Source organism: Carassius gibelio, chromosome A25 (assembly GCF_023724105.1).
Source record: "Carassius gibelio isolate Cgi1373 ecotype wild population from Czech Republic chromosome A25, carGib1.2-hapl.c, whole genome shotgun sequence".
In the NCBI taxonomy this organism is placed as follows: domain Eukaryota; kingdom Metazoa; phylum Chordata; class Actinopteri; order Cypriniformes; family Cyprinidae; genus Carassius; species Carassius gibelio.
Window position 1 is genome coordinate 15160428 of NC_068395.1, and position 144179 is coordinate 15304606.

At 39.1% G+C, this 144179-nt stretch overlaps 3 protein-coding genes, 1 long non-coding RNA gene and 3 gene segments (V, D, J or C); 4 read left to right on the forward strand and 3 right to left on the reverse strand.

Annotated features, from left to right (window-relative positions):
• Positions 1 to 10930: 10930 nt before the first annotated feature.
• LOC127946909 (uncharacterized) lies at positions 10931 to 13023 on the reverse strand. Its single transcript, XM_052543724.1, has 2 exons — positions 12817 to 13023; positions 10931 to 12315 (listed from the first exon to the last, which is right to left on the reverse strand). The coding sequence occupies exon 2, from the start codon at positions 12296 to 12298 to the stop codon at positions 10931 to 10933; it is 1368 nt and encodes a 455-aa protein (XP_052399684.1). The 5' UTR covers positions 12299 to 12315; positions 12817 to 13023.
• A 5229-nt stretch (positions 13024 to 18252) lies between these two features.
• On the reverse strand, positions 18253 to 86062 carry LOC127947168 (immunoglobulin lambda constant 7-like). The segment is given in 3 exon segments: positions 18253 to 18497; positions 54609 to 54993; positions 85884 to 86062. Coding segments are annotated over 2 exon segments (393 nt in total).
• LOC127947171 (immunoglobulin kappa variable 3-15-like) lies at positions 56698 to 69764 on the forward strand. The segment is given in 2 exon segments: positions 56698 to 56933; positions 68736 to 69764. Coding segments are annotated over 2 exon segments (387 nt in total).
• Positions 76543 to 78100, forward strand: LOC127947155 (putative nuclease HARBI1). Its single transcript, XM_052544159.1, has 3 exons — positions 76543 to 77398; positions 77464 to 77575; positions 77649 to 78100. The coding sequence occupies exons 1-3, from the start codon at positions 77237 to 77239 to the stop codon at positions 78023 to 78025; spliced, it is 651 nt and encodes a 216-aa protein (XP_052400119.1). The 5' UTR covers positions 76543 to 77236; the 3' UTR covers positions 78026 to 78100.
• LOC127947152 (uncharacterized) lies at positions 78003 to 79776 on the reverse strand. Its single transcript, XM_052544154.1, has 8 exons — positions 79553 to 79776; positions 79307 to 79377; positions 79057 to 79236; positions 78824 to 78882; positions 78669 to 78743; positions 78533 to 78595; positions 78298 to 78450; positions 78003 to 78068 (listed from the first exon to the last, which is right to left on the reverse strand). The coding sequence occupies exons 1-8, from the start codon at positions 79768 to 79770 to the stop codon at positions 78054 to 78056; spliced, it is 834 nt and encodes a 277-aa protein (XP_052400114.1). The 5' UTR covers positions 79771 to 79776; the 3' UTR covers positions 78003 to 78053.
• Positions 86063 to 109929: 23867 nt separating the features above from the next.
• On the forward strand, positions 109930 to 111538 carry LOC127947210 (uncharacterized). The gene is made up of 3 exons (XR_008151242.1): positions 109930 to 110163; positions 110250 to 110319; positions 111013 to 111538. It is a non-coding gene; the product is annotated as an uncharacterized LOC127947210 (long non-coding RNA).
• A 22279-nt stretch (positions 111539 to 133817) lies between these two features.
• Positions 133818 to 134394, forward strand: LOC127947204 (immunoglobulin kappa variable 3-15-like). The segment is given in 2 exon segments: positions 133818 to 133881; positions 133970 to 134394. Coding segments are annotated over 2 exon segments (384 nt in total).
• Positions 134395 to 144179: the final 9785 nt, after the last annotated feature.

Genomic DNA, 144179 nt, shown 5'->3' on the forward strand with positions numbered 1-144179 from the left:
TCGGTGCCAGGGATGGGAGGAAATCGTATACTGCAAGAGCACGTGTTGGAGAGCAAGATAGGTAAAAGTCTTAAGATATAAATTATAAAGATTTAATGGGAATACAAACTTTAAAAAGACAAGAATGATTCTAAAATGTTTTACCATTTGTGTGCTATTACATACAGTGACCAGGAGGAGACATGTTTTGTTCACTTAGTTTTGTCGTGGCTACTATTAACTTGTGGGAACATCATATGATCATAGCCAAATAATATTGAATCATGGGTTTTCAAGCTTGTCCTGGGAACCCACAGCACTACACATATAGTTCTAGTCTTACAGTTTGTACTTATGAGCTAATAAAATGAATTGGGTGTATTCGATTAGGGAGACATCTGAAAACTGACTTGTTGCCTCGCTGCCTTATCAGGCAACAACATAGCAGTGTTTACACACTAATGCAGAGTTCATACTGCACAATTTTAGGCCCGATCGTCAGCCTCTGACAGGTTCTGCAAATTGCAAATGCCTGTAATCATAGGCATATTGCTGCCCGTTCACGCGAGTGAAAATAGAGAGACTATCACTTAATTATCATCATGTTTTTTTCTTTTTATACTTTTCACAAATCAGTGCATGGACTATTTGGTCTCAAATGAGAACTCAGGTCACACAGTCGTGATCTTGTTATTTCCTTGTCACTTCTCATGTGTTTTGTTGTGAAACATAGTTTGCGGACAGGACAGAGTTGTCGGCGATTGTTCCTCTTGAAAAGTCATGCAATATGTAACCCCCTGTCCATCATGCAGACTGAACAGTGTCTGAACGATACCCCAGATAGTCATGCAGTCTGAAAAAGCTGTGATCTGACTACTTTGAAAATCGTGCAGTGTGAACTTGGCATAAGGTACCTCACAAAACTGATTTTGGACAGACTAATGAGGTAATAGTTTAATGATCTACAACAAAAGAGAAATCATTGGTGACAAAGTGAATATTTAATTAGTACAATAACAATTTCTCACTGGAAATGACTTCAAAAGTATAAAAAGTTTGTCAAAAATGTACATTTTGGACAGCCTGTATGTGCAGTGCTGGGAGTGTTCCAGGAAACCCTGATCTATATCGACTTGATGTGGGGCACCAAAGGGTAACCTGACACATCTGTTTGAACTGTGAAAAAAGGGAATAAAAAAATAAATAAAGTGGCACAATGATTGTTCATTATTTTTCTTTTCTTTTCAAAGGGTCGTTGGGAGAGCGAGGAGTGAGGAGCTGCACTAATGTTGCTTTGTTTGTGAAAACCTTTATTTTAGAGATTTCAGATATGCATATAAAAACAATACAAAAAAAATTATTTATTTTTTTTCACCCAAAAATTAAAATTCTGTGATTAATATCTCACTCTTATGTTGTTCCAAACCCGCAAGACCTTTGTTCACCTTCGGAACACAATTTAAGATATTTTTTATGAAATCCGAGAGCTCTCTGACCACACATAGACAGCAATTTACCTAACATTTTCACACCTAGAACGTTAATCAAAACATCCTTAAAATAGTCCATGTGACTACAGTTGTCAGAGAATTCTCTGATTTCATCAAAACTATCTTAATTTGTGTTCTGAAGATGAAAGAAGGTCTTACGAGTTTGGAACAACATGAGGGTGAGTGATTAATGACAGACATTTTATTTTGGGGTGAACTATTTTTTCTTTCTTTAGATAGTTGTATTTTAAGTTGTAAATGTACAAGTCCTAATATTCATGTTTAAATTATTAAACATTGCTTAATAAAGTAAAGCATGAACTACTGATTTCTGTTCATTGAATACTTTTACTGTTTAGTGGACTACATGGAATGTTTGTTTTTAGGGGTTTACTGTAAAATAAGGTAACCCAAACCAAAAAATATGGTAGCCCATATATATACCCGTTGTGACCCATAAGAGCCCTAGATAAGTACGATCTGGGCCCCATCATTAACCCATGTGGGTGGACCCATGTGGGTCCTAAATGGGATGTACCTGGGCTACCCATATGGGCCTGATATGGAGCCCACCAAGAGCCCATCATCAACCCATCTGGGCTAACCCATGTGGGGCCACCATGGAAACCGAGGACAAAATTAGCTTGGTCCCAGTTGGGCAGCCCAGGTGGGCCCCAGATATCAGCCCAGGTGCAACCCCTTTGGGCCCCACATGGTTGTGTTGGCTCAGTCCTGTCAACACTGCATTGGCTCCCTATCAAACATCGTATAGATTTGAAAATATTGTGTTATGCCCCAATTGTTGGTTCGTCACAATTGATGAAGCTAATATTGGTTATGCATGTGTAAATGTATGAAGGGAATGGTGGTTCCGCTAGACCAACAGAGGGTGCCATGAAAGTGCAGTGTGGGAAGCCAGAGTCATGTGACACCGAATAGCATGTAAATATGCAAATGAGTAACACAGCAATTGGCTGATGGACAGATCTTCATTGAAATGCTGTGTATTCACAAGAAAAAGACTGAAAGAGTGAACATTTACAACATTAATCAATTTATTGTTACAAAATGCATATTTTGAGATTTATGTTTGTTCTAATGTGAGGATTTTTAGAAAATATATAACCCAGCAAGACGAGAGCTGATCACACGCACGTTTTTGTCCTGTCTTTATTCCAGCATTTCACAGACTGCTGGGAACACTTAACTGTTAGCTGATGCAGAACTCCTATACCCGCTACAATTTGTGGCAGAGAGGAGGACACTAGGACCTGGGGAAGAATTGGGTGAGGCATGACTGGTAGGGGTGCTAGAACTAATTGTCACACAAACAAGACCAGGTGAAACAACTTATTTAAGGTAAGCCAAACGATCAGAAGATGAGAAGGTGAACGGGAAGCTGGGCTTTTTGTTTGTTCGTTCAGGGGGCGAGCTGATTCAGTGCATAACGCAAACTGCTAAAAACAAGGTAGTAACTGTTTTTATGGTTTTGGTTAGAATTTTTTTAAAGTATAATGCTATGTGATCCTTGTTTGTTTGCAGCATTTTGATTCATCATGAGCGGGGCTGATTACTAATGTATTATTGGAAGGCACAAGCTACTAAAAAAAGGTATTAATAGTTATTTAATTGTTTCTGTTTTAGAAATGTACTAACGTGTGCATTTTTATTGTAGGACTGGCACCGATTGTTATCTGTTTAATTTAGAGTTGGTTTCTTACTACTTATTTTATATGAGGTTTTAATGAGTTCTTGAACCCAACTGAAAGTGTGTTTTAAGTGTGACAAATGAATGACGAGTGAGTCTCTGTTAACATTTGCGGGGAGTAATGACCTAGCATAGTGCTCATGAGAATGAGGAATTGCTGAGTTGGTTGTTAAAGGTGTTTTGTTTGTTTTGTTTTCCCAGGCGGTTGCACTCGAGGGACAGTGGGCGCACGTGTGGTGTTTACTTTTATTGGATGCAGTGGTTTGGTGTGAGGGTGTCACATATAGGTAAATGCTGTGGTGATGTAGTGGTTTGTTTTGGAGTATTAAGTCTTCACTCCACTTTTACCTCTGTGTACTGCTTGGGTTGGTTTATTTTGTCTTTTTGATTTATGTGTTTTTTTTATGCCTATAAGGGACTTGTGAAATAAATCTGCTCTGTAAAAGCGTTTATACTTGAAATCCTCACTGCTGGTTTATTCTATATACATGGTTTACCTGTAAGCTCATTAACTGGGCAAGGTTACAATCTGGAGTAGTCGGCAGGATAACCAGCGGTCTTGCGGTTTTGTAAATTCAGTGTGAATTTGGTTTAGTCGTAAGGTTGATGTAACAGATAACAATCGGTGCAAGAAGAGGATTCATTTGTCGGGGTGAACCTGGATTGGAGTAACATCTGAGACACAATTTTTTTTTTTTTTTTTCTCTACCCAACAATTTTCTTTACACTAACTGTTGTTCATCAAGGATTGTTGGATGGCTGATGACATGGAGCAGCAACTCTCTGCACTAAGGGAACAGTTGGAGGCACTTCAAGCCACTAAAGAACATTTGCTGAGAGAACGGTCCGCTCCCCTGCAGCCTGATGCCTCTCGGCCGAGTACCTCCACTGGCCACCATGTGCCTGTTGAGAAAATTGTGTTTATCCCTAGAGAACGTAAATGTCCTAAGTTTTATGGTAATGATGAGTCAAGTAGTGTTACGATTGAGGACTGGGTGGAGGAGGTACGAGCTTATATTGAGGACAGAAATTGTACAGTGACTGAAAAAGTCCAGTTTGTATTAGACCATTTGGGTGGGGAGGCACGAATGGAGATTAAATTACGTCCACGTAGTGAGAGAGATGTACCTGAGAGAATTTTTAAGATCCTTACTGATATGTACAGTGGCCGTAAATCTTATGTGAAGTTACAACAACAATTTTTTATAGAAAACAACGGGAGGGGGAGACATTGTGTGACTATTCTCATGCACTTATGTATTTAATGGAGCTGATTGTAAATACTAATGCTGACTGTGTCTCTAATCCAGATAGGGTTGTTCGAGGCCAGTTTGTGGAGCATGTGAAGAGTGTTTTCTTGCGCCGTGAGTTGAAAAAATTAGTACGGCAGACTCCTACCATGTCGCTGTGGCAAGTCAGAGAGGAAGCGATACGATGGTCAGAAGAAAGCGAAGTTGAATATGGTCAAACAAATTCCACTTCAGTCTTTAGGCAGGCCAATATGGAGTTGAGTGATTGCAATGCGGTAGTTGTTGATAAGAGAGATGTTGAATTGAATATTCTTAAACAACAACAGATGCAGATCAGCACCCTTACGCAAGGTTTTGAATCTTTTAAAGCCAGATTTGAAGTTTCTCATTGTGGTCCCCAGGCTGAGGCTATGATTAACCACCCAGTAAACCAGTCAGTCCCTGCGTCACGACAATGTCTACGTTGTAATAGCCCAGGCCATCTTGCCCGATACTGTCGTACATCCATACCAAATGAGTTTAGACTAAAGAGAAGGCAAACTAATCAATCTGAGTCAGAACCATCGGCAGCGGTTGCAGTTGAAAAACCTTCCTGCGCCCTGTCCTGTTACCGAGGTGGTTATTGGGGGGGGGGGGGGGGGTGCCAATACTATGTCTAATAGATACTGGCTCTATGGTTGGTACAATTACAGAGAGCTGTTTTTCCAAGAATTTTGCGAGATTGGGCCCACAGAAACTACAAAGTTGCCATTGGTTGAAATTGAAAGCTGCAAACGGTTTAGATATTCCATATATTGGATACGTGGCGTTGGATGTCATAGTGCAAGGACAGATCATTTCAAACTGTGGGATTCTAGTAGTTAAAGATTCACCGTGCCCTACATTCTCAAAACAAAAAGAAAGTACCCCCGGTTTGGTAGGAATGAACATCCTTACCCAGTGTTATCAGCAGCTCCTTTGTCAGCAGGGGGTAGCTTTGCCTTGGTCTTGTCTGAGTTGCAGGATAACTATTTGTGGAAGGAAGCCATGTTAAGATGCCAGCAGTTGGAGGATCAGTCCTCCAGTTGTGTGGGGAAAGTTTGTGTCCAGTCTAAAGCCCCAGTTCCAATTTCAGCTGGCTGTTTGGTGTTAGTACCTGCAACTGGACCTAAAGGTAAAGTTGACAGTAGATCTTTAGTTTATTTGGAACCAATTGATTCTGATGAAATCCATTTGCCTCCTGGAATATTACTTTCCCATGCGTTATTGACCATGGAGAATGGGTTAACAAATATTCCCGTTGTAAAGGTTGGCACTCAGATTGCATATTTACAACCACGAGCATTGTTGGGGGGGGTTGTATCTTGCAGATATGTTTGATTCTGAAATTTATTTTGAGGAAAGATTTACACCAGATGGGTGGATCGCCTCTATTAAGCAACATACTGCGGAAGTAGAGCCAGAGTTGAAAAGTTTTGATGTGGTAGATCTTACAAATTTGACTCCTGAACAACAGGCAGTAGTAAAAAATCTTTTGTCTAAATATAGAGGAGTTTTTTCTAAAGGAGAAAGTGATTTGGGCTGTACTACTTTAATAGAACACCAGATTCCAGTAGTTGATAAGGCCCCAGTTAGGCAACGTTATAGGAGGATACCCCCTTCCCAGTATGAGGCTGTAAAGGCACATATTCGACAGCTTTTAGAAGCACAGATTATTAGGGAGAGTTGCAGTCCGTATGCCTCACCCATTGTCTTGGTCCAGAAGAAAGATGGCACGTTGAGGCTCTGTGTGGATTACAGGCAATTGAATTCTAAGACTCGAAAGGATGCATACCCCCTTCCCAGAATTGATGAATCCCTGGATGCACTGTCCGGGGCCAAATGGTTTTCCACTCTCAATTTAGCAAGTGGCTATAACCAAGTCCCCTGTGGCGGAGGCAGATCGTTCCAAAACCGCATTCTGCACACCATTTGGATTATTTGAATTTAATCGTATGCCTTTTGGCCTATGTAATGGACCAAGTACCTTTCAAAGACTTATGGAGCGCATTTTTGGAGATCAGAGTTTTCAGTCCCTGCTGCTATATTTGGATGATGTAATTGTGTTCTCATCTATTTTTGAACAGCATGTACAAAGACTGGAGTTGGTCCTGCGCAGACTTGATAAGGAGAATCTGAGAGTAAAGTTGCCTAAGTGTTCATTTTTTCAGCACAAGGTGAAATACTTGGGCCATGTGGTGTCTTCTGATGGAGTGTCAACTGATCCAGACAAGATCGCAGTTGTGGCAAAGTGGAGAAGACCTAAAAATCTTCAAGCGCTAAGATCATTCCTGGGCTTTGCAAGCTATCATCACCGCTTTGTCCCAGGGTTCTCAAAAATAGCGCAGCCGTTAAATACCCTGGTTGCTGCCTAAAAATCACAGAGGTACGTCAAAGAAAGCCTTGGAGCAATGGACTGACGTATGTGAACATGCATTTCAAACATTAAAGAGCAAGTTATTATCTGCTCCTGTGTTAGCTTATGCAGACTTCAAGAAATCTTTTATTCTTGAAGTAGATGCAAGCCATAATGGACTTGGTGCGGTACTATCGCAAGAACAAGATGGTAAAGTAAGGCCTATAGCATATGCAAGCAGAGGACTGAGAAAAGCTGAACGTAACATGCAAAATTATAGTTCCATGAAATTGGAATTTTTAGCCCTGAAATGGGCAGTGGCTGATAAGTTCAGGGAGTATTTGTTGGGAAATAAATGTCTTGTTTTTACCGACAATAATCCATTGAGCCATTACCAAACGGCAAAATTGGGAGCAGTGGAGCAAAGATGGGCATCACAACTGGCAGCCTTTGATTTAGAGATTCGATATAAGCCCGGAAAGGCAAACATCAATGCCGATGCACTATCTCGCCAGTATGTTGATGCAACGATGGAAGTTATTGCCCCATTAACCCCTTTGCCAGTTCTGTTGACACAGGCGATCCAAGAGGCGAGTAGCCCAGACATGCAGGTTACCCAGGAGTCAGTGACCACCCTTCCAGCACGAACAAAGGGGGACATTACACTGTTGCAGATCCGGTGATAGGCCCTTTTCTGGTGTTTTGGAAGCGTCAGCAAAGCCCAAATCGGGAAGAGAGAGAGGCTGCATCGCCACAATTATTAGAACTTTGTAGGCAATGGAATAAGCTGCTGAAAAAAAAATGACACTCTCTATCGACGAATTATGCCACAGGAGGGAGGCAAGGAAATTCATCAATTGGTGCTTCCAGAGGTGTTAAGAGAGGATATGTTAACGAGTCTTCATGACGAACATGGGCATCAAGGGATTGAGAGAACAACAGACCTGGTGAGACGGCGATGTTATTGGCCAGGTATGAATCAAGATGTTGAACAATGGTGTAAAAACTGTGAAAGATGCACACTGGCTAAGGCCGTTCAGCCAAGGGTACGCAGTTTTATGGGCCATCTATTGGCTTCTAAACCACTTGATATTTTGGCAATAGACTTTACTGTATTAGAGCCTTTATCTGATGGAAAAGAGAATGTTTGTTTGTTTGTTTTAATATTGACTGATGTTTTTTCGAAGTACACTCAAGCCATCCCTACCAAGGATCAATCTGCCAGTACTGTAGCCGAGGTTTTGGTAAATCACTGGTTTTATATTTTTGGAGTACCCCGCCAAATCCATTCAGACCAAGGGAGGTGTTTTGAAAGCATACTGATCCAACAACTTTGTTCCATGTATGGGGTAGTTAAGACAAGAACAACACCATATAGAGCTTGGCAACCGACGTCACTGCGCAGTGCATTCTGGGATGTAAACGATAGGGCGCCGCCATACTGTGAGGCCACCACACAAGCCGGTAACCAAAGAAACCATACACAATAGCGCAGTACACAATGTAAGTATATATAAGAATGCTTAAAACTAGTTTAAAACAAGGTGGATTGTACAGAGACAAACTCCTACCGGATGCCAAGAAGCGCTATATTGAAAAAATCAACTTTATTGGAAATGTCGATCCTTATGATGTCCCAACAGACCAGTGGATCCGCGACCCTGACGCCTTACCTCCCATCACGTTTCCTGATATTTTTACGTATTTTGTTTGTGGTGTCAGTGCTTATACTGCTGAGCAATTTCGTAACTATAAGTCTCTGGAAGCCCACGTTCAGTTTACTAATGGTTGGGTACATGACCTGGAGAGTTTTAAGCCTGTCAGCGGTGAAAACACTGTCGTCCGAACAAAGGTAAGTTACCAGCTTTCTTTGAGCATTTTTCTATTACAGTGTTTTTTTTTTTTTTTGCGTACAATGTAGTTTATGTGTCATTTGTACAGCGCAAACTTGTATAACGATAAAAATTAATAAATATAGCCTTAAACAACAGACAAAGTGTAACGTTAGCGAAGTTTGAAGGAGCTAGCGGCTGCTGCTTGTACATGCGCATACACACAAACACAGGGTTCAGTCAGTCTCTCTCTCTCTCTCTCTCTCTCTCTCTCTCTCAAATAGCTTTATTGACATGGCGAAATAAATATTTACATTGCCAAAGCATTAATAACCCTATACAATATATACAATAAAAAAAAAAATGTATAACTAAAGACATACATGAAAATAAACAGCAATAAAATCCTCTATTCTTTCTATCTCACACACACACAGTTGCAAAAGCAAACATAGAAGGTTTACGTAGAAAATACATAAACATTACAATATTCATTACAGTATTAACTTTTTTTTGTCTCTGTTAAGGTCATGCACTCTCAGCGACTGAATGAACCACCTTTAAAGCCATGGGTGATCATCAGCAACAGTGGGAAGGTGGAGTGTGCACACTGCACGTGTATGGCAGGAGTAGCGGAGACATGTACCCATGTAGGGGCTCTGTTATTTAAAGTTGAGGCTACTTTTCGGATTCATGGGAAAAAAACTGTCACAGATGTACCGGCATACTGGGTTTTGCCCAGCAATTTGAGCAAGATTACAGCTGAAGTGGGATACAAAATTGACTACACCTCATCTGCTAGGCAAAAAAAAATGCTTGACCAGCGCATAACTGCACCCTCCACTGCGCCAGGCATAAGGAGTCGTGCCAAAAAAAGAAAAATTCCCCAAGCTAAACTTGATGAATTGTCACCCCTGCTTGACACACTGCTGCAGCATAGCAAGGCTGTTGGTTTGTCAGGGATGAATAAGTATTACACAATGTACACAGACACCGTACAGCCCTCTGCAGTGCCCGAATGCCTTGCCACATCTCTGTGTGATAAAATAATAGATTCAAATTCCCTTTCAGCTCTTCATCTAAATTGTGAGAAATACAGAGATGCTGCAAATGTGACTGATGAGCAGGCATCATCTATTGAGATGTGCACAAGACAACAGCATCAATCTTCTGCTTGGTATGCAAGTCGGACTGGAAGAATTACTGCCTCAAACATGCATGCAGTCTTTGCCACCAGTATAGAAAAGCCAGCCCTGACTGTTATTAAAAAGGTGTGCAACCCACAACACACAGTGTCAACTGTACAAACCAGATGGGGTATAGAGCATGAGATGGATGCTCAAAAGACCTACCTTCACACCAGAGCCCCACATCACACTAACCTAAAAGTCGAAAAGTGTGGTTTTATAATTAACCCCAGGTTTCCTGAAGTTGGAGCCTCTCCTGATGGACTTACAATGTGCGATTGCTGTGGGAAAGGCTGCCTTGAAGTTAAGTGTCCCTTCAAATATAGATCAAGCACCATCCAACAGGCCTTAGAAACAAAGGACAAAAACTTCTGTCTTGAGTTGTCCTATGAAAAGCTTCAGCTTAAGAAAACACACAGTTATTACACACAGATGCAGACGCAAATCTTTGTCACTGGATCCAACCACATTGACCTTGCTGTTTGGACTCTGAAGGACTTTGTAGTCGTACGGGTCTTTCCGGACCAGGAATTCTGGGATCTACGTCTACAGAAAGCACAAAAATTCTTTGAGAAAGTTTGCCTTCCAGAGCTTATAGCAAAATATTACTCAAAGAATACACCAAAGGTACTATAAGCTCGCTTGCACAGCCAATGTAGTCTGGGTTTTACACTGTATATATTTATATATGAAATTTGTTCTCAACATGATTGCACTATATAATATATATATATATATTTGCCGTTTCTGAAGAGGTTTACAGAGACATGTTTACATTTATCGCTGGAAAAATTAATCAGTTTGTTCTCAACATGATTGCACTGTATACAAGATATATATGAAGTTTGTTCTCAACATGATTGCACTGTATACAAGATATATATGAAGTTTGTTCTCAACATGATTGCACTGTATACAAGATATATATGAAGTTTGTTCTCAACATGATTGCACTGTATATGATATAAGTTTGATCTCAACATGATTGCACTTTATATAATAGATATATATTTGCAGTTTCTGAAGATGTTTACATTTATTGCTGAAAAAATTCAAGTTGTTTTTGTACTTGCAAATTTCATTTTTATTAAACCAGTTTATTTCTAAAATTCATATTGCGTCATCTGTTTTTAATAGTAGACACATGTTAAGAAGTATACAGCAAACATTCACTATCTTGTCAAGAAGTGTCATCTCCTCCCCCTCACATGGCAGTAACAAACTAATTGGTATTCTCTTATGTAACATTGTGTACTTGTTGCGCAAACTGCCAATCACCCTTTCAACGTGAATCCTCAGGTGTGCTATTGCACGTGTATTTTCCACATCCTTAGCGTCAAGTTGACATCTTCCTTTAGTGAACGCAGGAACTTTGACCTCTGCACACATCATCCCCACACTATCCTTGATATCAAAGCCCCGATCAGCTAGCACTAAGTCACCAGGTAACAGTTTGTTGAGAAGGCCACAGTTCTCAGTTATGTGCTTGTCAGAGGCACGCCCACCCCATCCCTTGGAAATAAATGATATGGCACCTTGTGGTGTAATACCAATGAGGTATTTCATGGTGTGTGTACCTTTGTAATGAGAAAAGGCCTGTGCCCGTGCCTTTAGATTTGATGGCCTTTCTGTGCGTATTTCAAAGCAGTCGACTATAATAGCAACACGTTTCCCAAAAGCTTCCAAAAATTGATGCGGCATTGTAGCTTGTAAGCAATGCCTCTCTGGCCAGCACACCAATGGATTAAGCCGTGCATTTAAAACATCTATGGTGTCAGTAAAGGCAGTAGAAAGAGTATTACGTGACACATGGAAGAGATGGGCAAGGTGCTGTACAGGAAGATCAAGCCTCAGACGTATGAGTGTCAACAAAAGCATTTGAAAGGATGACAACTTTTTGGTAACTGGCAGGAAAGCCTTAACAGTGGTGAACAAAGACAATAAAATTGCAAAGCATGGAATTCCTGTGTAGTACCTGACCTTATTTGTGTCACCCTTTAAGAAGTCCTCATCCATCTTTCTCTTGTTCAGCTCACACCTAAGCTCCCTGTTCTCCTGCAACAGACGGTTAACTTCTGCACTGTTGCGCTCACAGAACTGACATTCTCTTCTTTGTCTCTTAACTGGCATGTCAACTTCTGCCTGGTTTCCACCTTCCTCATCCTCATCCTCTGCGGCTTCCACATCTGCCCATTCTCCACACTCATCTTCTACAGCTCCCACCTCTGCCTGGTCACCACCTGCAGCATCTGCTGCCACTTCTGCCTCTGCCTGGTCACCACCTTCCTTTTCATGTGCTGATCCCACCGGTTCTGCAGTGGTTTCTCTCTGCATTTGGGATTCACCGTCGTCTCCTGCTACTGGCACGGTCATTTGTTGTCGTTGTAATCGACGAGAATACCGGTCTGACTCGGTAGCACGCACTTCACAGTGTCCCAGGTGCAGTGTTGGAGCCCAGTCAGGATTTGACTCATCCATTTCATAAGATGGTTTCCCTTTAAGAAAACAAGACATCAATAAATAAATAAATACAAAAAAAAAAAACTACTGCAGTGAAACAACTTTTTAAACAACATAGAAAAAACATTTTTAAGATGCATATTAAATCAATCACACCTTATTTAACAAAATCATAATATGAAATTAAAATAGGAATGTCTTAAAAAACACAAACATGTGTTGTCCTAAATGTCAGCCCTGTAAAAAATGTCATATTCATTTATTTTAACTGTGTAAAGGTGGTGGTATATACACACCATTATGTGTTTTTAAAATATCTTATGTTAAAGTAGTTTCACAGCTATATAAGTGCCTGGTAGTTATTCTGGACTTTTCATTTACTACATTTCACCTAAACATTGTTTATATTTCTCATAGAAATTATAATACCATGTTGGATAAAAAGTGTCTTCCATACCACTCAATGCTCAGATTAAAGAATAAGATCTATTTTTCTGCAAGATATTTAGAAGTGTCTCTAATTCTTTGACCCTCACCTGAATAAAAATGTCTGGAACACACTTTTAACGATCTTGGGATGCTTGAAAAGTTGATGTCTTTTCGTCTTACGGCTGAAATCCACGACAGCCGGCGTCTTTTTGTAACATCCGACACATAGCTTCCTTGATTCTTCCTCCAGACAGGAAAGCTAAAGAAAGACAATGCGTTGTCTAATTTTGTACCTTGTCGGTCATGTGAACGGACACTGCAACCGACTACACAGCATGTTCGCCCCATAACTTAAAAATTAATGGAAAAATATATAATTTATATATTAGCGGACCCCTGGCCTGACAGATTTGCGGAACGGCGACGGCCTCACAATATGGCGGTGCTACCCATAAGCCACCGCGACGCTAGAGGCGTTACGTCACGCTGCCAAGCTCTATAGGCCACAGGGTAATGGCCAGTGTGAACGCTTTAATAGAACACTTCATGATTTGCTTCGCACTTTGCCTGTTGAAAAGAAATGCAACTGGCCTGTTCACCTTCCACAAATGTTGTTTGCTTATAATACAACGGTGCATCAATTACCTGGCTATTCCCCTCATATGTTGCTGTTTGGAAAGGAACTGCAACTACCGGTAGATTTTACTCCTGGGGCAGGAGAGCCTGCAAGGAGGGCGGATTGGTGAGTGGATCACAGAGCACCAGGAGAAATTGAAGAGTGTATTTCAGGATGCAAGACGTCAACTGCAAGCAGCTGCTGACCAGAGAGCAAGGAAGCATGATGTGACCGTTAAGAATCCAGAACTTGAGTTGGGGCAACTAGTTGTAAAGAGGGATCACAGAAGGAAAGGTCGCCAAAAGATTCAAGATTTCTGGGACCCCACAGTGTTTAAAGTGGTATGGTGCCCCAGTGATGGAAACGCTGTTTATACTGTTGTCCCAGTGGAAGGTGACGGACCAGTGCGGAATATTCATAGGACAGAACTGCGACCAGTGCATGCTCCCATTCCCGTGTTAGAAACGGAGGATTTGGGATTTCCCAGTCAAAGTACTGAACCGGATCTGGAGAGTCCGAATCATGCTTTTGTGTTTTTCCGTACTGTGACAGATTGTCATCTCAATAACCCTGTGTTTCCTGCATATTCCCCAGCGGAGGGTCAGCGGAACGGGTACAACCAACCTGAAGTTACGGCCCAAAAAGAAACTGGACAGCAAGAAGAGTTGAGGAGAACTTCAAGAGCGACAGCAGGCCACCATTCTAACCCACATCACTAGCCACGACCAAGTCGTCCATTAGAAACAGAACTGTAAGGGTTTTGGCATGCGGATTTGTAGCTCCCCTATTCCATGGAGATTATTTTGTCCTGTCGACGGGACGTCAACGAAATTTGAGGAGGAGATATGTGGCAGAGAGGAGGACACTAGGACCTGGGGTGGCGGTAATGCACCATTAAGCTGGATGCCAACCGCCGTTAAAAAAGAAGAAGAAGAAGAAGACTAGGACCTGGGGAAGAATTGGGTGAGGCATGACTGGTAGGGGTGCTAGAACTAATTGTCACACAAACAAGACCAGGTGAAACAACTTATTTAAGGTAAGCCAAACGATCAGAAGATGAGAAGGTGAACGGGAAGCTGGGCTCTTTGTTTGTTCAGGGGGCGAGCTGATTCAGTGCATAACGCAAACTGCTAAAAACAAGGTAGTAACTGTTTTTATGGTTTTGGTTAGTATTTAAGTATAATGCTATGTGATCCTTGTTTGTTTGCAGCATTTTGATTCATCATGAGCGGGGCTGATTACTAATGTACTATTGGAAGGCACAAGCTACTAAAACAAGGTATTAATAGTTATTTAATTGTTTCTGTTTTAGAAATGTACTAAGGTGTGCATTTTTATTGTAGGACTGGCACCGATTGTTATCTGTTTAATTTAGAGTTGGTTTCTTACTACTTATTTTATATGAGGTTTTAATGAGTTCTTGAACTCAACTGAAAGTGTGTTTTAAGTGTGACAAATGAATGACGAGTGAGTCTCTGTTAACATTTGCGGGGAGTAATGACCTAGCATAGTGCTCATGAGAATGAGGAATTGCTGAGTTGGTTGTTAAAGGTGTTTTGTTTGTTTTGTTTTCCCAGACTGTTGCACTCGAGGGACAGTGGGCGCACGTGTGGTGTTTACTCTTATTGGATGCAGTGGTTTGGTGTGAGGGTGTCACATATAGGTAAATGCTGTGGTGATGTAGTGGTTTGTTTTGGAGTATCTTCACTCCACTTGTACCTCTGTGTACTGCCTGGGTTGGTTTATTTTGTCTTTTTAATTATGTGTTTTTTATGCCTATAAGGGACTTGTGAAATCTGCTCTGTAAAAGCGTTTATACTTAAAATCCTCACTGCTGGTTTATTCTATATACATGGTTTACCTGTAAGCTCATTAACTGGGCAAGGTTACAATCAATTGCTTATTACTTATAAAGCCCTGAATGGTTTAGCACCTCAGTATTTGAATGAGCTCCTGTAACCTTATCCTCCACTTCGGCTGCATTCTCAAAACTCAGCAATTTGATGATACCCCCTCCTCAAATCTTGGCCTGGAGGTCCAATGCACCACAGAGTTTAGCTCCAACCCTGATCAGTCTCCTGTCTGGTCTTTTTTTTTTTTTTTTTTTTTTTTTCAATGATCCCAAAAACATTTGATTGGCATTGATTAGCATGCTCAGGTGTGTTTGATTAGGGTTAGAGCTAAACTTTGCAGGAAAGTGGATCTCAAGATCCAGATTTGATGACCTAGAATATCAAAATCAATTGGGTGGCAGATCCTTTTTCCTTTTTGGCACCTAAACTCTGGAATAACCGAACTAACATTGTTCAGGAGGCTGACACACTCTTGCAGTTTAAATCTAGATTAAAGACCCATCTCTTTAACCTGGCTTACACATAACATACTAATATGCTTTTAATATCGAAATCCGTTAAAAGATTTTTAGACTGCATTAATTAGGTAAACCGGAACCGTAACACTTCCCATAACACCCGATGTACTTGCTACATCATTAGAAGAATGGCATCTACGCTAATATTAGTCTGTTTTTATCGTATTCTGAAGTCACTGTAGCCACCAGATCCAGTCTGTATCCAGATCAGAGGGTCACTGCAGTCGCCCGGATCCAGTACGTATCCAGACCAGATGGTGGATCAGCACCTAGAAAGGACCTTTACAGGCCTGAAAGACAGCGGACACCAGGACAAATAGAGCCCCAGATACAGATCCCCTGTAAAGACCTTGTCTCAGACGACCACCAGGACAGACCACAGGAAACCGATGATTCTTCTGCACAATCTGACTTTGCTGCAGCCTGGAAGTGAACTGCTGGTTTCGTCTGGTCAGAGGAGAACTGGCCTCCCAACTGAGCCTGGTTTCTCCCAAGGTTTTTTTCTCCATTCTGTCACCAATGGAGTTTCGGTTCCTTGTCACTGTCACCTCTAGCTTGCTTAGTTGGGGTAACTTCATCTACAGCGATATCGTTGACTTGATTGCAAATAAATGCACAGACACTATTTAAACTGAACAGAGATGACATCACTGAATTCAGTGATGAACTGCCTTTAACTGTCATTTTGCATTATTGACACACTGTTTTCCTAATGAATGTTGTTCAGTTGCTTTAACGCAATATATTTTGTTTAAAGCGCTATATAAATAAAGGTGACTTGACTTGACTATAAAATTAATCAGTTGGATATTTTCTCAATTAATCGGTTAGTTGTTTGGTGTATAATATGTCAGAAAAATGTGTTTCCCCAAAACCCCAGGAGTGGTCCTCAAATGTTTTGTCCACAACTCAAAAATATTCAGTTTACTGTCACAGAAGAGAGAAGACACTAGAACATATTCACATTTAACAAGCTGGAATCAAATAATTTTTTACTTTTGTCTTAAGAAATGACTCAAACCGACTAATCGATTATCAAAATAGTTGTTATTTTTATTCTTATTATTATTATTAACAGACTTTTACCGTACCCACGAAACCTTGAACGGCTAGTGATAACATTAACTAGCTAGGTAGAGGTGACTTGAATCAGTGGCATGAATCTACCGTGAACCAAATTAACCTCAAAAACATGAAGTTTAGTACTGTTCTCCGAGTTCACTCACTTTTGGTTTTTACCCGAGGCCGTTTGCTGGCATCAGGAGGAGGGCTGCTGTCTTGATGATGCTTAAAAAAACGACTACCCACTAAAAAAACCCACTACTACTGGCAACACCGCAAGCAATTGGTCAACAATGACAGTTGCAGCGCAATATGAAAGACCATCTTAGGTTTAACAACAAACAACCCATGAAACTAATAATGAACAATATGAAACTAAAACCACATAAACTTAATTTAAAATGGCTTAGGAACTGTAGGCTATTTAGAGGTGGATAAAAATGGCTTAGGAACTGTAGGCTATTTAGAGGTGGATAAATGCACTTTGAAGGTGGGTAAACACAATTTCCGAATTTTGGGACATGCGTAAAAGGCGTTTACGTGCGTTAAGCCTCCACTACATCCCTTTGTACAAGATAAGATTTTCATGAAAATGTTAAAGTAAAATATTATAATATTATCAGCAAAGAATATCACATATATATCCTGTTCTTTCTAACTCTGTTTCTAGGTTTCAGTTGGCAAGTGAAACATGCTTGTCCAGGTTCATATGCTTGTATGGCCTGGTATCAGCAGAAACCTGGAGAAGCTCCTGAACTCCTCATATATTATACAACAACCCATTACACTGGAACTCCATCTAGATTCAGTGGCAGTGATTTCACTCTGACCATCAGTGGAGTCCAGACCTCCATCAGTCAGAGTCACAGTGACTGCACTGATACAGCTGAGAAATACTGCAGCTGCTGATGAACACAATCACACACAACACTGATCAACACAAACACTAATATCACAATAGCATTACAATCAACATTAATCTTGCATTTATGGGCAGATTAAGTGTTATCAATAAAGCAGAACAGACTGCATTCAGTCACTTCTGCTGTCTGGACATGATGCTTTCTATTTGACCCACAGAAAGATTCACATTCTTTAACAATTAGTGCCAGAATTACTGATTCTTGATTTAGGATAATGGATTTTTTTTTATTACATTTCATCCATGTTTTTACACTCTCCTACAAATGTGATGGTGAGTTTGTCTGTGTGCTGCTTGACTACAGCAGAAGTGAAACTGGTCTGTTTCAGTTCAGATCATGTAACCAATCAAACAGAGACACTGGGAGTGTGGACTGAAAATCTCATTTACATTGTGTGTAGTGTTTGCGATCCTCTCAGAATAGAGCAGCTCTGTCTCCAGAGACCATGTTCAAACCCCAAGAGCTTTATTTGACTAGATTTACTGCTACTGACAGGGTTTCTGAAAAACACTTGGACAAACACTACATGCATCTTGATCTGTTAGTTGAATGATGTTGTCAGACACAAATGGAGTTTGTTGAGAAGCTTTATTGAATGTTGCAGCAAACACAGCAGATTGAAAGATCAGTCAGTGCTTTGACACTAGAGCTCTCTTTCAGTATTGATTTGTAAATGACTACAGCTGCAGCACTAGACTCATGTGAATTCTGCCCGACACAGGACACTCAGATACGTTCATCTTCAGGAGAGAGCAGCGCTCACTGGAGAAACATCAGCTCTGCGAGTGACTAACAGCGACTCTTGTGGAACGAGGCCTCATGAGGAGCTCCATCATGTGTTACTCTGCAGACGTACAGCTCTCCCTCTTCCCAGCGTGCTTTGCTGAGGGTCAGGACACTACTGCGGCTGAAGCGGCCGTCCTGCTCGCTCTCTGCGCTGGTCACAACCCCCTCGGTGACCTCTGAGCCGTCCAGTGTCCAGCTCACCAGCGCCCCCTGTGGAGAGTAAGAGCTGAGCAGACAGAGCAGTGTGGCTGAGTCTCCAGAGATCTGCAGAGAAGAGGGCGGCAGCAGAAACACTGAGGGCTTTACTGTGGGACCAGCTGCAGGAGACAAACACAACACATTCACAAACACGAAGAAAACACACTGCAGCTCCAGCACTCTTCTGCCCTGCAGCATTCACATCATTTCAACATGACTTTCAGCAGCAGGCGTGTGAGATGCAGTAAAAATCACAACAATCTCATCATTCATCTTATTCACCATCACTGCACCTTTTATATACACAAACTACACAACTATATAACATTTAAATCCTTAAAAATTAAACAAACTTACAAAAGACACTGACTGTTTTCATTTCTGTAGTTTTTGTACCCCAACAAAATGATTTTTAAAATTTTCTGTTAGATGTTCCACGCTAATTTTCTTTTGTTTATACATCCAAGTTTAACTCAATTTCAGACTTACATTATGACTGCAGCTCAGATCAAGTGTAAAGTAGATTGCTGATTAGTTTATAAAACCACCAAATCAACATATTAAATGAGCTGATATACAAACTAAACAATTGCTACACACATTCCCATGAAACCTTTTAAATATAACAGAACATACTAAGAAATGTACCAGCTTTAATTCCAATACTTTTTATAATCCTAAACAGTCTTTACATTTTAGTCAGGTGAGATATTTAACTCAAAATGGAACTCCGTTTCAAACAGAGATTGTATGATAAACGAATAAATAAGCACAAAATAAGCAAAAGAGATTCAGAATCATTGATCTACAGAAAGTAGCTCTATTTATATTTTAATGCCAGAGCTCTTTTGTCCATGATATTTACAATGAAATATTATGTATGTGTGAACTCCGTATAGAAATTAATGAAAGAAAAACTTGATAAACTGATAAGTCACAATGAGCCACATTATGAAAAAGTGAATAGTTCAGTTATGCGGAGTGTTACATGAGAATATTTTAAATAAAATATTCATTGGGAAACAATTTGTTTTATATTAAAAAAAAAATAAAAACAAATAAAAAAATGGTTTTAATTTTAAAACATTTTTACACAAATCTAAATTGTATGTTTTAATGGAAATTTAAAAAGAGCCAGACTTACCGAGCACCAGTTTAGTTCCTCCACCGATTGTGTACCACAGTGATATAATCTAATGAAACACTCGTACAAAAACCTCTATTCCACTCGAGTGAACCAACTCCAGCAGAGAGAGAGAGAGAAACAAACACACAGAGAAGAAACACCTCAGCTGCTGACAATGTCATTCTTTTCATTAGCAGTTGAAGAATCTCATTCACTGTAATCCTGATACAGTTTGACTATGTCCTAGATTTCGCATTCATAGCTTCATTGTGTGCCAATAACACTTTAAGAAAATAAATTTGATGAAACTTGACCGCTTTTATCATGGATGATGTCATTGTCAGGGATCTGGGAAGGAAGACCCAATTGCAGTGAGATAAGGTTTTATTGACAAGACCGATACAAGAGCTAATGAAGTGCACAACAGAAAACACAATAAACAGAACAGCTAGGGAAGGCTTCTGGAAACAATTGGCAGAATACTTAGTCAACAGAGGGGGCAGCAAGACCAGGTTGATAGAGAAGGCTACACAAGGCACCATAGAGCAGAGCTCAGAAACTTGTTGACCACTTCCTCTGGAGACAGACCAGATGCCAGGCTGGTAGAACCAGGGCAGGACAAATGGGGACAGGTCAGGAACTCGAACATAAGACTAGACAGGAAAAAGCTCCAAAAACACAAGTTAAAGCAAAGACAAATTTAAACTTATGGGACTTATCAAACAAAACCAAGACTAGAAAACTAAATGAATCTTGCAGATGAAAGCAAAGGGCAAGAACAAACAAATTACTAAAAACAAGGAGCAAGACAAGAACATAGAATCACATGGACTAGACAAAACAAGGGCACAATACCAACCAGACACATATTCAGCCACATATTCAGACAGAGGGGTGAGAATGACAAAGGCGCAGCAAACACAAAAGAGTAAGGTGCACTGTAAATAGGGAGGAAAATACATGAGGGACAGGTGAGCACAATTAGACCAACTAGGGTAACAAGAGGGTGTGGTAAAAAGGAAACAAGGAGGAGGGGCTAAAGGAGCACATGGCTAAGAAAATAACTAACAAGGCCATGTGCTGACACTAGACACAAGAAACAAACATAAAACAAAATGACAGTGCAAAACCCTGACGGTCATGGAGTATATAATAATAATGCTTTTGATCTTCACACGAAGCTCGATAATTATGATTCACACAAAAAAAACCTGTATCTTCAGACAATTACATTTTTCAGATTCACATTTTTCAGTCTAGACTCTTTTTACACAATAGGTCTCATAAAAGATATCCCATATAGTGACATCAACACCGATTCAACATTTAAAAGACCACAAGGGACTTTTACTCTTTTAATCTAAATACAGCTGAATACTATTGACTTATTCTTGATAACACATCTATTATCAGATACTTTCACTTAAATAAATGAATCATGAATGACTAGAACAGATGAATATGTTATTACAGTGACACTAGAAAGTGAAATTGTTGCATGACAATATAAAGACTAGGACTAGTGTCACACCAGCCTGTGCAACAACAAATGAACAAAACTAATATTTTATATTACATTTACATTACATTTACATTAATCAATGCAATTATGAGTAAATTATTTAAAAAAATATTATTGTGAAAGAAAAATATTACAGTATTAGTTGTAGCAGCTCACGCTGTTGTAAATCCTGCCCACTTCTTTGCATTATCAGCATATACTTCAGTACTCTGAGAGTGTTTATAGTGCTGTGAGTTTAACACTTCATGACTGAGAGCAGAACAGAACACAATCTTCATCCTCTCACAAGACACAACAACAACAATGAACAACATCATCATCCTCATCTGGACTCTTACACTGTTTGCTCAAGGTTTGTGTAATACAGTTTCTATTATTTAATGTTGTTATTTATTTTTTTATTCTTTGAAGTGTAAAATATTAATCAATATACAATAGTCCATCAATAACAGCAGCTCAACCAGGACAAGAAGTCAGAATAACCTATAAAACCAGCAGTTCAGTGTATAGTGGAAATTGGTTACACTGGTATTTACAGAAACCGGGAGAAGCTCCTAAACTCCTCATATATACTGCAACAACCCGTTACACTGGAACTTCATCTAGATTCAGGGGCAGTGGATCTGGCAGTGATTTCACTCTGACCATCAGTGGAGTCCAGACTGAAGATACAGGACATTATTACTGTCAGAGTTCACATAAGGTCACTACATCAGTAATAGCTGGGTGTTCACAGTGATAAAGAGTCGTACAAAAACCTCCGTCAGTCAGAGTCACAGTGACTGCACTGATACAGCTGAGAGATACTGCCGCTGCTCATAAACACAATCACACACAACACTGATCAACACAAACACTAACAAAACAATGCAAACAGATGGTGGAGTTTATTGTGATATACTTTGACGTTGACTTGGCGAATCCCCGATTGAATGTGTAACATCTTTAAGTTTAAAGGTTATTTTGTCACACAGTGACAAGTGTGTCACGGAAATTTAGTAGTAGTAGTAGCCCTTTATTGTCACTAGTCACAAGTACCAGTGCAATTAGCCATCAACCTGTCCATACATACACAACATACATACAATATGACAAGGGGGTAGACAGGACAGGAAGATAGGGATTTGAGGAAGAAATACAGCATAACATTAGGGAAGTGAGGAGAGAAAAAACAACACCCAGACTATGCTCCTTTTGAGAGCACGGTATGGGAACAGGAAAAACACCTCAGCACAAAAGCACATAATCAATACACCATAAACACATGACTTTGCAACTGGGGATAGAAATGGGGGGGGGGGGGGTTGATGTAATCCAGTGCAGAAAAAATAGCCATCCGCTCCTGCAGCTATTAAAGTGCTTGTCACAGATCCGCTTGCCAGATTGGCGGAACAAAGCGGCGAAGGCGAGGGATGGGTGTGGGGTGGTGAATGCTTATCTGTATATGTGTAGGAGTTTGTGTATTTTTAGGCCTGGAGAGTTGGGATTCTCTCTAGATGCCTCAGTCCGCAGATTATACAGCGTCACAGCAAGTTGCCATGGAGACAGCCTTGGTCAGGTCCTAGACAGAGTCAACAATCAACAGGTGTCTGTGAAGGGGGAGAGGAACGCGAGAAAGGTCTGGCTGCAGTGCTCCCTGGGAGAAATTTGTTGTTCCAAGCTAGCCAAGTCCAGCGCTGGTAAAGCCGAAAGAAGATAAGATACCAGTTGTTTGGTCTAGTAGCCGAATTCCATTTCACGGTCACTATGATTGTTCATTGTCTATTGGGTTCATTGTCACCCTCAGTACCACAACTTAGGTGCCCTTGAGCAAGGCATCAAACCCCCAACTGCTCCCTGGGCGCCGCAGCATAAATGGCTGCCCACTGCTCCGGGTGTGTGTTCACAGTGTGTGTGTGTGCACTTCGGATGGGTTAAATGCAGAACACAAATTCTGAGTATGGGTCACCATACTTGGCTGAATGTCACGTCACTTTCACTGTCACTTTCACTTTCTATTTTGGTCTCCAAATTCTCCAATTTCCTTTCCAAAGCCGTGAGCTTCTTCGTGATGATATCCATATTGCGGTTAAAAGTCTCAGTCTCAATGCTGACCGCTCTGCCCACTGCTCCAATAATGATGGGCAGCCTTGCGAGGCTTTGGACATCTGTTCCTGTCTTCCCTATCAAAATGTATTCCCTATGGGGCGGCAGTGGCTCAGTGGTTCATGTAGGTTGTCTACAAACCGGAAGGTTGGTGGTTCGATCCCCGGCTCCACCTGACCAAGTGTCCTTGAGCAAGACACCTAACCCCAGCTGCTCCCGATGAGCTGGATGGCGCCTTGTATGGCAGACACCGCCGTCGGTGTGTGAATGTGTGTGTGAATGTGAGGCAAATTGTAAAGTGCTTTGGATGGCCATGTGGTCTGTTGAAAGCGCTATATAAATGCAGTCCATTTACCATTCTTAATTTTTCGATAACCCAGGGCAAAGCCTAATCCAATCAGCAGAAGACCTGTTATCATGGTGCCGAATAGGTAGATGTCCTCCACAGAAAGAGCCGCCAGACACACGACCCGCCAATTCGCCCATGCGTCCATCATGTAGCCAGCTGCGAGCGTTCCGGCAGGGCAGTCAGGTTCCCTCGAACCCAAGCTTCTCATCGAGAAGATGGTGTCAATTGCGTTGAGAGACCAATTAATCAAATCCATATACCAGTTTAGGAGAGCAGTGCAGAGAGAGTCTCACACAGTAGACAAGACAAGAGAACAGGCAAAGCAGGGAAGAGAGAAATGTGACCGCCTCCGTTGAGAGCTAAAGTAAAAGGGTTACGCCTCTTAACATATTGTGATGTCTAGAGTGAGCTGCGGTTGTCTTGAGTGAGCAGAGGCTGGCGGCTTGAGAACAGTGCAGCTGGTACATTTTACGAAGGAGCGTACCTTGGTCTTGGAGCAACAATAATATGTGACAACCTCGGGCTGGACTCTGCTTCATCCATGGTGAAAGCCGATTTGGCAATCCACAGTGCAATGCTGATGTATTTCCTCACCGACAAGCACCGATCAGCTCCAGGCATGATGATGCAGATATCGTCCTCTTGGTAGTTTGCTTTCACAGTGAAACACACAGCATCTATACGGCAAAGTGGCATCATATGACCCCTTTAATATATTAAAATATATTGAATAATACATAAGGAACTGCCGCTTTTCATATATTGAAAATATATGACAATATATTATAATGTATGTGTAACCAGCAGAGTAACTGCCATAGCAAGTTTGTCCTCTTGTTCTTACCGTATCCGTCTTCCTATCAGCCCCGCCCCCTAGTTAGCTTGCATGTGGCTAGTCATTCATTAGCGTTAATGGCACTTCGTATAAAACCGGCACATCGGGTGGAAGACGAAGTAATCCCTTGGCTTGTATGTCCTCCTGATATTGTGTTCTCTGTGTTGTCGCCTATAAAAGACACTTCCGGGTAGGATATTGTTGATCTACCGAAGGTCTTGGCCGGACCGCTGTGCGCGCATTCTGTCATCGTCTCTTGGAATACGAGTTGAGGTAATATTGGCTGTATGGCTCACAGCAATAGAGTAGTGTTCACCATGTAACGTGTTTGTATATGTATGTTTATATTAAAGGGTTAGTTATCTGGCTCGGCTCGGTGTTCATCTTCAGTTCTCTCTTCACAGCAGTTCAGTCAGTGTACTGTTTGAGTGCATGCATTACTCCGGGATATTGGTTTGTTTGAACTCAGAGGGAGTGTCAGCCACATTAAAAAAGTTAACAGCTTAAGTCATTTGTGGATTAATGCGTATTAGAGATTTGAACCGTTTAAAACGATTCAGTTCGATTTGGTGAACTGAATGATTCGTTCGCGAACCGGATATCCAGACTGCTTTGATTTGAACTCTCTCTCACAACAGACACGGAAGAGAAGAGAATGCTGAATAAAGTCGTCGTTTTTGCTATTTTTGGACCAAAATGTATTTTTGATGCCTCAAAAAATTCTAACCGACCCTCTGATGTCACATGGACTACTTTGATGATATTTTTCTTACCTTTCTGGACATGGACAGTATACCGTACACACAGCTTCAATGGAGGGACTGAGAGCTCTCGGACTAAATCTAAAATATCTTAAACTGTGTTCCAAAGATAAGCGGAGGTTTTACGGGTTTGAAACAACATGAGGGTTAGTTATTAATTACATAAATTTGCTATCTGGGTGAAGTAACCCTTTAAGTTGATTTACTATATGATTGTTTCACTGTAAATCCTTGGGATGTGACTAACCAATGACCTTGATTTATGATGGGCTATTTTGTATGTGAACTATGCTTATGTGTGATTTCATGTAGGTACGTATGCGGGGGAAGTAACCAGGGAGTCCCATTTACATTTATGTTGAGTGTTGTATTCCTAGAGGTAAAAGGAAATCTTGGTTATTGTACCTGTATTACCTATCATTGATTGATAATGGTTAGGTTATATTTACTGTACATAATTGATTTTAATTGTGTTTGTTTTTTCCTTTTAGAATGATTGTCACTGCTGCTTTGCCTCCTGTAGTTTTAATGTACCGTATTTTTCGGACTATAAGTCGCACCTGAGTACAAGTCGCATCAGTCTAAAGATATGTCACGATGAGGAAAAAAATATATATAAGTCGCACTGGACTATGAGTCGCATTCATTTAGAACCAAGAACCAAGATAAAACATTACCGTCTACAGCTGCGAGAGGGCGCTCTATGTTTTCATTTCTCTTGGTTCATGTCAAATTAATTTTGATAAGTCGCACCTGACTATAAGTCGCAGGACCAGCTAAACTATGAAAAAAAGAGTGACTTATAGTCCGGAAAATACGGTAATTGTAGCTTTTACCTTATTTCGTAATTTTTTTTTTTTTTTTTTTTTTTTGCCCATTTGAGCTGGCCTAAACATAAGCGTGGTTGGTTCTCTTGTTTGTTTGTTTTTTGTGGGCCGTAACTGGAGTAATATTGGCTGCCCCGGTAGGTTTAATAGTAATATAAACTTTCCTTCTCCTCTTTGGGGAAGTAGAGTGTTGAAGCTAGTTTGTGGAGCAGGCTGCCTGATTTGAGTCCTCTTTTTTTATTGTGTGTTGCACACAGTATTTGCAGTGGTAACGTGCACCTCACTATTTGCAGTGATTGCTCTTGTAGTGCCTGTGCCTATGAGTGTGTGTGAGTATGTCTGTGTTGGTCTCATTCCTCTTCTAGGACAGGCAACCTCTCCCTAAGCAGCTGATCCATCAAAACATTATTTGTTTGTATTTTTGATATTTAATGTGGCAGCCACTATCTCCCTCTGGCTGGTCTAGGGTGTCTAATCTGTATTGTCCCATATTATTCTGAGAAATAAGCCCCAGACTGTTGTTGTATTGAATTATCATAGTCGAGCACCCGACAGACAATACTTTTTTGTCACTTGGCTCCTGTAGGTCACATATGCAATATTACATTTGGTATGTTGGGACGGAAAGGAATGAAATGATTTCCTTATGAAATTAACTCCCCTAGCCAAAACTCAGGAACAGATACCATTCTGCCATGCACAGATACCATGCTGCCACACTGTAAAAAAAAAAAAAAAACGTAAAATAACGGTAAAAAGTCTGGCAGCAAAGTTGCCAACCACTTACCATCAAATTACAGTAAAAAACCTTCAATAATTTTATGGAAAAATTATGTTTTTTGAAAACGGATATGTACCGTAAACAATTTTTGTATTTTTACAGTCAAACTGCTGTAGAAAGAAAAAAAAATCTCATAAAAAAATCTCTGTTGAATGTTAAACAAATGTATAAATCTGTATAAAAACTTAAAAATATGGCATAAATACCTTAAAATTACATAATAAAAACAAAGACTTCTGTTTTAATACAGTATTATTTGGTATATTTTTAAGATAATCCAATCCAACTACAAGAATTCCTTTTCAAAGCAAAGACTTTTCTTTGTAAAACATATGTTGTATAATTACCTTCAGATACCTTAATTTAAAGCCCAATACCAGTATATTGATTGATTTAAAATTTTATTTTATGTCATTATTCAATCTATTTATAGTAAATTCCTGTTAAATATTGGTTATATCCTGTACAAAAAAATAAGATCTTGTGATATTAAGTTTCAGAAACATATTTTTAACTGTTATTGCTCTATATAAACATTATTTGACATTAATAACAAGCAACTCTCCAATATTTCTACATATTTTTACCATTTAAATACTGGGGTTTACTTTATATAAACATTATTTGACGGTAATGACAAGCAACTCTCCAATATTTCTAAATACCATTACCATTTAAATACGGTAGTTTACTTTATATAAACATTATTTGACAGTAATTACAAGTAACTCTCCAATATTTCTAAATACCATTACTATTTAAATACGGTAGTTTACTTTATATAAACATTATTTGACAGTAATAACAAGTAACTCTCCAATATTTCTAAATACCATTACCATTTAAATACGGTAGTTTACTTTATATAAACATTATTTGACAGTAATTACAAGTAACTCTCCAATATTTCTACATATTTGTACCATTTAAATATGGTTGTTTACTTTATATAAACATTATCTGACAATAATAACAAGCAACTCTCCAATATTTCTAAACACTTTAACCATTTACGTACAGGGATTACCTTATACAAACATTATTTGTAGTAATTACAAGCAAACCTCCAATATTTCTACATATTTGTACCTTTACAGTTTTTTTCAGTCGCTAACAAGCATTTGTCCAATCAGTTGTCACATTTTCAAAACTCTAAACACAATTAGCACAGCATCTGTCTATTGTGGCCATACCATTCACACATTTCATGTCGTTTTCACACAATATGGGGTCATTAAATACATTTCCACAATACTTACATGTTCTGAACAGACAAGCTATACCTCCCAACAAGATTATGGATCGTTTTTGTAGTATTTACAAATGTTAACACACAACATCACACAATAGCAAAAACAATGTTCCCAACCTTAGAGACAGTATAAAAACCTCTGCTTCTGCAATTATATCAGTTCAAAAACAATATATTTTAGCTGATTTATGTTGTGTAAATTGGGCCAACCACAGCTGATTCCTATCTCAATGGCAGGGGTTATTTTTTTCTATTACATTGACACTTATACAATAAAAGGAGGACTTTGAAGAGTGATGTTTTTGGAAACAGAAACAGAAAAAGACAAACACTGTAATGTATGGACGAGGAAGAGTAAGAGCAAGGGGCCCAGGGAGAAGAGCAGGCCCAGTGAGAGGAGCAGGAGCAGTGAGAGATGCAGTGAGAGGAGCATGAGCAGTGAGAGGAGCAGGAGCAGTGAGAGAAGCAGGAGCAGTGAGAGGAGCAGTGAGAGATGCAGTGAGAGATGCAGTGAGAGGAGCAGGAGCAGTGAGAGGAGCAGTGAGAGGAGCAGTGAGAGGAGCAGGAGCAGTGAGAGGAGCAGTGAGAGGAGCAGTGAGAGGAGCAGGAGCAGTGAGAGGAGCAGTGAGAGGAGCATGAGCAGTGAGAGGAGCAGGAGCAGTGAGAGAAGCAGGAGCAGTGAGAGGAGCAGTGAAAGATGCAGTGAGAGATGCAGTGAGAGGAGCAGGAGCAGTGAGAGGAGCAGTGAGAGGAGCAGTGAGAGGAGCAGGAGCAGTGAGAGGAGCAGTGAGAGGAGCAGTGAGAGGAGCAGGAGCAGTGAGAGCAGTGAGAGGAGCAGGAGCAGTGAGAGAAGCAGGAGCAGTGAGAGGAGCAGTGAGAGATGCAGTGAGAGGAGCAGGAGCAGTGAGAGGAGCAGGAGCAGTGAGAGGAGCAGGGGCAGTGAGAGGAGCAGTGAGAGGAGCAGTGAGAGGAGCAGGGGCAGTGAGAGGAGCAGTGAGAGGAGCAGTGAGAGGAGCAGTGAGAGGAGCAGGAGAAGTGAGAGGATCAGTGAGAGATGCAGGAGCAGTGAGAGGAGCAGGAGCAGTGAGAGGAGCAGTGAGAGGAGCAGGAGAAGTGAGAGGAGCAGTGAGAGGAGCAGGAGCAGTGAGAGGAGCAGTGAGAGGAGCAGGAGAAGTGAGAGGAGCAGTGAGAGGAGCAGGAGCAGTGACAGGAGCAGTGAGAGGTTGTTTTTATTTTACCCCCCCCCCCCCCCTCGTTTTTTATCTGGGCTTTTTGCTGTTGTTGTTTTTTTGTTCTGAATGCTCTTATGTGTTTCATGGATATTTTGTTCACTGTAGGCAATACTGTCAAACCTTTTCTGTTCTATCATACTGTGTTTCTACTGTACCTCCTGCAGTAAACAGTAAAGGAAAAAAATAACTTTTTTACTGGAATGCTTTTGAATGTGAACATTACTGTACATTTGGACATACAGTTCCTAACCAAGACATTTAGTGGAAAACAGTGAATTGCATGTTTTGCATGCAAATACCTGCAAAACTGAGACTGAAAAGTCTATGCAGTTTTTGTAATGTCAACAATAAGCCAGTATTTTGAAACCTGGTGTACTTTGATTGACTGCATGTACCTTGTGAGGTGAAAACAGGTGTTATTCTTTGACAGAATAATTTAATTTTGAGTCAGATTTCCAGTGTTTTGGTAAAGTTGGTGTGTGCAGAGAAAGATGTGTTCTGTTTTGAAATGAAGATTTATTATATATTTAACAAAATGTGTTTTTGAGAAGAAAATTATCCATTTGGCCAATTGTGTTTTGTAGGTGTTAGTCTGTGTTAAGAGTTTAGAAAAAGTATCTGAAGTATGGTTAAGCGCTTGTTAGCGATTGAAAAAAACTGTAATGTATGGGGCTTTACCTTATAAAAACATTTTTATTATGGTAATTATAAGCAACTTCCCAATATATCTATATATCTACATACGTTTACAATTAATATATGGGGGGTTACCTTATATAACCAACACCTGACAATAATTATAAACACATCTCCAATAACTTTACATGCTTTTACCATTAATGTACAAGGGTTTACTTTATATAAACAATATATTATAGTGATTAAAGGCAACTATCCAATAAATCTATATACTTTTACCATCAATGTATGGGTTCACTTTATATAAACATTAATAGACAGTAATTACAACCAATTCTCCATTATATGTAAAAATAAACGTTTATTTTGTAAACAATATTTGATAGCAATTACAAGCAACTGTCCAATATATGTACATACTTTTTCCATTCCGGCATGGGGTTTAGTTTATATAACCACTGTTTGACAGTTATAATAAGCAACTCTGATTTATAGACACCTTCGTTATAAGTGCATGAGACTAACCTTTTATGAACATAATTTGACGGTAATAACAAGCAACTCCAATATATCTACAGACTTTTCTTATTAGTGCATGGGATTCACTTAATATAAACATTATTTGACAGCAATTACAAGCAACATTCCAATTTATGTCCACACATTCTATATTAGTATATGGTGTTTTGAATGTACAAAAACTGGAAGGTCTATATTAAGTGCATTTGCATCAACAACTTTTTCACTAAATACATACATACATTTTTCTGACATTTTACAGCAATGTCCCATCCATTCAGTGCAGATCCCCATTTGACATGTATATTTCCCCTCGAAAGAAAAATGTTAAGTCATGTGAGTCATTCCTTTCAGAGTGAACACGGTGAATCTGACTGCAGTAGATGTGAAAGATATGAATAAAAGTGATGTTAATTCAGCCAGCGCACATACCTGTATTTACTTCCTATTTCCGGTCGAAGTCCGAAGTTGCTGGCCCAGAAAATGTATTAAAGCCATCGTTAATATAGTCCAAGTGACTACAGTTGCTCAATCTTAAGTTTATAAAGCGACGAGAATACTTTTTGTGCACAAAAAAATAAAAAATAGCGACTTTATTCCACTATTCATTTCCTTCTATCTGGGCATCGAGTCTTTTCATGTAGTGTGATAGCGCTGTGTTGTACGTCACACGCATCACACACATTTTTGGGTGAACTAACCCTTCAATGGCTTGAACACTTGTCAAATCAAATGTCTAATCAAATCGTACTATTACTGTACATAATGGCATGTCCCAGTGTTTCCTTCACCTTAATCGGTAGTTCTAATGATGCGTTCACTCCAGACGTGAATAGAGCGTCTGGCGCGAGTGATTTCAATGTTAAGTCGGGCGAAATTCGCGATTTGAAAAATCTGAACTTTGGCAAAATTTCGCGCCTCGTTAAACAATCAGGAGCTTACTCTAGTAGTGACGTGATTACGACGTAGCAAGCGGAGGGAAAACCCGAAACAACAATGGAGGACAAACTTATCATCGCTGTATGTGCATACCCGGAGCTGTATGATACTTCTTCATACTTTTACAGAAACAGGATTAAAAAGGATCTTGCTTGTATATATAACATTAGATTAATTGAATAAAGACCAAAGATTAGATTTACCCCAAACAAGTTATATTTTATCTTGAACCACTAAAGAGACATCAGAGCCAGCGGCACATGTCAGAAGGTATAGCTGAGGGGAAACAGCTCTAAGCGGAAACATGATCACTGAGCTCCCGCTGATCTTGTGGAGCTCTTCTCCGAAATCGGCGAAACACATTTTTAAATAGACGCTGTCTTTATAAATAAACCACATATTTGAGTTTAAAACAACTACATTCTCGCCTGAAATACTTTTAAAACTACATTTCATGACACGCTAACAGTAATATTTTGAAAATTATCAAAATAAAAATGGTGGCGTGAACTCAACCGGCAGAAGCCCCCCCATGACGTGAATTCGCATCTGTTGTGAAGTTCATTTCACGCGCGAATGAAGTGTCTAAACTCAAAATGTTCAAGCGTCCAACTACGCGCGAATAGCACGATATAGGGCTGTTACATAGTTAACGCGAGCAAGCAATGCGAGCGACTCGCATCCTTTCATAGTCTAAACAGTGGACGCAAGTGTCACGGGCGATGCGCATATGCAATACACCGCTCACGCTACGGGGTAGTAGAGTCGGGTGATATTAGTAGAGTCGGGTCACATGATATTCAGATCACAATGACAACTGAAGAGGAGGGCATTCTATTGCTGATTTTACATTGGCGGCAACAAAGGCAGCGCAGAGATAGGCGGTGGTATGTTGTAATGGTGCCCATTAGCTGAGTCTGTTTCATGCATGTTATTGTATACATGAATGATTTTTGTTTTGTTTTTTGATTATTATTGTTTTTATCGTCATGTATTTTGTATGCATATTGTGTCTCATTTACTCTGTGTATATCTGATCTGGGAATGAAGATCGATAACGTGATGCGGAGGAGAAAGTATGAGGTGGAACATGTTAATGATGGGTGGACTCGGATGTATATAAGGGGAACGCAAACGGAGGGAAGGAGAAAAAAAACAGTTCCGCTTATGCCCGGCGAAGCAAGACCTGCGTTCACTTAATCGGAAGTCGGAACGATGGTGGTGGACTTTTGGTCCGAGCACGATATTTTCCACGAGTGATTTGCGCGGTCGCAAAATGCCTGTGTGGTAAGCAGCGGGGGTTTAAATGTGTGAACCGCTGTGTTCTGCTTCTAATCGCTGTGGAGTCAAACGGCCGCAAAATGAACGTGTTAAAAAAAGGTCTGAATTGGAAGAGACTGGGAAAAACGGACTTGGTTCTGCTTCTAATCGCTGTGGAGTCAAACGGCCGCAAAATGAACGTGTTTTAAAGTGGTCTGAATTGGAAGAGACTGGGAAAAACGGACTTGGTGAATTGTTCTAATGGACAAAAGGTTTGTGCCAAAAGGCGGCAGTGGCTCAGTGGTTCATGTAGGTTGTCTATAAACCGGACGGTTGGTGGTTCGATCCCCGGCTCCACCTGACCAAGTGTCGAGGTGTCCTTGAGCAAGACACCTAACCCCAGCTGCCCCCGACGAGCTGGATGGCGCCTTGAATGGCTGACACCGCCGTCGGTGTGTGAATGAGTGAATGGATGGGTGAATGTGAGGCAAATTGTAAAGCACTTTGGATGGCCATGTGGTCTGTTGAAAGCGCTATATAAATGCGGTCAAGCGCTATATAAATGCAGTCCATTTACCAAAAGACTGAGTTTAATTATTCTGACTCGCAGTACAATTATTGAATTTAGAGATGGGTCATGATTTTCGAATTTTCATTAATTGTAAAATGGAATAGTTTGTTATTTTTTCCGAGTTTATAAAGTAGGGCTGTGCAATTAATCGAAATCGTAATAAAATCACAATTTGAGCGTGCGCAATTTCTAAATCGCTTTATAGCACGATTTTCCATGGTCCCGACCTCCTGTAGTATGCTATCCGATCCATTCAGAATGCAGCGCACCTAAGTGGAGTGCGAGAACAGAACAGACTGGGCATAAGCCAGGTTCACACACTCTGTCTGTGATGCGTATTTTTTCCGAGCCCATGTTAATGGATCCGAACGTTTACACTGCATTCAGTAAAAGATGCGAAGATGTGAACGGAAAAGGTTAGATATGGAAAGGTGCGAAAATAATTAATATCTAGCATATGAGCATAGAGAGTTGTGAGTGCACAGCATACAGTTTGAACGAGAGGAGACACGTTTTAAGTGCACGCACTCTCTCCGGGCGAAAGTTAATGTTAACTGACTGAATGTGCTACTGCTAACGTTAAGTTAAAAACGAGCTGCAACTGAGACAAGTCTTTGTCAGGTCCTAACTTAACATTACGTTAACTAAGTGAAACCATAGACTGTATAAAACAAGGTCCCAACCTGCAACAGATTTTTTTACTTTTTTTAACTTGAACTTTATTAGGACCGGCATAATGTTACATTTGCTAAAGCTAGACAGACTTTTATAAGGTTAATACATAACGTAACGTTACAAACGGCGAGTTTTAACATTAGCCCTGCTGACTCGACAATGTTAATGTTAACTTACATATTAAAATTGTAAAATGTACACTGTAAACCCTAATGTTGCCTTGACTTAAAAAATCAAGTAATGTTGACTAAACATTACTTACATTTTTGCATTTTGGCCCTGTCACTTAAAAATATGAGTTAATTTAACTAATTTACCTTAAAAAAGCATAAAATTAAGATTCCAAGTGTTGTGAGCTCAAAATCATGAGTAATCCTTTCGAAAAACTCAACGTCACTCTGTTCTTCCTTTAATGTGATTGGCCATGGGAGAAATTCTGTCTAGCAACAAGAGAACAAAAGCACTGATTGGTGGGTTACAAAATTCGTCCTTTTGGTCTGTTTGGTTGCTGAACTACAATTCAAGAGGAAGTTTTTCTTTGTGTACTATGTTCGGTGACTAAAATTATGTAGATATAAAGTTGTTTTGCATGATTTCTACTGGTGAAATATGTTAATTTAAATCCTTGTGGTACGTGATTTTGAGATGATTATTGAAACGACAACTTAAGTATTTGATGAAGTGGCCCAATCGCTTTCCTTTGAGCGAAAGAACATGGCAGCTAAAGTTACTGCTTAACTCGTTAGATCGAAAACCCTAATAAGTTGAATGAACTAAATTGATTGAGTAAACTCATTGCCTCAATTTAATTGAGTAATGGAGTCCCCCAAAACTTACATATTTAAGTTTATTTAACTTGACGGTTTTGTAGACTGTACACTGAAAACCCTAATAAGTTGACTGAACTAAATTGATTGAGTAAACTCGTTGCCTCAATTTAATTGAGTAATGGAGTCTCCCAAAACTTACATATTTAAGTTTATTTAACTTGACGGTTTTGTAGATTGTACTTAAATCACTCAGTTCACCAAACTTGATGCTTATTTAATGTACTTAAACAATTATGTTCACTTAACTTGGTACTAATTTCAAGTGTACTTATATATTTAAGTTAACTTAACATGTAAATTTAACTGAAAATGATGTTCTTATTTTTGACAGCACACTGAAGTAAAACAAATAACAGCATATTTAAACTTTGACCTTTTGACAAACTGTCACAATATTTATGAAAATACAGTAAACCCTATACTGCACTGTAAAAAAAAAAAAAGTTTTTTTATGTCTTTGAAGACATTGAAAAGACATCCACTGAGGAGAGAATGTTTTTATGACGTCTTTTTTTAATGTTTTTTTATGTCTTCTGTACATCCGATATAGATGTTCACATATCCTCCTTACAAGGATCTGTGACTTTATTTCTGTCAGACATCTAGAGAAGCTCTTATTGAGAATTAACAGAGGTTTAAATGTGCATACTTGATTCATTTGAAGTCACCATTGTGGTGGAAAATGTTTGGTTTAGTTGGGATCTTGGTCCAGATACTTCTTATGTTCGCTTGTCTCTTGCTGCTATAACAGTATATTTTAAAATGCTGTTTTTGTGGCGAAGAAAGATGAAGTTTAAAAGAGCTCAGGTGTTATCAGCTCTTTGTTGGTGTTAGCTTGTCTCTTGCTGCTGTAACTTGTGTGTTGTAAAACACTGTTACTGTGGCAAAGAGAGTTGAGATCTAACATACACATATCTTGCTTGTAATGGTGACTAATTATAGTAAAATAAAATGTATTGCTGCAACTATGGATATACTTTTATGGATATAAACTTTGTAGATAAAACAATGTACTTACTTTTAGAAAACTGATCATGTCGTCACAAACAGACATCAAGATTTTGGATATGCATCACATCAATGGTGACAATCAGAACAAAAAAGGCTGGAAATTAAGGATGGGTTTGTGTTATGGAGCTCTTTTGTTTGTCACCATTATTGTGATGTATATGCTACATCTAGAAGTCTGTTTGTGTGTGTACTTGATTTAGTCTTTCACTCAAATTATTTCAAACACATTCATTTGGTCCATCTTTAAAATAAGTATTTTACTCCTGGTGCCTGTTAAAAATATCAAACAAAACTTATTTTATGATCTCAAATACGTATTATGTGATGACTTTCTCATCAACAAAAAACATCAAATAACACCTGAGCTCATTTAAATTTGTCTTTTTTCACCACAAAAACAGCGTTTTAAAATACACCAATACAGCAGCAAGAGACAAATTAACACAAGAAGTAACTGGACCAAGATCCCAACTAAACCAAACACTTTCCACCACAATGGTGACTTCAAATGAATCATGTATCAACATTTAAACCTCTGAGGGATTTAGGTAGTCTACAAAACCGTCAAGTTAAATAAACTTAAATTTTTGACCAACAAGTTTACTCAATAAATTTAGTTCAGTCAACTTATTAGGGTTTTCAGTGTATGAAAAAAGCTGCCGCACTTAAAGCTGCGGTAGGGAACTTTTGACGCTCTAGCGGTTAATAAACAGAACTGCTTGCGTCTTGCGGAAGAACATTGTAGCCGGAGCTACTTCTCTCTGTTTATGTCTATGAAGAACCACACAGGTACTGGGTTACTCCTCTGCGATACCCGCGAAGCAATCTAAAATAGTCCGAATATAAACACTTATTATAGATGTACCCTAGTGATTAAGGACAAGCTAAAAACACGGTTTGGAAAACGGATTCATGGTGTACTCGCTTATTACATACATTTTTCTACATTTTGAACACAAACAAAGTTACGGACCGCAGCTCTGATTGGTTGTTTCTTACAGGGAGCGGATGGCTTTCTGCAAATGGCAATAGGACCACTGGGAGGAACCAGAGGAGCTTGATTTTTTTCACAGATTATCTGTCTCATATTCTACTGTCAGGACATAATGACAGGTTTAACAAATATGTAAAAAATATATTTTTACAAAAGTTACCTACTGCAGCTTTAAGAAGCACATTTGACATTGTAAGGAAACATATACTGTAAATATATATATATATATATATATATATATATATATATATATATATATATAATTTATATGAAATTGATTTAAATTGTAAAAACTTTGCCATTATAACATTCACACAACATGAACTGAGTAATGTCATCTTTGAGACGGTCAGTTATTACATGATTAAAAATGTAAACATACACTTAAAGCATGGCAATCCCATCAGAAATGTGTATCATAGCAAGGGAAGCACACAAAAAAAGCCAATAGGTACCAAAATCAAATAACCCTAACCCATCAAATAATTTTACCTGCAGCCGCATTTATCATGGTATCTGAGGGTCTTTCCCTTAATGGTGTCCAGTGATTAAAGAAAGAACTGATGAAGGTGACATGAATCTCCCGTTTCAGTGCGCCACTTCAGCAGAAGAAAGACAAAAGGACAGAAAGTTACTCAGACTTTCTATCAGTAACAGTATGAAAATCATACTTAATACTATCGTAGTGTAGGTTTTCGAACAGTACATGGGTAAAATTGACTTACGTTGGTGAATCATGTGTCTTTCTGTTGGGTGTTTTCCCCCGATAAAAATCGTATTCCAATGCTTGATCTAAAGAAAAAGAAGAGTAAACAATCAGTGTTTGAAGATGTTATGTAAACATACTTCTAAAGAATAAATGACGGTTTTATCACTTTACTCATTCCCACGCTTTTTTACCTCTCATGCATTTGAGTTTTAAACTAACGTTAGCTGACAACATAAACACATAACGTTAACTTACCAACAACAAAACACAGCAATGTCAGGTACCAACACATGAAATACGTGCTAATATTGCTACGCTAATAGTGAAGCAGTACAAAAACACACACAGAGATAACTTATTTATCTTATGAGGCTCAGGCTGAACGTTAAGATGACAGTTAAGTTACCCGTGTCCCTAAACGTTAACGTTAGACTGTTAAGGACTGAAAAATGTTTTCTTACCTGATATCGCCAGTTTTTACAGACCACGTACAACCCCTTCCTCTGTTCACATTCCAGCTTTTGTTCTTCGTTGACATATCAACAAAAATTCGCTCAAAATGTAAGAATTCAACAGGCAGATATAAAATAATCCAGGTCTGACCGAGTAATCAACGCAAAGCAGCTGCTCCGACCGAGAGTAACGGACATATTTTCAAATTTAAAATAGGCGCGCAGAGCCGCGCAGAGCCACGCAGAGCCACGCACATTCTCATTGGACGGTTTCCTGGAAAACAGACAGACCAATAACAATAGCAATAGTTTGCGCGAGTTAACATAGCTGTGTATTAAGTTTTATTTGCAGTCTGTATTATTATTTAATTAATTGGTCAAATGACATGACAGTGTATGAATAAAAATGTAATAATGCAATGTAAACTGTTAGGCAAGCAGACAAAATTGTAAATTCACACAAAATCACATAAGGCAAAAGGTTTCTGCTGCACTGCTGTCTTGAGGGTGAAACTATTATTGTTAATAATGATAATTATATTTTAACATATACATTGAAGAGCTGTTATGATCAAAAACTCATTAAATGCTAATTAATTATCATAATAATACGTTAAAAGGCAGAAACACTTCTAAATCAACGTTGATTTTTTTTTACAAGATCTGTATGTTGAAACAACGTAATGTTTTCATTCAACGTTGATTTAGAAGTGTTTTTGTTAACCTTTTTCAACCATGTAGCATTAAAGGTTATTTCAACGTTGAATCAACAACTGACATATTTTCAATCATATTTCAACGTTGAAGGTAGGTCATGTGCCGGCTGGGTAAATATATTAAATTACCTTTAGTGATATCTAAAGCACAGAGACTAGAAAAATAATTACCATGTTTGTTAACACGGTTGTGTAATGTTTCAACCATTTTAATGTCTACAATTCCTTCACCCCTAGTTTACCAAAGCTCAAGTTTATGCTACAAGAGCCTTAGTTGAACTGTTGAGCCCCAGAATAAATTCCTAGTCTTTCACACATTGCTCACCTATTGTAAATTAAAAATATATAGCACCCCATTTTAAAGCTGTATTCATAGTGTGGCTGTTTGTTCCCATCAACAGAGGCCTAATGATTTCACTGCAGTGAGTATGGGATTTAAATCCTGCCATGATTCAAAACTGAAAATACAGTTCTGAAAGGTTGAAACTAAGTGTTCGAAAACTCAAACTCTCACAAAAAAAGTTTTGCAAGTTCGAAAAATAAGATTTGCAAGCTTGCAAAATGTAAAAATAAAAAAAAATATTTCTGCAAACATTATGTTGTTTTTGAGATTTCCTTCTTCAGAACTGCAAAAAAAAAATGTACGATGTTGCGCAAAGAATTTTTCAGAGTTTCAAATTTGTCAGTGTTCTCCAACTGTATTAGATTGTTTTCCAGGTTTGAAACCTTGTAAATTGTGATCTGAAAACTGGTGTCTGAATGTGTGAAAAAAAGTTTTGAAACTCTGAAAACAGAGCTTTGCAGGCTTGCAAAGTGGTAAAAAAAATGTAATCTCTTCAAACATAATTTTGTTTTTGAGTTTTCCCTCTTCAGAAGTGCAACACTCTTTTTAATGGTGTTGTGCAATCATTTTTTTCAGGTTTTCGAATTTGTCACTGTTCTCCCAATGTATAGTTTGTTTTCAAGATTTGAAACTTTGTAAATAGTGATCTGAAAACTGGTGTGCAAATAGGTGAAAAAAAGTTTTGAAAGACTATGCAGACTATTTTTTCAGAGCTGAGTTTACAACACCCACTTTGCGGAGATACGCCCACACAGTTGTGAGCTTGCAACTCACGTAGCTCTGCTCTGAAACTCTGAAACTCAGACTGAGCGAAAATGAAGCTTCGCAACCTCACAAATAAAAAAAAAAAAAAAAAAAACCGGAGGGAGGGCTTCTGCTCTTGGCCAATGCTTTGCTGTCTGTCCACGTACAGTCCAATCACATGTCGTATTTACCTGAAAGGTGGGATTGACCAACTGCTCCGCCAATGACAAAAGCGCACAGGATACGCAAATTAAACGGTCCTAAAATTTAAAAAAGGTTACCGACTTGTTGCTGGAATTCACCATACAATTGCCAGCAGCCACTGAGTTTACCACTGATAGGCCGGCGGTGCATCAGTATACACACTCACCTCATGCAGCGAACGACTCACTTTCCTCAGGCAGTGGACCACTGACTCTCTCTTCATGTAGTGACCGAATATTACAATTAAAGTGATAAAGTGACTTCTATAGTGCATCCAAAAGAATATTTAGATATTATATTTAAATATTCAGAAAGGTGTACAGTGTATGTTTTACTTTTATTAAAATATTTCAGTAAAATTATAAATAATTGCCTATTTTGCGTATCCTGTGCGCTTTTGTCATTGGCAGAGCATTCGGTCAATCCCACCTTTCAGGTAAATACGACTTGATTGGACTGTACGTCAATAGACAGCAAAGCATTGGCCAAGAGCAGAAGGCCCTCCCTCCAGGTTTTTTTTTTTTTATTTGCGAGGTTGCGAAGCTTCATTTTCGCTCAGTCTGTTTTCAGAGTTTCAAAACTTTTTTTCACACATTCGCAAACCAGTTTTCAGATTACCATTTACAAGGTTTCAAACCTGGAAAACAATCGAATACAGTGGGAGAACACTGACAAATTTGAAACTGAAAAATTCTTTGCGCAACATTGTAAAAAAAATGTTGCAGTTCTGAAGATGGAAATCTCAAAAAAAAAACAATGTTTGCAGACATATTTTTATTTTCTTTACATTTTGCAAGCTTTCAAATCTTATTTTTCGAACTTGCAAAACTTTTTTTTGTAAGATTTTGAGTTTTCGAACACTTAGTTTCAACCTTTCAGAACTGTATTTTCAGTTTTGAATCATGGCAGGATTTAAATCCCATAAGTGAGGGACTTGAATTTTGTTGAATATAGATAGATTTTGTGTCTTAATGCTTCAACGTTTTTAAAGTGGACATGTGTCAATATAAGCTGTGTCCAAATTCAGGGTCTACATCCTTCGGAGGACTCATTTGAAGGATGTTACGTCAGAGCCCCGCGATGAAGGCTGTCCAAATTCGTAGGATCCTTCAAATGCGGCCCACAAATGCGTCCTCATTTTCCCCGAATTGGAAGGATGGGTGTGGTGGATCCTTTCGCGTCCTACCTATCCCATAATTATTTTCGGCAGGACGAAGCGAGCGAGTATTATTTTCGGTGTTTTTTAAAAACTGGCTTTTCAAAAATATATATTTTCAGTGGTTTTCTAGTTAGGCATTTTGTTTTAGCGTTAAGCAATTTTTTTTTTTTACATTTGTATGTGTATATGTAAAAAAAAAAAAAAAAAGTTTACTTTCGTAAACTAGCTTCTTCCTTACTGCCTGTCTGAATATCCCCTTACACACAGCTTATTTGTTAGTGATTGAAGCTGTTTTTAACGCTTCTAAGGACGAAAGAGCAGACAGAAGTGTTTATAAAGCTCCGGGGAGAGAACGATGAGCTCTTCACCCGCGTCTTGCTTAGCGCTGTCACGGTTGCTAGGCGACAGGATATGAGCAACGTGTAAGGGAGGGAACTGAAAGAAGGATAGGCTGTCCAAATTCACAAACACCGATTTCCGGTTTTTGCGGTCGTCGGAGGACCCATCCTCCTTCAACCGGGTAGAAAGGATCCTAAGGAGGATGCAGACCCTGAATTTGGACACAGCTCTGGTCTATGGTCAATATATACGATAATAGAAAAACACTGTCAAGGCAGCATTTCAAACAGACAAAAAGGACAATTTCCTTAAAAGCCAAGCCAAAAGAGGACATCATCACACAAGATTCAAGAGTCCTTTCACACCAACAGGCAGACAGGCATTAGGAGGTTAGTGTCCAGCATTTTTAAGCCTGGTTGTCTTGCGGAAAAACTGTCCCAAAGCATGATGATCAGAGACTTGAGGCTGCAGCACCACTTGCCAGACAGCAGCAGCTCAAACAGTCCATGGGTGGGGGCTGAAAATGTTGCCACTTTTTTCACAAAGTGAACTCCATAAATTTATGGGAAAGGTATGTAAATGTATTGGATAATTGCTTTTAATTACTATAAACATTTTTTATATAAAGTGAACTCCATGAATTAATGGAAACAGTATTTAGATAAATTGGATAGTTGTTTTTAAGTATTATAAAACAATGTTTATATAAAGTAACCCTATACATTAATAGGAGAAGAATGTATATAAATTGGATAGTTGCGTTTAATTACTATAAAAGTCAGGTTTATTTAAAGTAAACCTATACATTAATGGGAAAAGTAATGTAGATATATTGGATAGTTGCTTTTATTTACTATAAAACAATGTTTATATAAAATGAATTCCTTGAATTAATAGGAAAAGTATGTAGATATATTGGATAGTTGCGTTTAATTACTATAAAAGTAAGTTTATTCAAAGTAAAGCTATACATTAATGGGAAAAGTACGTAAATAAATGCTTGTAATTACTATAAAAGTATGTTCATTCAAAGTTAACCTCATACAATAATGGGAAAAGTTATGTAGATATATTGGATAAATGCTTGTAATTACTGTCAAATATTGTTTATATAAAGTAATGACTATAAAAAAATATGGCTTTGCAAGCTATTTTAATGTGATCTTATTTTTTCTACAGTTCAAAAACTAAATTTAACAGGAATTTAATATTAATAGATTTGATAATCCCATAAAATAAAAACCTAAAGCTTTTAAAATACGGTATTTTAAGTAATGTTATGTAATTTTTTGTGTGTTTTACATCTAAAAATCTGTACTTTGACGGGGAATTATTGTGGATGTAATTGATTATGTTATGAATTTACCAAAGAATACTGTGTAAAAACAGAAGACTTTAATTAATTGTATAATTTTAAGGTATTTCTGCAATAATTTCCAGTTTCTATGCAGATTTATTCATTTGTTTAACATTCTACAGACATTTTTTAATGAGATTTTCTTTTCATTCTTCAGCAGTGGAACTGTAAAAATACAGAAAATGTTTACAGTAAATATCTGTATTTAAAAAACAGAATTATTCCGTAGAATAATGTAAGGTTTTTTACTGTAATTTGATGGTAAGTGTTTGGCAACTTTGCTGCCAGACTTTTTATTTTTACGATTGTTTTTTTACATGCATTTACCTTAAATTTAAGGTTTCACAGTAAAAGAAACACATAGTTGTCTTAATTTTAAATATGTGAATTTTTTAGAATTTCATGTAATTTCACATTCAAGCCAATTAAACAAAGGAATAATCCTGTAAAAAAAACTATAATTTCTCATTATATGAATTTAAAGATTATTACTTTTATTTTATGGTTAATGTTTTTAATAAAAGTTTTTTTCTGTATTTTAATTACATTTACACGTAATGTTAAAAAAGCAGAAAATATCTGTAAAATAATACAGAATATTTCTACTTTTTTACAGTGCATGCAATAAAACAATAAAACTGATCTGGAGAAGAGATCTTCAAGGAGTGCAAACAACCCCTATTTACGAACTCCTTCCTCCCTCTCCCCTCCTTGCCTCTGACTCTCACTCTTCTCCTCCAAAAGCAAGAATATCCATATGCCATGTTATATCTTGTGAAAATGTTGTTTTTTCCACTTCATGTTTAGTATCATTTTAAAGGTCTCTGTGCGATTGGTAAAATGGTCTCAATTTCACAGCAGTCATTTATATTATGAGAAAGTTTAAGAACTTTTGTAAAATTGAGTTCTGCTTAAAAGGAGGTGTGTCCCCCTTTAGGGGTCTTTGAGAATGTTTAACTCCAACCAGGTTTGACCCTTGTATGACCGCGGGAACCTATTGAACCAAAATGACAGTTATGTTTTTACAACTGATTTGAAGATTTCTTTGTTGTCTGGTCTGAGTATTTAAGGGGAGTGACAAAACAGTATGGGGCGATTCTGTAGTCAGATCAGCCCATAGTGTGGAGTATATCTCATATGCTCCATACTATGTATCTTTCTGAAGTCAGGTATATTATTATTTACTCAAAAATTTAATTGTGTTGAACACATTGTGCCCATAGAGCACATTGTATAGTTGTTTGTGTTACTACCTGTGCACATTGTCTAGTTAAGTTTACTAGTTTGAGTGCTTTGCTATACATTTTAGAACATGTGTATTAAATTAGAATAACTGTTACATGTGTGACTATGTTAAATGTGTTTGTCTCCTGCGTGGATCACGTGGTTGTTGCCCGTATGGCTACAGTGTCTGTGCAGGAGCAAAGTTGCCACGCGGTTACAATGTGATTCGCAATAGCAATATCTTTTCTAAATTGGCTTCTAATTGTTTTCATTATGTAATTGACATGATACAATTATACCTGACTAATAATAAATTGTTATATTTGATTTATCCTAAACTCGTCTGAAATCATTATGAATAGTAAACTGTGAGGAGGCTTTTGTTACTGCAAAGTTACGGCCAGGTTAGGTCAAACTGAAGGCTCGAGAATGTTAGGAGCAGTAGGCACATCAACGGAGACCTTCTGATTTCTGTCTATCGCTGGTGTTAGCAAGTTGTATGGGAAAAGACTAAGCGAACTACTCTTTTGTCATAAGCAAGCAGTAGGCAGCAGGCACAATAAGTATTAGTCTACCTACACCCTCTGACTAACATCAGACTGGAGAGTTTGTGATCGTAAGATCCACGTGAAGCTAGCGTGAGACTTAAAAGAGACATTAGGTCCCCAGTGAACGGACAATTGAAAGTATACTGAGTCCAGAATAATCAAATATCAAAATTGATACATAATCAACCTTTGTGATCAGTGTTTAAATAGAAACATTGTCTAAATTTAATGACCACATGAGATTGGAGTCAGATTGAGCATGGAGCTAGACTAGGATTTAAACTAAATCATGATAAATTCAGAAGCGCAAGTAAAAGACCGAATACGCATTAAACCTTCGACCAGGCCACTGGATTCTACAATTTGGGCTGGCGGGTGGATCCTTACAGGATCAACCATTGGCCCAACGAGGGAACCCAATGGTGAGGGTGGAAAAATAATGTGTGCATGTCTTTTATTTGTGCTCCTGCAAGTTCACTTAAAATTTATCAGGATTTAGTTTCAATTTTAGTCTAGCTCCGTGTTTAATCTGACTACAATTTTCAAGATATCATTAATTTTAGACTATTTCTAATTAAGAAGTGATAACAAATATCAATTATGTATTCATTCATATATTTGCTTATTTTGAATATCCCATACTTTCAGTTATTTGATCATCTGGGACACAATGTCGCATTTGAGTCTCACGTCGGCCGTACACAGATCTCATGATCACAAACTCACCAGTCCGAACTTAATCAGAGAGTGCAAGATTGTTTGCAGTTGTTTCATCGATTCTCTTTAAATACTCACATCAGAACAAAACGTAATGAATTATTATTATTATTGAAACAAATTCATCATAAATTCAAGATAATAAAAACTTCACAGAACTTTTGCTGGGACTTGAGGTAACCTGAAAGCCATATTTACCCTGGGGTAGAAAAACAACGTCTGTTGAAGACCTTATCAGAGGCTTGACTCACTAGTTTCCCATATATAGAAATGTATTATGTGATAAATTGCATTATATTTTGCAGCATATTCCCATATTTTTGTTCCATAAGAGGGGGTAGGTAACTGGGCTCAAAAAGTGTAAACTTTGTCTAAAAACAGCTTAAGAAAGTGTGATAATGACCCAAGCAATCACAAGGAGGATCAATAGCGATGTAGGGGTCCAAAGGGTTGTTTATTCACAAAATGTGCAAATAAATAGATATAAGAGCTTAAAACAAATATTGTAATAAAAACAGTCTAAAACTAGAAGTGCAAGTACTAGAAACAGTACCAACAACAGCATTGAGGCTGGAGTTTCCCTTGCTACACAGCACAACAATCGTGTCTCAGCTCTCTATCCATCCATACCCCAACTTCCAGTGGTGGCCATGTTAAAAATAAATTTTTCCCACTCTCCCCAAATTGGAACATACCATTTTTTATTAAAAACTCTTGCCTTAGAATCTTATTATATATACATGATTTAGAAACAAGCGTTTAAATAAATACAATTAATAATACAATTAAAAAGAATGAATAAACCAAAACATTTGTACCAACATAACCAGTGAAACCAGTGATGGTAGACAATTTCAAAGTCCCTCCATCACAGAAAGTTTTCACATAATGAGAAAGAAGTCACTGAAAATGTCTTCACATGAGGGTTTAAAACTGTTGAATTTCAGAAACTCAGAAGAACGTATCTAAGAAGTGTGTGCAGGTCATGATTTACCTTCCTTCAGTGAATCTGTGGAGAAATTCATCAAGACCCAACAGGCAAAACCAGAATAATGAGTGCCATGAATACAATGAATACAAAAGGATAACGAGGCTCCATTAATTATGAATGATTATGTTCACTACCTGTCTAGCAATGTTTACTTATGCTAAAATATAATTAAAAAATGATTTATTTATTTTTTCACAAAAACTGACAAAACTGCGTTCAAAACTGCAAACTCACTGAGTAGGTACTTAAAAAGTATTTCCTTAGCAAGCGCTAAAAGAGTGCATACTCTATAGTCAGAATGCATGAAGTATGAATACAGTCCAGACATCATCCGCCATGTTGAAGTTATCATGTGACCTACAACGTAATAACAATCGCAACAACTTAAAAGCAGAAGATGTGTGACTGGTTCATTTTATCTATCTGAAAATATCAAATATCTTGATATTGATGACATTTGTTCATTTTGGGGTCTTGTCCATGAAAAAGCTCCCCATTTATTTTGTTGTTGTGGTATAACCAATGCATTTTGGGTCAATTTAAGTTCTTATATTTTTAACCCTACTAATGTTATGATTATGAATTATTATATGAATTATTCAAAATATTTCTGTCACGATCGGTGTTACAGAAAACACGGAGAGGGAACCAATTGCAGGTAAGTAATTTATTAAAGGGTAATCCAAACGGGTAAACAGTCCAGTCAGGGTCAAAACCAGAATATCCAAATCCAACAAGAAAACAAACAAGAAGACAAGGCAAGGCAAGGCAAGAACTGACGGACATGAATTAACATTCAAACATTAAATAAGGACTCCGTAACACAGACTAAGACAGACCGGGTATAAATAGACAGAAGGTGATGAGGGAACTGGAGACAGGTGGGGAACAATCAATAAACTCAAACAAGGAGGAAGGTGACCAAATAAGGGAACAGGAAGTGATAAAGTGACAGACACCATGGGAAGGAGGACACCTAGTGGAAACCCAGGGAACACAACCCAGACACTGTGACAGGACCCCCCCTCTACGGAGCGGCTCCCAGACGCTCCACGACAGACACAAAACAGAGACCAGGAGGGAGGCGGACAGGTGGAGGCTCAGGGGGAGGGACGGAGGGCCAGAAAAGAAAAAACATGGGGAACAGGCACCAGAACTATAAACACAAAACAGGGAAACCAGGAGGGAGGAGGACCGGAGGAGGTAAAGGGGGAGGGACGGAGGGCCAGACTAACAGAGAGGAGCAGGGACAGGAGTGAACACAAAAAAAACAAAGACAACAACATGAAGCCCCCCAGGGTGGAGCAGAAGACCACCACATCCTTGTGGTCGATGCCAGAGTCCTCCAGTGCGGAGCGGAAGGCCACCACCACCGTGTGGTCCGGGCGGAACCCCCCAGGGCGGAGCAGAAGACCACCACGTTCTTGTGGTCGAAGCCAAAGTCCTCCAGGGTGGAGCGGAAGACCACCACAACTGTATGGTCAGTGCGGAAGGCCCCCAGGGCGGAGCAGAAGACCACCACAGCCATGTGGTCAGGACCAGAGCCCCCCAAGGCGGAGCAGATCTCTGTGCGGCCGTACCAACGGGATGACGAAACTCTGGTAATCCTCTGGTGTCCTTACTGGACTCCAGAAGATCGGTGCTGACCTGACACTGCTCATGAAGATCATTGGTGACTTGTATTTGCTCATGAAGATCTGTGGTGACTTGCCTTTGTTCATGAAGATCACCGGTGACTTGACTCAATCCTTGAAAATCACCAGTGACTTGACTCAGTCCTTGAAAATCACCAGTGACTTGACTTGACTCTGAAAGGTGACCAGCCTAGTCTCTGGAAAGTCCATGGTACCTGGCCCTGACTCTGGAAGGTCATCAGTGACTAGCCCGGACTCTGGAAGGTCATCAGTGACTAGCCCTGACTCTGGAAGATCAGCGGTGACTATCCCTGATTCTGGAAGATCAGCGGTGACTAGCCCTGACTCTGGAGGGTCATTGGTGACTAGCCTCGACTCTGGAGAGTTCACTGGAACCTGACTCGACTCCGAAGAGTTCAGCTGTGACTGTCATCCTGTGCAGCGGTGCTGGGCAAGCAGCCATCTTGGGCCATGACTCTGGACAGGCGGCCCTCTTGTGCTGTAGTGCTGGACCGGTGGCCAATTTGGGCATTGGCGCTGGGTTAGTGGCCATCTTGTGCTGTGGCGCTAGGCTGGCGGCCATCTTGGGATGTGGCGCTGGACTGGCGGCCATCTTGTACTGTGGCGCTGGACCGGTGGCCAATTTGGGCATTGGCGCTAGGCTGGCGGCCATCTTGGGCTGTGGCGCTGGGCTGACAGCCATCTTGTGCTGTGGCGCTAGGCTGGCAGCCATCTTGGGCTGTGGCGCTTGGCTGGTAGCCATCCTGGGCAGTGATGCTGGGCTGACGACCACCCTGCCGGAAGAGACAGGAGTGGCTGGGGCATCCCACCGACACCGATGCTGCAGGTAGCGCACAAATTCCCAGAATTCCAGTGTCTCTAACTGCGCCATCACCTCCTGAGACACTGGATCATCCAGCCCACAATTTAAATGGTCCTTAAGGGCCGCGTCGTTGTAGCCCATGCCCTTTGCCAGGGACCAGAACACCTGAGCCGGGGCACCCACTTCATTGCCCTCTTGCCGGAGGGCGGTCAACCGAAGGTACTTGGTTCGCCGCTCTGCTATCTTGGCTGGGGAACGGAAAAAAGACATACCGCTGGTTCCTACTGTGACGGAGTCCTTCTGTCACTATCGGTGTTACAGAAAACACGGAGAGGGAACCAATTGCAGGTAAGTAATTTATTAAAGGGTAATCCAAACGAGTAAACAGTCCAGGCAGGGTCAAAACCAGAATATCCAAATCCAACAAGAAAACAAACAAGAAGACAAGGCAAGGCAAGGCAAGAACTGACGGACATGAATTAACATTCAAACATTAAACAAGGACTCCGTAACACAGACTAAGACAGACCGGGTATAAATAGACAGAAGGTGATGAGGGAACTGCAGACAGGTGGGGAACAATCAATAAACTCAAACAAGGAGGAAGGTGACCAAATAAGGGAACAGGAAGTGATAAAGTGACAAGACACCGTGGGAAAGGAGGACACCTAGTGGAAACCCAGGGAACACAACCCAGGCACTGTGACAATTTCACCTTGTCATTGTGCTTCTGTGTATATAATCTCATGCTATGATCCAAACCCTTGATATGTATGTGCTTGTAATCTTGTTTGTGTCTTTTTTTTTCCTGATCTTGTATGCAATAAAAAAAAAGAATGAAAAAAAAAAAAAAAAACGATGTGCACTAACATCTCATTGCATCAGTAACAGTAACCGTCTAGTAGTTGTAGTAGTACATTAGTACGGTTTTCCTACCTAGTATAGCATTTTCAATGTTTGCAATGTTTTCAAAATGAAGACTTCAGGCAGCTCCTCGAAGATATCGCCTTTGGAGAAGATTTTATACTCAAAAACAATTATGTATTAGGGCTACTACAAAAAAAAAAAAAAAAAAAAGATTACCCCAGAATGAACTGGATTGCTAGCCCACCTCAACACTTGTGTACAATTTGAATGAATAAAATTCACAATAATTAAATACTTTACAAGTGAACAACAAGCTTTATTCAAATTCATCGTTCAAAGAAACTATCACATATTTACAGTCGGTGAACCCGACATCCTGCTGCAATCTGACAGCTGTGTCAATTCTCTGGCTTTATTCTGATGAAGGAGCCGATCATGGAACTGATTTCATTTTGACCATCAGTGGAGTCCAGACTGAAGATACAGGAGATTATTACTGTCAGAGTTTTCACTATCCAAACAGTAACTATGTGTTCACACAGTAATAAAGAGTCGTACAAAAACCTCCGGCAGTCAGAGTCACAGTGACTGCACTGATACAGCTGAGAGATACTGCAGCTGCTGATGAGAGGAGGACAAAAACAAAATCACAAATTGTGAAGCAGAGTGAGGGTCTGAATCTATGTGCAGAAATGTATTAAAACAAGGGGAAAGCAGTCAAAACAAGGGTCAAACACAAGGCAAACAGGCAGAGAAGCAAACAACATGCATGGGGTGTGTAAAATAATCATAAATCCAAGCATATACAGTGCAAAACACACTGAGTGAACACACAGTCAGGGGTTAAATGGGTCAGTCAAATTAGACAAACAAGTAATTAGACTGTTAATTAGACTCTGGTGGAGGAGGATCTGACAATATACCTAATATAATCATAATGTATATCACTTACATTTTTGAGAAGAAAAAATAAATGTGTGTTGCTTGTTCATCAAAACTTGCCTCTACAATGTTAACAATTTAAAAAAATTAAAATTGCCTTGTCTTTATAATATTTTGGTGTCTATATTTGACTGGAGTTTTTGTTCAGAGGGTAAATCATCAGTCCTAAACAAGTACATTATTATAACAGACTCACTGACTCATAATCGATTTCCTCTCAGAACAGAGCAGCTCCATCAGCAGATGTTCAGCGTCCTCACAGGAGCTTCATGAGACAGTAAAACTACACAGAGTCATGTGAGGTTCATAATTTGACTACACAGTCTAGTTTCATTATTTCCTTCATCTGCAGGTGTTTTCATGGTTCACTGAGTGACATTTTATCATAAAATATGAGCTTGAGTTCCCTAAATGCATCAATCTTTATAATTCTCAGTTCATTATAAATTCAAGCACAATGTGAACAAATGCATCAAACTACAGAACAGCCACAAACATCCCTTTGTGTTTCTGAAGTAAAGCACTCATCATGATTAAATTCAGGAATTCATTAATTCCAGTGACATACTTTTCACAAAGCATAAATTGGTGAATATTGTGATTATCTATTTTTTACCTTTACTCTTTACATTTTAATAAACAATGTTAGATTATTTTTATTATATATGCATGCAAAACACCTAAGGACATTTCATATCATTTCACACACACACACACACACACACACACACACACACACACACATATAGATATATTTATATATTTTGAAAATATTTTATATATTTTATATGAGCTTTGAAAAAGGCATATATTAAAAATAAAATAATAATAATAATCTGTGGTATTAAACTTCCCATAAACCACTGCTGTTATTATAATATAACTTCTAATGCCAACTGCCAAATATGATACATAGGCCTATAAATGAATACAATTATGAACGCACTTAGAAAAGAGAGAAAGTAGTTTTTTTCTTTCTTCTTTTGTTAGTAATAATTTTAAATAATTTTAAACATATCTTTTTACTAATTTAGTCACTGTCAATACCAAATGGCTGGAATGCAGAAATTCTAATATATATAAATATATATTTTTTTACAGTAGAAAAAGTGGTGACAATTCATAAAACTATTTCCTATTTCCAACTATTTTTTAAAGAATCGCTACTCTGTGATGACAGACTCATCTCCATCCTGAACTTCAGACTGATACATTTACACTAGGGCGTTTTCTTTTTAAAACACATAACTTTTGTCATGGTTAAGCCTGTTGTTCACACTACTCTGGCGTTTTCGACCCTCGAAAATGGAGACTTCAAAAAATGCTGCAGACGGGGTTGAGTTTCAGTATAAATGTACTAGTGATGAGAAGTTCAGATCATTTTATTGACTCGCATCTTTGAATCTTGTTCAGCAAAATGAACAAATCCTTTTTCACGTCATTTCATTATTTTCGTGTTAATATCCAAATTCCCCAACACATCTTTTTACTCAAACATTGATTGTGTCATATAAACTATAATGCAACCAAGACATAATTATAAGAAACACCTCTCGAGTCTTCAGACTTGAGTCGTTCGTTCATCACGTGACAGCTCCATAGACCAGAGGATATGCAGTCTTCACAGAAAGAGAATTGATTAGTTCACCTCTCGAGTCTTCGGGTTAAAGTTGTTTGCTCTTTTGTCATGTGACAGCTTAATGAATCAGTATCTTGTAACGTTGTGTTATATTTAGGAATTATCAAAGTGATTTCCCCCATCATACAGATAAAGTTTGTAAGACTCGAGAGATGAACTAATAATTTCTATTTCCTGTACAGATCCTATTGGATGTTGCGCATCCACGGTCAACTCGAAATAAATCGAATCCCTCGCTCAGACAATTCAAATCATTATCAAAGATTCATTCAAAATGAACAGATTGTTCAAAAACGACCCATTACTAAAACGGACAAAAATGATGGCAGCTGCCCATATTCTCTCTGCGTATCCCTGACGACCGTGTAAACAATAACATCTTGCACATTGTTGTACCTGCAAGAATGGTCATGTGACATGCGCTTTCAGTTGTGTTGTGTGAATGGCCACACATTAGGGCCGCTACTGCATGTTAGTGATATTTCATAGAATTAGGTTTATCATCGTCCCAGTAAAATAATCATTCATTGTAGAAAGTGTCTGATTTCTGTAGTTTAGATTCATCACTAAGTATGTAAGTTTCTAATGTTTTGTAGAACATGAACATGCACGAAGAAATCAATCTGAGGTCTGAGACTGACAGCTGTCTGTTCTGTGTGTGAAGATCATTTACATAGAGACACTTTGCATGAGAGTTTATAGTGCTGTGAGTTTAACACTTCATGACTGAGAGCAGAACAGAACACAATCTTCATCATCACACAAGACACAACAACAACAATGAACAACATCATCATCCTCATCTGGACTCTCACACTGTTTGCTCAAGGTTTGTGTGATAAAGTGTGTATTATTTAATTTTGTTATTTATTCTTTCATTCTTTGAAGTGTAAATTTACCATTTTATTATATATATATATATATATATATATATATATATATATATATATATATATATATATATATATATATATATATATATATATACATATATATATATATATATATATACATATATATATATATATATATATATATATATATATATATATATATATATATATATATATATATATTGTTCTTTCTTTCAAAGAGTAGAGGACAGATCACTGTAACTCAGAGTCCATCAATAACAGCAGCTCAACCAGGACAAGAAGTCAGAATAAACTGTAAAACCAGCAGTTCAGTGTATAGTAATTGTTTAGCCTGGTATTTACAGAAACCTGGAGAAGCTCCTAAACTCCTCATATATTATGCAACAACCCGTTTCACTGGAACTCCATCTAGATTCAGTGGCAGTGGATCTAACAGTGATTTCTCTCTGACCATCAGTGGAGTCCAGACTGAAGATACAGGAGATTATTACTGTCAGAGTTTTCACTATCCAAACAGTAAATATGTGTTCACACAGTAATAAAGAGTCGTACAAAAACCTCTGTCAGTCAGAGTCACAGTGACTGCGCTGATACAGCTGAGAGATACTGCAGCTGCTGATGAACACAATCACACACAACACTGATCAATACAAACACTAATAACACAATATAATCACAATCAACATTAATCTTGTATTTCTGAAGAGAATGAGTCAGTGTTTTAATATAATCATCATGTTTTATGTGTTATGTGTCTGGACGTGATGCTTTCCATTTGAACCACAGAAAGATTTAAAATCTTACATAGTTGCAGTCAAAATGATTCATTCTTGATGTATGGTTATTATTACTTATATAAATGTGTCTATATATTTTCACTCTCTCCTATAAATGTGATGGTGAGTTTGTCTGTGTCCTGCTTGACTACAGCAGAAGTGAAACTGGTCTGTTTCAGTTCAGATCATGTAACCAATCAAACAGAGACACTGGGAGTGTGGACTGAAAATCTCATTTACATTGTGAGTGTGGAGTGATTGTGATCCTCTCAGAAAAGAGCAGCTCTGTCTCCAGAGACCATGTTCAAACCCCAAGAGCTTTATTTGACTAGATTTACTGCTACTGATCGGATCGAGCTTCTGAAAAACACCTGGACAAACACTACATGCATCTTCATCTGTTAGTTGAATGATGTTGTCAGACACAAATGGAGTTTGTTGAGAAGCTTTATTGAATGTTGCAGCAAACGCAGCAGATTGAAAGATCAGCCAGTGCTTTGACACTAGAGCTCTCTTTCAGTATTGAGTTGTAAATGACTACAGCTGCAGCACTAGACTCATGTGAATCCTGCCTGACACAGGACATTCAGATACACTCATCTTCAGGAGAGAGCAGCGCTCACTGGAGAAACATCAGCACTGCGAGCGACTAACAGTGACTCTTGTGGAACGAGACTTCATGAGGAGCTCCATCATGTGTTACTCTGCAGACGTACAGCTCTCCCTCTTCCCAGCGTGCTTTGCTGAGGGTCAGGACACTACTGCGGCTGTAGCGGCCGTCCTGCTCGCTCTCTGCGCTGGTCACAACCCCCTCGGTGACCTCTGAGCCGTCCAGTGTCCAGCTCACCAGCGCCCCCTGTGGAGAGTAAGAGCTGAGCAGACAGAGCAGTGCGGCTGAGTCTCCAGAGATCTGCAGAGAAGACGGCGGCAGCAGAGACACTGAGGGCTTCACTGTGGGACCAGCTGCAGGAGACAAACACAACACATTCACAAACACAGAGAAAACACACTGCAGCTCCAGCACTCTTCTGCCCTGCAGCATTCACACCATTTCAACATGACTTTCAGCAGCAGACGTGTGGAAATCTTATTCATCATCACTGCAGCTGATATATACACAATATACAAACTACACAATCACTATATACATCTAAATCAAACCTCAGAAATTAAACAAACTTACAAAGATACTGACTGCTTTCATTTCTGTAGTTTTTGCATCGTGACATAATTTTTAAATTGTTAGATTTTCATCTCATTTTCTTTTGTAATATATGTCTAAAATTTTCACTCGATTTCAAGCTTACATTTTATGACTGCAGCTCAGATCAAGTGAAAAGTATATTGCTGATTAGATTAGAAAACAACCAAATCAACATATTAAATGAGCTGCTATACAAACTATTGCTACATACATTCCCATAAAGCCTTACAAATATAACGAAACATAATAAGATATTTACCAGCTTTAATTCCAGGACTTTTTTATATAACTCTAAATATTCTTTACATTTTTTTGTTATATGAGATATTTAACTCAAAGTGTAACTCGTTTTCAAATAGAGATTGTGTGACAATAAATAAATGAATAAATATGCAATAAATTATAAACAAAAGAGATTCAGAATCATTGACTGATCTACAGAATGTAGCTACATTTATATTTTAATGCCAGATCTCTTTTGTAGATGATATCTACAATAAAAGATGATGTATATGTGGACGCATTATAGAAATTAAATGAAAGAAAAACTTGATAAACTGATAAAAGTCACGATGAGACAAAAGTGAGTAATTCAGTTCTTCTGAGTGTCACGTGAGAATATTTTAAATAAAATATTTAGTGTCAAACTATTTTATTATTATTATTATTATTATTATTATTATTACCAGAAAATACAGATTTTGTTGTTTTAATCTTAAAAACATTTTATAAAATTTAATTTGTATGTTTTTACCGGAGATTTAAAAGATCCAGACTTACCGAGCACAAGTTTAGTTCCTCCACCGAAAGTCCACCACAGTGATACAATCGAGTGAAACACTCGTACAAAAACCTCTATTCCACTCGAGTGAACACAAACTCCAGCAGAGAGAGAGAAACAACACTTCAACACACTGAGAGCACAAACACCTCAGCTGCTCACAATGTCTTTCTTTTCATTATCAGTTGAAGAGTTTATTCTCATTCCCTGTAGTCCTGATTCAGTTTGACTTATGTCCAATATTTCTCATTCATTGTTTCCTTGTGTGCCAATAACACTTTTTAAGGAAATTAAGTTGATGGCCTTTGAACTTTTCTTTCATGAATGATGCTATGGAGTTTCTAATAATGATGCTTTTGAAATTCATATGAAGCTCAATAATTATGATTCACAGAAAGAAATAAAAAAAGTCTAATTTTACACAATTATGAGTCCTGATATTTATACGAGTAGAAAAAAAAAGACAACACTTCAACATTAAAAAGACCATAATGGACTTTTACTCTTTTGATCTAAATACAGCTGAATACTATTGACTTATTCTTGATAACACATCTATTATCAGATACTTTCACTTAATAAATAAATGAATCACGAATGACTAGAACAGATGAATATGTTATTACAGTGACACTAGAAACTGAAAATGTTGCATGACAATATAAAGACTAAGAATAGTGTCACATCAGCTAGTGCAACTACACATGAACAAAATTAATATTTTATATTACATTTACATTAATCAATGGAATTATGAGTAAATGATTCAAATATATTATTGTGAAAGAAAAATATTACAGTATTAGTTGTAGCAGCTCGATCTGTTGTGAATCCTGCCCACTTCTTTGCATCATCAGCACATGCTTCAGTGCTCTGAGAGAGTTTATAGTGCTGTGAGTTTAACACTTCATGACTGAGAGCAGAACAGAACACAATCTTCATCATCACACAAGACACAACAACAACAATGAACAACATCATCATCCTCATCTGGACTCTCACACTGTTTGCTCAAGGTTTGTGAAGTAAAATGTGTATTATTTCATTTTGTTATTTATTCTTTAATTCTTTGATGTGTAAAGTATTAATCATAAACAATTTCATAACACACACACACACACACACACACACACACATATATATATATATATATATATATATATATATATATATATATATATATATATATATATATATATATATAAATATATATATATATATATATATATGTATATATTTTTTATTCTTTCTTTCTTTCTTTCAGAGAGTAGAGGACAGATCACTGTAACTCAGAGTCCATCAATAACAGCAGCTCAACCAGGACAAGAAGTCAGAATAAACTGTAAAACCAGCAGTAATGTCTACAGTGATAGTTATTATGGGTCACGGATGGCCTGGTATTTACAGAAACCTGGAGAAGCTCCTAAACTCCTCATATATTTTGCAACAACCCGTAACACTGGAACTCCATCTAGATTCAGTGGCAGTGGATCTAACAGTGATTTCACTCTGACCATCAGTGGAGTCCAGACTGAAGATACAGGAGATTATTACTGTCAGAGTGAACACTCTATTAGTGGCAGCTGGGTGTTCACACAGTGATAAAGAGTCGTACAAAAACCTCCATCAGTCAGAGTCACAGTGACTGCACTGATACAGCTGAGAGATACTGCAGCTGCTCATATAAACATAAATAAACGCAATGCTGAAAAGATAACAAACACTAATAACACAATACAAACAGATGGTGGAGTTTATTGTGATATACTTTGACGTTGACTTGACGAAGCCCCGATTGAATGTGTAACATCTTTAAGTTTAAAGGTTTTCTTGTCACACAGACAGCAAAAAATCAAACAGGTCATCAAAAACTCAACATAACTCAACTCTGAACATTAGACCACTTCAGAACCCATTTAACCTCAACAGACCAGCATGAAATCATATTAGACCCTGTTACGGCTGATTAAACCACATTGGATAATGGCATTAGACACAGAAGCAAGGTAAAATGTGATTGTTGCTTCAGTAAAAGTGTTTTTTAAACTCATATTAGCTTTTGGTAATTTCATTAAAGTGTATTTAGTGATTTTGTAGTTTGTATATCTGTCATGATTCTGCCCTCGTGTCCTTGATTTTTCCTAGTCTTGAGGCAGGATCATGACAGACCCATGTTTTGTGTACAAGCACATGGCCTTGCCTTTGGGCCATGTGCTTGTGTTGTCTCGTTCCCTTGCCCCGCCCCCCTTGTTAACCTAGTCGTGTCTTGATTGTCCCATCTGTGCCACCTGTCGTGTCTTGATTGTTTCCCCTATTTAGGTCTCCAAGTGTGCTCTGTCTTGCGTCGGTTCATTGTGATTTCTGTACTACTTATGTGTTCTACAATTGTGATTGTACCTCTGAAGTCCCTGTATAACCGTGAGTGTTATTTGTAGTTAGTGTTCTCTAGTTTTGAGTCTTTGTTTATCTTGTCTGATCAGTCCTGTTTAGTATTTGTTGTATCTGCCCTAGTCCTGTTTTCCCCCTCGTGGGTTTTTGTTTTCCCCTTTTTGTAATAAACCCTTTGTTTGAGAATCCCTGTCTGCACCTGAGTTCCTCCCTTACCAATACCTGACAGAATGAACCGACCAGAATGGAACTCAGCGGACAGGAGGCAATGCTGGATGCCCGTGCCAGCAGCATTGAGAGCTGGCGTGCCCGTGCCAGCAGCGTCGAGAGCTGGCGTGCCCGTGCCAGCAGCGTCGAGAGCTGGCGTGCCCGTGCCAGCAGCGTCGAGAGCTGGCGTGCCCGTGCCAGCAGCGTCGAGAGCTGGCGTGCCCGTGCCAGCAGCGTCGAGAGCTGGCGTGCCCGAGCCAGCAGCGTCGAGAGCTGGCGTGCCCGAGCCAGCAGCGTCGAGAGCTGGCGTGCCCGAGCCAGCAGCGTCGAGAGCTGGCGTGCCCGAGCCAGCAGCGTCGAGAGCTGGCGTGCCCGAGCCAGCAGCGTCGAGAGCTGGCGTGCCCGAGCCAGCAGCGTCGAGAGCTGGCGTGCCCGAGCCAGCAGCGTCGAGAGCTGGCGTGCCCGAGCCAGCAGCGTCGAGAGCTGGCGTGCCCGAGCCAGCAGCGTCGAGAGCTGGCGTGCCCGAGCCAGCAGCGTCGAGAGCTGGCGTGCCCGAGCCAGCAGCGTCGAGAGCTGGCGTGCCCGAGCCAGCAGCGTCGAGAGCTGGCGTGCCCGAGCCAGCAGCGTCGAGAGCTGGCGTGCCCGAGCCAGCAGCGTCGAGAGCTGGCGTGCCCGAGCCAGCAGCGGTGGGCGTGCCCGAGCCAGCAGCGGTGGGCGTGCCCGAGCCAGCAGCGAGGAGCGCTGGCGTGCCCGAGCCGGCAAAGAAGAGAGCCGTATTCAAGTCTGCAGTCGTGAGAGCGGAGGAGAGAGCCGCGGCCGACTCTGCAGCAAAGACTCTTGTACAGTCTGTCTCATCTCGTAAGGAGATGCCAATTGTCCTGGCTGCTAAAGCCTTTTCTGATTATTTGTCTAGTCTTGTCCGTATCCTAGAAGTCCCCGTCAGTCCTGTCTTGTCCTCAGACCCTGTCCCCAGAAATCCCGAGTGTCCTGATGTCGTCTCCCCGTGTCCCGTAGATGTCGTCTCCCCGTGTCCCGTGAGTGTTGCCCCGTGTCCTGCTGATGTAGTCATGTATCCTGTTGATGTGGCCCCGTGTCCCGTAGATGTCCCGTGTCCTGTTGTCCCCCCGTGTCCAGTAGATGTTGCCCCGTGTCCAGTAGATGTTGTCGTCCCGTGTCCAGTAGATGTTGTCGTCCCGTGTCCAGTAGATGTTGTCCCCCCGTGTCCAGCTGTCGTCTCCCCGCGTCCCGTAAGTCTTGCCCCGCGTCCCGTAAGTCTTGCCCCGTGTCCCTTGTCTGCTCCTATCATGTCCCCTGTCAGTTGTCCCGAGACCCCTCCCCGCCCCTCACCACCCAGACCTGCCCGTACCCCCCGTCGTCAGCCTTCGTCCTGTCCTCCTAAAACTCCTGCCCCACCCACTCACCCTGGTCTGTCCCCCATGAACTTTGTGGTCCCGCCTCCTCCCCTTCCCTGTTTGTTTTTTTTGATTTGTCACCCTAACCCTGCCGTCGTGTATTCATGTCTGCCTTTGTTATTATTTGTCATGTCTTGTTGGTTTGTGTCGGTGTCCCAGTCTGTCATGTCAGTCATGTCCCATGTTTGATGTTCCCTTGAGGAGCGTCTGGAAGCCGCTCCTTAAGGGAGGGGTTCTGTCATGATTCTGCCCTCGTGTCCTTGATTTTTCCTAGTCTTGAGGCAGGATCATGACAGACCCATGTTTTGTGTACAAGCACATGGCCTTGCCTTTGGGCCATGTGCTTGTGTTGTCTCGTTCCCTTGCCCCGCCCCCCTTGTTAACCTAGTCGTGTCTTGATTGTCCCATCTGTGCCACCTGTCGTGTCTTGATTGTTTCCCCTATTTAGGTCTCCAAGTGTGCTCTGTCTTGCGTCGGTTCATTGTGATTTCTGTACTACTTATGTGTTCTACAATTGTGATTGTACCTCTGAAGTCCCTGTATAACCGTGAGTGTTATTTGTAGTTAGTGTTCTCTAGTTTTGAGTCTTTGTTTATCTTGTCTGATCAGTCCTGTTTAGTATTTGTTGTATCTGCCCTAGTCCTGTTTTCCCCCTCGTGGGTTTTTATTTTCCCCTTTTTTGTAAATAAACCTGTTTGTGTTGTAAATCCTGTCTGCACCTGAGTTCCTCCCTTACCAATACCTGACAATATCAGCTCATTTCAATATACTTTTCACTTGATCTGAGCTACAGTCACTCAATTTCACTTTAAAACTGAGTGTAAACAAAAGAAAACATAATAGAGGAATATCTAACATGAAACTGTAGCAAACTCAAATTCACTTCATTGAATGAGCTCCAGCACAGCTCTTATGAAACAAATATATTTCTACATATTTATGAATCAATATATTCCCATATGCAAAGAAAATTTCCTTATATATGAATGATCAATATATTAAATGTTTAATGGTATATTGAAAATATTGAGAATAATATATTGTGTTACTATATTACAATATATTGAATAATACATAAGGAACTGCTGCCTTTCATATATTTAAAAAAAATTGTGACAATATATTATACGGAATGAAATATTCAGTATGTAAGGAACACCCCGAAGAAGAAATCCAATGGCGAGGTTGAAAAAATAATGTGTGCAGATCTTTTACTTGTGTTCCTGCAAAGTGCGCTTAAAATTTATCAGGATTAAGTTTCAATTTTAGTCTAGCTCTGTTTAATCTGACTGCAGTTTTCAAGTTATCATTAAATTTAGACTATTTCTAATTAAGAACTTATCACAAATATCAATTATGTCGCTCAGAACAAAAAGTGTAGTTTAAGTCACTTCAATACAACTTGCTGAATCAGTGATAGACAGAATTCAAAAGATCTGTAGTCTGTTCTCTCCTGACACAGATTTGAGGAAACATCAGCCTCCACATGATCTACTAGTTATAATGATTTCAGCAGAGCCTAAAATAAATCAAGAATTAATGTCTATTTTGCTTAGAACAATAAAAAAAAAAAATCAATCATAAAGAATAAATTAAATCAATCAATAAAGAGAATACATCAATTAAAAAATTAATACATTTAAATTTGTTACACAAATGATCAGCACAGAAATAGAAAAACAGCACCAAATAATTTCAAAGAGTTATATACCTGGCAAATAGAGAGACACACAGCAGCTGTGCGGGAAGTTGTATTTGCAGATGTTTCGCCAATTCTCTTTAAATAATCACGTCAGAACAAAACAAATTCATCATAAATTCAAGATAATAAAAACTTCACAAAACTTTTGCTGGGAGATGAGGTGACTGAAAGCCATATTTACCCTGGGGTAGAAAAACAACATCTGTTGAAGACCTTATCAGAGGCTTGACTCACATGAGCAGAACCGAATATTCCTCAGATTTGAGATCTTTATTTTTGGTCTGTTCTACTGATATGGGACTGAGATCATATAAATAAATATTATCTGTAATAATATTTTTGTCCTCATTTCTAAATATTTTTATTTGTATCAATATATAGTCAAACATGGCCAATGCATATATTGCAGCATATTGAAAAATGTAAGCGCTAGTTTCCCATATGTAGAAATGTATTATGTGACATACTGCATTACATTTTCAGCATATTCCCATATTTTTGTTTCATAAGGGAGAGTAGATAACTGGGCTTCTTTGTCTAAAAAGAGCTTAAGAAAGTTTTCACATAATGAGGAAGAAGTCACTGAAAATGTCTTCACATGAGAGTTTAAAACAGAATGTGATCTGTTGAATTTCAGAAAGTCAGAGAAGTGTGTGCAGGTCATGATTTACCTTCCTTCAATGAATCTGTGGAGAAATACATCAAGACCTGACAGGCCAAACCAGTAATGAGGCTCCGTTAATTATAAATTTTAGCTAGATTATGTTCACTACCTGTCTATCAATGTGTGCTTATGCTAAAATATAATTAAATAATGATTTGTTTTTTCAAAATGTGTCAGTCGTGTATCACAGAGGCTGCGTTTGAAACTACAAACTCACTGAGTAGGTACGTAAAAAGTGTTTACTTAGCAAGCGCTAAAAGAGTGCATACTCTTTAGTCTGAATGCATTAAGTATGAATACAGTCCAGACATCATCCGCTATTTTGACGTTATCATGTGACCTACGACGTAATAACAATCGCAATAACTTAAAAGCAGAAGATGTGAGCGACTGGTTCATTTCCATCTATCTGTAAATATCTTGATATTGAAGAAATTTGCCGATTTTTGTTGATGAAAAAGCTCTCTATGTATTTTCTGATACTGGTATAACCAATGTATTTTGGGTAAATTTAAGTTTTCATGTTTTTAACCCTACTAATGTCATCCACAAGTTTATCCTTAAAGATATTCACTTTTATTACAAAATCCCAAAATTGTTATCTCTTGAATATGGTGTTAATTTCTTTATTGTATGTGCAAAATTTTCAATCTACAAACAAATGTGCCTTAAATCTCCTTTGTGGTTTCCTCCCTTTTATATATATTATATATATATATATATATATATATATATATATATATATATATATATATATATATATATATATATAGTTTCATCCCTCAGGCTTATATTGCAAAGGCATTTTTTTTTTTTTTTGGATCCATTATGATGAATTACTCATAATATTTAACCTTGTCATTGTGCTTCTATATAATCTAGTTCCATTATGCAAACCCATGATTTTTTTTTTTTTTTTTGTCCACATAATCTTTCCCTGATCTTTTATGTAATTATAAGTTCTGCAATAATAATAAAAAAGAGTGACATGTGCACTAACATCTCATAGCATTAGTCTACTAATGTCTATGTGCATTTGTCGCATAGCATTAGTCTATCTCAACTGTCTAGTAGTTGTAGTAGTACACTAGTACGGTTTTCTTACCTAGTATAGCATTTTCAATATTTGCAATGTCTTCACAATGAAGACGTCAGGCAGCTCCTCGAAGATCTCACCTTTGGAAAAGATTTTATTCTAAAAAAAAAAGTAAATAAATACTGTTACAAACATGCCAGGTTCCACCTCCACACAATCACAGCGCACACCCTCACCTGAGTACTGAACCATCACCACCTGATCCTCATCACCAGTCATCCACCACAGCACCATAAAAGCCACACACACGCACACAGTCATTGTCCGGTCACAAGATTACTCATCTGCGCTAACTATTAGGACTAACTCCTCTTTACCTTCTCTCCAAGGATATTCTCCGAAGTCTACTCCTCCTCCTCCTTCTTCTTCTCTCTAAGGATTGCTCCCGAAGACTCCTCCAAGAACCTCACGGTGCGTGTGTGTGTGCGCGTTCACCTCCATCCCGGCACGGATCCCAATCCCTCATCCACGCCTCACTACCTGCTCCTCTGCTTGTGTCTTTAAATAAACATCTTACTCATCTGTTACTCCTCTGTCTGAGTGATCCGTAACAAATACCCCAGAATGTACTGGATTGCTAGCCCACCCCAACAATAATAATAATAATAAATACTGACCAATACTTAACTACATTACATATTTTCTTAGTGAAAATTATACATTTTAGTAGTATATTTAATGTATTAATGAATAAATTAATGTAATAATTATATTTTATTTACAGACAATGATGGGAAACATGGATAAAAATGAGCAAATGAATGAATAAAAGTAACCATCACAATAAAAAAAAAACTTTAAGTAAACAACAAGCTTTATAAAAATTCATTGTTCAAATAAACTATCACATATTTACAGTCGGTGAACCCGACATCCTGCTGCCATCTTACATCTGTCTCAATTCTCTGGTTTTATTCTGATGAAGCAGCTGACCTCTGTGAACACCTTCGCCTGTATTTGCCGTCCATCATGTCCCTCATTGCTGCAATCAGACTGGAATCTGGTCATGAATGGAAAAAGGACATTGAGGCTGTCCCTCTGCCCCATCAGCCAATCAGAGAGCCTTACAGAACCCCGTGCATCAAGCACTCCTCTATCTAATATAAGCAGTGTTGACAACAAATAATTCTACAGAATAGCACACATAAATCACTCAATCACTCAATGTCTATTTCATGTCTGTTAGTTGTGCTCATCTGCAATACTTATCAAAAATTGATGTTAAAAAGACATTTAGTACGCATCTTAATTATGTATATCATTAAGATTCACACTCTTGCAGTTTAAATCTAGATTAAAGACCCATCTCTTTAACCTAGCTTACACATAACATACTAATATGCTTTTAATATCCAAATCCGTTAAAGGATTTTAAGGCTGCATTAATTAGGTAAACCGGAACTTGGAACACTTCCCATAAAACCCTATGCACTTGCTACATCATTAGAAGAATGGCATCTACGCTAATATTTGTCTGTTTCTCTCTTGTTCCGAGGTCACTGTAGCCACCAGATCCAGTCTGTGTCCAGATCAGAGGGTCACTGCAGTCATCCGGATCCAGTACGTATCCAGACATGATGGTGGATCAGCACCTAGAAAGGACCTCTACTGCCCTGAAAGACAGCGGAGACCAGGACAACTAGAGCCCCAGATACAGATCCCCTGTAAAGACCTTGTCTCAGAGGAGCACCAGGACAAGACCACAGGAAACAGATGATTCTTCTGCACAATCTGACTTTGCTGCAGTCTGGAATTGAACTACTGGTTTCGTCTGGTCAGAGGAGAACTGGCCCCCAACTGAGCCTGGTTTCTCCCAAGGTTTTTTCTCCATTCTGTCACCGATGGAGTTTCGGTTCCTTGCCGCCGTCGCCTCTGGCTTGCTTGGTTGGGGTCACTTCATCTACATCGATATCGTTGACTTGATTGCAAATAAAGGCACAGACACTATTTAACTAAACAGAGATGACATCACTGAATTCAATGATGAACTGCCTTTAACTGTCATTTTGCATTATTGACACGCTGTTTTCCTAATGAATGTTGTTCAGTTGTTTGACGCAATGTATTTTGTTTAAAGCGGTATATAAAAAAAGATGACTTGACTTGACTTGACATGTATATGGTTTATGTAAATTCACTTTGACGATGTATGTGTGCTTAATGGAGCTCTGCTGTTTGCTATACATAATAAAACGTGTTTTTATAGCACGATCACAGATATACTATATAATGAAGCTCAACAAATGTGATTTTAACACAAGGAACCGTGTTTTTGGTTTCTAATACTCACATTTGAAAACACCCTCGTCACTGTTCTCCATCATGTGGGTGATGACGTATCCTCTCCTGTGGCCTCCTGGGATAGAAAAGTGTCCATCGATGCTCACGTCAGAATCTGGACTGAAGCAGTAGGGTTTTTTTATCTACTCGTTTATGAATACTGAGGTTTTGAACATACTGCTTTCTTCACGTCATGTTTTCTCCTTCTACTGTAAATAGTAAGTAGGCAAATTTGGATGCAATTTAAGTATACGTATGTCTGAATATCTACGCAGGTAATTCTCAGCTACTCTATTATGAATACTAAGGATTTTGACATACTTATTATTCACCTACTGCTTCTTGCCTACTATATAGTAAGAAAATATGTGATTTTCTCATGCAGCAACTATGAGACCATGTGTGTTTGCATAGGCCAGAGAAGAACTGGTTCCCAAATCAAGTCTGTTTTCTCCCAAGGTTTTGTCTTTTTTTTCTTCACTTCAGTCATCTGATGGAGTTTAGTTTTCCTGCCACTGCTGCATTCTGACTTGCTTAGTTGGGGTTTGAAAGATACTTATCTTTAAATCATTATCTATATGACCACACTGACTGACAGCAGGGGATGAGAACAAAACTAGAAATATGTGATGTATACTGTATGATTTGTATTATCTGAAAACATTCCTGATATATGTACATTACTTTGACACAGTCACCTCTGAAAACACATGAATCTTCATTTTAATGTAGAATCATTTATTTTCTGTAAAGCTGGTTTGAAATGATATGTATCATGAAAAGTGCTATACATTTTGAATAGTTACACATTTTGGAACAATTATATTTTATGCCCATGTATTTTCTTATGAACTAGAAGACTACACATTCTGAACATTTGATAATTGTAAGCAGTTTACTAGTATTTTTAATTTAATTTTATTATATATATATTTATCAGTAGGTCAGTCCATGTTTAATGCTGAGCACATTCTCCTCTCATCAGGCTTCAGGTAAATTATTCAAATAGTGAAAATCACTTTGCATTGTCAGCTCATGCTTCAGTGCTCTGAGAGTGTTTTTAGTGCTGTGGGTTTAACACTGTTTATCATCATAACAGACAAATTGACTACAATGACATTCATCATTCTTCTCAATCTCGAAAATGTATTTTCAATGTAATGACATTATTGTTTATATTTTATAGTTAGATTCTTTGGAGTTGAATTTCAAAGCCTTTCTATTCATTATTCATTTCTGAAGTTTAAATGTATTTTAATTGTTCTTTAGGTTCTGCAGGACAGGTGACTGTAATTCAGACTCCAACAGAGAAACATGTTCAGAACGGACAAACAGTCACTCTGACCTGTAAAACCAGCAGATCCACTGGAAACCCTTCAAACGTTTGCTGTAAGTCTTATTTCTCTTGGTACCTAAATAAACCTGGAGAAACCCTTATGAAAAAGAAGTTTATTCAAGTGTGCTATTGATGTACTTCTTTTAAACTAAAAATAGGAAATTATGATTTTTACGGGAATTATCTACTTCTCAGAAATACACTTAAAATGACATTTAAGTATACTTGACTTATACTTAAAAAAAAAAGTTATCAATATATTTGAGCTATACTTGTGCTCCTAGAATCTATGTTTTCATTGTTATATGGTAGAGGGTGCTATTACACATCTTCTGCACAGAATTTCCAAAAAACCACAAGTGAATAATAAAAAGAAACAATAGATAATAACACATGTAATCTAACACGATCATCTGACATGAAACAGCATCAAAACTGTTACATTATGGAATGAAATGTCCGATGAAGAGGTAATAATCACAGTCAAGCTTTGGGGTGTTGATCGACTGCATCTACGTTTCGATTATCAGTCTTTTTTCAGCTTTTTGTTCAAAATGTTATTTCTTTATTTTTTATGAAACTTACCCACATTAAAGTGTTTAAAAAAAATGCATGAAGCTACAATTAAATGTTTTTGTTTACCATCAGATACCCTGTTCATTCTTTTGATGTTTTGTATGTTCAGATAATCATTTATCAAAATATTTACACATAAAACCTAAATAGGGACATACAGTAGTAGTATACTTAAAGTATGATGTAAAGTTCACTTAAAGAAAACTTATGAGTATACTTGCAGTATAAATCTACTAGACTAGTAGTTTACTGAGACTATACTTCAAAGTGTGCAGAGTATTTAATTAGTAAACTATCAGTATAAATATAAGTTCACTTTTAGTATAATTGCAGTACAAACTACAAACATAAAGGTATACTGGTTGTTTACTCAAAGTTTGCTACTGTTTTACTCAAAGTATACATAAAAGTATAATTTTGTATTCTAGAAAGTGGGCCAATTTAGTCCCAAATAGTATTGAAACAGTACACTTATTTCTGCCCTCAAAGCTGATCTGAGGTGACCTTTCACCTCTTTTATGATGGTGCTTTTTTATAATTATATTTCATATACAGCTCAGTCATTATGATGCTAGGGGGGAAAATGCAGCTTCATTCTAAACTCATATGAAATTATTTTGATGATTATACATTCATGAAAAAAGCTACAAAATAAATTTGGTATTCAACAGTTTTAGTTTATTTGCTCTAATGATAGATTGGATGATACATCATTATTCTGTACATACTAAACTTATCTCTATAAATGCTACAATTTAGCAAAAAATGCACACTGGCTGTTCGCACAGCGTTCATCTTCCATTATGCAGTGTACATGAGATAGCAGAGATACAAAGAGAGTAAAATATTACAGTATTAGTTGTAGCAGCTCGATCTGTTGTAAATCCTGCCCACTTCTTTGCATCATCAGCACATGCTTCAGTGCTCTGAGAGAGTTTATAGTGCTGTGAGTTTAACACTTCATGACTGAGAGCAGAACAGAACACAATCTTCCTCATCACACAAGACACAACAACAACAATGAACAACATCATCATCCTCATCTGGACTCTCACACTGTTTGCTCAAGGTTTGTGGTAAAACTTTCATAGAGATAATTCATTATTTTAAAATGTGAAATATACATCATATTATTATCCTTTGTTCCTTTCTTTTAGATAGTAGAGGACAGATCACTGTAACTCAGAGTCCATCAATAACAGCAGCTCAACCAGGACAAGAAGTCAGAATAAACTGTAAATCCAGCAGTAATGTGCATAGTGATAGTAGTTATGGGTCACGGATGGCCTGGTATTTACAGAAACCTGGAGAAGCTCCTAAACACCTCATATATCTTGCATCAACCCGTTACACTGGAACTCCATCTAGATTCAGTGGCAGTGGATCTAACAGTGATTTCACTCTGACCATCAGTGGAGTCCAGACTGAAGATACAGGAGATTATTACTGTCACAGTGAACACTATATCAGTAATAGCTGGGTGTTCACACAGTGATAAAGAGTCGTACAAAAACCTCCGTCAGTCAGAGTCACAGTGACTGCACTGATACAGCTGAGAGATACTGCAGCTGCTGATGGATGTGAATCATCTCAGTCACTCTTGTCTGTAGATCATTACATTTCAATGCAGAAAATTAACTATCTATTAGCAGAAACCAAACATTTCCATTCATAAGTTGCATCAGGACACTTTTCCATCATTAAAGTTTATGGAATGGTCTCAAAGTCCAGATTGAGTCTTGCCTTCACTACACAACTCTCTGACTACATGAATCACTGCTGCTCACATCACACAAGACTTGTGCTCATCTGTCATCTCTGTGTTGCAGCGATGCAGCTTCTATAGTCTAGTCCAGTATTTCACTAACATGTGATTTTGGGAGGCTGAGGTGGAGAGAGAGGACGTTTTTTCATGATCAGGAGCTGGATGGATTTCATTCACTCAAAAATGTAGAAGTCTTGTACTGATTTGTGAGTCTTTTCTGGATCTTTGATCTGTTTTTCACACACAACTTCACAAATGATGTAATATTCATAGTATACTTTTCAGTAACGCAGACATAACTTCAATGTTCTACAAATGGATAAAAAAGAGCTCTGCCATAGCAATTCATTTATTATGTATTTTGATCAAGATACATGCTGCTGTACTTTTTTAATGTAGTCAAGCACTTTATATTTATGTTTAATCATTTATGTTTAATGTTTTTTGGACCTTTTATACCATTTTTAATACTGAAAAAAACAGCTTAATAATAAACTAACAGTGTAATGCTAATGCATTTCTAATGAGCTAAAAAGTTATTGAAATGTTATTGAATCACGTTAAAGTGAAGTATTAAAAGAATATTTGAAATGATATTCAAAGAAAAAAGGGCACATTAGGTAGTCGCAGGCAAAACTATGGATGCTCCATAAAAGCAACAAAATATTCAAAATGATAGGTGGATCATGTTGCATCTATTAATAAAGGTTTGGAATCTGTGAGGTACTATTTAAAATCAAGATCAAAAGATGCTCTGCCTCTGATTGTATTGTGCGCCTGACAGAATTGTGGTTCGAAGACTGCCTGTATAGACAAGAAAAAAGGTTCTGCAATGAGGAGTTTCACCTCAAATTATGAAAATTAATTTATTGGTTTATGTGAAGAAAGATTTGTGTACTATACCAGTAATGTTTTTAGAGAGAAAACATTACTGGGTAACTTTTGAGGTGTGGTAGAAATTATGACATAAGCTACAAAAAATACATAGACTATCGGCTCATATGGGATAATCATTAAATAATTGCAATCTCAATTCAAACACACACAATCTTATTGCTGTGACGATGATTCAACTATGTCTATTAAACATTTGAAATCATAATGACATCAGAATATTTATAATTGTGTTGCAAACATTAAATAATAACTAAAGTATTCGGATAAAAGTTTATAGTCTGGATATAGACTCTGATGTTGCGGCAGCTGCGTTCAAAATGAGAAACTGACCTCTGGAACTCACTCTACGCTTCAAATGTAGATTATGAATGTAACATTATTCCAGTAGCGTCCAGTAACCGTTAAAATGTATTTGATGTATATTTAATTCAGTCAAGAGATTCGTTCAAAAACAAATCAAGTTTATTTATTTAAAATAATTACATACTTTTATTTTTAATAGGCTCATTTATAACATGTTAGACTAATTTATAACATTAAATAAAAAAAAAGTTGTAACTAGACTAGGATGTAAAATCTTACAGACTTTATGTAGTACAACAACAAGGATTTGGTACAGGCACAACATAATTTTTCTCTATTCGGTTCTCTATTTCATTAATTCCATTCAAAAAGTAAAACTTGTATTATATTCATTCATAACACACAGACTGATATATTTCAAATGTTTATTTCTTTTAATTTTGATGGTTATAACTGACAACTAAGGAAAATCCCAAATTTAGTATCTCAGAAAATTAGAATATAAATTAAGACCAATACAAAGAAATTTTTTTGAAATTTTAGCCAACTTAAAAGTATTAAAATGAAAAGTATGAGCAAGTACAGCACTCATTACTTAGTTGGGGCTCCTTTTGCCTGAATTACTGCAGCATTGCGGCGTGGCATGGAGTCGATCAGTCTGTGGCACTGCTCAGGTGTTATGAGAGTCCAGGTTCCTCTGATAGTGGCCTTCAGCTCTTCTGCATTTTTAAGTCTGGCATATAGCATCTTCTTTTTCTCAATATCCCATAGATTTTCAATGGGGTTAAGGTCAGGCAAGTTTGCTGGCCAATTAAGAACAGGGATATCATGGTCCTTAAACCAGGTACTGGTAGCTTTGGCACTGTGTGTAGGTGCCAAGTCCTGTTGGAAAATGAGATCTGCATCCCCATAAAGTTTGTCAGCTGCAAGAAGCGGCTGTGTTGAACTTGGACCTCAGAAAACACAGTGGACCAACACCAGCAGATGACATGGCACCGCAAACCATTACAGACTGTGGAAACTTTACACTGGACCTCAAGAAACGTTGATTGTGTGCCTCTTTTCTCTTCCTCCAGACTCTGGGACCCAAAGGAAATGCAAAATCTACTTTCATCAGATCACATAACTTTGGACCAATCAGCATCAGTCCAGTCCTTTTTGAAGCGAGACGCTTCTGACGCTGTCTGTTGTTCAAGAGTGGCTTGACACAAGGAATGCAACAGCTGAAACCCATGTCTTGCATATGTCTGTGCGTAGTGGTTCTTGAAGCACTGACTCCAGCTGCGGTCCACTCTTTGTGAATCTCCCCCACATTTTTGAATGGGTTTTGTTTCACAATCCTCTCCAGGGTGCGGTAATATTGCTTGTACACTTTTTTCAATCACATATTTTCCTTCCCTTCGCCTCTCTATTAATGTGCTTGGACACTGAGCTCTGTGAACAGCCAGCCTCTTTTGCAAGGACAGTTTGTGTCTTGCCCTCCTTGTGCAAGGTGTCAACGGTCGTCTTTTTGGACAACTGTCAAGTCAGCAGTCTTCCCCATGATTGTGTAGCCTACAGAACTAGACTGAGAGACCATTTAAAGGCTTTGCATGTGTTTTTAGTTAATTAACCGATTAGAGTGTGGCACCAGGTGTCTTTTCACAATATTAAAATTTTCTGAGATGAGGAATTTGGGATTTTCCTTAGTTGTCCTTTATAAACATCAAAATGTAATAACAGCATTTGAAATATATCGGTCTGTGTGTAATGGATATGATGATATTCTAATTATATGACCAGCACCTCTAAATATTGGTTGCACTTTATTTTACAGTATGTGTACTTACATGTACTTATAGTGTACTTACAGTGTATTTATCTAAGAAAGTTTTGGTAATACAAGGTAACTACATGGGGTAGGGTTAGGTTTAGGGGTAGGTTCAGGGGTAGTACCTAGTTATTACATAGTTATTGTAATTACTATAATAAGTACATAGTATGTACATGGGGAACAGAAATGTAAAATAAAGTGCTACCAAAATATTCTCCCAAGAGACATCTAGGGGTCAGATCCTGAAACTGTATAGTCACAGGTGTGTCTATTTAGCTACTTCTTATTTTCTATTGCAGGGGTGTCAGAACTCAAATCCTGTAGGCCCGGAGACCTGCAGAGTTTTGCTCAAATACACATACCATGTACTTTACAAATAATTATTTTTTTTGCAATTTTGCAGTATTATTTCTGCTCATCTAGGGTCTGTTCATTTTGAACAGCTTTGCTTTAACATCCTACACCCGACAGGAACTTATGGATATCGGTGAGGACTTTTCCAACAGTTTTATCAACAATCATCGACTCATCCCAGAGATCGCCAGAACACCCAAGGCTTTTGGGGAACTTTGTTTTCGGAATGGCCGGTGGTGGTTCCTTTTTGGAAAACTCTATGTTCCATCCTTTCAGATATCATGCATTTACATGGACCTCAAGATCCCCTACTTTTTCTATTGTTAGATGATTCCAGTCTCCAGTTGAATGTTCATCAGAAAAGGACTTTATCAGCTGCAAGTATTGCTGCCAAAAAGACTATTTAGAAATTATGGATAGAACCATCCTCTTCTATAACTTTCACTTGGCTATCATACTTTAGAGACATTGTCTTGCTGGAAGGTACCAGCCAGGCTCAACGGCGCAAAGGACAACACTATTCGGAGTTGGACAAATGTTGCTGAGATGTTGCTAGATCGGATGAAAAGTTGACATCCCTACTATGCTTCACTGATTTTTTTTAGTACTTTTCTTTTTATTTCTCTGTATAAATGGACAGTTTCATGGCATCTGTTTGTACATAGTTCTTTTGAACTTTGACTTGTGATTTATTTCTGAAAGTGAAATTAATCTGAATAAAATGTTGATCACAAAAAAAAAGAGACTTTTGGACTGCAGTGTCATGGTTTTCACAGAAACATGGCTACACAGCTACGTACCCAATAATGCTATTGAGCTAGCCGGATGGTACACCCTCCGGGCAGTTAGAACAGCAGATGACTCCGGCAAGACAAGAGGTGGTGGATTGTGCATTTATGTCAACAAAGCTTGGTGTACGAAAACTGTCATTGTTGGGAGACACTGCTCAGCTAATGTAGAGTTTGTCATGGTTAAATGTTCACTTCCACCATAATAACCGCAGTCTATATCCCAAGGGATGCTAAAGCCAAGCTTGCTTTGAACAAACTACATGCAGCCATTAGTAAACAACAAACTGCTCACCCAGAGGCTATTTTTATTTCCGCGGGTGATTTTAATCACTGTAAATTAAAGACAGTGCTCCCCAAATTCCACCAGCATGTTTCCTGCCACACCAGAGGAGACAAAACTTTGGATTATGTTTACACAAACATTGATGGAGCTTACATAGTGACCCCCCCCCACCACACACACACACACACACACACACACCTTGGACAGTCTGATCACCTTTTTTTTGTTTCTCACCCCTAAGTATTCACCACTCATCAACAGTGTGAAGCCATCAGTGAGGACCATCAAAGTGTGGCCAGCTGGAGCAGACTCTTTACTTCAGGACAGATTTCAATACACGGACTGGAGTATGTTTGGTTCTCAGGCTGCTCTCAAACAGACACTGGCTCAAACAGACGCACAGAGTCTGATATCAATACCTCCTCTGTATTGGATTACATCAACACTACCATTGACAGTGTTGCAACGGAAAAACAGATCACAACATACCCTAATCAGAAGCCATGGATTTCCGCAAAGCAGTTCTTTCGGACAGTTCGATTCAATAAACTGGTTGAAAAAAAAAAAAATGGTTCACCGGTTCTTTTACGCTTGACGTAATGACGCCATTGGCAATGACGTAATGGCGTCACATCTATCAAATATTCAAATATTTAAAGTCAGTAATCATAACTTTAGTCAGTTAAAAACCTCATAATCATGAAAAGTTTACAATTAAGTTTTACAACAACGCACCTAAATACAGTAACAGCAATAATGCGCGTATGAGGATTTAAGTCCTGAAGATATAAAGTAAATAAATTAGGTTTCATCAGCACAGAAACCATGATCCACTTAATAAACATAATCCATTGTGATGTATTTGTTATTAAATTAACTTACGTTTCACCAGATTGCCCTTCATTCAAGCCCTCTGTTTACTCGCGCTCATAACATTAGCACAGAATCAGTTCAGAATCAATCACCAAAAGAACCAGTTCGGTTCAGACGCTCTGTGTGTCAGTCTGCTTCACGCTGAATCATGCATGCGCAGTATCATCAGCTCCTCGGTTCTCGAATCGTACGCGTCCGAAAGAAACGGTTTTCAGTTCAGTTTACTGATGATCCGAAAACCGATGCAACCGGTTTTTGACTCGAGAATCACTCTAACCGGCACGTGCTGCAGTTCAGTATTATCAGCTACTCTACTCGTGTTCATTTTCCGTTTACCACAAACTCAATTTGTGCATGTGTCATCATTAACTATAAATACAGTACAGATATTTCATAAATCATCCCTTATTCCTATTAAACATAGAGTCTTTAGAGTCTTAATTATCGTCCAACTTCCCTGAAAACCCATTTCGCCTATCTACAATATACCGATTAAAAACATTCATCTTAAAAAAAAATACTTGAAAAATTACATGCATGCGCAGTATCATCAGTTCATCGGTTCTCAAATCGGACAAGTCCAAAAGAAATGGTTTTCGGTTCAGTGTACTGGTGATTTGAAAAACGATGCAACCGGTTCTTGACTCAAGAACGTGAATCAGCTCATCGGTTCTCAAATCTGATGCGTCCGACAGAAACGATTCTCGGTTCAGTTTACTGGTGATCCGAAAACTGATGCAACCGGTTCTTGACTCGAGAACGAGAACTGCTCCAGCAGAGGGTGTGTTCGTCATCTGGCTCTGCTCGGTGTCCATCTTCAGTTCGGTCTTCACAGCAGCTCAGTCAGTGTACTGTTTGAGAAAATGAATTACTCCAGGATATTGGTTTATTCTGACTCAGAGGGAGTGTCAGTCACATTAAAAAAGTTAACAGCTTAAGTAATTTGTGGATTAATGCTTATTGGAGAAGTGAACCATTTCAAACGATTCAGTTTGATTTGGTGAACTGGTTCAACCGGTTCACTAAGAAGAACCGGTTAAATTGAACGATTCGTTCGCGAATCGGACATCACTAGCCCGCAAACACTGCCTTCAGGTCAGATGACACTCAGGCCTACAGCAAATCCAGGGCTAACCTGAAAAGGGGCATCAAAAAGGCCAAATACTGCTACAAGCTGAAGGTAGAGGAACACTTTACAACTCAGACCCCCGACGCATGTGGCAGGGCATCCAGGTCATCACAATACTGCGTAAGCTACTAAGTGATTACAAGTCAAGCAACTCCACTCCAACTATCACGGAAGTGTCCTTCCTTAACGAGCTAAATGACTTTTTTGCTTGCTTCAACAGCGACAGCAAGGAGACGGCCACCAATATCACACCCTCAGCAGACCATCAACCCCTCAAACCTCCACAGATGTCCACACTGCACTGAGCCGGATCAACGCACACAAGGCTGCTGGCCTGGACGGCATTCCTGAACGTGTGCTCAGGGCTTGTGCAAAGCAGCTTGCAGGGGTCTTCACAGACATTTTCAACCTGTCCCTCAGCCAAGCAACTGTGCCAACATGTTTTAATACCACATCCATTGCCAAAACACTCCTCCCATTGTGCTTAAATTACTACCGCCCCGTAGCACTCACACCCATCATTATGAAGTGCTTCGGTCCTAGCACACCTCAAAGACTGCCTCCCACCCACACTGGACCCACACCAATTTGCCTACTGCAGAAATAGGAGCACAGAGGATGCAGTATGCCCAGTGCTGCACTCACACACTTGGACAATAACAACACATATGTTAGGATGTTGTTTGTTGACTTCAGTTCAGCATTTAACACCATCATTCCCTCCATGCTGACCACAAAACTTGGAGACCTGGGGGGTATTCCAAAAAGCAGGTTATGTGACATACCTGGGTATGTTTAAGGGTAAGTTCGTGGATAACCTCAACGTTCGGTTCCAAAAACAGAGGTAACTTTCTGGGTATGTATGTAACCATAGCAACTGACTCTCTGAAGATAACCTGCTCGAGAGCAGGTTATGTTTCAGTGTAACTTCGTTTCAGAAGGTTGGTGAGCATGGCGTGCCCTTTTGACGAGGATCCTGTGGACGTTGAAGCACAAATTATACGAGGTTTTTTTCATCGGGAGAGGGTTATAAGACCGCGTATTGATGTGTTTGCTTACCCTAATGAATATTTAAAAGAGCGTTATCGTTTTTCAAAAGATTCATTAGTTTATTTAACACGTCTTTTAAAACCGCATATCGCAAATGTGACAAACCGCGGCTCTGCGCTTAGCACAGAAAACATTCTGTGCATAGCACTTAGGTTTTTTGCGTCTGCCCATTTTTTGTACAGTGTGGGCGATTCAGAGCATGTGGGAAAGGCAACTGTGTGTAGAGCCGTTCGTACAGTGTGTCTGGCACTTAAACAGTTGTTACCCACGTTTGTACAGTTCCCTGGCCATAAACCTCTGCTTGTTATTAAAGACGAATTCCACAGAGTGGCAGGTTTGTCCTTTGTAGTAAAATATATGACGCATATTTAATATTTAGTCATATTATTAATATCTATACATGTATTCCTTATGCACACACTTCATACTTCCAAAACTTTCTGTTTCAGGGTTTCCAAATGTAATTGGGTGCATTGATGGCACTCACATTCCTATTAAAGCTCCATCAATAAATGAGGGAGACTATGTTAATAGGAAATCTATTCATAGTATCAATGTGCAGGTAACAACTTAATTTTTTCCCCTTCTTAAAATCATCAAAGTCATTACTTTTTCCACTAACTATAGGTAATATGTGAGGCAACCCAAATCATCACCAATGTCGAGGCAAAATGGCCAGGATCTGTGCATGATGCCAGAATTTTCCGCGAGTCATCATTATGCCAGACATTTCAGCAGGGTATGATTTGCTTTATACAATTTTTGTTTTTTCGTTTTTACTATATTTGTGTTGTACACTTCAATCATTACAGGACAGTACAATGGTTACTTGCTGGGGGACAGAGGATACCCTTGTCTGCCCTATTTAATGACACCCTACCCTGAACCTGAGCCTGGACCACAGACACGGTTTAACCTGGCTCACAGCCGAACACGGGCCAAGGTGGAGATGACTATAGGGATCCTCAAATCTCGGTTTCAGTGTCTGCGTGGGCTCCGGGTTAGTCCAGAGAGGGCATGCGACATTATTGTGGCTTGTGTTGTGCTTCACAATATTGCCACTATAAGAGGAGAGAGCCACCCTCCTTGTATTGAGGAAGATGGCCCAGAGGAACACCGACAGATTTTAGAGGCCAACAGAGACGGAAGACTTTTGAGAGACAGGATTTGTCAAAATTACTTTTATTAGTTTTTTTTGCACTGGTCTGCCAGGCAGTTTATTTCTTCATTTCCTGAAAAACAATAAAAGTAAAATTCATTAAAATGTTTTTTTTTTTTATATTGCTTTACACATACATACATACATACATACATACAGATAGATAGATAGCTAGATAGATAGCTAGATAGATAGATAGATAGATAGATAGATAGATAGATAGATAGATAGATAGATAGATAGATAGAGACAGACAGACCACTTTTAACATGCAACAGATTAATATTCAGACAAGTTCTCACCTTAAGGCGATTCTCAAGTAATTCTATTTCAAGTGCTGCTTTTTTAATGAGGAGCCTTTTCTCTTCCATTTGAAGCTGTATAAGGTCCATCTCCATGTCACTTTTTCTTATTTGTTTTTGAAGATGGACCTTATACAGCTCCTTTGCTGGCAACTAAGGTGGAAAAATGTAATAAATGAGATTGTTTGGTCAGACAATAAAATTAAAATATGGACACATGGACACAAATTCTTACCCTGCTTAGATTGTGTGCTGAGGCTGAAGGACCCTCATCTGTGGGCAAATCCCTAGGTATGTACTATGAAAGGACAATGACAGTTTGTTACTCTAATGCAAAAAGGGGCCATACATCATAATGGTATGCATCATACCTCAGTGGATCTACCAGCATTGTCCACTTCTGTCACAGCAGATGTGGTCTCTTCATCGTCATCATCATCTTCATCCTACAAGACAAATATTCAAGTATACATTATTTGGCAAAAAAAAAAAAAAACCTAAAAGTACCTGACAACAAATCACTTACAACTGTGACAGACTGTGTTCTTTCTGGAGAGTCCAATAATACAATCCGTCCATCAGTATCTATAAGAACACACAACCCGTTAAATTCTCAATATTATCAAAGAAAATAATACATCATATGCAGTTAAATAAAATAAGCCTACATAAATTAATCTGGTTCAAAAAGCCTTTAAGTGACAGAGATAGTAATTTATCAGGATAAAAAATGAAAACAAATCATAGAGGTAAACTTACATTTCACCCTTTTTTCACCATCACTTGTGGTGCATAGTATGTGTGATGAACTGCCCCCTGGAATGCCAGCAACCACTGGTCGCCCTTTATTAAGGGACAGAGCCAGCTCCTCAGATGGGGTGAGGGGAGGTGGTGGTGGCCCCCCGCCAGTTAGACGGGCTTCAGTCTTTTTTCTGTTAGCTGCATGACAGAATGAATATACTAAATCCTGTTATAATAATAGTTCAGTAATTGTGTAATCAAATATTACCTTTTTGCAGAATGTTTTTGTGTTTCATTTTGACTTGGCTTAAAGTTCTTGTGGCTCCAGAAGGATTACACCTTATTAAATAAGAAATATACATTATTATTTCAAGCTAAAGAAATAAAATGGCAGGAAAAGTAAATGCTTTCATAGTGATTTAACATATTCAAAAGTATGTATAAGTCATACTTCATTATTTTGCATTTCAATAAAACGGGAGCCAATACCAAATTTGTAATTTAATACACTCACGCATTTACTCTGTCCGTTATTTTTTGCCAAGCCAACTCTCTTGCTTTAGCCGATGCAGCTGTATTGCTTCTTTTTAATATTATTGGCTTAAACTCCTCATAAGCATGCATTAAAACTTCCAACTCCGCCTCTGTGAAATACGCGGCTCTCTTTTTTTCGCTTTGAGTTTCCATGGTGACTCGTGAAATCGGCGATCCATTGAAAATGTCTTTATACATGCACCGTGCACGTGCATTAACTCTGGGTAACCAGTCAGAGGTTGATTAAGCTAACTCTTCTCAGGTGTTTTGGAACCAACATACTCATGGTATGCCTGTTTGGGGTAAATCAACCCAGAGGTTATAGTTTATCAAATGGTAAGTTAACCAAGCTTTCTGGAATACCCCCCTGGAGACCAGCGGCATAATAATAATAATAATAATAATAATAATAATATATTTATTTTGTATAGCACCTTTAAAAGCAGCTTTCTCAAAGCACTTTACAGACAAGCATAACAGCAAATGAATAAACACAATGTAAGTACAAGAAAATAAACGCATAAAATCAAGTTCATGTAAAAGCAATCCTAAAATAAAATGTTTTAAGAAGATATTTAAAAGTCACTAATGAATTTGCTTCCCTGATGTCAGCCAGGAGAGAATTCCAGAGCTTAGGAGCATAGACAGAAAATGCTCGGTCACCCCACGAATGAAGCCGTGTCTTTGGAACAACCAAAAGACCACCTCTGAGAGGAGCGCAGATTGCGACGTGGTGTAGGGGATTAATAAGTCAGTTAAATACTCGGGTGCCAGATTGTTTAGAGAATTATAGGCCAGCATAAGGATTTTAAAATCAATATGGTACCTAACAGGTAGCCAGTGCAGGGACTCCAAGACCGGAGTTATATGGTCCCTGTCCATGACCCCAGAAAGTACTCTTGCAGCTGAATTTTGAAGATATTGCAATTTATCCAGTGATGATTTAGATATCCCAGCTAGAAGACCATTGCAGTAGTCAATGCGCGAAAAGAGTTAATCAACTTTTCAGCTACCGAAAAGGATAACATAGGACGTAGCCGGGCTATATTTCTGAGGTGATAAAATGATGTCTTAACTGTATTCTGGACAAAAGGCTCAAATGACAGCGTGGCGTCAAATATGACACCCAAATTTTTTCATTTGGACTTAAACTCCAGTGCAACACCATCAACAGACAGAGTAGGAGACCCAACCTTTCGCAGTTGATGTGAAGATCCAAGGAGCATGACTTCTCTTTTTGAGCCGTTTAGAGATAGAAAATTATTGGACATCCAAACCTTTATCTCAGCAATACAGTTAAAAAGATGCCCAAAGTTCACTTGCTGACCCGGTCTAGTATGGATATAAATCTGTGTATCATCAGCATAAAAGTGATAGTTAAGGTTGAAAGATTGTAATAATTGACCAAGTGGAAAGATGTAGATACTTAAGAGTAGAGGACCCAAGACTGACCCTTGTGGAACACCCGTATGAACAGAACCAACCTTGGAACTATAACCACCCATAAACAAATAGGACTTGAACCAGTCAAGAACAGTCTCTGACAAGCTAAATACATGTTCGAGGCGATTAAGTAGTAGGGCATGGTCAATAGTATCGAAGGCTGAACTGAGATCCAAGAGAATGAGAATGGACGTGGAGCTGGAGTCGGAGGCAATTAGTAAGTCTTTAGCGACTTTCAGCAATGCAGTCTCAGTGCTGTGTAATTTTCTAAATCCTGATTGATGTGGCTCAAATAGTTTATTTTCAATTAAGTGTTTGTTTAATTGAGCTGCAACCACACCCTCCAAGATTTTAGACAGAAATTATAGATTTGATATTGGACGATAATTTGACAGATTTTTCAAATCAGAATTTTGCTTTTTTAAAACGGGAGTAACCGCAGCAGTTTTAAGTGCTGCTGGCAGCTCCCCAGTTGATAAAGAGTCATTTATTATAGCAAGAACTGAGGGACATAAAGGACCAAAACAGCATTTAAACAGGCTACCAGGCATGGGATCAAATATGCAAGTGGTAGCTTTCATACCAGAAACCTGGTTGCAGAGCATCTCAGGTTGTAATAAAGTGAATTTGGATAAAGGAATGACAGAGAACCTAGGAGTATTAACTGCTAGATCTGCAGACTGCAAAGAATGGATATTTGTGCGAATATTGTTAATTTTTTCACTGAAAGATTTGAGAAACTCATTACACAGCCCGTCAGATAAAGTCAGAGAACTGACCCCATCTGCTTTAAGCAGACTGTTAATTGTATGAAAGAGCTTCCTGGGATTGCTTTGATTATTATCAATAATGTTTGAGAAATAGGCAGATCTTGCAGTTTCAATGGCTACTCTGTAGTTTGACAAGCAATCTTTCCATGCCTGGTGGAACACATTTAAACCAGAGTGATGCCATTTTCGATCTAATTTCCGACACACAGCCTTCTGTCTACGCAAGTCACCATTATACCATGGGGCTGACTGTGCAAATGAAACATTACGTGTTTTTATGGGTGCAAAGATGTCCAAGTTGGCTATGAGGACATTATTGAATGCTGAGATTTTATCCTCAAGAGGAGCAGAAGACATGCCAACTAAAGAAGAGACAATCGAGTTTGCAAAGGCAACATGATCAATTGATTGCCTTTTATGGAAAGAAACAATTTGTGAAGTCTCTCTACTAGAATGAAATGTCTCAATATTAAAAAAGATAGCTAGATGATCAGAAAGTCCAGCATCCAAAACAGAGAGATTAGAAAGAGATGAGTCATTTGCAATAATTAAATCTAACGTATGTCCTTTACAGTGAGTGGGGACATTTACAAACTGAGAAAAATTAAAACAGTCCAAGAGTGATAGAAAATCTTTGGCCAAGAGACAGGCTTTCTGATCTACATGCAAGTTAAAATCACCCAGAATCAAAATTCTCTTAAATCTGACAGACAATATAGAAAGAAGATCAGCAAACTCAGACAGAAAGTCCTTATTCAGTTTAGGAGGTCGGTAGATAGTGACCATGGCAGAATGGAGAGCAGAGTGAGTATCAGACACATTTAAAACAAGACATTCAAAAGTTTTAAAAAGGGGAAGGGACACAGGCTGAATCTTGTATTGCAGTTTGTAAAGAACTATAATACCACCACCTCTACCTGTAGTTCGTGAAACGTCAATGAGTCCAAAGCCCACTGGAGTCAGCTGATTAAAAAGAAAACCATTGTCCTGTTTGTGCCATGTTTCCATGATGAAAAACAAGTCCAGCTTCTTGTTGATAATAAAATCCGCCAGTAATAGAGCTTTGTTGTTCACAGAGCGCGCGTTCAATAACGCGACTTTTAAAGTGCTTGTAGACACCACATCACAGAACTGCCACTCATAGGGCAGAGCAGAAAAGTTGGTAAGATCAGCCCCGGAGGATGACAGTCTTGTAGTCCTTCGTCGGCAGTTCAAAACTGGGATGGAGGATGACGAGGAAGAGATGTAGCTTCATCCTGTGCTCCGATGAATATACTGCTTGGGTAGTCCAGTAGTGAGTAGTCCAGCCCTGCCACAGCGGTCATATGTGTCCCCCGACAGATAGTAATTCCACTTCAGGGATAAGAGCTGGCGAGAGGTGTACTGTAAGGCCATGTTCATTAAAGCCTCGTCTGCACCAGCTCCCAATAAGCCTATCTGTGAGGCATACCACAGGGCTGTGTGCTGAGCCCATTCCTTTACAACTTTACACCCACGACTGCAAGCCTGTGCATGGATCCAACTCCATCATTAAGTTTGCAGATGACACCACAGTGATTGGCCTCATCAGTAACAACGATGAGACTGTCTACAGAGAAGAGGTACAGCACCTGGCCACATGGTGCACTGACAATTACCTGCTCCTTAACACCAGTAAGACAAAGGAGCTCATTGTGGACTTCAGGAAGAAGAAAGGAAGCACGCATGACCCCATCCACATTAACGGGATGGTTGTTGAACATGTTTCCAGCTTCAGATTCCAGGGAACCACCATCTCGGAGGACCTGTTCTGGACTACAAATACCTCCAGCCTGCACAAGAAGGCTCACCAGCGCCTCTTCTTCCTTAGGACACTGAAGAAGAACCAGCTGTCTTCAGCCCTCTTGGTGAACTTTTAGCGTTGTAAGGTCGAGAGCATCCTGACCAGTTGTATCACAGTCTGGTATAGGGAACTGCTCCGCAAGGCACTGCAGAGGGACATCACTTCCTGCTATTAAGGACATCCAGAGAAAACGCTGTCTACATCGATCTTGCAGCATTCTTAAGGACTCCTCTAACCTTGACCATAGACTGTTTAACCTCCTGCCCTCCGGGAGGCGCTTTAGGAGCCTCCGGACAAGGACCACAAGATTCAGGAACAGTTTTTTTCCCTACAACTGTCTCCTTGCTAAACTCTGCCCTCTGACCCCCCCCCCCCCCCCCCCCACACACACACACACACACACAGACTCCTCCCCCTATCCACCACTACATCGAACTGATTTATTCATTTACAACAAACAAAACACAGTAACCTTGTTATTACTTGCACTACTGTCTGTTTATCTAGAAACACTGAGTAATCCATTTGCCTACTATTTTTTTTCTATGCACTTCACTGTCCATTGCAATAGTGTAAATGATGTCCATAGTTCTGCCTATAGTGTACAAACACTTTTACATAATCCATCTGCATAGTATGTTAATAGTACACCTATCTGTATATCATGCTGATAGTATTTAATATCTGTAAATTATGTCCATAATACTTATCTGTATAGTTATTGTACATATTGTAGACACTGTATATTCTATACTTACTGCTTATTGCACTTCTGGTTAGATGCTAACTGCATTTCGTTGACTTGTACCTTACATGTGCAGTGACAATAAAGATACATCTAATTTTATGTAATAAGCCTGAAGGACTTGGTTAGTTGGATCAGGTGTGTTTAATTAAGGTTGAATCTAAACTTTGCAGGGCTCCGACCCTCCAGGAATTGAGTTTGACACCCCTGCTCTGTTGTCACACACCCCAGTGAAGGCCTGCTTGGGCTGACACACACGTTGGTGTCCTTTTAAAAAGTAGTCCTGTCTTAGAATGAACACTTTTTACTTTGAGTGCCTGGACGTGGATTATTTGTTCAAGTATTTATTTATTTATTTAACAACAGGATTTTTTTTTTTTTTTTAATGAATTGTAAAGAAATACACTTAAATTGCACTAAATATAATTGAAGTGCTTCCAATTTAGCACAATTTAATATATAAAAAAAATATAGCAAATAATATAAAGTTGAAATATGCTTGATATATTTATTGTTTCAAAATAATATATTTAATATGCATTCAATATGGCATGATTTAAATATAAGTACATCCAAAAAAAAGCACAATTTAAATACATTTCCTTTTCACCTGGGCTGCTAGACTACAGCAGAAGTGAAACTGGTCTGTTTCAGTTCAGATCATGTAACCAATCAAACAGAGACACTGGGAGTGTGGACTGAAAATCTCATTTACATTGTGAGTGTGGAGTGATTGTGATCCTCTCAGAATAGAGCAGCTCTGTCTCCAGAGACCATGTTCAACCCCAAGAGCTTTATTTGACTAGATTCACTGCTACTGATCGAGCTTCTGAAAAACACCTGGACAGACACTACATGCATCTTCATCTGTTAGTTGAATGATGTTGTCTGACACAAATGGAGTTTGTTGAGAAGCTTTATTGAATGTTGCAGCAAACACAGCAGATTGAAAGATCAGCCAGTGCTTTGACACTAGAGCTCTCTTTCAGTATTGAGTTGTAAATGACTACAGCTGCAGCACTAGACTCATGTGAATCCTGCCTGACACAGGACATTCAGATACACTCATCTTCAGGAGAGAGCAGCGCTCACTGGAGAAACATCAGCACTGCGAGCGACTAACAGCGACTCTTGTGGAACGAGGCCTCATGAGGAGCTCCATCATGTGTTACTCTGCAGACGTACAGCTCTCCCTCTTCCCAGCGTGCTTTGCTGAGGGTCAGGACACTACTGCGGCTGTAGCGGCCGTCCTGCTCGCTCTCTGCGCTGGTCACAACCCCCTCGGTGACCTCTGAGCCGTCCAGTGTCCAGCTCACCAGCGCCCCCTGTGGAGAGTAAGAGCTGAGCAGACAGAGCAGTGCGGCTGAGTCTCCAGAGATCTGCAGAGAAGAGGGCGGCAGCAGAGACACTGAGGGCTTCACTGTGGGACCAGCTGCAGGAGACAAACACAACACATTCACAAACACAGAGAAAACACACTGCAGCTCCAGCACTCTTCTGCCCTGCAGCATTCACATCATTTCAACATGACTTTCAGCAGCAGACGTGTGAGATGCAGTAAAAATCACAACAATCTCATCATTCATCTTATTCAACATCACTGCAGCTGATATATACACAATATACAAACTACACAATCACTATATACATTTAAATCAAACATCAGAAATGAAACAAACTTACAAAGACACTGACTGCTTTAATTGCTGTATTTTTGTATCCTGACATAAAGATTTTTCAATTTTACATTATATTTTCCACTCTTATATTTTCTTTTGTTATACATGTCTAAAATTTTAACTCGATTTCAAGCTTACATTTTATGACTGCAGCTCAGATCAAGTGTAAAGTATATTACTGATTAGATTAGAAAACAACCAAATCAACATATTAAATGAGCTGATATATAATCTACACAATTGCTACACACATTCCCATAAAACCTTATAAATATAAAGTAACATGATAAGATATTTACCAGCTTTAATTCCAGTACTTTTTATATCCCTAAATATTCTTTACATTTTAGTTAGGTGAGATATTTAACTCAAAATGTTACTCAATTTAAACAGAGATTGTGTGATAATAAATAAATAAATAAATGTGCACTAAATTATAAGCAAAAGAGATTCAGAATCATTGATTGATTTACAGAAAGTGGCAAAATTTATATTTTAATGCCAGATCTCTTGTGATTATATCTACAATATTTTTAAAAGAATTTTTAGTGTGAAACTATTTTATTAATATTATTACAAAAATACAGATTTTGTTGTTTTAATTTTTTTAAACATTTTATAAAATCATAATTGTATGTTTTTAGTGGAGATTTAAAAGATCCAGACTTACCGAGCACCAGTTTAGTTCCTCCACCGAAAGTCCACCACAGTGATACAATCTAATGAAACACTCGTACAAAAACCTCTATTCCACTCGAGTGAACACAAACTCCATATTTAGTTTGAAAAAAAAAGACACAACACTGATTCAACATTAAAAAGACCACAATGGACTTTTACTCTTTTAATCTAAACGCAGCTGAATACTATTCACTTATTCTTGATAACACATCTATTATCTACGGAGCCCTTCTGGAACCACTTTGTCAAAAAAAAAAAAAAAAAACTAACTCGTGGCCTCAAGATAAGTTAACTCGTGGCCTCAAGATACTAACTCGTGGCCTCAAGATACTAACTCGTGGCCTCAAGATAAGCTAACTCGTGGCCTCAAGATACTAACTCGTGGCCTCAAGATAAGCTAACTCGTGGCCTCAAGATAAGCTAACTCGTGGCCTCAAGATAAGCTAAGTCGTGGCCTCAAGATAAGCTAAGTCGTGGCCTCAAGATAAGCTAAGTCGTGGCCTCAAGATAAGCTAACTCGTGGCCTCAAGATAAGCTAACTCGTGGCCTCAAGATAAGTTAACTCGTGGCCTCAAGATAAGCTAACTCGTGGCCTCAAGATAAGCTAACTCGTGGCCTCAAGATAAGCTAACTCGTGGCCTCAAGATAAGCTAACTCGTGGCCTCAAGATAGTGAAGTGTCTGACACATGGACCCTTTGTTATTAAACTGGACCCTGTACTGTAGTGCAATGTAATACTTCACATTCTGTGCAATATTATCTGTTTTAATATTCAGTGTAATAGAATTTGCTGCAGTTCTGTTTCTATTAATTTACTAGTACTGTTCATCACAATCAATTCAATTCTGTTAATACAGTAATATAAATCTTGTAGGCTGTATTTCCATAGTCCTTTATAATTCTTCTTCATATTTTATAGCATATTTTTATACTTTTTACATGTATATAGGCTACTAGTTTATTTACCAACTTCTATTATTATTTATATTCCTTTAAATGTCTTGATGTGCACATCAACTGTGACACAAGAATTTTCCCCCGGGTTATCAATATCAATAAAGATCAAAGTATTTCTGATTCTGATTTTAAGATAGCCTGTAGTAGTGTGCAGACTGGTTCATTAATTATTAAAGTGTTTCACATTTTGGAAAAACATGTCTGTGTAACCTACGATAAAACGTCAGCAGAGGGCGGTCTAGGCTTAGGTCACGGTACCTCCGTCTGGGTGTATGTATTTATGTGTATTTCCCAGTTGACGGCAAGGAGTTGCGGGATGAGAATGCGTTAGATGATCATATGAATAATTAGCATAACAAGTTAAGCAGGCTAATTCAACATTAATGGCTATCAAGTCCGATAAAATTTGTAACATTAGTAACAGAGACTAAGATAGCAGTGACTTGATAGCCAGTAACGTTGAATTAGCCTGCTTAACTTGTTATTCTAATCGTTAATGCTTCCAGCTTGAACACCTATAAGAGATCGCTAACACATGTGACCAACTGGGCGGCAACGTCATCCGAATGCAAAGAATTATGGGTATGTTTGGCCATCGTCTGGCATAGCAGGCTAGTGTTCTGGCATGAAAATAATGACAAATTAGCGTGAAAACTTAATATAATCCTACAAAATGCAGCGGGCTAAAGAAAACATTGTCGGAGCATACCGCCTAAAACTAAATCCTAATGCAAAGATGAGATATGACGAGAAAATAAAGAGAATCGAAGGACTCGATCCTTACGAGCAGAGCATCTGGTCAAGGTAACACCCTCCAGCCCAAAAGAAGGGCATGTGAAAAGGCTGTGTTGTGGTGCTTTTGCAGACAGCCTGAAGAGCTTTATGACATGTTTGCTTGCGATAATCAGAACTGTCTCATACATTTTCAGTTTCTCATCATTTTTTTTCGACTCTTTATAAATTTAAATGTATTCATCTAATTGTATTTACATGTTAAATATGTAAAGAAACTGAAATTAAGTTGGTTGTTACTACTATTTAAGTTATGTAATTGTGTTTGCAACCAAAGAACACTGATTTTGCACAATTCTTCCTTAATAAAGATAAAGGAGGCAGAATTAAATTCAATCTTTGTGTATTTTATTTACAGACATGGCTAAAAAAAACATTACATGTGAGAAGAGACATTACAAAATCTTTTTTTAGAAAAAAAAAAAAAAAAACATTTTACATATTAGATGTGAGCATGGTGTATAATTCTAACATGACACCTTCACAACAATACTTGGACACATTGGTCAAAGCACAGCACACAACCACAATTATTATCCAGCAAAGTCTTCAGCTCAGTCTCATGAGTGGTGTGTACAGTGTCCGGCGATGGGAGTGGATTCTCAGGATCTTCCATCACAGGTGCAGGTGTAGTGTCTGACAGTAACAATATAAAGAAATCGTGTCATATCACAACCTCTATTCCTAAGGATTCCAGATTATCTATACACAGGGGGCAACATACACTACCGTTCAAAAGTTTGGGATTTTTAACGATTTTTAAATGTTTTTAAAAGAAGCATCTTCTGCTCACCAAGGCTGCATTTATTTGATAAAAAAAAAATAATAATAAAAACAGTAATATTGTGAAATATTATGACAATATAAAATGACTTCTCTATTTTAATATATTTTAAATTAATTATTTTTTTTTTCCTGTAATCAAAGCAGGATCACACTCCAACATTTCATAGGCAGGTTTGACTGCAAACACAGTCACCAAATAAATTGCAATGTAGCCTAGATGTACAACATTTAAAACTGATTAACGTTACGCTTTAATACACAGGTAACTTGAGTTCATTTTCTAGCCATGTCATGCTAGTTAACAGTTAACATTTACAGAGAGTTATTGTAACTTACCTTTGTGAAAATGCTTTGAACACCATCATGTGTGGTGGAGTGTTATCGAAGGTAAGCTTGGCCTCACCGCTGCTATCCACAAGCGTGTACGTCTGCAGACTGCAAGACGGGGGCGTAACTTGAAGTTGTCCAAATCACACAGAACCGCGCGAGACCTCAAAAGAGACTTAGGTCTCTGCAGAGTAAAAGTGGGCGTTTATCACCATGTGGGTGTTTTAAAACTGCTGGGTGTTTCTGAATCATGCAATCTAAATGATCCCCCTTACCCAACCCCACCCCTAAACCTAACGTCACTATTACATCAACTAATCAGGTATCATGGTGTAAAAACACCTTGATCTCGTAACTCCCATTACTTTCCTGCAGAGACCTATACTTGCCTCAAAACGATAAATTGTTGGCAATATGGCGGCACAGAGTAGAATATTGGTTACGTTTTAAGGGAGGCAGGGATTTTAGGCAGGATTTGATTCATGATGTGTGTGTAGATATTAATGTTAGGGAACAATGTGAGAGTGTACGTTTTAGTAGGAAAACGTATTACGTGACCCACACTCCGGAACAGAAGAGGGCGGTAATGCACCAATAAGCTGGATGCCAACCGCCGTTAAACTGGAAGGAAGACGAATATGACAGCTTGCCAAGGGGCAAGGAACTCGACCGGAAGTTGAAGTCGGGTGGGGGCTGCCATCTTTTAGCAGAACTTCACTTGCGTTAGCATTCCCATTGACTCCCATTCATTTTGACGTCACTTTGACAGCGAATAACTTTACATCTGAGGCGTTTAAAGACTCTGTTTGTCCATTATTTATTTCTAAAGATACACGACAATGTATAAAGGGCTCCATTACCTTCTATGTTACATTATGGCCCCGTATAAACAGTTTTTGTAAAAAATAGGCTAACGATTGCGTCATAACCACTCGGCTCTCTGTCGCATTACCGTACAGACAGGAGGAGAAGCTCGCAGGCAATTAACTTAATATGGCGTACTGGCGTTACATTTTAAAGTACTATACAAAATAATTAATCAGAATACTTACTCCTGCTCACTCACGACAAAGAACTCCCCGCTCAAGCTCGCCGTCTCTGCAAGATTAACGATGGCAGTTTGCACGCACAGCCACTTAGAAGATTTACATCTGTCAGACAGATTGCTGACGTCGTCAAGCTTCGTTTGAGTCTGCGCGTCAGAAACGGAAGTGCTAAAAAACGCTAAAACTGGGCTTCATTTGTCTCAATTGAGATCCAATGGGGTCGCTGTGTCCATTTCTTTTACTGTCTATGCAGCTTGCTGTGAGAGACAACGGTGAGAATATATTTTTTTTTCCGAAGTAATTATTTCAGTTGAAGTGTATAAGTCATTTTCATACAGTGGTATTGTTTTTGGCAGTGTTGAGTACTCGAGACTCGGACTCGGTCTTGGACTCGGTCTCGAGACCGTATTTTAATGGTCTCGGTCTTGTCATGGACTCGTGTGCATTTTGACTCGGTATTGACTCGGACTCGAACATATTAGGAATCGGACTTATGCCCGAGTCCACTCGAGTCCCAATCAAAATATTTCATGATTATTACTGTATGTTAATGTTTATTTAAATTGATGTATGATTGACACATCCAATGACTGGTGATTTTCTTTTGACGTGAGACGTTAGGCAAGCAACACAATGCGTGGCGTGTCTGTTTTTAATTCGGCTCCCATGTTAACCGGTTAGATATTGCAGACTGCCTGCGTGAGACGCGCGTAAAACCCGTGCATGCTAGAAATAGAACCGACGCCTATTTTTCACGCGACACGCGTGCATGTTGGAAGCGTTTCCAGGCAAAATATGCTAGGAAAATATGTTTATATGTCATTTTGTACACAAATACATATTAATTCATGACATTTTAATATTTGAAAGTCTATAGGTTGACATAAATTCAGATATAAATGTAATTTAAAAAATAAATTAATAATGATCGATTGTCAAATATTGCACCTGTCAAACATACTCTATTTTGCCGTCAATACTGTTGACGGTGTCCTATCAGTAGGTGTGTAAAAAAAAAAAAAAGAAAAAAGAAGGTGATAGAAGACAAGAGCCTGTTTTTTTGGCGGCCTCCCTCTATGTCACCTACAGCCGCAGCAGCGCGCCAAGCGCCGCGTGCAGGCACGCTTCTGGTGTGTAAAGACACAGAAAACGCGAAGCAGCCACCACCTTTCTGGCACGCAGTAGAGACGCCACGCAGCCAGTGTGTCACCGGCCTTAAGTTACCCTCCTGCCATCCGCCTGTAGTGATCCCGCTTTCCAGAAAGCCACATTGCTACATTATTTCTCTCAACTGTGTTATTTTTACAAAGTAGGACAAAATGGTCACAGAAAAAAAAACAAATATTGTTTAATTAAATTATATAGACTGACTGTCTCAACACTAAACATCTCCCCCCCAAAAAATGTCTGACAGAATGCATTGAATTTATATGGCATTTCATCCAGCTTTCTTCCCCTGGCACATACACACTTTTGGATGAAATTTTCCTGGACAGTCAGTCGGCTCTTGTGTGTATGCCCTCCGTAACTAAAAAAAACTTCGACTAGTGTGTATTTTACCCTGCATTAAAACGCACCATCCATTGAAATTAGCATTAGATTATCCGTTGCTGTTACAGAAAGTGATGAAATGGTAACTTTTGTCAGTCCCCGCTTCCTCTGCACCAGTAGAGAGAGTTTTAAGTCTGGGTGGATTGATCATGAGACCACATCGTGCTTGGTTGTGTAGCAGGATGGTCTCCTCACTTATTTTTTTGAAAAGTAATTATGCCCATCTGTAATCTTCACAGCATCTAAAGTGCACATAATCCAAGACATTGTAAGGATATTAGCAGTCATTAGTTAAGCTTCAAGGTTAAAAGTTATGTAAAAGCTGTTACAGTTGAACATTTACAGGTATAGTGGTACAGTAATGTTACTTGTACTAGAAGTGTTATGTAGAATTACAATATAGAGTCGTACAGTAATATTATGTGTACTAGAAAGGTTATATGGATGTGTATAGTGGTACAACGGTGTTGTGTGAAAATGAGCACTTAATATTGACAAGTAACACTTCATAATACTAATAAAATCACCTTTACACCACATACTATGTGGCCCTTTTAACCTTTATTGTTTCCACCAAACATTTGACATACTCTTGAAGATTTCTTTAGGTCTTGTCTCAGACCCAATCTCTCTGGTCTCGGTCTTGACTCGGACTCGACCCTTTCTGAACTCGGTCTTGACTCGGACTCGACCCTTTCTGAACTCGGTCTTGACTCGGACTCGACCCTTTCTGAACTCGGTCTTGACTCGGACTCGACCCTCTCTGGACTCGATCTGGACTCGGACTCGAATGAGCTGGTCTCGACTACAACACTGGTTTTTGGAGTTAATAATTTATTAAAACTAAGGCGTAAAGTAAGCAACATATAAGCAAAAGGTCTAAAGATGCCTGTCTGTGACCTACATAATATAGCATATTTGTGATTTAGCTGTAAACATGTTTTATAATGCATAACTAACAGTGAAGCTCCATTAAGTACACGACTCAATAGTAGATTTACATAAACTATATATACTTCTTGAAGACTATTACTAAAATGTCTATTTATGATCTGACTGTTTGATAAGTATTGTAGATGAGCACATCTAACAGACATGAAACAGGTGTCTGAGTGATATCTGTGTGTGATATTGTGTAGAATTCACTTTTGTCAACACTGCCATAGATGAATGTGAGTCATGTAAACAAACAAATCTACATACAGTAACTAAACATAAGTTATCTATTTTATTTGTCCATTTGCAATATTGATAATTTAAGGAACATTTTTGTTGGATAAAAAGTGAGTTACATCAGTTATTAGTTCAACATTTAAATGCAGTATATCACAGATATATAACAGAGGAGACTGACTCTTGTCTGGATGTTACAGGAACAGATGGGACACACGTGTGTTTATCTGCTGTAGAGTAACTGATGAAGGAATGCTACCATCAAAGGATTTGTGTAAGTACACTACAAAAATAAATGAAACATTTTAAGTCTTAAGTTGTATTTTATTTTAATAAATGTAATTTTAAACAACTATTACACCTCCTTTCTTATTCTTGATTTCTGTGCATTTGCTGCAGATCTTTTGTGGTGGAGCAGGACCTGCAAGGAAAGATGAAAAATAATAAACAAAATAATAATGTAATGACTTTTTGTATTGTGTATGTGTATTTTTGTAGGACATGAAAATGTCTGTAGACTGGTGTGTGCACTGAGGATGGAGAAGACCACAGCATCATCCTGGAAATGATCGAGAGTCACAAATGAGACGCTTTATCACTCCAGCTCTTACTGTCTCATCAGGACCAGATGCTGCTCTGGTGTCTTCATCCTCAGTGACCCCAGAGCCAGTGAGAGCATCTAGAGAAAGACCACAAGACACTGAGGATGTGATTTTGGTAATGTTTGTTCAGCTGGTTAATGTTTAAACAATGAAGGCCGACTTTCAGAAGCTTCATAAGCATCATCAAAAAATGTGATGGAGCTTTTATCTGAAGTGATTGACAGTGCTCTTATTACAGGGGCCTTCAATCCCCTGATTAACCTAGAGAAGAGAGCCTTGCTTAAGGACACATTGGTATTCCTGTGGCTCAAGTGGTAGAGCATTGCGTTAGCAGTGCAAGGTTTTGGGTTCGAATACCAGGGAACACATGTTAGGTAAAAACTGTTAGTCTGAATGCAATGTAAGTCACTTTGGATAAATGTATAATTTATTTATAAATTCGAACCACTTCAGTGGTTTAGCCCACTACAAAAGTAATAAATCAATGCATATACTTGTAAACTCTGTGTAAATGTTTTTCAGGTAGTCATGCTCATGGAGTGCAGGCACATGAAAGTTCAGAGCAGACACAGCGGTCAGATTGTCCTGCACGTGTTCTTCTTCTCTCGCTTCAAGGTTGTGTGTTTCAGAGAGCCGTCATCATGGTCTTCCTCATCCTGTTGCTCAACGACATCCCTGTTGAGAAGAGTGAGATTGTAAAGTGCAGCAGCAGAACTGTATCAGCTGTGTTCAGATCGCAGGAGGATGTTGGGTTCACCATCTCTAAATACTTGATTGTTAGAACAATAAGTTTGAATGAAGCTTTGTATCATGTGTTGTTGACTTGTGCATGTATGCATTTATTGTGATGATAACTTTTATACATTATTTTAATCATTTAGACATGTTTTTTTGTTCTCAGTAAATAAAATATAAATATTTTATCCATTCATGTATTAATTGCTTGACTGAAAATGGATGTATTCACATCGACTGCATTTATTTAACTAGTGTATATTCATGTATAGCTGTGTCACAAAAGAAAATACATTTGGCTTTTTTTACTAAAATGTCATTTTAAGAAAAAAAAATATATAATTATTGGTTGGCATTTATCGTTATTATTGCATGGTAAGTGTTGGGGTGGGCAAAAGATGCAATTCATTATGGGGTAATGTTAATTTTCGAGTAGTAATACTTACATTTTTAGAGTGTCAAATCAACAGTCTTCTCCAAAGGTGAGATCTTCGAGCAGCTGATCGAAGTACCCTTTGTGCAGATATCGCAGAGTCGCTGTGAGGTGTTTGTGCACTTGACCCACTTTTTATTATTATTGCCAAATTATTACATAAAAGATCATGGAAAGAGGTTGTATCTGACAATAAACAATAATAATGCGATAAAACAATAAATAAAAAAAATATGTGTTCATCATAGTATGAGATACTATAAAAGAAAAACGTTTTTCACGTAAAATTATTTTTAAAAAATATTCAAGAGATAACGATTTTGGGTTTTCTAATAAAAAATGCTTTAAGGATAACACTTGAACACATTAGTGGAGTTAAAAATATAAAAAAAATTAATCAACAGTATTGGCTATACTACAATCACAAAATAAAAAGGCAGCCGTTTCTGCAACATGTTCTTCATTATCAATTACAAATACAATAAGTAAACCTGTCACTTATGTCTTTTACGTTTTTGTGCTTGTTTTAACTTTGTAGGTCATATGATCAACATAGCGGATGATGATATACAATTTGGATTCATACCTCATACATATGCATTTAGGCTGTAGAGTATAAACTCTTTTAGCGCTCCTCAAGTTAGTACTTATTGAAATTAAGTGCCTAATTAAAGGGTATCCGGTTTCTAACGCATCCCGACAAAATCTCGTTTTGAGATCTTGCGTGGTTCTGTGTGATTTGAACAACTTCAAGTTACGCCCCCGTCTTTCAGTCTGCAGACAGACCCTATCCATGCCATTCGTCGCCTTTTTGTCACCTCTGAAACATGGCTTGTACTATTATTTTTCCACGCTGGAAAACGATAAAATGATATTCCATTCTTAAGCTTTATGCCACTTCTATCGTGAGAACGATGCAGTTTATAGGTAGACAGCATCTTGAACACTGTTCTTCCCTCATGCAAAGAAGTCTAGCGCCTAATACTTGTGCTGCGGATTCCCAAAATGCTTTGCGTTCACCACAGGGAAAACGTCATGATGACAACACATTAGCGATCTCTTATGTCTTGCAGTTATCTTAACTCAGTAATTTGCCATCTAACTAAATGTTAACCATTCTAATTAAAACACTCTTACTTCTGTAAAGCCGCCACAATTAATTATATGATCATCTAACGCATTCTCATCCCGCAACTCCTTGCCATCAACTGGGAAATACCGGGAAATACACATAAATACATACACCCAGATGGAGGTACCGTGACCTAAGCCTAGAACGCCCTCTGCTGACGTTTTATCGTAGGCTACACAGACATGCTTTTCCAAAATGTGAAACACTTAATCAATAATTAATGAACCAGTCTGCACACTACTACAGGCTATCTTAAAATCAGAATCAGAAATACTTTGATCTTTATTGATATTGATAACCCGGGGGAAAATTCTTGTGTCACAGTTGATGTGCACATCAAGACATTTAAAGGAATATAAATAATAATAGAAGTTGGTAAATAAACTAGTAGCCTATATACATGTAAAAAGTATAAAAATATGCTATAAAATATGAAGAAGAATTATAAAGGACTATGGGAATGCAGCCTACAAGATTTATATTACTGTATTAACAGAATTGAATTGATTGTGATGAACAGTACTAGTAAATTAATAGAAACAGAACTGCAGCAAATTCTATTACACTGAATTATAAAACAGATAATATTGCACAGAATGTGAATTATTATATTGCACTACAGTACAGGGTCCAGTTTCATAACAAAGGGTCCATGTGTCAGACACTTCACTATCTTGAGGCCACGAGTTAGCTTATCTTGAGGCCACGACTTAACTTATCTTGAGGCCACGAGTTAGCTTATCTTGAGGCCACGAGTTAGCTTATCTTGAGGCCACGACTTAACTTATCTTGAGGCCACGACTTAGCTTATCTTGAGGCCACGAGTTAGCTTATCTTGAGGCCACGAGTTAGCTTATCTTGAGGCCACGACTTAGCTTATCTTGAGGCCACGAGTTAACTTATCTTGAGGCCACGAGTTAACTTATCTTGAGGCCACGACTTAGCTTATCTTGAGGCCACGAGTTAGCTTATCTTGAGGCCACGAGTTAGCTTATTTTGAGGCCACGACTTAGCTTATCTTGAGGCCACGAGTTAACTTATCTTGAGGCCACGAGTTAACTTATCTTGAGGCCACGACTTAGCTTATCTTGAGGCCACGAGTTAGCTTATCTTGAGGCCACGAGTTAGCTTATCTTGAGGCCACGACTTAGCTTATCTTGAGGCCACGAGTTAGCTTATCTTGAGGCCACGAGTTAGCTTATCTTGAGGCCACGAGTTAGCTTATCTTGAGGCCACGAGTTAGGTTATCTTGAGGCCACGAGTTAGCTTATATATATTTTTTTTTTGCCAAAGTGTGACCAGAGGGGCTCCGTAATTATCAGATACTTTCACTTAATAAATAAATGAATCATAAATGACTAGAGCAGATGGATATATTATTACAGTGACACTAGAAACTGAAAATGTTGCATCCACACAGATAGATGACAATATAAAGAATAAGATCAGTGTCACATCAGCCAGTGCAACAACAAATGAACAAAACTAATATTTTATATTACATTTACATTACATTTACATTAATCAATGCAATTAAGAGTAAATTATTTAAAAATATTATTGTGAAAGAAAAATATTACAGTATTAGTTGTAGCAGCTCGATCTGTTGTGAATCCTGCCCACTTCTTTGCATCATCAGCACATGCTTCAGTGCTCTGAGAGAGTTTATAGTGCTGTGAGTTTAACACTTCATGACTGAGAGCAGAACAGAACACAATCTTCATCATCACACAAGACACAACAACAACAATGAACAACATCATCATCCTCATCTGGACTCTCACACTGTTTGCTCAAGGTTTGTGTGATAAAGTGTGTATTATTTAATTTTGTTATTTATTCTTTCATTCTTTGAAGTGTAAAATATTAATCATAAACAATTTCATAATATATATAGGCCTATATATATACAATAACAATATCAATATACAACTTACATCATTGATCCTGAAATTAATAATAATATAAAATGGATCGAAGGTCTATGGCACGTCACGTGACAGATATAGTTTAATCACACTAATTAGCAGCTGTGTTCATTTATTTAAACGCAATGAAACTCAAAGACAGCCGCGGATGACCGATATTACACAGCGATTAAACATATGGCACTAATCTGATTAATAAAGAAGACAGAATACATTTTATAAAAGGCATTAAAAGAGCGTATTTACGACTACTCACCCAAACTGTGGAACTGATAGAAAGTATTGCGATATATATATATATATATATATATATATATATATATATATATATATATATATATATATATATATACATACAGTGTTGGGAAGTAACTAGTTACATGTAACGGCGTTACGTAATTTAATTACAAAATTAATGTAACAGTAATCAGTTACAGTTACTAAGAAAAAATGAGTAATTAAATTACAGTTACTTACGAAAATTGTAATGATTACAAAGAGGATTACATTTGAATATTTACACACATCCACATACAGCTTATTTCTTTCCCAAATTGCACTAAGACATGTGTCCCATAATCCGTAGAATTCAGTCATAAAAATGGAATTCAGCCTATAACGCGGACGAAATATGCCACATTTTGGATGAATGAATCAAAAGTAGGTCAGTACACTTGAATAAAAACGTGATATGGACTGGTGTCTGTGAATATTAAGCTGCAAAAAGACTGAATATGAATCCTGCACGTTCTGCGTTTCTGTGGAAATCAGGCCATGACTGGACTTTGGGAGAACCGGGACTATTCCCGGTGGCCTGGCAGACGATTTGGCCCTCTACTTTGATATTGTTATTGTATAATTGCAGGCCTATTATACTAAAGCGATTATTTCCGAATCCGCCATTCGATAATTAAATCTCTAATAAATCATGAATCGGTTAGTTGTGACTGGCCATGGTTGGTCTCGCGCGCTCTCTGCGCCTCCGCTGAACGGTTTGGATCAGACTCCGGAGTAATCAATGCGAGAGAGAGAGACCAGAGTGAACTGTGTAGCAACCCATTCTCACTCCAAAGGCGTCAAAAACCGAAGCATGGTCAAGCGCCCCTAGCGTCACTTTTATGACGCCAAATGTGCCTCTCGGCGTCGAATATCGAAGCACTGCGACCTTCATTGCTTTTAGTGGGAAACTTTTGGCGTCAGAATTCGACACGACGAGGACATGAGATGTTTATCGCTATGAAATCACGTTCAAGAAGTCTCATTCAGCACACATCGCGATACTTGCTATCAGTTCCACAGTTTGGGTGAGTAGTCATAAATACGCTCTTTTAATGCCTTTTATAAAATGTATTCTGTCTTCTTTATTAATCATATTAGTGCCATATGTTTAATCGCTGTGTAATATCGGTCATCCGCGGCTGTCTTTGAGTTTCATTGCGTTTAAATAAATGAACACAGCTGCTAATTAGTGTGATTAAACTCTATCTGTCACGTGACCTGCCATAGACCTTCGATCCGTTTTATATTATTATTAATTTCAGGATCAATGATGTAAGTTGTATTTGTAGTAAAATCATGGTAATCACGACACTTACAATAGTAATAAATGAAATGTGAAGTTAAAACACAGTAAACGGGATATTAGTAACTGTAACTGTAGTTTTACTTTGGTATATTAATAATCAATACAACAATACAATAATCACCAAACCAGCTATGTTTGTATCACTGTAATGTTAGTGCTTTTATGTGCTTTTATATGACAGATATCACAGTAATCATATGTTCTGTACCATGCTTTTAATACCTTTTAATGTAAACCCCCCCCCCCCAAAAAAATCAAATTAAAAATAAATAATAAAACATGTATTTTTCCATCTTGCAGTTCATTCATATCAGTTTATATATATATATATATATATATATATATATATATATATATATATATATATATATATATATATATATATATATATATTTATTATATCTAAATATTTTGCTCACAGATCATTATTAACATTCTGTATATAATTCAATTTTATTTTCTCTCCCCTTTTTTTATTGTTTTGTATATTTTTAGCTGAAAAGACGTAAAGGCAGTCAGCCCAGTGGTGTTTCTGGAGAGGGATTCCTTCAGAAATGGAGAAGACAGAAAGCTGTGGAGGCAGATGTTTGCAGCAGTAAGTCTGTGATAGTTTGTCCCTTTTATCAAACATTCCTGCTGTTATAATTTGTACAGAATTTGTTGTTTCTTAAACTGTTGCACTGTCCAAATACCCACACTTGCCATCTTTGCACTTGACCACTTGATTACTTATTTGACGTCTTTCCTGTATTTGGCCTAGTGTTCAAGTGAGCATGATGACCACAAGTGTGTGTCGAACTTTTCATGACCTGATGACTGTGTTTCCCAATCCTGATCCTGGAGAACCCCAGCACTGCATGGTTTTGGTGTCTCTCTTATCTGACAAACACACTTTTGAGGTCTTGGAGTCTTCCCTGATGAGCTGATGAGTTGAATCAGGTGTGTTTGATCAGGGAGACATCTCAAATGTGCAGTGTTGGGCTTCTCCAGGACCAGGATTGGGAGCCACTGCCTTATGGGACACAGGTTTAGTTCGTGTTAAGGACGCTGTGCTTTGGCATTATTAAGACCGGGGACAGTCTCGTTCACACACTGTCATGTACACACACTCTCAAGTGGCCAAGACTGCAAGTGTGGGTATCTGGACGGGGTCAAAGTCTTAAAAATGATCCCTAAACACAGTCGCACATCACAGTCTTAATAATCCAGTTTAACACTTGTATGATATTGTACAAGCCCCAGGACGGTCTCATCTGACACTATCAAAATAATTCATATGACTATAGCTTGCTATTAATTACTTGCTTTCAATAATGGATGCATTTAACATTTAATTATACAGCATCTTTACAGAGGTGAACTGTACAAGTTGCACGTAATTAATAATATTTCCTTCCTTCTGTCTTACAGGATTTTTTGCAGATAATGCTAGATCTCCATCATGCACAAGGACTCACCTCGTTAACTCTTTTTCCCCCGCACACACAGAAATGGTCCCTGGATCAGTGATTAGACTTTGCAGTGGTTTGATTTTTGCAGAAGATGTAACTTTGTTTTAATTATAAGCTCATAATGAATACATTACAGAACCAGTGATGAAAACAATAGTTAAACATAGTATTTTTCGTATTGATAAAGCCTTTTGTTCTCTTTTTCAAGCTTCATACAGTAAACTTTTTAGACTTTAATTAAGAGTTTTAGTAAAGGAGATGTTCATACACAGTCATCCCCTAGCTCCAGTCATGAAGTGAATTCATAATGTTATGTCAAAGCTAGCAGGTGTTTGTTTTCCTGAACACTTTCTCTGTCTTTCATTGTTCAGACAATCAGTGTTTATTTGATGCTGTGCTGATAGAGTTTTATAAATGATATTGCACACTTGACATGCATGTCTTCATGGTGTTTTTTGTGAGTTTGAAACATTTACATTGTGTTGTATAACATTTTGGTCAATTTAATTTTTAAAATAATTTATCTTTTTCCAGTGTTCTCTGAAAGACATACTGTATTTACTGTTTTGTATTTTAATAAAAGCATTTTCATTTGCATACTGAAAATAGTTAATGTTTACAACATAACTGCCTTTTTATTCTTTATGGTGGCAAAAACGAGCTTGGTGACAGAGGATGCAGTGTAGTAATTTGGGCATGTTGTCTTTAAATGAGTTTGACATATCAATAAATAATGGAAGATCCTTACAAAAATATGCATGTTTATTATGCTTTATGTATTTATTTGTTCATTCATTCATTCATTTATAATTTCCGTTTTTATTCCTAGAGTTCAAATGGTAGAGAATGGTAAATCACAGAAACACAAATGTGAACAATTTTAACTTTAAAACACAATGTAATATACAATGTAAATTTTAGAAGCACATCATTTGATTAGTAAATATATTTGTCTTTGGTCAAAAAATAAATAAAAATCTTAAAAATGTGTCTTATATTTAAGACATATTGGGCATGTGCACATCAATATTGCCCAATTTTTGTCAAGCTGAACAACGGAGGAAGGTGAAGACGTTAATAAAACAGAATCTAATAAGTAGCAAGCTTAATCTATTGTTAACCGAATCTATCCCTTCAGCCGAAAAACGATAGACATCGGTCATAAATGGATGAGGAAGTGCGACGCTGCTGCTCAGCTTTGATGTCATTGGCTATGAATTTTCAGGACAGTCTGTGGTTGGACTATCTTTTAACCCATATTAAACAGCGCATCATGTTAAAAAGTATGTTTTGCTGCTATCATCACATTAGTAATATATTAAGTCAACAATGAAGTGTTGCTATCTTGAGAAAAATGACATCTTTAGTGAGATCCTAATCCTAACCCTAAGCATAACTTCAATGAACTACAAAAAAAACAGCCCCCTAGTGTTGCCTTTCCATAGATAGAACGACGGAGGCTTGTGGGTAATGTAGTTTAAAACTTTTTATTAACGAAACGAAATAAATTATTTATTTTAAGGAAAACTGGATATCTAAATATGTTCATTGTGCAAACCTCTATGATATATTTGAGAGGCAGGCTGAAATGTGGTATTTTACAGTGAGCAATATTTAAAATGCCTTTATGCCAGCTTTCCATTTATTTCTGAAAACTGAGCTCAACATTATTTTATCAGCATAGCATAAGTAATAATCCTGCCCATTTTCTCTTTGATATGTTAATTGGACTCTGATTTACAGCCATTTGAAATATACAGTTTTGGGCTCTTCCGGGGGGTGCTACTGGGCCCCTGGGGGTAGAAGGGCAATAAAACCTCCATATATGTATTCTCCTCATCATGGACAACAAACTGAGCTGAGTCACATTTATATCTGACAGTTTTCACAGTCCTCTGTTTTCTAATTCTTACATCATTGCTATTATACCTTTTGACAGGACATTGTGAGGTCATTTGATGAAACATGGAAAAATGAGAAAGAAATGATTTAATAATGAAAATAATAGATTATTTCTTTGATTTTTTAAGTAAATGGCAAAAAATATAATGGATGAACCTGCAACAACTTGCCTTTATCTATTCCCCACTGTAAAGCAGTAATCAAGGACAATGTATACACATTGTGATACTTCACTATTACACAAGGACAAATTCATGCAGTGCTTAGAATATTAATATATATATATATATATATATATATATATATATTAGGGGTGTAACGGTTCACAAAATTCACGGTTCGGTTCGGTTCAATACACTGATGTCACGGTTCGGTTCGGTACGGTTCGGTACGTTTTAGATACAGCAAAAAGAAAAAATTGGCAGATAAATTTCCTTGATTTTTTAAAAAATGTTTTATTTATTAAAACTAACAAAGTATGTGTTTTTTTTACATTGAACAATGATGGAGCTATTCTTTACCCATCTTCTATGGTGTTTTCTTAGCAGCATACTGTATAAAACAAAAATAGCTCCTTATAATTTTTTTTTTTTTAATTACATGTAATATTGTTGTAGTGGTTATGAACAAATACAAAGATGTAACTCTTTTTATATGGAACTCTATAACTCTTTATATTTAGTGTGTTTTTACTCAATTGGTTCTCTATTTGGGCTTATGTTTTTTGGAACAAAGCAGGAATTACGGTCTGTCTGAAATGGGCTCGTGAAGGAATATTGTAATGGGGCTCAATTACATTAAGCATGTTCTTAAAACCTGCGTTTTCCACTACAGAGTAAGGTCTCATATCCGCGGCTATAACGTAAATGCACCATTCGCTGCGGTGATGTCCGTATACGGAGCCCGGGACGTCACCTGTAGGAGAAAAAAAAGCAATCCGTGGCGACGGTTTTGCAATCCGTCCCCTCAGTTTATAAACCGTACTCACGAATTCATAAACTGTTCACTCGATTTAACAAATCGTGCCCACGGATTAACAAACCGTGCCCACGAATTTCCAATCCGTGCACTTAGATTTTGTAAACCGTACCCTCGGTTTTTGAATCCGTACCCACGAATTCATAATCCGTGCGCACGCTTTCGCAATCCGTTCCCTCGGATTTGTAAACCGTACTCACGGATTCATGCAGCAAACTCCTACGTGTTAACATACAGTTTTATTGAATATTATTATGTGGAATAGGTTTACAGCAAAGTGTCTTAAGTGATTCTCTATCAAGTGTAGTACGAGGTGGAATACAAAGATTTAATAAGAAAGATGCGCATTAAAATCTTGTTCAATTGCTGATAATCTATAATAGCACTTGATTATTATTGTGCAATAAACCTGGCATTGTGACTGACTCTGGAGTAATTTTTTCCTCTTTTGTAAGTTATTTTGGATAAAAGATTCTTATGCATAACCTGTATAATAATATATAATAATGATACAAATAAAAATAAAGTTATTTTTTATAATTTTAATTTGTAGGCTAAATAAATGAGTACAAGACAGTAAAAATATTTGTCATAAAATAATTTGTGAATTGCTTTATTTTTAAATAACCTTTGGACAGTTTTGGAAATGCTTGTGTACAATTCTTTCTTAACATGAAGACTTATTTTTGTGATTTTATTATACTAAGCTCCACCCACCTCACCCCACCTGCCGGAGTTAGATGCATGTTTCACTGTTAAGTGTAAAATGCGTGTCAGTTTTCAAATCCGAGGGAACGGATTGCGAAAGCGTGCGCACGGATTATGAATTCGTGGGTACGGATTCAAAAACCGAGGGTACGGTTTATCTAAACGCACGGACTGGGAATTCGTGGGCACGGTTTGTTAATCCTGGGTACGATTTGTTAAACCGAGTGAACAGTTTATTAATTCATGAGCACGGTTTATAAACTGAGGGGACGGATTGCAAAACCGTCGCCACGGATTGATGTTTTTTCTCTCCTACAGGTGACGTGCGGGTCTCCGTACCGAGCCTTCAGCGCGTACTGAGTGAGCGAGCGCCTGACTGAGTAGCCTAACATAAACATATAAGTTGGTGTTTTTTTTTCTTCGGGGGTGTCAGGGGCATTGCCTGTTACGTCGTTTGGGTTATTGGGCTACCTTGTTGAACGCATAACATTATATTTCACACACCTTTTTTATTTTCCAAATTTAATTAATTAGTCCAACGAACCGTTCGGTACATAATGCGTACCGCGTACCGAACCGAAAGCCTCGTACCGAACGGTTCAATACGAATACGCGTATCGTTACACCCCTAATATATATATATATATATATATATATATATATATATATATATATATATATATATATATATAACTAATTAGCAAAAATCAGTGTAAAAATGTCCTCCTCACCCCCGTATCTTGCTCCTCAGGTGCTGGACATCAGTAATGTGTGTGCTCTTGGTTTTACAGTTTTTTTCAATCGCTAACAAGCGCTTAACCATACTTCAGATACTTTTTCTAAACTCTTAACACAGACTCACACCTACAAAACACAATTGGCCAAATGGATAATTTTCTTCTCAAAAACACATTTTGTTAAATATATACTAAATCTTCATTTCAAAATAGAACACATCTTTATCTGCACACACCAACTTTACCAAAACACTGGAAATCTGACTCAAAATCAAATTATTCTGTCAAAGAATAACACTTGTTTTCACCTCACAAGGTACATACAGTCAATCAAAGTACACCAGGTTTCAAAATACTGGCTATTGTTGACATTACTAAAACTGCATTGACTTTTATGATTCAGTTTTACAGGTATTTGCATGCAAAACATGCAATTCACTGTTTTACACTAAATTTATTGGTTTGGAACTGTATGTCCAAATGTACAGTAATGTTCACATTCAAAAGCATTCCAGTAAAAAGCTATTTTTCCCTTTACTGTTTACTGCATAAGGCAGTACAGTAGAAACACGGTATGATAGAACAGAACAGGCTCGACAGTGTTGCTTACAGTGAACAAAATATCAATGAAACACATAAGAGCATTCTGAACATAAAACAACAACATCAAAAAGCCCAGATTAAAAAAGGGGGGGGGGGTGAAAATAAAAACAATCTCTCACTGCTCCTGCTCCTCTCACTGCTCCTCTCACTGTTCCTGCTCCTCTCACTGCTCCTCTCACTGTTCCTGCTCCTCTCACTGCTCCTGCTCCTCTCACTGCTCCTCTCACTGCTCCTGCTCCTCTCACTTCTCCTGCTCCTCTCACTGCTCCTCTCACTGCTCTTGCTCCTCTCACTGCTCCTCTCACTGCTCCTGCTCCTCTCACTTCTCCTGCTCCTCTCACTGCTCCTCTCACTGCTCCTGCTCCTCTCACTGCTCCTCTCACTTCTCCTGCTCCTCTCACTGCTCCTGCTTCTCTCACTTCTCCTGCTCCTCTCACTTGCTCCTGCTCCTCTCACTTCTCCTGCTCCTCTCACTGCTCCTGCTTCTCTCACTTCTCCTGCTCCTCTCACTGCTCCTGCTTCTCTCACTTCTCCTGCTCCTCTCACTGCTCCTGCTCCTCTCACTGCTCCTGCTTCTCTCACTTCTCCTGCTCCTCTCAATGCTCTTGCTTCTCTCACTTCTCCTGCTCCTCTCACTGCTCCTGCTCCTCTCACTGCTCCTCTCACTGCTTCTCTCACTTCTCCTGCTCCTCTCACTGCTCCTGCTCCTCTCACTGCTCCTCTCACTGTTCCTGCTCCTCTCACTGCTCCTGCTCCTCTCACTGCTCCTCTCACTTCTCCTGCTCCTCTCACTGTTCCTGCTCCTCTCACTGCTCCTGCTCCTCTCACTGCTCCTCTCACTTCTCCTGCTCCTCTCACTGCTCCTGCTCCTCTCACTGCTCCTCGCACTGCTCCTGATCCTCTCACTGCTCCTCTCACTGCTCCTGCTCCTCTCAGTTCTCCTGCTCCTCTCACAGCATCTATCACTGCTCCTGCTCCTCTCACTGCTCCTGCTCCTTTCACTGCTCCTCTCACTGCTCCTGCTCCTCTCACTGCATCTATCACTTCTCCTGCTCCTCTCACTGCTCCTGCTCCTCTCAGTTCTCCTGCTCCTCTCACTGCATCTGTCACTGCTCCTGCTCCTCTCACTGCATCTGTCACTGCTCCTGCTCCTCTCACTGCTCCTCTCACTGCTCCTGCTCCTCTCACTTCTCCTACTCCTCTCACTGCTCCTTTCACTGCTCCTGCTCCTCTCACTGCTCCTGCTTCTCTCACTTCTCCTGCTCCTCTCACTGCTCCTGCTTCTCTCACTTCTCCTGCTCCTCTCACTGCTCCTGCTCCTCTCACTTCTCCTGCTCCTCTCACTGCTCCTGCTTCTCTCACTTCTCCTGCTCCTCTCACTGCTCCTGCTTCTCTCACTTCTCCTGCTCCTCTCACTGCTCCTGCTTCTCTCACTTCTCCTGCTCCTCTCAATGCTCCTGCTTCTCTCACTTCTCCTGCTCCTCTCACTGCTCCTGCTCCCCTCACTGCTCCTCTCACTGCTTCTCTCACTTCTCCTGCTCCTCTTACTTCTCCTGCTCCTTTCACTGCTCCTGCTCCTCTCACTGCTCCTCGCACTGCTCCTGCTCCTCTCACTGCTCCTCTCACTGCTCCTGCTCCTCTCAGTTCTCCTGCTCCTCTCACTGCATCTATCACTGCTCCTGCTCCTCTCACTGCTCCTCTCACTGCTCCTGCTCCTCTCACTGCATCTATCACTTCTCCTGCTCCTCTCACTGCTCCTGCTCCTCTCACTGCTCCTGCTCCTCTCAGTTCTCCTGCTCCTCTCACTGCATCTATCACTGCTCCTGCTCCTCTCACTGCATCTGTCACTGCTCCTGCTCCTCTCACTGCTCCTGCTCCTCTCACTTCTCCTGCTCCTCTCACTGCATCTATGACTGCTCCTGCTCCTCTCACTGCATCTCTCACTGCTCATGCTCCTCTCACTGCATCTCTCACTGCTCATGCTCCTCTCACTGCATCTCTCACTGCTCTTGCTCCTCTCACTGCTCCTGCTCTTCTCCCTGGGCCCCTTGCTCTTACTCTTCCTCGTCCATAAATTACAGTGTTTCTCTTTTTCTGTTTCTGTTTCCAAAAACATCACTCTTCAAAGTCCTCCTTTTATTGTATAAGTTTATTGTCTAAAAAATAAGCCCTGCCATTGAGTCTAAGCCAGATTGGAATCAGTTGTGGTTGGCCCAATTTACACAACATAAATCAGCTAAGATATATTGTTTTTGAACTGATATCATTGCAGAAGCAGAGGTTTTTATACTGTATCTAAGGTTTGGAACATTGTTTTTGCTATTGTGGGATGTTGTGTGTTAACATTTGTAAATACTACAAAAACGATCCATAATTTTGTTGGGAGGTATAGCTTGTCTGTTCAGAATATGTAAGCATTGTGGAAATGTGTTCAATGACTCCATATTGTGTGAAAACGACATTAAATGTGTGAATGGTATGGCCACAATAGATAGATGCTGTGCTAATTGTGTTTAGAGTTTTGAAAATGTGACAACTGCTTGGACAAATGCTTGTTAGCGACTGAAAAAAACTGTAATGCAGTACAAGATCCACGTTGATCATTCCTGCTACATTCTCAGTTAACCCTCAAGTGTTTGTAACAATAAAGCCCATGGCACCATCTTGTAATGCAGAATAATTAATCTCGTAACTCCCTTTATTTCACAAAAAATGTGCATATTTGTTACTAAAATATAAAAAAATTACTTTCTGGTGTATTGATGTCCCAGATGTTATTAATCCGATCAAAAATGTTTATGTCTTAAATAAAAAATAATCCCAATAATTAATATGTTGTTTTTCCAAGTCTAAAATAAACACATATGAGCCTACCTAGTAAAATGATGTATTTAACAAGAATCTTCAGAACACAATATTCACCATTTTCATTTTATTGAAGCATAGACTATAAAGTTGATAAAGTAGCATCAAGACAAATAAGATTCAATGAAAATAATTATCATCAAAAATACATTAACCTCATATATAAATCAGTTCAGACAGATGAGTGATGAAATGTCCTTAAAAGTCACAGTCCCATCCAGTCAACTGTGATACAGATCATGTGATACATATAAGACATGTGATACTGTTTCAGAAAATAATGATTCCCATCATCACATCTAAACTGGTTTCATCTCCCCATCGTGTTCTTCTTCTCTCGTGTCTGGAAACAGTTTGTGGTTGATATCCAGCACTGATGTGGTGTAGCTTGTCCTCAGCCAGAGGATCTCTCAGTCCTAAGATCCCAGACCTGGTCAAAGTGAAACAATCCAGATGAAGTTGTTTAACGGACAGAGAGCTCAGCTTATGTTCTGTGTGATTTTAGCAGGGTGAGCAACTATGGCCCTTGTAGTACTGTACACTTACCATTCTTCAAGCTGCTTTAAGACCTTTTGAGAAGCTTTTTCTCTGAAGACAATTTACCACATCCTCTTCTTTCACTCCTTTCAAGAGCATCACTTGGTCAAAACCCCTCATATGGCTGATGAGATCATCTGTACAAATTAAAATACTGCAATAAAAATGTCATTCTGCAAGAATTAAGAAAAAGTTACAGAGGCAAAGGTCTTGCTCATGAAACTCCATTAGGATGTGTAGTTCTCAGAGACTCTAGAATTCATCTATTGTTGCAGTAAATGTGTTTTCTTCCTCTAGAATCTTTCTCTAAAGTTCCTGACTTCTCTCACAAATGTGTTTTAGTCTGTGCAGTGTAAGGCCTGGCTTCAAACCAATCAACTATCTGTAGCCAGGTTTTATAATGAGAAACCCTATTTAGCTGTCTAACCCAGTCACGAAAGGGTTAACTTTCATTTTGTATCTTTGATGGACTTGTGAGTGAGCCAATGGGTGAATTTTATGAGGTACTGAACTGACCAATCAGCTGCCAGCTAGGCTCCGTTACAGTTACGCCTCTAGTTTTGTGTCACTGCACGTTCTTTTGGCGCTTGCATTTGAGCATAGAAGGCTGCGTTATCTGCTTGGTAAGATGAACGAAACAATATAAAGTTAATTAAACGAGTTCTGTAATCATTATCGATTATACTAACTATACCTTATTGTAATATAGAGTGTAAACGAAAGCTGTGCCTGAATCCACTGTTATCACGGAGCTAAAAGCAGTGAATTCCGTTAAAATGGTGAGTTGTTTATCTGTCTGAGATCGCTAATATTCATGCTAACAGGCCAGGCAAAGGTGCTCATTGTGTAAAGCTAAAAGTGTAAGGTGTAAAGCCTGCAGTGTGCATATGTTAATAAGGTAATTAGCCACAATAGGCTAGCGAAATACTGGTTAATGTGTTTGAAACCATAAAGAAATGTTAACTTTTCATACTGTTGATAAATAGTTGGTTTGTTAAATAATGATGTTAAAAATTGTAGATTTAATTGTGGTCACTGAAGCTTAAAGAGGTAATAATTTTTAGTGCATTCTTTCCACTGTTACCGGTGCAGAGGGGGATAAATAAGCACACTAACGCCTTAATGCCTCTAATTTAAAGTGATACAATTTGATTAATGTTTACATGCAATTTATGCAGTTTTATTCTTCATACTGTTAATGTTACTACCGTAAGGTTTCATAAAACTTGATTTTGAAATGTGTCTTTATGGAGGATGTAATTTATGTAAATTTAATTTTGATACTAGAGAGAAATTTATATGGTTTTGATACCTGAGAAGAAACATAAGAGCTGTTGTACAACGAGAGAAAGATTTTTATACTGCATTATAGGTGTACTGAAATATTATTTCATTTTATTTTGTAGAAGCCTGTAGCAGTCCATTTATTCACTGAATGGTAATTGAAAGAAATGATTTGGCCTTATTTATAGGTCAGGTTTTGGTAAAGAGTTGGAAACATCGTGCAGAGATCCTTTCCACGGAGTGATACAGATCCACACGTTCCAGACGTTCTCCCAGAGATTCATAGATTCCCAGCCCGGGTGGCTGGGTGGCGAGCCAACCGTGTTTGTGACTCTGACTTTAGACGAACTGCCTGGATCATCCTCTTCATCTTCGTTGTGGTAGGACAAAAACTAACTCAGAGTTAAAAAAAGGGCCCCAACGGTGAAACTGAACTTTTGTCAACCAAGGCAAAACGAACCGAGGACGAACTGAGCTCAACGATTCTGATACGAGAGGGTTTTCTTTTGTTTTTTTGTGCGCACTTTATTATTTTAGTTTGTTATTTTTCATAAATGTGTTTTTGCTTGTATGTATGTTTCACCCTGTGAATTTAATACAGGTTTGTCTAAACTGTCATTCTGGTGTGTTATTCCTTTTTAATTGATCTTCAATTCTCAGGCTCTTAACAATTTAGCGTCTTCTGATTCTGGTCCAAATCGTATTTATGATAACCTCTATGACTACTTTAGACTATTAAATGTATGTACGTTATTACTACCTCGTAATAAGGGTTACATTATTGGCGAGCCAGCCAGGAGCCAGAGACATTGAATATCAATATTGAAAGAATACGCAAAATGGATTTCATACAGAAGTCAGGTGTTAAAATTCCAAATTCAGTGATCGTTAGTGGGGTAACACAGGTAGCAGATCAGGATGAGCAAGTCGTTGACTTCCTTAGGGAGTACGGTTCCATCGAAGTAGCCATTCTCGTTGATGATTCTAAATCAGAATTTTACCAAAACCTGATCATTGAGTTTTCGAGCGGTTCAGCTTTAGTGAACTTAGAGCCACTTTTGCCATTCACACACACAGTGCAGGGTGATCCATGTGCTAAATATGTTGTAAAAGCATTAAGCAGTGTGTACACTACGCAGATTGGCAGTAATGCTACAAAAACGTATCTAGCTGAGTTAAAGGGCTTAGCCAAGCTAAGTGGAAAAGACTATGGGGAGGTGTTGAAAGAGATGATGTCTCAGATTGGTGAAGATATTGAAGCTATGAAACCCGTAGGTATAGATGTCTCCCCTTCACATGTCGAGACCCCAGTTGTGACACTTCAACCCCCTACCCCTGAAGATCAACAGCCCCTAGTCTCACTCTTGAATGCCCCACGGGAAGGAAATCGCTTAAATGCCCCTGATTCAGTCCTGTTCACTAATGGAGGGAAAGCTCCGTCCCTTTCAGTGAGTGACATAAACCCAGCAGAGATACAGAAGGTGGTGGTTGAGCATATTGTGAGGAGTGAAGGTGTTAGCCAACACTTGCAATCTCCTGTAAGGCTTCGTTCTTTTTCTGGAAAAGTTCCCAGACCCAGTAACGAAGCTGATTACGACACTTGGCGCTCACACATCGAACTGCTTTTAAATGATCCTAGCATGTCCCATCTTCAGATCTCAAGAAGAATACTCGAATGTCTACTTTCGCCTGCAGCAGATGTTGTCAAAGGGCTACGGCCTGGATCACCCCCCATCGCTTACCTGCAGCTCTTGGACTCAGCCTTTGGTACTGTTGAGGATGGGGAAGAACTTTTTGCACAGTTTATGAACACCCTTCAAGACCCGGGTGAGAAACCCTCCACTTATCTTCATCGATTGCAATTAGCATTGAACCTAGCTGTGAGAAGGGGTGGGGCTGCACCGGCCGATGTAGATAAACACCTACTCAAACAGTTCTGTAGAGGATGCTGGGACAATTCTCTACTTTCTTGCCTGCAACTTGAGCAGAAGAAAAGCAACCCCCCTTCATTTGCTGACCTCTTGCTGTTACTAAGAACAGAAGAAGACCGACAGTTAGCAAAAGCTAGTCGCATGAAAAAACACATTGGCACCACCAGGCAACGTGGCCAGCTTCAGCTCCAAAGTGCGTGGGCCTGTGCAGAGTCAAGAGAGAAGTCAGAGGTCAGTCTCAGTGTTATTGAGGATCTTGGGAGGCAAGTAGCCAGTTTACAAAGCCAATTAACCTATTTGATGGCACAGAAAAAGACAAAGGGGGCTGATAACAGGGGAGCAGCAGGGAAAAGTCCAGGCAGAGTACAAAAACTTGATCGTGTTGACACAGACATGCTAAAACAGACAAAGAAAAAGCAGACTAACAGACCCAGGCCTTGGTACTGCTTTAACTGTGGGGAGGATGGGCACATTGCCCCAGTTTGCACAGACAGGGCAAACTCTGCTTTAGTAGCTGAAAAGAAAAAAAAGTTAGAGGAGAAGCAGCAATTGTGGGACGCACAAAACAGTCTCAACTTACCTTTAAACGACTAGCAGTTCCTGTTGGGGGACAAACAGGGACTGAAGAGAGTCAACAACGTCCCTCAGACGTAAATGGTGAAGACAAGGCTGAAGTATGTGCTAATCTAAAACACTCAAGTAAGAACCACCCTTTTAAACTCCCTAAGGGGTTGGTTGGTACCAAGAGTACAGCTAAAGTCCACATAAAGGGTGAAGAAGTCAGCTGCCTACTAGATACGGGTTCCCAAGTAACAACAGTCCCCCGGTCATTTTATGAACAGCACTTTCCAGAGCAGGATATTAAGCCACTACATGATCTCTTGGAGGTGGAAGGAGCGAATGGACAGTCCGTACCCTACTTGGGTTACATAGAAATGACTGTAACTTTTCCAAAAGAGTTTATTGGAGCGTCAATGGATGTAAATACACTCGCTTTGGTTGTTCCTGACATTCGAGCCACTTCACAGTCTCTTGTGCTTATAGGCACCAATACGCTGGATGTACTGTATGACATGTACTTCGAAGCCGGATTGACACGCCATCAACCAATCCCACATGGCTATAGAGCAGTTCTTAAATGTCTTGAGCTTAGACAAAAACAGACCAACAACAGTCAACCCAGTGTAGTAACATTGCAAGGTAGAAGTTCTAAAGTCATTCCAGCGGGTGAAACTGTAGTAGTTGAGGGAGTTGCTTTAGCTTATTGTTTGCAGAATGAGAAGTTTGTAGTCATTGAGCAGCCATCATTACCCTCCTTGCCGGGTGGCTTGTTAGTAACCGCTAGCTTAGTCGACATTCCCCAGCAGCGGCCCTATAAGCTACCAGTAGTCATCAGTAATGAGTCTGACCATGATATAGTCATTCCTGCTAAATGTGCGATTGCAGAGATAAGTGCTTACCAGAGCATCTTGTTACAGGAGCACAGTGTAGTAAAACAATCAGAACCCCTCCCAAAATCACCAGAGGCTCAGTCAAACAATAAGCACAACTTAAACTTCAATTTCAGTGAGTCCCCAATTCCATCTGAATGGAGAGAACGCATCACTCAGCAGCTCAACAACATGCCCGACGTGTTTGCACAACATGACTTGGATTTTGGCAGAACGGATAAGGTGGCACACAACATAAAACTCTCAGATGAAACTCCTTTTAAACAGCGTGCAAGACCAATACACCCACAAGACATCGAAGCTGTTCGCAAACACATTCAGGAGCTTCTTGATGCAGGAGTCATCAGAGAGTCTGAGTCACCGTTTTCGTCACCGATAGTAGTGGTCAGGAAAAAGAATGGCCAAGTCCGGTTGTGCATAGACTACAGGCGTCTGAATCTCCAGACCATAAAAGATGCATACTCTCTTCCAAAGCTGGAAGACACATTCTCAGCGCTCAGTGGTTCCCAGTGGTTCTCCGTCCTTGATTTAAAGTCTGGTTATTACCAAATCGAAGTTGAGGAAGCAGACAAACCCAAGACCGCATTCGTGTGTCCACTTGGGTTCTGGGAATTTAACCGAATGCCTCAGGGAGTGACTAATGCACCGAGCACATTCCAAAGACTAATGGAAAAGTGCATGGGGGACATGCATTTAAAGGATGTGCTAGTCTTTATTGACGACTTGATTGTGTTCTCAAAGACTCTAGAGGAGCATGAAGCAAGGCTGATGAAGGTGCTCACACGCCTCAGAGAGTTCGGGTTGAAATTATCACCTGAAAAGTGTGTCTTCTTCCAGACGTCAGTCCGTTATCTTGGGCATGTAGTTTCCAGGAATGGAGTCGAGACTGATCCAGAGAAGATTGCTGCTCTTAAGACTTGGCCAGTCCCAAAAAACCTGCGAGAGCTGAGATCTTTTCTTGGGTTTGCTGGGTACTATCGGAGGTTTGTTAAGGGCTACTCCAACATCGTTAAGCCCCTCCACAATCTAACCTCTGGTTACCCACCTTCTCACAGGAAATTAAAGTCAGATGAGAAAGCAGGTCAGTACCGCAACCCAAAGGAGGTCTTTGGGAGTCGCTGGACACCCGCTTGCCAGCAGGCATTTGACCTGGTGATTGAGAGCCTTACCTCCGCCCCTGTGTTAGGTTTTGCTGATCCCCAGAAGCCCTATGTACTCCACACCGATGCAAGCACCACTGGACTCGGTGCTGTTTTGTATCAGGAACAGGAGGGTCAGTGTCGAGTCATAGGCTATGCAAGCAGAGGGTTGTCAAGGAGTGAGAGCCGCTATCCAGCACACAAGTTGGAATTTTTAGCACTCAAGTGGTCAGTGACAGAAAAGTTCAGTGATTATCTCTACGGCAACCACTTCACCGTTGTTACTGACAGCAATCCGCTGACATACATACTGACCTCAGCAAAACTTGATGCGGCAAGCTATAGGTGGCTGGCAGCACTGTCCACTTTCTCATTCAAACTTCTCTATCGTCCAGGAAAGCAAAATGGCGATGCAGATGGACTGTCCCGCAGGCCTCATGGGGAGCTGGCTGATGATCTTAAATCTCAAAAAGAGAGAGAGCGCATAAGACAGTTTACTCAGGGTCACCTCTCTGATCCAGAAAATATAGATTCAGTAGATCAAGCTGTTGTGCAAGCAATCTGTGAGAGACAGCTCATTTACAGTGTCAGTACAGACGGTGTTGCCTTAGTTGAAACTCTTGCCATCTCACCTACTGCTGTGCCTGACAGTTATGGGCAAGAAGATGACCTTGGTGGGTTGCCAGTTATCCCCCACTTAACTGAGACAGAGCTTGTGAGTAAACAAAGAGCTGATCAGAGTATAAAGCATGTCATTTCCCAGATCGAGCAGGGAGAAAAACCACCCCCAACCTTGCGACATGAACTCACTGAGCTTCCACTGTTGTTGAGGGAGTTAAATCGCCTTGAACTCCGTAATAACATCTTGTACCGGAGGCGCCAAGTGGGCTCTCAGACCTTTTATCAGCTTGTACTCCCAGCTGAACTTCGTGACACAGTGTTGACCAGCCTACACAATCACATGGGTCATATGGGGGTTGATCGCACACTGGATCTTGTAAGGACCAGATTCTTTTGGCCAAAAATGGCTTTGGATGTGGAGAGAAAAGTCAAAACATGTGGCAGGTGCGTAAGGAGGAAGGCGCTACCTGAGAGAGCTGCGCCTTTGGTCAACATTAACACCACCAGACCCCTTGAGCTCCTCTGTATGGACTTCCTCTCTCTTGAACCTGACAAAAGTGGGACCAAAGACATACTGGTGATTACAGATCACTTTACTAAGTTTGCGGTTGCCATACCAACACCTAACCAAAAGGCCCGCACAGTGGCAAAGTGTCTGTGGGAAAACTTTATGGTGAACTATGGAATGCCAGAAAAGTTACACAGCGATCAGGGACGTGATTTCGAGTCCCGCACGATAAAAGAACTCTGTCGAGTGGCCGGCATACATAAAGTAAGAACAACCCCATACCACCCTAGGGGCAACCCCGTTGAGCGATTTAATCGCACCCTAATAAACATGCTAGGTACTCTTGAAAGCCCAGAAAAATCTCGTTGGCGTGATTTTGTAAAACCTCTGGTCCACGCTTATAATTGCACCAGGAATGAGGTGACAGGATTCACACCATATGAACTGATGTTCGGACGTCAGCCTCGTCTGCCGGTTGATTTGGCGTTTGGATTGCCAGTGCAAGGGGGTCAGCAAACATCACACGCAGAGTATGTGCAAAACCTTAAGTCACGACTTGAAGACAGCTACAAGATAGCAATTGAAAATGCTGCAAAGATAGCACGCAAGAACAAAGTGAGGTATGACAGGCATGTGACTGCTTCGGACTTGGAAGCTGGAGACCGAGTATTGGTCAGAAACGTTCGCATTCGAGGAAAACATAAGATTTCAGACAAGTGGGAGTCAATTGTCCATGTGGTGGTGAGGAGAGCAGGTACCCTGCCCGTCTATACAGTCAAACCTGAAAATCAGGATGGTCCTTTGAGAACACTGCATAGGGACTTACTCCTTCCGTGTGGTTACTTGTCTACAGAGGTCAACAAGGCGCCTGACCAGCAGCCCACAAGGCGCAGACCAGCAACCCGTGCAAATCCTACTGTGGATGAAAATAATTTCTCAGACGATGAAGATGAAATCATTCCTGCTTACTATTTCAGAGAACCCCAAAATGCTCAGTTTCCCACAGTCCATGACCGTCTAGTGCAGCCTGATCCACCTATGTCTACTGTGCAGGATAAACAGCATACTGAACCTCCAAGCAATTGTCCTGTTGAGAGTCCTGTAAATGCTCAAAATGTTGATTGCACTCCTGAGATTAACAAGCCACCTGATATGTCCAATGGTGCCTCAAACAGTCCTCTCACACTTAATAACCCTAACTGTCACCACTACGACACTGAGGACCTACTTACCGAAAGAGTCATGCTTGATGAACAAGTGGATGAAATCGTTATGACCGAAAGTAACTTACCTGCTAGTAAAAACCCTGTGGAGGAACAAAACTTACCTGATGATGACATCCAAATTGAGCAGCTTCCAGTGTTCTCTGACATGTTAGAGAGTGGAAAGGAGATGAACCGTAAAGAACCAGAAGAGGAACTAAAGGATACAACAGTCAGGAGATCAGAGAGAAACCGTCAGCCGTCAAAGAGAATTGACTATACTGAACTCGGAAACCCCTTTGTCACAGTGGTTAAATCATTCTTTCAGGGGTTAACCACAGCTGTGGCTGACATCTTAAGTGAGGGTGAGAACTCATATCCTTCTGTCCTGTACCCTGAGATACAAACAGTTCAACCATTGCCATGTACAGGGACGTACATGAGTTCAAAGGGGGAGAGTGTAGCCAGGTTTTATAATGAGAAACCCTATTTAGCTGTCTAACCCAGTCACGAAAGGGTTAACTTTCATTTTGTATCTTTGATGGACTTGTGAGTGAGCCAATGGGTGAATTTTATGAGGTACTGAACTGACCAATCAGCTGCCAGCTAGGCTCCGTTACAGTTACGCCTCTAGTTTTGTGTCACTGCACGTTCTTTTGGCGCTTGCATTTGAGCATAGAAGGCTGCGTTATCTGCTTGGTAAGATGAACGAAACAATATAAAGTTAATTAAACGAGTTCTGTAATCATTATCGATTATACTAACTATACCTTATTGTAATATAGAGTGTAAACGAAAGCTGTGCCTGAATCCACTGTTATCACGGAGCTAAAAGCAGTGAATTCCGTTAAAATGGTGAGTTGTTTATCTGTCTGAGATCGCTAATATTCATGCTAACAGGCCAGGCAAAGGTGCTCATTGTGTAAAGCTAAAAGTGTAAGGTGTAAAGCCTGCAGTGTGCATATGTTAATAAGGTAATTAGCCACAATAGGCTAGCGAAATACTGGTTAATGTGTTTGAAACCATAAAGAAATGTTAACTTTTCATACTGTTGATAAATAGTTGGTTTGTTAAATAATGATGTTAAAAATTGTAGATTTAATTGTGGTCACTGAAGCTTAAAGAGGTAATAATTTTTAGTGCATTCTTTCCACTGTTACCGGTGCAGAGGGGGATAAATAAGCACACTAACGCCTTAATGCCTCTAATTTAAAGTGATACAATTTGATTAATGTTTACATGCAATTTATGCAGTTTTATTCTTCATACTGTTAATGTTACTACCGTAAGGTTTCATAAAACTTGATTTTGAAATGTGTCTTTATGGAGGATGTAATTTATGTAAATTTAATTTTGATACTAGAGAGAAATTTATATGGTTTTGATACCTGAGAAGAAACATAAGAGCTGTTGTACAACGAGAGAAAGATTTTTATACTGCATTATAGGTGTACTGAAATATTATTTCATTTTATTTTGTAGAAGCCTGTAGCAGTCCATTTATTCACTGAATGGTAATTGAAAGAAATGATTTGGCCTTATTTATAGGTCAGGTTTTGGTAAAGAGTTGGAAACATCGTGCAGAGATCCTTTCCACGGAGTGATACAGATCCACACGTTCCAGACGTTCTCCCAGAGATTCATAGATTCCCAGCCCGGGTGGCTGGGTGGCGAGCCAACCGTGTTTGTGACTCTGACTTTAGACGAACTGCCTGGATCATCCTCTTCATCTTCGTTGTGGTAGGACAAAAACTAACTCAGAGTTAAAAAAAGGGCCCCAACGGTGAAACTGAACTTTTGTCAACCAAGGCAAAACGAACCGAGGACGAACTGAGCTCAACGATTCTGATACGAGAGGGTTTTCTTTTGTTTTTTTGTGCGCACTTTATTATTTTAGTTTGTTATTTTTCATAAATGTGTTTTTGCTTGTATGTATGTTTCACCCTGTGAATTTAATACAGGTTTGTCTAAACTGTCATTCTGGTGTGTTATTCCTTTTTAATTGATCTTCAATTCTCAGGCTCTTAACAATTTAGCGTCTTCTGATTCTGGTCCAAATCGTATTTATGATAACCTCTATGACTACTTTAGACTATTAAATCTATGTACGTTATTACTACCTCGTAATAAGGGTTACATATCAATTCACAATTTATAACATAACATTTAGAAAACAATGAAATAATGTCAATTGGTGTGTATATCAACTAAACCAATTTCATGATACTTGTCTACTCTTAAAACAGGTGGTGTGTTTTTAAAAACATATTAAAAATGTCCAGTCACACTTTGCTAACATGCTGTAATTGTAATAGTATAAAAAGAAATCAAGGCTGACATGACCAGTTCTGTGAAAGAGCATCATAAAATGTTGTATAACACAGCATTGCTTCAACACACACATACCAGAGGATTTCTGTTTGTTTGAGCTCAAGATGGCCATCTTCATTCCTCATCCTGAGCAAATCATTTCCTTGGTCTTCCTTCTCTTCTGTGAAACAAGATAATCTCTACTTACTCTGTGTGCAATTAATATTGCTCATTAAACATAATTAAGTTAATTTAAAATAAGATTCAGACCAGAGCATTTGATGAGTAAATGTTGATTAAAAAATATTCTAAACAAATGTACCTGGGAAGAGCTGATCATGGCAAGATTCGCTGAAACTCAGTAATAGCTCTTTTAGTTTTTAGGAAGGTTTGTGAGGGTTGGCTCTTGAGTGAGCTGTTGAGCTCGATATTTCAGACCTGAAAAAGAAGAACAGCATTATCTGCAAAAAATCCTGTAAGACAGAAGGAAGGAAATATTATTAATTACGTGCAACTTGTACAGTTCACCTCTGTAAAGATGCAGTATAATTAAATGTTAAATGCATCCATTATTGAAAGCAAGTAATTAATAGCAAGCTATAGTCATATGAATTATTTTGATAGTGTCAGATGAGACCGTCCTGGGGCTTGTACAATATCATACAAGTGTTAAACTGGATTATTAAGACTGTGATGTGCGACTGTGTTTAGGGATCATTTTTAAGACTTTGACCCCGTCCAGATACCCACACTTGCAGTCTTGGCCACTTGAGAGTGTGTGTACATGACAGTGTGTGAACGAGACTGTCCCCGGTCTTAATAATGCCAAAGCACAGCGTCCTTAACACGAACTAAACCTGTGTCCCATAAGGCAGTGGCTCCCAATCCTGGTCCTGGAGAAGCCCAAAACTGCACATTTGAGATGTCTCCCTGATCAAACACACCTGATTCAACTCATCAGCTCATCAGGGAAGACTCCAAGACCTCAAAAGTGTGTTTGTCAGATAAGAGAGACACCAAAACCGTGCAGTGCTGGGGTTCTCCAGGATCAGGATTGAATGATTATTTTACTGGGACGATAATAAACCTAATTATATGAAATATCACTGCAGTGGCGGCCCTAATGTGTGGCTGTTCACACTACACAACTGAGAACGCATGTCACATGATCATATCGACCATGTGTTTTATTTATTTATTTGTTTGTTTATTTGTGGTTTTTGATAGTAAAATCATGTTTTTTTTCGTAAGGGTAATTTTACTACTTGGCCAAAATAAAAGCTGGCTAGTTGCAATATGGCTAACTAACTTTTTAAACGTGCACACAAGACTCTCGAAAAGCATGTTCTCTTCCCTATGTAACTTAATTAGTGTAACATTTGAATAAAACTGTTAAAATATAAAATATCAGACGCTGCTTTCCTCTTTTTGCCATCAATCAATCATTACCACTTCCTGTGAACGGCGTGCGTGTGACGTCACATGGGGCAGGGCAACGCGATACTCCAAAATGACTCTGTCCTTTTAGTTTGATGACTTTTTGTCTGAGTCCCTTTCGTCTGATGACACTTTGTCCGAGTCCGTTTTGTCTGATGACTTTTTTTCTGAGTCTGTTTCGTCTGATGCCTAACGTTAATTGTATGAGACCTGACACCTGACACCTGACGTCGTGTTTCCTGAGACCTGAAGCTTTTCAGTCAGAGACGTGATGCCGTTTTGTCCGATGACTGAAGCCTTTTAGTCTGAGGCATGACGCCTTTTCATTTGATGACTGAGGTCTGAGGATGTCCTAAAATGTACACCGTACTAGTGTTCTTCTTACACACTGCATTGAAATGGTTTTCCTCCTTTCATCGGGTCATCTTGCAAGTCTTTGGCTGTACATTGCAGGTTTTTCTCAGTTACTCTGATTAAAAATTGTATGATATTGTGCTTTTTCTTCAACAACCTCATAGGTTTTCTGGTACAACACACTTTAAGCTAAGGAATAAGGCTGAGAGCTGTGTCTATAGGAACTTTCAATGTCTTGGAAATCTTCATATAGCCTTAGCCTTTCTAAAGTAATACAATATTTAGTCTCTTTAGCTTTTGTGTGATCTCTGTTGATATATTTGCTACTTAACTTCAACACATGCATGGGCTAACTGCATGTGTATCAGCTCAAGCTATTTTTTTTTTTTTTTTTTATAGAGTTTCTAAAGGCTTATTGTGTTTTGAGACTGTTTTATTCACCACCATGCAAATAAGTGATTTAAAAACAGCAATGTTGAATGGGGTTGAATAATTGTGACATAGCAGTATTATTAAAAAATCTTATAACTCAAAAATATTACATAAAATATTGACAATAGCACTTTTAATATGCCAGTGAACTGTTATAGATGCAATTTTTATTTTATTCTGGATCTTCAGAAAAGCTTGTATTTGTAGAGTACTGCAGTCTTTGAGGGGTTGAGTAATTTTGATTGCAACTGTACATCTCATTTACAGTAATCCTGATTCAGTTTGACTTTATGTCCTATATTTCTCATTTATTGTTTCCTTGTGTGCCAATAACACTTTTTAAGCAAATTAAGTTGATGACCTTTGACCTTTTTTATCATGGATGATGTCATGGAGTTTCTCATAATGATGCTTTGATCCTCAAATGAAGCTTGATCATTATGATTCACAGAAAGAAAAAAAAGTCTAATTTTACACAATTATGAGTCCTGATGATATTTTTACGAGTAGAAAAAAAGACACAACACTGATTCAACATTAAAAAGACCACAATGGACTTTTACTCTTTTAATCTAAACGCAGCTGAATACTATTCACTTATTCTTGATAACACGTCTATTATCAGATACTTTCACTTAATAAATAAATGAATCATAAATGACTAGAGGAGATGAATATGTTATTACAGTGACACTAAAAACTGAAAATGTTGCATCCACACAGATAGATGACAATATAAAGACTAAGATTAGTGTCACATCAGCCAGTGCAACAACAAATGAACAAAACTAATATTTTATATTACATTTATATTTCATTTACATTAATCAATGCAATTATGAGTAAATTATTTAAAAATATTATTGTGAAAGAAAAATATTACAGTATTAGTTGTAGCAGTTCGATCTGTTGTGAATCCTGCCCACTTCTTTGCATCATCAGCACATGCTTCAGTGCTCTGAGAGAGTTTATAGTGCTGTGAGTTTAACACTTCATGACTGAGAGCAGAACAGAACACAATCTTCCTCATCACACAAGACACAACAACAACAATGAACAACATCATCATCCTCATCTGGACTCTCGCACTGTTTGCTCAAGGTTTGTGTGATAAAATGTGTATTCTTTAATTTAGTTATTTATTCTTTAATTCTTTGAAGTATAACATATTAATCAAACAATTTCATAATATATATATATATATATATATATATATATTTGAAGTATAAAATATTAATCATAAACAATTTCATAATATATATATATATATATATATATATACATATATTAGAGGACAGATCACTGTAACTCAGAGTCCATCAATAACAGCAGCTCAACCAGGACAAGAAGTCAGAATAAACTGTATAAGCAGCAGTAATGTCTACAGTGATAGCAGTGGGTCACAGATGGCCTGGTATTTGAAATGAAGTGAAGTGAAGTGAAGTGAAGTGACATTCAGCCAAGTATGGTGACCCATACTCAGAATTTGTGCTCTGCATTTAACCCATCCGAAAAACACACACACTGTGAGCACACACCCGGAGCAGTGGGCAGCCATTTATGCTGCGGCGCCCGGGGAGTTGGGGGTTCGATGCCTTGCTCAAGGGCACCTAAGTCGTGGTATTGAAGGTGGAGAGAGAGCTGTTCATGCACTAGCCCCACCCACAATTCTGTCCGGCCCGAGACTAGAAATCACAACCCTCCGATTGGGAGTCCAACCCTCTAACCATTACCACGACTTCCCCTTAAAAACCTGGAGAAGGTTTACAGAAACCTGGAGAAGGTTTACAGAAACCTGGAGAAGCTCCTAAACTCCTCATATATCTTGCAACAAGCCTTTCACTGGAACTCCGTCTAGATTCAGTGGCAGTGGATCTAACAGTGATTTCACTATGACCATCAGTGGAGTCCAGACTGAAGATACAGGACATTATTACTGTCACAGTGAACACTACATCAACAGTAAAGATGTGTTCACATAGTGATAAAGAGTCGTACAAAAACCTCCATCAGTCAGAGTCACAGTGACTGCACTGATACAGCTGAGAGATACTGCAGCTGCTGATGAACACAATCACACACAACACTGATCATGTTACGTTCAGGGATCTCTGTTCCCTTATTTGGTCACCTTCCTTTTCTTGTTTTGATTAATTGCTTATTCCCCACCTGTCTCCAGTTCCCTCATTACCTCCTGTTTGTTTAAATACCCGGTCTGTTCAGTTCTCCCTCGTCCGTGATTGAATGTATACTGAATGTGAATGTAACTTAATGTATTTGTATCTTATTATATAAAAATACATCGAAATTTACAATAAAAAAATACAGTCAGATTTTAAGACATCTGATGAAACTTAAATTTAAAATGAAAATATGTAAATGTAATTTAATATTTTTTTGCAAAGATAAGGGATTAAAATATGTTTGCAGTTACTAACAAGGTCACAATCAGGTATACTTAAGAAAAATAAGACTTACAGAAAAAAAATCTAGCTTATATTGTTGTGTTACTTTTGACCCACCTGTGTGTTACTTTCGTCCCAACCGATGGGTCGAAAGTAACAATGTTCAACTTAAGTTCAAAGTGAAATTATACTGAAGTCTTTTTACATTTCTACAAAATACCACCTGGTATTGTTAGACCACACTTCTGAGTTAGATTAGATTAGATTAGATTCAACTTTATTGTCACTGCACATGTAGGTACAAGGCAACGAAATGCAGTTAGCATCTAACCAGAAGTGCAATAAGCAGTAAGTACAGAATAAAGGTCTATAATATGTACAATAACTATACAGGTAAGTATTATGGACATAATTTACAGATATTAAATACTATAAGCACGATATACAGATAGGTGTACTATGAACATACTATACAGATGGGCTATGTAAAAGTGTATGTACACTATAGGCAGAACTATGAACATAATTTACAGTATTGCAATGGACAGTAAAGTGCATAGAAAAAAATATTTCAATGTGCAAATGGATTATACATTGTTCCTGGATGAACAGGCAGTAGTGCAAGTAATAACAAGTTACTTTTTGCTTGTTGTGAGTAAATAAATAAATCAGAGTGTTGAAGAGGGGGAGGAGTCTATGTGTGTGGTGTGGGGGGTGTTGAGGGGTGTCAGAGGGCAGAGTTCAGCAAGGAGACAGCTTTAGGGAAAAAGCTGTTCCTGAATCTTGTGGTCCTTGTCCGGAGGCTCCTGAAACGCCTTCCGGAGGGGAGGAGGTTAAACAGTTCGAGGTCAGGGTGAGAGAAGTCCTTGAGAATGCTGCGAGCTCGACGTAGACAGCGTTTCTTCTGGATGTCCTCAAGAGCAGGAAGTGGTGTCCCTGTGATGCGCTGGGCAGTTTTCACCACCCTCTGCAGTGCCTTGCGGTCAGCCACTGAGCAGTTCCCATACCAGACTGTGATGCAACTGGTCAGGATGCTCTCGATCGCACACCGGTAAAAGTTCACCAGGATGGTTGAAGACAACTGGTTCTTCTTCAGTGTCCTGAGGAAGAAAAGGCGCTGGTGAGCCTTTTTGACGAGGCTGGAGGTGTTTGTGGCCCAGGACAGTTCCTCCGAGATGGTGGTTCCCAGGAACTTGAAGCTGGAGACACGTTCAACAACCATCCCCTTAATGTGGATGGGGCCATGCGTGCTTCCTTTCTTCTTCCTGAAGTCCACAATGAGCTCCTTGGTCTTATTGGTGTTAAGGAGCAGGTTATTGTCAGCGCACCATGTGGCCAGGTGCTGTATCTCTTCCCTGTAGGCAGTCTCATCGTTGTCACTGATGAGGCCAATCACCGTGGTGTCGTCTGCAAACTTAATGATGGAGTTGGATCCATGCACAGGCTTGCAGTCGTGGGTGTAAAGGGAGTAGAGGAATGGGCTCAGCACACAGCCCTGTGGTACGCCAGTGTTAAGTGTGATGGTGGTGGAGTGGTTGTGGCCTGACCAAACATGCTGAGGCCTGTTGGTCAGAAAGTCCATAATCCAGTTGCAGAGGGAGGTGTTAATGTCCAGGTCTCCAAGTTTTGTGGTCAGCTTGGAGGGAATGACGGTGTTAAATGCTGAACTGAAGTCAACAAACAACATCCTAACATACGTGTTGTTATGGTCCAGGTGTGTGAGTGCAGAGTGCAGCACTGTGCATACTGCATCCTCTGTGCTCCTATTTCTGCGGTAGGCAAATTGGTGTGGGTCCAGTGTGGGTGGGAGGCAGTCTTTGAGATGTGCTAGGACCAGTCGCTCGAAGCACTTCATAATGATGGGTGTGAGTGCTACGGGGCGATAGTCATTGAGGCACGTTGGGGAGGAGTGTTTTGGTACTGGCACAATGGATGTGGACTTAAAACATGTAGGCACAGTTGCTTGGATGAGGGACATGTTGAAAATGTCTGTGAAGACCCCTGCAAGCTGCTCTGCACATGCCCTAAGCACACGTCCAGGAATGCCATCCGGGCCAGCAGCCTTGCGTGCGTTGATCCGGCTCAGTGCAGTGTGGACATCTGTGGAGGTGAGTTTGAGAGGTTGGTGGTTTGAAGAGGCTGAGATTTTGGTGGCCGTCTCCTTGCTGTCGCTGTTGAAGCGAGCATAAAAGTCATTTAGCTCGTTAAGGAAGGAGACGTCCGTGACTGTTGGTGTGGAGTTGCTTGACTTGTAGTCACTGATAATCTGGATGCCCTGCCACATGCGTCGGGGGTCAGAGTTGGAAAAGTGTTCCTCTACCTTCAACTTGTAGCAGTACTTCGCCTTTTTGATGCCCCTTTTCAGGTTAGCCCTGGATTTACTGTAGGCCTGAGCGTCGTCTGACCTGAAAGCGGTGTTGCGGGCTTTCAGCAGAAGTCGCACCTCCTTGTTCATCCATGGCTTCTGATTAGGGTATGTTGTTATCTGTTTTTCTGTTGTTACACTGTCAATGGTGGAGTTGATGTGATCCAGTACAGAGGAGGTGTAGATATCAATGTCCGTGTGAGAGCCACAGGCAGCCTGTGAAGCAAACATACTCCAGTCAGTGTGTTGAAACCTGTCTTGAAGTAAAGAGTCAGCTCCAGTTGGCCACACTTTGATGGTCCTCACTGATGGCTTCACACGGTTGATGAGGGGTGAATACTTAGGGGTGAGAAACAAAGAAAGGTGATCAGACTGTCCGAGGTGGGGGAGGGGGCTCGCGATGTAAGCTCCATTAATGTTTGTATAAACATGATCCAAAGTTTTGTCTCCTCTGGTGTGGCAGGAAACATGCTGGTGAAATTTGGGGAGTACTGTTTTTAATTTGCAGTGATTAAAATCACCCGCGACAATAAAAGCAGCCTCCGGGTGAGCAGTCTGTTGTTTACTAATGGCTGCATGAAGTTCGTTCAAAGCAAGCTTGGCATTAGCATCCGGTGGAATATAGACTGCGGTTATTATGGTGGAAGTGAACTCCCGTGGCAGATAAAAAGGTCTACATTTAACCATGAGAAACTCTAGGTTAGCTGAGCAGTGTCTCCCAACAATGACAGTGTTCGTACACCAAGCTTTGTTGACATAAATGCACAATCCACCACCTCTTGTCTTGCCTGAGTCATCTGCCGTTCTATCTGCCCGGAGCGTGTAGCGTCCTGCTAGCTCAATGGCATTGTTGGGTACGTCGCTGTGTAGCCATGTTTCTGTGAAAACCATGACATTGCAGTCCAGAAGTTTCTTACTGTGGGTGATGCGGAGTCGTAACTCATCCATTTTGTTCACCAGTGACCGCACATTAGCGAGAAAAATGCTGGGTAAAGAGAGCCGGAGCGGTGTTAGCTTTAGCTTAGCTCTTAGACCTCCGCGCTTCCCCCGCCTTTGTTTACGATCTCGACGCCGCTTGCGAGCACTTCCGCCCGGCCGGGTAGAGTGCGAAGCCTCGGGTGTTCTAGCGATCTCAGGGATGAGTCGAAGATTGGTGATAAAACTGCTGGTAAAGTCCTCACCGATATTCAAAAGCTCCTGTCGGGTGTATGATGTTAAAGCAAAGCTGTTCAGTACGAACAGACCCGAGATGAGCAGGCATAAAACTGCAAAATTGCAAAAACTGGAGAGACGCTGAGCCTCGCGATGTGTTCGCGCCGCCATCTTGGTCTTAAACTGTTAGACGAGTTAAAGAGTTACTGACCGCAGCAGAAATATATCACTGTCTACAACATTATCTTTTAAAATGAAGTTTTTCTGAAAAATGGTACTTAACTGTTCAAAAACAGGCCGCATTAAAAACGTGAAGCTGAGGGCCAGTCAAAGTCGCAACGAAAATATACAATTCATGGAGCGTGCTTATTATGATTATTAGGGTAATCTACTGGAAGCGCAAAAAGACAATCGTGTGAGTTTAGCAGTGCGTCATGAATTCATTCGTTCAACGGCTCTTATTTTCTTTTTAAGAAAAAGTTAAGATGTTCTTAAGAATATATTTGAGAACTTATTAAGAATTTTTAAAGAATTGCACTTAAGAACATTCTTACGAACTTCGTGGAATTTATCTTAAGAAATTTCTTAATTTATTTCTTAAGAAGAATTTCGTGAATCCGGCCCCTGGTTCCCAAATCAATTCTGGTTTTTCCCGAGGTTTTTTTGTTTTTTTCTCCACTTCAGTCATCTGATGGAGTGTATTTTTCCTGACACTGCTGCCTTCTGACTTGCTTAGCTGGGGTTTGAAAGATACTTAACGTTAAATAATTTATCGATATGACTACACTGACTGACAGCACTGGATGAGAACAAAACTAGAAATATGTAATGTATACTGTATGATTTGTATTATCTGAAAACATTCCTGATATATGTACATTACTTTGACACACTAACCTCTGAAAACACATTAATCTTAATTTTAATGTAGAATTATTTATTTATTTTATTATTTGATATTTAGAAAAAAAAATTAATACTGTTTTATTATTGATTATCTTATACACATATATATATATATATATATATATATATATATATATATATATATATATATATAATATATATATATATATATATATACACACACACACACACACACACACACACACACACAAACACACACATTTATCAGTAGGTCAGTCCATGTTTAATGTTGAGCACATTCTCCTCTCATCAGGCTTCAGGTAAATTATTTAAATAGTGAAAGTCACTTTGCATTGTCAGCTCATGCTTCAGTGCTCTGAGAGTGTTTATAGTGCTGTGAGTTTAACACTGTTTATCATCATAACAGACAAAATGACTACAATGACAATTCATCATTCTTCTCAATCTCGGAAATGTATTTTCAATGTAATGACTTTATTGTTTATATTTTATAGTTGGATTCTTTGGAGTTGAATTTCCAAACCTTTCTATTCATTATTCATTTCTGAAGTTTAAATGTCTTTCAATTGTTCTTCAGGCTCTGCAGGACAGGTGACTGTTATTCAGACTCCAACAGAGAAACATGTTCAGAACGGACAAACAGTCACTCTGACCTGTAAAACCAGCAGCTCCATTGGAATCCCTTCAAACGTTTGCTGCAAGTCTTATTTCTCTTGGTACCTAGAGAAACCTGGAGAAACCCTTATGAAAAAGTTTATTCAAGTGTGCTATTGATGTACTTCTTTTAAACTAAAAATAGGAAAGTTTGCTTTTAGTATACTTTTTATGGGAATTATCTACTTTTTAGAAATACACTTAAAATTAAGTAATCAAAATATTTGAGCTATACTTGTGCTCCTAGAATCTATGTTTTCATTGTTATATGGTAGAGGGCGCTATTACACATCTTCTGTAAAGAATTTCCAAAAAAAAAAAACACAAGTAAATAATAAAAAGAAACAACAGATACTAACACATGCAATCTAACACGATCATCTGACATGAATCAGCATCAAAACTGTAACATTATGGAATAAAATGTCCGATGAAGAGGTAATAATTACAGTCAAGCTTTTTGATTATCAGTCTTTTTTCAGCTTTTTGTTAAGTTGGCTTGAGAAAGCCAACTTACTGAAATCCTATTTAAACTTCTTCTTCTTCTTCTTTTTCTGGACGGAAATTTTTTGGACACTAACTCCTCCTAGACCGTTCAAGCTACATACTCCAAACTCGGGTCAGACCTTCATAAGCCGCTTTTCCACTGTCGGTCCAGTGCGAGCCAGGGCTTAAAGCGGGCGGGGCGGGGCTCATAGCCCCGGGCCAGTAGCACCGAGGCCAGAATAGCACAGGGTTTCCACAGTGGAGCTTGAAGCACCGCTGCACGTCACTAAAACACGCCCTTTACACGCCTCTCAGAACAACGTCATGCAACCTCAAAATTTCACCAACAAAGAGAAGTTATCAGAAAACTAAGAAATAAGTCTCTGGAACATGTGCGATCACAAAACGAACATGATAAAAGCGGCAGTTTGTTTGCATGCTTTGTTATATATTCAAATTCAAAAGCATCGGTGTTTTAACTATAGAATAAGTGATACATTGATCATATTGATTTAATTTATCAGGACTCGAAATTAATCACACATAAATACACTTATTTCTATTTTATTTATTTATTTTTAATGCTCATGAAAATAGCCTGCTTATTCAGTCGAGTCTGTTTCTGTTTATTAGACACAGTAGCCGTCATATTTAGAATGAATGATAATATCTCTATTTTTATAAAGGCTCCCGAACAAAAAATATTATTAGGCTATATTCTTTTATGATAGGCAACGTGAGATAAACTCTCGAGACGAGGCTTGTGACAGATAATAAAAGTTAATCAATATAATAATAACTTTAATAATATAAGTTAATAAACACGACTGTGATAGAGAATAAGAAGCTGACGTCTGATTTCTTCAAGCGGTAACATGTTTAGCGTGCATATCTTTTTCATCGCTTATAAATATTTCTGCCTTGTTTAGTGATTATAATCTGCATTGGATCAAGTTATTTCAAACACTCGCTGCTTACTGAAAGTGAGTTTTGAACTCGACTTATTAAAAAAAAAAAAAAAGTGTTTAATGCTGGTGTTAAAGCTGAAATGAAATCTTTCTGAAATGATCCGCAGCGCAGACTCTCTATTTTTATAAAAGCTCCCAAACAAAAATCATTATTATATTTTGATGATATGCAACGTGGAGCTAAACTCACGAAACGAGACGACAGATAAAATGTTACTTAATAAATACACAATTGTGATAGAGAATAAGAAGCTGACGTCTGATTTATCCAAGCGGTCATATTTACCATGTTTACTATGGTAACATTAATGTTTACCATGCATAGTCTTTTACATCGCTTATAAATATTTCTGCCTTGTTTAGTGATTATAATCCACATCGGACCAAGTTATTTCAAACACTTGCTGTCAGAATCAGTAAATTATACTTGATCATGGTAAATCGTGGTATACTATAGTAAATCATGGTAAACTATACTAAAATCATGCTAGCAACATGCTAGTCGAATGCTAGTCATGCTAGAAACATCCTAGCAACATGCTAATCATGTTAGCAACATGCTAGTCATGCTAGAAACATGTTAATCATGCTAGAAACATGCTAGCAACATGCTAGCAATATGCTAATCATGCTAGAAACATGCTAACAAAATGTTAATCATGCTAGAAACATGCTAGAAACATGCTAACAAAATGTGAATCATGTTAGAAACATGCTAACAACATGCTAATCATGCTAGCAACATGCTAGTCGCATGCTAGTCATGCTAGCAACATGCTAATCATGTTAGAAACATGCTAGCAACATTCTAATCATGATTGAAAAATGCTAGCGACATGCAAGCAATATGTTAATCATGCTAGAAATATGCTAGCAACAATGCAAATCATGGTAAAATCATGTTAACAAAATGCTAGTTGCATGTTAATCATGCTAGAAACATGCTAGCGACATGCTAGCAACATGGTAATCATGTTAACAACATGATAGCAACATGCTAGTCGCATGCTAATCATGCTAGAACCATGTTGACAAAATGCTAATCATTCTAGAAACATGCTAGCAAAATGCTAATCATGCTAGAAACATGCTAGCATCATGCTAATCATGCTAGAAACATGTTAGCAAAGTGCTAGCCAAATGCTAATAATGCTAGAAATATACTAGCAACATGTTAGTCATGATAACAATATGGTAGCAACATGCTATTAACATGCTAATCATGCTAGAAACATGCTAGCAACTTGCTAGTCGCATGCTAGTCATGCTAGAAATGTGCTAGCAACATGCTAGTCATGTTAACAACATGCTAGTAACTTGCTAATCATGCTAGAAACATGGTAGCAAAATGCTAGCAGCATGTTAATCATGCTATAAACATACTAGAAACATGGTAGTGACATGCTAGTCATGGTAACAACATGCTATTCGCATGCTAATCATGCTAGAAACATGCTAGTCATGCTAGAAACATGGTAGCAACATGCTAGTTATGCTAACAACATGCTAGTAACTTGCTAATCATGCTAGAAACATGTTAGTCGCATGCATTCTTTCTGTCAAACTAATCTATCTATCATTTTTTCTTTTGAACTAATCTATATAATTCTTTCTAACTAATCTATCTGTCATTCTTTCTAACTAATATATCTTTCTTTCTTTCAACTAATCTATCAATCTAACTTTAAACTATAAACTTCTAACTTCTTTAAACTTCTTCAAACTTTCTGGTCAGGCTTTCTCAAGCCAACTTAAAGTTTATCTCAACAAACTTTTTTTTTTTTTTCTAGTTCAAAATGTTATTTATTTATTTTTTATGAAACTTACCCACATTAAAGTGTTTTAAAAAATGCATGAAGCTAGAATTAAATGTTTTTGTTTACCATCAGATACTCGGTTCTTTATTTTGATGTTATATAAACTATGTATAGTTTACTGAGACTATACTTCAAAGTATGCAGAGTATTTAATTAGTAAACTATCAGTATAAATATAAGTTCACTTTTAGTATAATTGCAGTACAAACTACAAACATAGAGATATACTAGATGTTTACCTAAAGTCTGCTACTGTTTTACTCAAAGTATACTTAAAAGTATACATTTGTATTCTAGAAAGTGGGCCAATTTAGTCCCAAATATTATTGAAACAGTACACTTATTGCTGCCCTCAAAGCTGATCTGAGGTGACCTTTCACCTCTTTTATGATGGTTCTTTTTTGTAATTATATTTCATATACAGCTCAGTCATTATGATGCTGGGGGGGAAATGCAGCTTCATTCTAAACTCATATGAAATTATTTTGATGATTATACATTCATGAAAAAAGCTACAGAACCAATTTGGTATTCAACAGTTTTAGTTTATTTGCTCTAATGATAGATTGGATGATACATCATAATTTTGTACATACTAAACACATCTCTATAAATGCTACAATTTAGCAAATAATGCACACTGGCTGTTCGCACAGCGTTCATCTTACATTATGCAGTGTACATGAGATAGCAGAGATACAAAGAGAGTTAAATATTACAGCATTAGTCTTAGCAGCTCGATCTGTTGTGAATCCTGCCCACTTCTTTGCATCATCACAACATGCTTCAGTGCTCTGAGAGAGTTTATAGTGCTGTGAGTTTAACACTTCATGACTGAGAGCAGAACAGAACACAATCTTCATCATCACACAAGACACAACAACAACAATGAACAACATCATCATCCTCATCTGGACTCTTACATTGTTTGCTCAAGGTTTGTGGTAAAACTTTCATAGAGATAATTCATTATTTTAAAATGTGAAATATACATCATATTATTATGCTTTGTTCCTTTCTTTTAGAGAGTAGAGGACAGATCACTGTAACTCAGAGTCCATCAATAACAGCAGCTCAACCAGGACAAGAAGTCAGAATAAACTGTAAAACCAGCAGTAATGTCTACAGTGATAGTAATGGGTCACGGATGTACTGGTTTTTACAGAAACCTGGAGAAGCTCCTAAACTCCTCATATATTATGCAACAACCCGTTACACTGGAACTCCATCTAGATTCAGTGGCAGTGGATCTAACAGTGATTTCACTCTGACCATCAGTGGAGTCCAGACTGAAGATACAGGAGATTATTACTGTCAGAGTTTACACTCTATTAGTGGTAGCTGGGTGTTCACACAGTGATAAAGAGTCGTACAAAAACCTCCGTCAGTCAGAGTCACAGTGACTGCACTGATACAGCTGAGAGATACTGCAGCTGCTGATGGATGTGATGAATCTCAGTCACTCTTGTCTGTAGATCATTAAATTTCAATGCAGAAAACTATCTATTAGCAGAAACCAAACATTTCCATTCATAAGTTGCATGAGGACTTTTTTCCATCATTAAAGTTTATGAAATAGCCTCAAAGTCCAGATTGAGTCTTGTCTTCACTACACAACTCTCTGACTACATGAATCACTGCTGCTCACATCACACAAGACTTCTGCTCATCTGTCATCTCTGTGTTGCAGGTCCGAACCCCCCCTATCTGAGGGTTGCCCCCCCCCCCCCCCGAAATATAATTGAAATATGTGTATTGTAAATAATATAATGATACATAATTAAACTAATTGTGTAAGTAGCAAAACAATACAAATGCAAACTGAGCAACAACAAAAACAAGTTGTAAAGATCCCGAGTTCCCCCTGCTTTGCCTCACATTGCTTTGGTCCACTGCCTGCTCCCCTTTTACCTCACCACCACCGACACACGAGAAAACGTGTTTCAGTTGTTGTGGAACTCCATAAGTCTGTTAGCGATTATAACAGGCGTTTTATACAGACGTTTACCTAGCTTGTTTAATAACATCTTACAAACACCCATAGTGTAGTCTTGTACGTTAGATTAGACTAGTGCGGGTGCGCATTTAGATTTTCCCGCGTTCACTATGATTTAGTCGGTTTCAGTGGCGGCTCGTCGGGTGAGGCAGGGGAGGCACAGTTCACCCAAATTTCGAGGTGAAAATGAGGAAGATTTAATGTTATTAAAATTCACTATTCATTTCAGTTCATGTCTCAGAATGTATATATTTTTGTTTGTAATTTCACAGTTGTAATACCATTACATGAAAGCTCCGCTTTTCTATCGCGAATGTGCTGAATCTGCTGATGTAATTACAACCGCTAAGTGAGAGAGAAGGGGAGTGCTGAGAAAAGTAACATCATAGAGGAGCCTAGCCTCCCTTTTGGTCATGCTTCTGGTATATCAACCAACCATCATAAAGACATAAATTACGTGCTATTAGTTTGAACCTGATTTTATACAGTCTATGTGCGGCAGGACACAGAGGGTTGTCAGAATAGATGGAGCGACTACGCCACCCTGGCACGGTGCCAGAGATAATACCTTGCCCGTAGGCAACACAGGTTCATGTGCAATAAATTGGCAGAAGACGTGGGTAAAACAATTATGAAATTTTATTAAAAATAAAATTTTATGCAACAAAAAGAAAAAAAAAATAATAATAATTCAATGAATGTGATATGGGTGGCCAATAACCTCAAACTGTAGGAAGAGGATGCAGGAGCCGAGGCATAACAACTGGGAATAAGGGAACTAATAGGCCTCCACAACACCGCACACTTTTGTTACACCTGTGTGGAAACACACACACACACAACACACAGCACTCGTGAAGTAGCACCACCACCAAAATCCACCCCGCTTTCGGCACTCAGCTCCTGTAACAACAAGATGATATGTTACACTTGAGGGTAAAACAAGAGGAAAGTAAAACACTTTTGTATACACAAAATAAACCAAAATACAATAGAGTGTTAAAGAAAATACCAAAACAATAAATCAGTCAAAAGAAAACATTAAACACAGAAAATAAACAACCATTTTACAAACATTGCTCAAATAACAGAACACAAGGGAACACAACAATATTAAAGGACTGGCAAAGCAACAGCGCCTCTGGACGATACTTCCCACGGAGCCCCCCACAGTAAGAAGTTAAAAATCGCCCGCAGACGCAACAAGTCTACCTGTAAATGAAATTTAATTATAAACAAAAATAACAACTAAATCAATGTATTCTAGCTTTAAAAATATACTACCTGAGTCAGATGTCCAGACCGTAATACTTAATTAAATAAGTGCACAAGGGGGACAAGGCACTCTGATTCGTGATAATCGTATCCGTGCAATCTCTCAAAGCCCAACTGATTAGGTATGCAAATGTTCCGTGCACCCGTGGGCTCACTCGGTCGGCAAAACAGCACACAATGGGGCAAACTATGTAGCGTCAGGCAGAACCTCTGGACTATTAAAGGCTCCCTCCCGCTTGCTTTAGACTACAAACAAATTGGATCGTCACAAACTCAAGCTTGCACTAATGAAATTCATTCAGTAGATTCACTTACCGGTTAAGAGAGACCACGTCAACCAAGCAGCAGCCGCAAGGTTTATCCAACACTATCCAACACTATCCAACTATCCAACTATCCAACTATCCAACTACAAATGACGCAGCAACAAGGGGCGTGTCTCATGATGTCATACCACCTCACCGCTATATTTATATGTGATCACTACGCAGTGATAGGATAATCAATGTGTATAGCAACCAATCCAATAGGACGGGCTTCGCTAATCCTGTCACAATCGATTGTGGTGATGCGCTCAATTTACGATGGTAATTATGGGCGGATTACGGTACGTTCAATGAGTATAAAAGGAGATGAGATTGACATCTTAGGGAAGCGTGTATTATGGGTCCTGGAGGTGACGTCATGTCGTCCGTCATTCTGTGCGCCGGGTTAATGTCCGGGAGCGTGCGTCTGAGGAGTACTTTTAGACACGCCGAACAGATCTTCGTCAATGTGAGGCCATAATTAGTATGCCATCGACTGCACCGGGTGGTGGGAATTACCATACACAGTGATACGGGAGCCAGGAGGTGTTACGGAAGGCTTTGTGGGCGCTGTTGGGCTTTATGCGACCCAGTGCTGGTCCCACGAATTGGGACTGTCTGCAGCTGGTAGCCTGTATTCGAACTGGAATGCTTCAGAATGGAGTTGTATTCTTCTCTGCAGGCTGTCTTCGACCCCTTTCTCCCTTGTACTGGGACGATTCATCGACTGTTGACCCGTATCTTTCCTTGACGAGTTCAGCCCAGTGTACGAGGGTCTCCATGGCGACCGGAATGGTAGTGCGCTTACAGCCTATGGTGACGCATCTAAATGTAGCCTTTTGACTTGACATTGTGATTCGAGTACTTTGGCGAGAAGCTACTGGGTTTGTCACTACTATTGTGTCTTAATATGTTTCTGTGAGTTTGTTTATAAATGTATTTTGAGTATGTTGTTGTATTGTAAATTGAGAATATTTTTGAGACAGTGCTGGGCACCAGAGTCAACTAACTATCCGCCAGTGAATGATTGCATCATTGCGACGAACTGACTCATTCTGGTAGCATGTGATGAGTATTAATTGACCAACCATAACATGGAATGTGTATCTATTTGTTTGCCCATAACCTGGAATGTGCATTTGTTTGTTTGCTTGTATTTTATATGGTTTTCTCTTTCACTCAGAAGCGGGGTCCTAGTTGTAGCCAGAGTCTTCTGTTTGCGTGGTTGTGGTTCGGCTTTTGGTCTGCAGTGTTCACAGTGGGTGAATTTGGTGTGGTGCGAGCACAGGTAATGTGAGTTAGCTACTGTTTATTGGACAGGCAAGATGAATGCCCCAATTCTTGAGTGAGTTGTGTGTGTGTATTTGTGTAACCTCTTCCATGATTAATGCAATCTTTTTATGGTGATTTATTAAAAGTTGTATTTTATTGTATGTATTGAGGAATAAATCTGTGAAACGCATATTCTCGTCTGTTACCTGACTCAGCCACTGTGAATCTGTGTGCTTTAAAGTTATGTATCTGTAGGTCCCCGGCCAATTTCCGGGGTGGCGTAGTCGGGTCAGTGCCATTATTGTTATTGTAGTTAACTTAGGATAGCGAGCTGCCACATATGGTTTGAACGTCTCTCGGAGCGGCTGGGCTGATAATTTACCAAGTATTTATGAGTAGCGATATTGAATATATTTTCTTTACGGTTTCTGACTAAAAACTGCCAAAAAGCCATTTTAAAGTGGTTAAGCAAATAATAATAATAACAATTGGCAGGGATCCCCAGACCAAAACAATTAGTTTGCCTCCTCTATTTTAAAATTCACGAGCCGCCACTGGTCGGTTTACTTCATTTAATATAGTTCTAATTTAACATCATACTAAGAGCGCAGCTGTTCTCCAGACATTAGCATAACACATTTGATTTCAATTTTTATAAAAATTGAATAAACAAGAAGTTAATATTAAGTGCATTTTAGGCACCATATTGCCTGTTTTAGCTCTATTTCACCAACGAAAAAAGTTGAAAACTAAGCTACAGCATTTATAGCACTAATGGCGTCTTTGAGAGACACACTGAGGAGGTGTTTCCTAACTTAATGAATTCACTTTTTGAACAAATCAGTCATTGACGTAATAATTATTTTTTTTCACGTCTATACCGATCTCACTATACAGTTGTGTGAGGGTGTATGTTAAGATTTTGCTAGGCATGGCACATGTTTTTATATATGCATGTTTTAATTATAACTGTAAAGCAACAACATTGCTATTAAATGTGCTACATAAATAAATACAAGTTGAAGTTAAGTTCAAATTCCATTGTATTTTGGTGGCTGAAGAATGTTTTTCGTCAATTTAGTCAGCTTTTTCATTGAACAAAAAATAAACTTTGACAAGAAGGATCATGGAACGCTCTCCATGCAATAGTAGCGAAGGCTTTCCTCTCTGTACACATTTCCTTAAGTACAATTGTTTTATTGGTGTCCCCTTCAAAATTTGCTCATGAGAAATGTTATGTTTATTGTCCCCCCAACATTTAGATGAGATTTTTGCCCCTGGCGATGCAGCTTCTAAAGTCTAGTCCAGTATTTCACTAACATGTGATTTTGGGAGGCTGATGTGGAGAGAGAGGAAGTTTTTTCATGATCAGAAGCTGGATGGAGTTTGTAGATCATGAACAGCGAGAACATCACAGTCACTGCTAGAGGCACCACTGGGCTTTTTGACTTTTCAGACTTTTTGTGAATTTTAATTCAAGTTGTATTTCTGAACATTGTACAATTGCTCCAAATTAATTGTTCCAAAAATACTCCCTCCGGTTTGTCACAAGTTTCAGAAAGTTTTTTTCGAGTATGGGTCCTTGTGACGTTAGATGGAGCGGAATTTCCTTATATGGGTTCTAAGGCACTTCTCCCGGAAGAGCATGCGCTCCCGTAGAGTAGAGCAGAGACATTCACTGATCAGAGCGAGAGAGCGGAATGTCACAAAAGAAGTGTGTTTTTGGTTGCCAGGGCAAGACAACCCTGGACAGATTACCAAAAAAAAAAAAAAAAAAACAGCATTAAGGGACCAGTGGATGAATTTTATTATTAAAGAGCATCAACGAAGTTGTGCAAGTGTTTGTGTTTGTTCCCTGCATTTCGAAGATTCTTGTTTTACAAGCATCTTGGCCCAGTTTTACGCCGGATTTGCATATAGTTTATTTCTTAAGGATAATGCAGCCCCATGAAAAAGGTTCACGATCGTGTGTTGGAAGCGCAGGTGGTGAGTAAAACTGCTTCAAATGCCTGTTAACTTAGCTATCGGCGCGTAAGCACATCAAGTAAACAACATGCGATGTTGTCATCAAACTGCACTTCCCACATGTACACCTTTAAAGAAGAAAAAAAAGACGACATAAAGTGGAACTTAGTCATTTTCCAAAACTGCTAAGCAAATATATACAGTTTCAATACATACCACATAGACGTCCTGCTGTAATCGTTGCTGCTGCTGCTCTAGTTCAATTTCAGCCTCCGGACCTGATTCTGGATCACAAATAAACGGCTGAATCTGAATGTTAGCCATGGTTTGTTTTGGATGATGGTTTTGTCCTCACGGTAATGTCACAGTTTCCAGACACTCTCAACGCAAAAGCCTACTCGCGCTCGTGATTTCTTGCTGTACTTTTTTAATGTAGTCAAGCATTTTATGTTTAATCATTTATGTTTAATGTTTTTTTGCACCTTTTATACCTTTTTTAATACTGAAAAAACAGCTTAATAATAAACTAATAGTTTAATTCATTTCTAATGAGCTAAAAAGTTATTGAAATGTTATTGAATCACGTTAAAATGAAGTATTAAAAGAATATTTTAAATGATAATCAAATAAAAATTCTTGACCATGGGCACATTAGGTAGTCGCAGCCAAAACTATGGATGCTCCATAAAGGGAACAAAATATTCAAAATGATAGGTGGATCATGTTGCATCTATTAATGAAGGTTTGGAATCTATGAGGTACTATTTAAAATCAAGATCAAAAGATGCTCTGCCTCCCAGTGATTTTATTGTGTGTCTGAAAGAATGGACTTTGTTGTTGTTCGAAGACTGCCTGTGTAGACAAGAAAAAAGGTTCTGCAATGGGGAGTTTCACCTCAAATTATGAAAATTAATTTATTGGTTTATGTGAAGAAAGATTTGTGTACTATACCAGTAATGTTTTTAGAGAGAAAAAACATTACTGGGCATGGGTAACTTTTGAGGTGAGGTAGAAATGATGACAGAAGCTACAAAAAATACATACACTGTAAAAAATGTACTGTAGAATTTACAGGATTTTACTGGCAAAAAAGTTGCCAATAAAATCCTGTAAAAATGATGTTAATTGCTGTAAAATGGATTACAGGATATTACTGCAAAGCAAATTATAGTTAATTGTTGTATGTGAAATACAGTAGTTTGTAGTATTTTTTACAGTAACATTGAATTTTACAAGTAGTTTATTTTTCAGCAATATTTTGTAAATTCACTAAAGTACAGTATTTACCTGGCAAACAAGTTGCCAATTAAGTCCTGTAAATATATTTTACAGCATTTTTTTGTAATTTCATTAAATTACAGTATTTAGCTGGCAACAAAAGTTGCCAATAAAATCATGTAAATACCCCTAAATACAATATGATGTTGTAATAATTTGACAATGAAACTGCTTTAAAGAATAATTTTAACAGTAAACTATAAAATACTGATATAAATGCATTATCATGAGCTCTATCTTAATACATTTACAAATGTATGAAAACCAAGTCAATGATGATGCAAATAAGTATTTATTAAAACTGGCAGAAATACATTGCAAGTGTAACGACAGGTAAAAGAGGAGGAAGCAATTGCAGGCAATCAGATGATGTTTATTAGAAAGAGAGTCCAGAATGTTGGCAATGGCAAGGAAGGTCTACGGTGGCGTGAGAAGAGCTGGATGGTGAAGTCGATGGTGCAGGTGAAGGTGGTCAATGGTTGAAACCAGGAACAGACCGGAACACTGACACGAGGACGACAACACGAACCCAATCCAGCACACGAACACGGAAGACGGAAATCCAACTAGGACACGGAAACATGAGAGAGGATCTGACGGCAGACAGAGAGAGAGGTGAGTGTTTATAGCAGAGTGGAGATGAGGCTCAGCTGGAGCGAGACAATCAACATACAGGTGACAACAATTAACCAAACGAGCACATGGAGACTACGAGAGTACAAAAACAAACACAAAACATGACACGGAGGAAACAATGGATTTCCTACCGTGACAGTACCCCCTCCCCTAGGACGTCACCTGACGTTCCCAGCCTGCCTTACCTGTAGATTGTAATCATCAATAAGGCGGTGATCCAGTATGTCCCGAGCAGGAACCCACCTTCTCTCCTCCGGACCGTAACCTTCCCAATCCACCAAGTACTGAAATCCGCGTCCCCTCCGTCTAGAGTCCAGAATACGATTAACCAAATATGTGGTTTCCCCATTAACGATACGAGGCGGGGGGGGGGAACCGGGGAAGGCGGATTAAGACGGGAAAAAATCACCGGTTTAATTTTGGACACATGGAACACGGGATGAACCCTCCTGTACGTCGGAGGAAGGCTAAGACGCACTGTTACCGGATTAATGATTTTGGTAACAGAAAACGGGCCAATAAATTTGGGAGCAAGTTTATTCGAAACGGAACGCATCTGAATATTCTGGGTTGAAAGCCACACTCTTTGACCGACGACGTAACGGGGAGGCTTCGACCGGTGGCGATCGGCCTTAGCCTTGGTGCGCGACCTAGCCTGGAGCCAGGTGCGGTGACACCTCTGGACTAGTGCGTGTGCGGAGGGGACCGAAACCTCGGATTCCGTACTGACAAAATTAGGTGGTTGGTACCCTAAACTACACTTAAATGGAGACATGCCCGTAGATGACACTGGCAAAGAATTGTGTGCGTACTCCACAATTGAGAGTTGCTGACACCAGGACGAAGGATTATTGGAAGCCAAACATCGCAAAACCCTTTCGACATCCTGATTGGCTTGCTCAGTTTGACCATTGCTCTGGGGATGGAACCCGGAAGAAAGACTAACAGTCGCTCCTAACAATTTACAAAATTCTCGCCAAAATTTGGACACAAATTGGGGACCCCTGTCAGAAACCACGTCTGTCGGAAGGCCATGTATACGGAAGACGTGGTCAATGACAGCTACCGCTGTTTCCTTGGCTGAAGGTAATTTGGGCAAGGGAATAAAATGAGTCGCCTTCGAGAACCGGTCCACTACGGTTAAAATCACCGTATTGCCCTTAGAGGGCGGGAGGGCGGTAATGAAATCTAGCGAAATGTGGGACCAGGGTCTCGAAGGGACAGACAGCGGTAAGAGTAACCCATCTGGAGGTCGATTGGAAGTCTTACCAATAGCGCAAACTGAACAAGCCAAGACGAAGTCGTGGACGTCACGAGCCATACCAGGCCACCAAAATCGTTGCTTGACTAGAAACCTAGTTCTACTAACCCCTGGGTGACAAGCAACACTGGAACAATGACCCCACTGGAGAACGTCTGACCGTAACCCCTCCGGCACAAACAATCGGTTCGGTGGGCAACGAGCCGGGGGCGTTACCCCTTCTAAGGCAGTCAACACCTTCGATTCGACCTCCCATCTGAGCGCGGAGATAATGATGGTCCCCGGTAAAATGGGCTCGGGAGTAGCAGTACGATCGGAATGCTCAAAAAGACGGGATAAAGCATCGGGTTTGATGTTTTTGGAACCCGGCCGGTAAGAAAGTGTAAAATCGAAACGACCGAAAAACAATGCCCACCGAGCCTGCCTGGAGTTAAGTCTTTTGGCGGTTCTAATGTATTCGAGATTCTTATGGTCCGTCCATACAATGAAAGGTACACCCGACCCTTCAAGCCAGTGACGCCATTCTTCCAGTGCAAGTTTGACTGCCAACAACTCTCGATTGCCAATGTCATAATTAACTTCTGCAGGAGATAAACGGTGAGAATAATACGCGCATGGATGCACCTTTCCGTCTGAGGATGCGCGTTGGGACAACACTGCTCCTACCCCCACCTCTGACGCGTCGACCTCCACTATGAATTGACGTGAACGATCAGGGGTGACGAGAATGGGAGCTGAAACAAAGCAGCTTTTCAGTTTGGCAAACGCAGCCTCGGCTGCGTCTGACCACCTGAACGTCAAACTAGGGGAGGTCAAGGCGGTCAGAGGAGCGGCTAGTTGGCTGAAATTGCGAATGAAACGCCGGTAAAAATTGGCGAACCCCAGAAATCTCTGCAGGGCCTTGCGAGACTCTGGGGATGGCCAATTTACCACAGCCTTAACCTTCTCAGGATCCATGCGAACACCCTCAGTCGAAATGATGTGTCCTAGAAAGGAAACAGACTGTGCATGAAAAACACATTTCTCCGCCTTGACAAACAATCCATTCTCTAGCAACCGCAGAAGCACTCGTCGTACGTGTTGCACGTGTTCCTGGAGAGACGAAGAAAAAATCAATATGTCATCCAGGTAAACATATATGAACAGATCGACCATGTCTCGCAACACGTCATTAACGAGTGCTTGGAAGACTGCCGGCGAGTTCGTTAGCCCGAAAGGCATCACGCAGTACTCAAAATGGCCTCTAG

Excerpts from the sequence above, each read along its gene's own strand:
- LOC127947152 (XM_052544154.1), bottom strand. The coding sequence starts at position 79,770 with ATGTATAAAGACATTTTCAATGGATCGCCGATTTCACGAGTCACCATG. Across the intron at positions 79,237-79,306 it reads CAAAAACATTCTGCAAAAAG|CTAACAGAAAAAAGACTGAA; the intron begins GTAATATTTGAT and ends TCTGTCATGCAG. Across the intron at positions 78,596-78,668 it reads ATGCTGGTAGATCCACTGAG|TACATACCTAGGGATTTGCC; the intron begins GTATGATGCATA and ends GTCCTTTCATAG.
- LOC127946909 (XM_052543724.1), bottom strand. The coding sequence starts at position 12,298 with ATGGATGAGTCAAATCCTGACTGGGCTCCAACACTGCACCTGGGACAC.
- LOC127947155 (XM_052544159.1), top strand. The coding sequence starts at position 77,237 with ATGTATTCCTTATGCACACACTTCATACTTCCAAAACTTTCTGTTTCA. Across the intron at positions 77,399-77,463 it reads TTCATAGTATCAATGTGCAG|GTAATATGTGAGGCAACCCA; the intron begins GTAACAACTTAA and ends CACTAACTATAG. Across the intron at positions 77,576-77,648 it reads ATGCCAGACATTTCAGCAGG|GACAGTACAATGGTTACTTG; the intron begins GTATGATTTGCT and ends CAATCATTACAG.